The sequence below is a fragment of the Rhamphochromis longiceps genome, linkage group LG4, assembly GCF_057381845.1.
Source record: "Rhamphochromis longiceps isolate RC_006_pf linkage group LG4, R_longiceps_female_GT1.1, whole genome shotgun sequence".
Lineage (NCBI taxonomy): Eukaryota > Metazoa > Chordata > Actinopteri > Cichliformes > Cichlidae > Rhamphochromis > Rhamphochromis longiceps.
Window position 1 is genome coordinate 35,830,125 of NC_140560.1, and position 144,179 is coordinate 35,974,303.

General features: G+C 42.6%; 2 protein-coding genes across 5 annotated transcripts in view; both read left to right on the plus strand.

Moving 5' to 3' along the window:
• LOC146672215 (RNA binding protein fox-1 homolog 3-like) overlaps window positions 1-2,964 on the plus strand; it is a 328,681-nt gene extending 325,717 nt beyond the window's left edge. For all 4 annotated transcript variants that reach the window (XM_085404746.1, XM_085404745.1, XM_085404748.1 and 1 more), the window contains one exon: window positions 1,464-2,964. In XM_085404746.1, coding sequence (XP_085260872.1) covers window positions 1,464-1,508 — 45 coding nt within the window. In that variant the 3' untranslated portion in view covers window positions 1,509-2,964. The remainder of the gene's footprint in view (window positions 1-1,463) is intronic.
• Window positions 2,965-36,761: 33,797 nt separating this feature from the next.
• On the plus strand, window positions 36,762-111,605 carry grin2ca (glutamate receptor, ionotropic, N-methyl D-aspartate 2Ca). The gene is made up of 13 exons (XM_085404749.1): window positions 36,762-37,068; window positions 57,410-57,851; window positions 76,214-76,815; window positions 81,129-81,243; window positions 87,950-88,161; window positions 97,727-97,895; window positions 99,486-99,639; window positions 100,296-100,421; window positions 102,532-102,761; window positions 106,110-106,270; window positions 106,388-106,575; window positions 108,332-108,564; window positions 109,388-111,605. The coding sequence occupies exons 2-13, from the start codon at window positions 57,426-57,428 to the stop codon at window positions 111,008-111,010; spliced, it is 4,239 nt and encodes a 1,412-aa protein (XP_085260875.1). The 5' UTR covers window positions 36,762-37,068; window positions 57,410-57,425; the 3' UTR covers window positions 111,011-111,605.
• Window positions 111,606-144,179: the final 32,574 nt, after the last annotated feature.

Below are 144,179 nucleotides of genomic sequence, written 5' to 3' on the forward strand. Positions count from 1 at the left end.
AACCAAACCTAGAGATTAAGGCCCATCAAACGCATGCAGCAGTGTGCCGTGGGACATAAAAGAGAGAGCGAGACTGAGGGAGGGAGTTGTCTCACCCTCCTCTCCTGCCCACAAGCTTGATCGGTGGCGTGTTCTCAGCTTGAGAAATGACTCAAATTCATCATTACAGCATGCATGCGATTTTTCAACAACTTTAAAAAAGAAGCGTACAGTTCCCCGGTGCAGCTGCTAGCTAAAAGCTTTCATTAATTAAGACATTTCTTTTTCCTCTTCATTTACTTAATTAAAAAAATGTGCTTGAATGTTTTTTATTCTTTCTTCTCTTCCCTCCAAATTTCCTTCCTTTCCTCTGACACTTTAATCGTCCTCTCAGCGAATGTAGAAGTCAGGATCTGGACCCTAAAAAATATCTAATGTGGTGTGTGTTGGGAGCTCAGGGAGCTAACGCAGGCTTGTTTGTGTGTGTGTGTGCTCGTGGGTTCACGGGGCGCTGAACAAATGCCGAGGCTACTGGGATGCAGGCTGTGCTGAGGCCAACATCTAATAAACTCCTAAGCTAAAGAGAAAAGACCAGTTTGGTTCCTAATTCTTTAATCATATTTGATTAATGGTTCTCCAGCAGCGAGGAGTCATTTTTGCATTTAAAAGCTATACAATAATTAGTTCCTCTGAGGTTGAGGTTGGAAATTCTCTTTACTCGTTTCCAGCTTACAGAAGCATCTCGTACGGATGAAAGTTTTGTACAAGCAAGAGGGATCCGCGAAATTAGGCAAAATTAGCCTTTGAAGACATTCGGTAGCCTTTGGAGTTTGCCTGAATTCCTAATTGCAGCAGAGCCACCGAAAGATGAGAAGGACTGCGTGTGTGTGCGTGCATGTGCAGGTGTGCATGCATAGGCCCACTTGCATGCTCTATGTGTGTCTGCCCTAGATATCTTGAGCATGGTGCTAAATCTAAGGGCTAATGTCCTGTGGTGGTTTGGCCCTCCAGAAAGGTGCAGGCACCTCTGCCAGACTTGAAAAGGAGCCGTGATTAAACCTCTCAGAACTTATTCTGCTTTAGTCCGATCTCTGATATTGTTACGGCCGTAAAAGGACAAAAATCTCTGTTTTTCAATTTATTTCTAAGCGTAATGAAATCAAAATGTATTCGCCGTTCAAGAAAGTGCTCTATCTACATGCATATAAACAATTTCCTCCGTATGAATTGCACCAGTTAAGCTCCGAATCCAACAATCCACTTTACCTCCCGTTCCTAACACACACTCGGATTGTATGCAATCGGGGAATTTATTCAACAAAACCCGTTATTGGCTTCAGTGTCTCAAACTCTCAATCTGTGTCGAGATTATACGTATATGAAAACTCAATAAGTTAAAAGGAAGGAAATTTGTGGAGAAAGAGAAACCGACTCTAGCTGTCACCTGAATACTGATTGGTACTTTTTCATCTTTGATGTTGCAGGCTAGCCTATACAGAGGAGGGTACAGTCGCTTCACTCCCTACTAAAAGAAAGAAAAAAGCGAGAAAAGACAGAGACATTACCCACAACAAACAAACGAAAAAAAAATCCTCTCTTTAAAAAAATAAAATACAAACACAAAACGAGCGAACACCCAGTCCTTGGCGGAGAGTTAAATCTAACTAAAAGCTTCCAGGTCCACATGCTGAGCCCCTCCCCTGACACTCGCAAGCAGATATTTCTACAACAACCTTTTTGATGTCATCATTGGTCTGCTCTTGTTTCGTATTCATTTTGTGCTTTTGGTTTTCTTTTGGAAAGTTTTATGCACATGTGCATTATCTTGACTGCTGTATATGGGTGCTGTGTCACCATAACCAATGTGAGCCTACTGCAGCACGCATGGTGCATGCTCAGAGGTGTGTATATGCAGCTGCTGTCATCTGACTAAGAATATACTGGGGCATTTCTATCCTATATGTGTGTGTGTGCACACAACAAAGAGAAATCAGGTTGATGGTGAACACTGATCCATCCCATTTAATTCCTTTCCCAGCTTTTATCATCGAATCTTTGACTCATCCAGCACGCAGAAGTGCAGAACGCTTAATGCTGACGAGCATGCCTTGGTAATTCTTAGTTCAAAGACAGCACTGCTCTGATTGCTTTCTTTTTTTTCCTCAAACATTGGAGTGTCCTACTGTTGTGCACTTGCAGTGGAGCCTTACAAGCTGTATTATGTGGTATGACAGCATGCAGAGTAAAGGGTCATGAAGGTCAGATTTCTGCCTTGAACTCACAATGCTCATATGCCAGCCCGGTCTCTTGCAAAGCACTGTGCATTTATATGCAACTGTTCTGCATTAGCTGCTGTGTTTTGGGGGAAATGTGACACCGGCTGTGTTGATGTGCAGCGATTCATATAAGTACAGCTGAATGTAAATATGGGGGATGAGCATTTGCATTTCCCACCGGCGGCCTGTGTTCGCATCTTATCTCATGCTCACTGGTATTTTTAGAAATTTGATAGGACCATGAAACATGTGCTTTAAGCCGCCTTAAATTACTTTAAGGGATAGTTGTCTTTTATTAGATCCTGTTCCAGTGATTTTTTTTCTCCCAGGCGATTTAAAATTAGTTCTTCTGCTTTACACCGCCTCTCCAGGAGACATTATACAAAAGTTCTGAATTGGCTGAAAAGTTCTTCTGACGACACGTAAACAGAACTTTATCTGCAAAGTTGTTGGAGCTCAGCTCATGAATGTACTTAGTTTTCGTCTTTGTAGCGTCGCATCAACACATTTCTGAGGCGCACAGTTTGTGTCGCTGTAGCCATCGAAGCAGACCAAACCCTGCACTGGTTTTAACACAAGTCATTAAAAAAAACGACAAACCAGCAAAAAGAAGTGAAACTGTGTGATCCTCAGAATTCCAAAGTTTGGGAACACCTGCTCGAAAGGATAAAGGGACCAGGCACTGGAATATGGGAATCTAGAATTTGCATTAAAAGCTGAAAAGCAACACGCTGTGACCAGGTTTGTCCACCAGAGGGCACTCTGCAACACGTTTGTGCGAGCCGCACAGAAAGTTAAACGAATTGAAATATTTGGCCTCAGTCTTAAAGAAAAAATTATAGTGTCAGTAAAGCTCATCTTGGGTAAATTAATTACACTTGAAACATGAGTGCAGGGAATCCATAACGATATCGTACGTGCGCTGGAAACACGATGTAGAGATTCATTTTTAAATATGAACCAAAAACCTGCAGTGGACTTTCTTACATGTCTGATGTGCAGGATTAGTCAAATAATTGATTAGTCTACTGACAGACAAAGTAATGCTCCCAGCTGCTGCGTCTTATTGTAAACTGAGCATCTTTTGTTTTGGCTTTTTTGGTTGAGCAAACTAGACAATTTGAAGCCATCGCTTTCGGCTCTGGGAAGTCACGATAAGCCCCGCGAACAATTTCTTCTTCACACTTCACTGACTAAATGGGTAAATCGGTTAATCAAAAATTTGCATAACATTGTGCAGCGGTTCCTGTGTGTCTGCAGTGTACGTTTCCCCAAAACGCCATTGTTAAACGCAGAATAGTCGCATGTGAAGTGAGTTTGCAGAAGACACGGTTGCATATTCTCACTAATACAACACGGGGGGTGATCTGTACACAAGGTTTACGCTAACCCCACACATCCGTCACACGGGAATGACACAACACTGAGGTGGGTTAACCCTGGCAGAGGGCTGTTCTTCTACAAGTCACCGCTCTCTTTTTTAAGCATTGCACAAAATGTTTTACCTCAGGATGAGCTAACTGAAACTCACAAACTAGGATACAGTGCTACTCACTTCTCAGCCGGCAGGACAGTTTCCTTTCTAACACAACCAGCAGGTTTCGGAAGAGCTAATTTTTCCGTTTTTTCTTTAAGCAGAGACCCCATGATGATAAAATAAAGACTGTACTGTTGTTCTTTACTAAAACTACTGTATTATATATATATTAAGACATATACTGTATACACACACAAGTCCAGGAAGATATTATATATGAAAGCACCCAGGAGTTAGAAGACACAATGTAAATGTGTGTAGAGTGCAGACTTACTCGCCTCTTCGTCGACATGCGGTCATTGCATTGGCTTCTATTACAACTTTGTGCTGCGTGAGGTGGATTTAAAAGAAACTCTGTGTAGCCGCTGTTAGCTGTCGAGATTTAAGCGCAGCTACGGAAATGCAACTGAAAGCTTTTGCCAATAATATTTAATTTCTATGTACTCACACTCAAAGTGTTGTGGTCTTAAAAAAAAATCTGTTTGTTGCACTTTATTTGTTTTCCTTTTTTTCTTTCTGAGATGTAATATATTTATAAAAAAAGTATCATATACAGCTAGATATGTTTAGTCGAGATGTTAAAATGATATAGAGTAATGTTGTATATCAAAAAAGAAAAAAACACCCATTATCTCATAAGTAAAAGAAAAGTCTTTACGTAGGTAAACAAACATTATTCTTCCTTTTGTATGCTAGTACGTACGCTCCGCACCGTTTGGGGTTTTTTATAGAACAAACTTTGAATATTATTTTTACCATTTTAAAAAACGGGTGAACTGATTGTACATTTGTAGGAGTTTCTCACATAAACTCTGCAGCAGAGTACACGTGTGGGCGTTCAGTTAGTGACCACTATTAGACTGGAATGAAATCGATTTGTTTCTTTTTTAGAGCTGAATGTGTGTGCCTATGTGATATATATATATATATATATACATATGCATTAGATTGTGTGAGGGAGGAGAGAGATGGGGGAGTTAAGGCAGTTCGCTAAAACACTGTAGTTTGCAGTAAGCTAACAGCTTTGCATGACTTCACTCTTACGGTCCCTGTAATAACATGACGACACAGACGCTCTGACCTCATAAAAGATTCAGTGGCAATGAAAAAATGACGATCTGATCACGCTCCAGCATTTATTTTACCTCATGAAGGATGTTTGGACGTCCAGTTTCCTGAGCGGAGCGGGTGCACGTGCTAATGCTTTGACAGACAGTGATCGTACATGAAAACTGGTTGAAAGTGAAGCTTGATCACTGTTATCAATGTCAAAAGGTAGAAATTACCTCAAATTTGTCCAAACCATAGATTATTAGCCAATCACAGCTCTACCACAAACTACGCTGTCATAAACAACAGAAGAATTTATCAACTGTGGGGAGGAAGAACTACTTTTATGCTACAAAACTACTATAAATGATCAGAGTTTACAAACAAACGACAGATTCTGTTGTTTTAATGCAGGGGTCTCAACCTGGAATGAGCTGTGGGCCACTGCTGATACTGGATCTCATTGGAGGACCAAGTAGTACAAAAAGAAACAAGAACACACCCAAAACTATTTACAATAATGCAGCGTTTTGTTTGTTTGCTTTTAATTTCAGATACTTTATAACAAGACAAAACTGCAAACATGAACACAGTTTTCCCTCATTCCTAAATAAACACCTTGGTCCTCTCTGGCCACACACGTGGCAGCACTTCTGCTATCACTTCATTTTTAAAAATAAAATAAAAATTCAGATATAAGTGTCCACATTAGTTTGTGACTCTCTGCCAATGTTGCCTTCATATTAAATCTTTTTTTAACATTGCACTCAACAACAAACAAATCCTCCCAACAAAAAAGTAACTTCAAGGATCAAATTACATTATATTTCTTCATGTTAACATACGGCCTTGATAAGTATCGTGGGCTCCAAGTGGCCCTCGGGCCACGAGTTTGAGACCCGTGATTTAAATTAAAACGAATTAATGATCACATTCTATATAAAACTGGATACGGATTCATCTAAAATCAAGATTTACGCTGTAAGTTGAACTTTGTTTCAGTGATTTTCGTCACGTACACATTTGATGATTTGTAAAAATTTAATACATGTAGGGTTTGCCTACATTAGCATGAGCACGTGCAGTCCAAATAAGGGAACATGGAGATTTATTTGGGGATGCACATCCACTTTTCCCCTCCGTCATGTTATTCCGGGGACAACTTTGAGTACTGTCATCTGGAATTGCTCCTATCAGTCTGCACGGGTTTGTCAACAGTTTACAGAAAAAGTTAAAATAAGCATTGTTTAACCGTTTCAGTGTCAGCTTATCAAGGCTTAAATGTTAAGATATAACATTAATAACTGGCAGTCAGTATTGTAGAGGTCTGAGCCGTTTTTATTATGCTTATGTAAGTCAAAGGTAACTTAAATGTGAATTTATTATACAAACACTTTAATATTTTTGGGTTTGTTTGCTTTAGTTGTATTCCACAACCAGCTTAATATGCAACTAGACCTCTAATTGATCCAAATATGTGTTGGTACTTATTAATAGTAGTATATATGTTTACATATCAGCTGAAAATACTCTTCATCCATCGTTTATATTTATAGGTATTCACTAAGCCCTGATAAGCTGGCAGGTGAATTTATTAATCCACCTAAAATATTTGTACAAAAGAAAACCAAGCAAAAAAGTTACTGTACTTGTATATACATACACACACACACCCATACACTATATCACAATTCTCTGAGTAACTGTTTTATATGTATTCCTATATGAAGTGGGGTCATCTGTGTATTTTGAATTCTATGTTCTCTTTATAATGAAAATATATTGTCTGAAAGGTGTAAAGTAATTCTTTTGGGTTCATTTCATAGCTAAAAGTATGCTATTATGAGCCTTTTCTTTATTCATGAATTCTTTTGTTGTCAATATGTGACATATATATAAGTAACCTCTGATTGTTTTCTGAGTGTCAGAATAAAGCAGTTATATGATCATCATGTCTGCCTTCACACATGGATGTTGTTGTTGCTGTTGTCAATCTAAGACTTTCTCACCACAGTCTAAATTTCCTACCAACCAAAGTCAGTTAACAAAAATAGTCAGTACAGATCTTTTCTTCTTCTTCGCTTCATTGAGATTTAAGCGTCGAATAAGCCCAACTTATTGCTACGTGTAGCTCTTTCAGTTTTTTTTTAAGTTGCTCCTTTGTGGCACAAAATCAAACAGCGGGGAGACTATTAATAATTTAAGTTGAGGTAACTGCTCGTCCACTGTCGTGTATTCCTGTCATAAGTTGTGTTGGTTGACAGACTGATCTGATCACGCTTAAATGATCCAAACAGGAAATGGGTAACTTAGAGCACAAGGTTAATAATAAATTGTGGAAAATAAATGAATACATTGAAGCTGTAGTGTCACACTGGAACTATAATAACTAATAAACTCAAAAATTAAAGGCCATGAACACCACAAACTGAAAGGTTGGCGCTAGACTGAATCAGCTGTTGTGATTGGTTGTTTTGGTCAGGTGACTCAGCGGTCCCCAATCCCTGGGGCATGGACCAGTAACGATCCGTGAGTCGTTTGGTACCGGGGTGTGAAGTTTATGGTTTTTAGAGTTTTTAGTGTCAACTCGTCGTTTCCCGTGTTGTAGTTGTGTGTCTTATTTTGAAAGGAATATTTAGGCGTTACCATAACGATCAGATCATTAAGGGGCAGACAGGAGGATGCTACGCTCAATGTTGTTGGTGCATTTTAGGAGGACGCTGCTAATAAAGTTACATAATTACACAGTGAAGTCACGTTTATTATTATATTGTTGTATTTATCCGCCACACCTTAAAGGATGGGGACCGCTGAGGTAACTGATGAAAAAGGTTGCGTGGGAGCCAATCAGGTCGGTTGCGGACTTGTTGCATCAACTTGTTTGCCTATGACGGGCAGCCAAAATTAGCTTCAGAAGCTACACCACACAGCTGGTTTCAGCAGGTCTCCTCTAACCTCAGACGAAAGATTATTTTCAGGAGTCTTTGGTGTTTTTGAGGACCTTCACTACCATAAATGCTGTTAGGGGAAAACGCGACGGATGGACGCTGTCGGTTAGCTACCTGATGACGCTGTGGAGGCGGTTGCGTGCAGCTGAAGGTGTTGAGGACTTGGATAAGAGCCTCACTTCTGTTAGAGATGAGCAGCACAAATAAGCTTCAAACCCCTCTGAGCTGTGATTACACACCTCGGATTTGGAAGGGCGGGTTTCAGAGCTCAAAGATTATTTTCTGTAGTGGTGACAGTGTTTAAGGATCTTCACCTACTCTGCCTTTGTCTTAATGACGATCCAGCGACTGTTTAGCCCGTGTAACGTTCCAGCAACATCCAAACTAGCGTCCGCTCTCCTTCACTGCACGGTGGCAGCACAAACAGATTAAAACTTGAGGAAATAAACCCCAAACTGTCCGCAGGGCTCAAAGCTAACATGCACACTGTTAAGCAGACTTCACAAACTATGAGTGAGAGCAGCACAGGCTCTCACGCCTGAACCATCCCCTCCCCTGAATCCTTCACATCCGTGGGTGATTAATATATTTGTGTCTGCAGTCCTTCCAGTTCCAGGCTGCCTGACAGCGAGGCCTATATGTAGCTGCAGCGCTATTGTGCTCCCTCCCTGCTGAGCCGTAAGACCGCATGTGGATATTTTTGTATGGTGGGTCCCCAGCGAGCGCTCAGTAAATCCGAGGTATAGAATAGATAGAGGAGAGGAAAAGCTTGGGCCAGTTCCTCTCTGGGAAGAGCCAGATTGGGGCGGGGGTGCAGGGTGGAGGCTGATTGAGCACGCCACTTGTTTGACTGTTTGTCTCTGCTGGTTAGGAGGTGGTGGGGGGACTGGGCGGGGTGATGCACTACAAAGCCATTCTGAAATTAAAGCCTCATCTTCTTTCATTTATTTATTTTTTCATCAGAAGCTCAACAGAGCTGCCGAAGATCACTGTGAATTAGGAAGCGTCTGTCACGACGAGGGTCCCGGGACACTCGCCTCGCCCACACCCCTCCACCCCTCTCTCCCCAGCTGCCATCCGGCCCCATTATACGCTGAGACTTTTCACTTTGTGCTGCCAAACTGCCGATCTCCACTCGCACGATTACAGCTCGCTCTGATCTGTATCCTGGGGAGAGCAGTAGCTTTGGTTTTGGCATGCGTGAGACCTCTACTCCCGCTTCTTTTATGCCGCATTACAAGAGCGCGATGAAACGCGAATGACGCCGAGCTCCCAAACTTTTTCGCAGTTGAGTTGTAGACGCTGTGGCTCCTGTTGCCGGTTTCCACGCCGTGTCTTAACCTCAACTTCTGAACTTTTTTAGTGTACATTGCACAGATGGGGCGGAGGGGGCTTTAAAGCGAGCGCGGGTTGTTTACTCCATACGTTGTTCCATATGTTTACCAGTGTTGGTTTCTCTCAGAGAACTATGCTGTCGGCGACACGATCCTCGCCCCCAAAAAACTTACTCAGAGAGGCACAAAGTTGCACCGAGCTGCTGCACACTGACTCTTCACAGCACCTCTCATTATGCATGTCTATCAGAAACATAACTTTCTGCATATTCACCAGTCTTCCCGCTTCTCTCCCCTGTTTCTAGTAAATACAAAATGAAGAGCTGTACTCAGTATTGATGGACATCACAGATGAAAACAACGAAGAGAGGAGAACTAGCTTTAAGAAAATAACAAAAGAAGAAGAAGACAAGGAGGAGTCCCTCTACTGAGGCTGGCGAGGAAAGACGGGAGGCGTACAAAGTGGCGCCGCGGCAGTGGTGTCAAACCAGCCACAAACTTGACAGACGGAGTGAGCCAGTTTCCACCAGGGACCACCTTTTTGCCGGGTAGAAAAAGACAGAGAGAGAATGAAAAGTGTCCCGTTATTATAAAACATTTTATTTTTCTATACTTTTGTGATTTACAATGGTAAAAAAAAAAGTGTGTATAAAGCAGTATATATGTACAAATCTGTTTTTATGTTTTTTGGTAAGGGAGATGAACAGTTGGCCCTTGATGCTGATTCTGTGGTATGCAGGAAGGAGGAGGGAGGAGCCCCGCCCCCCCTCCTCTCTCTGTGGCACACTGCTCTGTCGCCGAGGTCGTGTTTGAAAAAAAAAAAGTTACAAAACAAAACAGAAAAGGTGGCAGGGAGAGCTCGGCATCCAGGCAGAAGCACTTTCTATGCTGTACTTCCTGTGGGTGGAGTCAAAGGTCAACCTCCTGGTCTCACTGCTCCGCCTTCTTCCTTCCAACCTCCCCAAAACTCCTTCCTTCCTTCCTTCCTTCTCGGGCCGGTGATGACGCTCTTTCCTCCTTGTTGCGGTGTCACTGGCCTGCAGCGCCTAGCGTTAGCAGCGTCCCCCGTGGATACTGTTGTGATGTCACTTCCTCCCGGCAGCACCATTGGGCATCCCCGCCCTCCCCAATGGGCAGCATCACTGGTTTACAGCGTTGGGGAGTGGGGGGGGTGAGCCACGGCGGGACGGTGAGACGGTGTAAAGCCGAGCCTCCCCGTCTGCCCCTCTCCACGCCCCAGCAGAGGTCACTGACTGAGGACTAGTTAGAGAACACGGCGCAGAAGTCGCCGACTTTACTCACCTGCCAGACTCCGAGCCCAAGCCTTTGCGTCACTCCGCACCGACGGACAAACTGTCAGACCAACGCGACGATAAGGTGCGTACGACTACCAAGGATGCACGTTTCCACCTGACGAGAATAACTCATCGACGTCCATGTAACAAATTGAATTATAATCGAATAATCCCATCGTACTACATCAGCAGGTGCATAACCAAAACACAAGCCTGAGGCATATAGACTTATGTCGCTAGATAAAACATATAGAAATACAGTAGTGCCCATCCAACGGTAATCGAGGAACTAGGGCTGAAATATGTCAACTTTTCTTTGTCCGTGTATTCTGAGAATATTTATTTGTGTGTTTTTTGTATTTTTTTGCAGCACTGAAAGTTTTAAACAGGAAAAAAAAAGTTTTAATTTGGTGGAAGCGAAACCTTAATTCTTTATATCAGGAAAAATCACTGTAAACGTGTTAAATCAAGAATGTTGGTTCAGTTTTTGAATGTACTTTAATGTCTAGGGTGTCCAATAAGTATGTATTCTTTTTCTGTATATAAATATATATACATATCTATTATATGGGCTGTGGTGATGTCAGGGAATAGAGGGGGTGGGCAGGAAAGCCTCTGGCCCCCAACATAGATATCAGACCCCTCCCACTAAATATGTCCCTGATATTTACTGTAACATGTGATCATGTGTTATATGATTGAAAGTGTGACGGTGATAGTGTGAACTGATCTCCCCCGACATCGCCCCCCGAATCCCACGTTTACCACACAAGCAAATGTATACTGTGCACAAACACACACAGGTTAACAACACAGGCAGGATCACACACACAATCCCCAAACTGCTTTTTTCCCCTCTTTTTTTTGTGCCCCACTCTGAGCAAAAACACCACATCCCACTTTCAGACACTTCACAAAAAGAACCACATCTGTGCGCTAACTCCGGCCCCGCGCCGGAGCTCCAGCACTTGCTAATTAGCGCAAAGTTTAGTGGGATAAAAAGTTTATGAATATTGATTTTTCTTTTCTTACTTGAACCAAAGCATGATTTGAACACACAGTCTCAGTGCTCTTTGATCAGGAGACAGCGGGACTCGGTGATGACGGCGGAGCCCGGATGTGTATTGACGTGACCCAGATTTCATTCGCTCATCGCCGCCGAGGTAGAGCTCGCTCTCCCGCTAACGTAACGAGCCTCGCTGACGAAGCCCGGCTCGCGGCTTCCTGCGGCAGCTGCCTCGGTTTATGAGCCGCTGTTCTGGCGCTGACCCTGGTGGGCGGGCGGTTTTATTGCGTATTGGAAACAACCTGCTGGCCCTGAGGAGAAACTTTATCAGAGGCGAGCGGGTTCGGGTGAAGCACAACTTTGTTTGAGAGTTCAGGGTACACTACTTGGTAGTGGTTTTGTGTGAGTGGTTACAAGAGGGTAAGACTAGGTTAAGCTCCTGACTTCCTGTACAAAACTACAGTGTGTACTGTTATTATCCTGTACAGTAAATCTCACCTCACACTTCTTGATTAACTTCATCTTATTTCAGGTTAAAAAAAGTACTTGTTCTAAATCAGGGCTCCTACCCACGCGACCTCTGTTCATCCGTAGACAGCTTCTCATATATTACAGAGTATCTATATCATGCCAACTAACTGTCGTGAAGTCTAATTGGGGTAAAGTCGGTCATTCGTTCTCCCATGCAGCGATCACACGCAGGCTTAGCGTCTTCATACCTGTAGGTTTGTCACGCGGTTCCTCTGGCCTACTTACGGGTTACAGCCCCGCGGTAGGGCAGAAGCAACGCAGGAGCAGGCTGGAGTTTTACTTCGATGGCAACTTTGTGGAAAGCAGAGCTTCTCTGAAAGGAAAACGGGGGGAAACCTAAATGGTCACTACATGATCAGCAGCGATAAAGAGCCACAGTTTGTCGTTTGTTTTTTAACGAACTTTAGGTTTTGGTCAGATGTTCGGATTTTGTCCACTGAAATATCTATGCATTCTGCAACAAGAACACTTGATGTCATGTGTGATAGGCACATTCTGGGTAGACAGCACTTTTCTCTACTTCTTCTAGTCAACTCCTAGCTGATAAAACCTAAACGGATAACACTGGTATTATTATGCATTTTAATTTTGTCAGCAAATCTCAACACAAGACAAAAAAAAAAAAATTTGTTTCTGATTTTTCTTGTTTTTCTGACTTCCACTTTGACCGTGTCTCTTGGTTTATAGTGAAGACTATTATGTGTGATTCGCATATTTAAAAAAACTTGTATCGATCGTATCCTGGCTCGTTACGCCGCTCCTGGAAAAGCCGTTTTGGCGCCTTTAGTCTTAAAATCCTTCTTTTTCTTCTGATTGGCTCCCAGAGCTTCAGGCGAGGGGAGATTCTCGAGACGACCGTGTAAGGAGATCCAACGCTTCAAGCTTTCAGCTCACAGGGATTACAATAACACACGTTCGCCTAATTAAACGAAGGCTTCAGCAATCTCTCACATATATGATATAAACCTGAAATAAGTCCCCTTTAAAACCGAGGAAGCAGCTGGCCGCTATACTTTTTGTAAGCATTGCTCAAACTGAAGTGCATTACTTAGGGACTGTTTCCAGCAGCTGATTAATCCACATTTGGTGCTCTGGTGAGTATTTGTGGCAGCAGAGGTGTGTGTGTGGGTTCAGGTCAGAGTAAACTATAGTGTGTGTTTCTGTGGTAATCAAGGACAACAGTGTGGCTCCCTGCTGGGATTTTAACGGTTTCTGGCCAACAATGAAGCTCTGCAGATACATCTGACACACACGATACTACACTGCACCTCTGCTCGTTTTATTGCATTTGATGTCAGAGGTCAATATAAAGCATTTCTACGGGGCGACGATGCAGACGCATGTAATATATTAGGCTGCCACGGTTTTAGTTCTTAACTGCTAACTTGAATTTTTACAGTACAGTGGTTCACAGTCAGTATAACCGTTTCTCTAGTTTTTCCTCTGAACAATATTAGTCACAGTAGTCGTCGTAGTTTTAGTAAGAGTAGTTCGGGATTTCGTGCAATTCTCTTTAGAGTCCGCTGGATTTTTGAGGCCGGCGCTCACACCAGTGTTTAGGCAGCAGGACATTCTGATGAGGATTTATATGGGCCAGTATTCTTTTATAGATATGTAAGTACACAGTATTTTAGAGCGATATATCAAATAACTAACGATGTGGTCACCGTTCAGTATTCCAGCAATGTATTTCAGAAACACTTTAGCAACTTAGAATAGAGACACGCCTCGACTCCATGATGCTGCTCTGCTACATGTGCTGCAAACGGCGTCGGCGCCCCTCCGCTGGGAAAACCGAGCAATGACTCCATTTAGAAATTAACCCGACCCGCTTTTTTTTCTACCTTGTACTAAAAAAACAAAACAAAACCAAAAAAAAAGTTTTACAAAGAATGAAAACAGAGTTTTTACGTCACACTGGACAACTTACATGACTATGATGAGCAAATATCACTAAACCATCGCTAAATCTAATGACGTGTTCAGACCAATTTTGATACACACAGTCTATGCAAAAGGTGCAAATTCAAACCGATTTGCACCGGGTGAGGCGAGAATAGAGGCAAATAAACAGCCGCGGGGTTTCAGCGAGAAATTCACTTCAAGCTGTGCTGTTAAAGCCGATCAGCTGCTTCCCCTGACTCAGCATCCGAGAGATACGAGGGGGGAGGAAGAGTTTGGAGAAAGTTTCAGAGGAAATCTGGAACCGGGCGTCCCATCGGTCGCTGGGGTGAATATTTAGGGGTTGCAAAACGATCCAAAACCAGCAACCGCATTCATGAGAGTCACACAAAGTGAAACTCTGTTTCATGTTTGGTCTGAACACCACGTTAGAGCCGCAGCTTCAAGGTGATTTTCACCTGCATTCCTGCCCATTAAAACAACGACACTACACGTGTGCACACAACGTGGGTACATCGCTTCCTCTTTAGTGTTCGAGCGTGTAAACAGCTTTACAGATGACTTTTGGCCAACTTTTGAATTATCTTGAAAAGAAAAAACAGACGGAGTGAGAGAGAAAATGTTGTCCTTTATAACTTTTTGCTGGTACGTGTAAAGAATAGAGCTCATCCTGCTTACGGGTAGAATTCTGTCCTAGTAGCTTTCATTGCATGAAGTTATCTTGTCACATTTTCTGACTGAGAACAGCTCCTGTGAACAAAGCTTCCTTTAAACGTGCTCACCAAGCCTCACGGGAGCTGCGCTCGAACAGTTAAAAAAACAACAAAAAAAGTCTTTTGATCCGTGTCAATATGAAAAGTATCTACTACATTTTAAATGATGTAATCTGAGTAGTTAGATGTTTGTAATGTCTCTTTCTCCAGTGGTCAAGTCTGGATTATAGGATACATGAAAATTTTTAGGGACTTTTTGTTTCATGTTTTTGTTTTTTTGGGGTCGTTTTAACTGTGGCTGTTTGTCTCTGTCCGCCGGTGCAAAGTCTGAACTTCCAAGTTTACATCTGCATCCATTTGTTGTGTCCAAAACTCCAGCCTGCGCCTTAACAGTGGGATGGAGCGGGGGTGGGTGTGTGTGTGGGGGTGGGGTTGAAGTGACCCTCCCTTCTTTCCTTCCTTCCTTCCTTCAGATGCCTTTAGTATAACGAACTGGTCCTGATCTTCCTGAGCACAACTGCTTGAGCTGTGACACTAGCAGGATGTCCCCTCTGAGAGTCTGCCCTGTCCCCGCCTCCAGCACACCCGCCCCAGTACTACCATCCCAATCCCCCCCTGCCCTGCCCCCAGCCTTCTAGTATGTGAGTTGACCGGTCCCCTTTTGTATTCCTGGTGTTCTGTACATAATGACCTTCCCTTCCCTCTCCCGTCCTACCCGCCCCCGGCTGTCCTTTCAGGGGGAAAAAAAAAAAAAAAAAAACATCCTGACTCCCCTGAAATCTTGTATTTTGTTCTAATAATGACGAAATTTATTTATAAGGATTTTTTAAAATCTAACTCTTTCTCCTTTTGTAAATGTTCCAGTTAAATAAAGTTTAAAAAAATGTTAAAAAATTAAATGGATATATTGAAAGGTTAAAAAAAAAAAAATGTCTCTAGAAGTCCCCGCCCCCTCCTCTGGCTCTGTACTCTGAACTTTGTGTTTTTGTTTTTTCTCTTTCTGTATGCTTCTCTTTACGTGCTTCAGATGAAGAGTTCTATTTATTATGACATTAACGTTATTATAATTATGACTAATTATTAATATTATCATCATCCTCATCATCCTCATTATTATCATTAATAAACTTGTCTACTTCAGCCTCCGCGTCTCCGCTGTTTTGTGGTGAGTGATGAGTTGCTGGATGCTCGGGACGCGCCGGGGCTCGCGGTAACGCTACAAGTCCCACGACGCCGCGTGACACGAGCCAGGTGGAATGGGGGCGGGGCCACGCTTCCAGACCCATTTGTCTTGTGCCGGAGCCCCTCTGGGGCCGCATGATGGAGAGCACCTGTCTGTCGCCGAGGCTGCCATTTACCCAACCGGAGAAAGACAAACTCAAAGACCGAAGCCCGCGAGTGGAGAAATATAGAAGCGCCTTCAGGGGGAAGCGGGAGAGACAAAAAACACGAATGTAAATACTTCAGAAGATCAGTGCCTCTCCATCACTGTTGACTTTGTTTAATCCTTTGAGCCTCTACAAACAATGGGAGATGGGATTTTTTCTTTTTTTTGTCACAACAAAATCTAGAAAATGTTATTTGTGTCACTGCTGTGCCACATCAGGATGCGCACACGCTCCCCTTCAGTAGGCGAATACGGTTCGTGTGCTTTTGTTTTAACGTCGCCGTTTTTATTAGCTGTTTAAGACATGCCCCAGTTTCTGTTTTCTGCTTATTAATAATACATAATAACACGAAACTGACATTTAATGGAGGCGACGAAGGCACGTGAGAGCGGGCACGCAGGGGACAAAAAGACACTGAAAAATAAACTATTTTTAGTTCATGTTGACATTTTTCGCTTTAGTATTCAAACAGCTGAGAGAGGACTCGTATCAGTTTTCTATGTATTCTTCCAAACCAAGTGTATAACCTGATATTTAACTAAAGCTGTTTTCACACAAGAACCCTGGAAAATGTCTCCGGATGCTTCTCCATAGCGAGAACATAGAGTTCGCTCTTTGTGACGGTGCAGCCTGGACACGCTGTGCAAGACAAAGACAAAGAGTTCTCTGGTTTGAGTTTGGGTTCAGAGTGAGTTTGCTTTTTTCATTTTTTGCTTTGATTTTTTTTTAATTGTTCAGTTTTTGCTTAGTTTTGGTCTTTTTTTTTTATCATTTTAATATGTGGAAGTATCTCCAAGTAGACTTGTAGTCAAGACCGCCTAATCCGAGACCAAGACCAGAGGGTATCGAGACCAAGACCGAGACAAAAAAAAGTCTTTAAACTGCAGCCAGATGCTATTCTATATACATATGCAGGACACCTTAAACTAGTTTTTTAATTAAGCAGCAAGGCAGAACAAAGTCGGGCCTGTATCAAGACACAGGGACTAAACCCCAATTCAACCAGACCCAGAACTGATCCAGAATTAAAACAGGACTACAACAGTAACCAAGACAGAACCAGAATCAGAACTAGATGATAGTAGCACTAAAAACCATCATAGACCTGCACTACACTTATTTTTTAATTCTACCAAAGTCCACTATTTAGATTGAGAAAAGTTTATATAATTATTTATCCTTGTTGTGCAAACAAGCCTGCAGAACTTAATAAATATAGAATTTGAAAAATAACAAATGGTATCTAAAAAGAAACACTAGGTACGAGATACATGTTCTGATGAGTTTTGGCAAACAACCATTTGACTAACATGTGAGTCTCACCTGCTCTTCTGTCGTCACTCTCTCTCCCTCTTTGTGCTGACAATCAAGCCAAACACCAACATCATCAAATATACAGTGGAAACCAGATGTTTAAATACTCTTCAGATAAAAACACAAACACTTTTTTAATTGTAACATCAAATCAGACTAAATGTTTATTTTTTTTAAGATTTATAAATATAAAAAACGTATTTGTTAACTTTAAGAGTAAAGAGAGAAACTATCTGTATTTCTTAATTGCAAATGGCACCAAATTGTATTCAAAATTGAGCCACACTTATGGAGCTCCACAATTCTTTGGGGCGACCGTGGCTCAGGGGGTTGGGAAGCGCATCTGTAACCGGAAGGTCGCCGGTTCGATCCCTGGGCTCTCTGTCCTGGTCGTTGTGTCCTTGGGCAAGACACTTCACCTACTGGTGTTGGCCAGAGGGGCCGATGGCGCGATATGGCAGCCTCGCTTCTGTCAGTCTGCCCCAGAGCAGCTGTGGCTACACCTGTAGCTGCCTCCACCAGTGTATGAATGTGAGAGTGACTGAATAGTGGCATTGTAAAGCGCTTTGGGTGCCTTGAAACGCGCTATATAAATCCAATCCATTATTATTTTCCTGGTGTTTTGGTTGACATCTCTTGATGTTCCCATGTCACAGAAACAGGCTCTGTGTTTTGCCTTATATGCATCCACAGCTGTGCCACCAATTTACTCACATGGACTCTACGAACCTATCAGAAGCTTCTTCAGCTTTCTTATTAATTAACAATAAACTTAGTGTACATGTACTCCTGAATTTGATGAAAGGGATTAAAATAGACAGCTCCCTCTTTTTATTCTGACATTTAACTAATTCAAAAGATATTTCAACATTTATTTATCTAAAACAAAAGTTTACTCTAAATTGATGTTTAACAGTAAAAAAAAGTTTTTATGTTTTCTCCATAAAGTGTAAATATCTGGTTTCAACTGTGAATATCCTGCTGTGTATTGAAATTCCTCCTGTTTTGCATAGATATACTGAACAACATCCAAAGCATAATATATAAAATAACATCTACCTGAGTTTTTTCTTTGAAAGAAGCTCCTTATGTCCATTGTTGTGTTCATCAGTAAACAACTGAAAATATGAAATGTAAGCTGAGACTCTCTAAAAAATCAGCATTGCTGTTCGGCTTTTTATTTATCCATTTGTTGATTCACTCGAAGAGCAAGTAACGCAACCAAGTGATCAGTTTGATATCAATCTTTTGTGATACACCGTCATATTTACATTATTAGTTCAGTACGAATGATTTGCTTTGGTACCTGGTCAAACTTAAGCTCTCCTCTGTCTGCAGCAAACTCGCAGGCAGCAGCTTCTCCCCCCTCGCTCACATGGGTGCTGTGCTCAGTCGCCTAGTGCCTGAGCTCGGATCATACCAAAATTAGGGGGAATTTACAACGGTGCGATCTGTGCTTCGTGTGTTGTTTTTGTTTTATACAGTTGTCAGTCAGGCCTCTAACTAACAAATTACACTCCAAAAGACCCCATGCTTCTGAAAAAATGACCGGGGCTCAAGCCCAGTAAGCCACCCCCCCGCTCCGCTGATGGTTGACTCCAAATCTCCCGAACACTATGTCGATTTGAGAACGCAAGACCGAAACAGCGAGACCAAGACAAAAGTCCGTCGAGACCGGTCTCGAGACATCCAACTCTATCTCCGAGGCTTGCTAAAGGAAGACACCCCAGTTTTCATTAAGTAAAAGCTAACAACATTAAGATTTTTTCAAAATGTTCACCATGAGAGTCCAACAGAGGAGATTATGGATGCTGTTGTGTCAGTATGGAACAACATCTCTGGCTGCCCCTTGTGGAGCAGGGAAATTATTTTACTGCTATTGTTAAATAATCATCATTATTACCATTGCATTAATAATATAATCTGGAGTTTATATTGCATTCAGGGGTTGAACAGTGTGTCTTTCAGAAAGGCTAAAAGTAACAGGACAGGAAACAGGCTTGGAGAGTTTTGCAGAAGTGGAAGTTATTTTGAGCAGCAGGCTAAGACGAGGCTTTAACAATGTAACAGATAGCTTTAAGAAGGCCTTAAGCAGTTATGACTATTTTATACACAATGCATATCTGTGCTTATTTGAGTTGATGTTCAGGTTCATTAATGGTCTTAAGCTTCATCTAGTGAGAGTGTCTAGATGATCCATGCTGAGGGAAAACTAGAACATAGAAGGAATTGCAGTACATGCTTACAAAACACTTATATATCAGGTCATTTCATATTAAGGTTTTAGTAGAAGTTCTTGGTTAAAACATTTATTTAGTAGAAGACATACACATAGTCTCAGTGAGCTTCTGGTCTAGTGAAAGGTCAGAAGTGCAACAGGTGAATTGAGAAAGAGCATTTGAGGACGAGACACAGACAGTAGGTGAAGAGGTGACACAAAGAGCATGTGAGGTCAACACATACACACACATTAGTTAGATTTATTTAGAGGAGAGATTAGTCATGTCTGGTTGTAACTGCAAAAGTGTCTCAGTAAAAGAGGAACCGTCCTTGTTGTCTCGGCAAGAAAGAGGAACAATTTACTTTAAGACAAGAACGGAAAGTACCAGCCATGAAAATAGAAGATGATCTTCTGGGTTAAAAGCCATTGTGGTGTTGATCTGATCTATGTATAAAATGTATCTGTGACGCATGAAGGGGCGTCAGTAAATCAAACCCTGATGCTATAAAATATCTGTTCATGCTTTGATTAAGTCGAGGACTACTGGCTGTCTGCGTACAGAGTGTCTTCCCACACGTGTGTTCATTAAAATCATTGTTTGACCAAGACCTTCTGGACCATGGGTGGTTTGTACTCTCCCTCCTCAATTTTGAACCTTAACACCCTCATCACCACACAGTAAAGGTTACGTGACAGCAATTCACAGCATCATGTCAAGAAACTGTCAAACATCAGGTAAATAACTACAGTGTTTGAGAGATGATCTCCTATTGGCAGCACTCGGCGACAGTGGGAAGGAGGAACTCACTTTTAACAGAACCGGGATCAAGGAGAGGGCGCTATCATCCGAGACCGAGTAGAAGAGGAAAAATTGAGCACAAAGAGGCTTCAACAACGAACATTACACAGCTGCGTTCATTTACGTTTAACTTTTTAAATGTGTCTCTGAAGTAAAGATTCGGCTACAGGAGCTTGATTCAGAAATACGTGCTGCTGATGTCACCACTCGACTTATCCTGTTAATGGATAAAAATTAAACTGCTTTCTTAATGCAAAGAGGTTAGATTACATTTACTTTGATTACTCCATCATTTTTCAGGGTTGTACATTTAATTACGTGTAAAGTAGCCAACTTTATTTTTTACAGTTATTACAGATGTTTTAAGGCTGTAAAACCCCTCACTACACACTTTATACACTCAGACAGGCGTGAACATTCTCACACTTTTCTCTCTTGTTTACACTCAAAGTTCAAACCTTGGTAGAAAAATAAGTCCAGTATTATAGAAAGAAACCAAAGATCAAACCCTGTTTTCAGGTCCAGAACATGTGAACCGAGCAGCTGCCAGAGAATGCAACATTAATGAATCACTGGTACGGAAGTAGAGGAAGCAAGAAGAAGGAGCTGAGTAAAGTTTGACTTATCTGACTGTTTTGTTTCGCTTAATGCGCCTTATAATCCGGAAAAATACGGTAACTTCTACCTTCCATTAGCATGTCAGGAAGTCCAACTTTTTGTGCGATGGTTAGCATCTTCCTCTGCCTTCTGGGAGCTACCGCAGCTGCTTTTGACGGTGCAAACGTTTCGTCGACAGTGTTGTTTGTTGGGGAGAAAACAAACATACAGTGCAGCACTTCAGAGTCACGCTGTTAGCGATCGAAGATTTATGTAAATTTGACAAGCTGAACACATTCTGTACTGTACAGGAGACACGGCGCGAGATTTTGACAATGGTCTGCAACCAATCAGGACGCAGGAGAAAATGCGCTGTATTAAAAAAAACAAAGCACGCAAAATTGTACACAAAAATAAATCTGTGACACAGCGAGGCTGCGAAAGGTGAACTGCTTTATAGCGAGTGTATATTAATTTACATTCATTCACATTTCTCTCAGTGTTAATTACATTTATATATATTTATTTTACAGGTGCTTGACTTGCAGATGCCTTAAATCATTACTGTTGTTGGACGTTCGGCCTCACCTGGTCACATTATGTCTGTTTCTGACTGCTGTGGTGACATCATGGCAAAAATGTATTTGTGCGCACATGTTGAGAAGAACTCTGACATTGTGTTCGCATTCACGTCCCGAGGCCCTAAGTAGCAGGTGATGGGTAAACTTCAGGCTTAACACTGTGTTTTCTGGGTTGTGAAGGTGGTTCCTCACCACAGTAACATGCTGCAGACCTGACCTGCAGGTTATGTTCAAGGTAAAAGATCAATATGTGCCAAACCACCGCCTACTAACCAATCAATTCTCTAGAAAATAGATCCCTGAAACCTGACGAACATCATTAAAGAAACAAAACAAACTTTATTTCCTGCTTTTTATTCCTGGTGTCTGCAAACAAAGCATTACTGTTATTGTTCTGTGAGCTGTAATACAGTGACATTATGCTAAAAATAGCCCCCGGAGCATTTTACTTGTTGACATTATGTAAAATGTTTCTGACTTGAATTATCTTTCGATATTAGATTGAGATGCAGCTGAAAGAGTAGGGCATAAACAGTCTAAGAAGCAAATCTAAACAATGCATTAATCTAATGGAACAAGCAGCTGTAATTATACCCAAATCTTCCCATTACTCACTACTGACAGTGATGACTCTATCAACCTAAACTGTTTGTTTCGGAGAGTTTTTAATGGTCTTTAAGAGCTTAAAAGCACACAAACTTTTTTTTATACTGGGATGTAAACGTTGCACAGTGCTCGTGCTTTCAGTTTGTGATCTCATGGTTAGACGGGTCGACCATCCAGTTGATAACCGCCTCCGCGTGATCGCACTTGAGCCTTCAGCTGTGCTGCAGCTCATCTATAGAACCTATAACCACTTTATCTTTGTCAGCTAGACTCTGAGAAACTGACCATCTTGTTTCATGCTTTACATTCATATTATTCCTGGATTTTAAATCTCTTAATATTGTTCTCGTTCATTTTCTGCTGTAGTGTTTTCACATGTATTATTATTAGAAAACATGTCCTGGATATGTTGTAGCACAGGCCTCCCCTGCACCTTTAACGATGACTTTTGTCACCTCAGTATGTCTGATTAAAGACGTGGGCTGATTAGAATAGTTTCCAGATGTTTCCCAGGGTAGCTTGAGACGCAGTCGTTTTGTTCTGTTAAGCCTGAAACATGGCAGAAATCACTGAGTTGAGAAAAGAGATTCGAGTTACTCTTAGTAGGCAAAGATCCCTCGAACCTCAGCGTGCTCACTTTCCCCCGATGAGGATCCTTAACAACAAAGCTGATTTTTAACTTTATTCCCTGATTTTTGTTTCCTGATGTCTGCAAACAAATCTGAAGTACTTCTATTGCTCTATAAGTATTCATAGATTTAATGCCAAACTTGGACACTGAGGTGTTTCAGTGCTGCAAGAGTAAATCAGCCTGTTTCTGATTTAAATTTAGCAACATGTAGCTGAAAGAACGAGGAATGAATCGTCTTACAGGCCAAATTTTTACCAAATCAAATACGCAAAATACTTTATATAATAAATAAAGGATCCAGGGGACGGGCTGAGACGGCGGCAGATCATCTCATCCTTTTGTTTGTGTTTCAGAAATCAGCATTGTGGAAGAGTCGAAATGAAATGTGTCGTTTTTGCCTTCAGCTGAGCACTTGTGCTATTTTTTAGTGTTTGGGTTCATTTTAATGCCTTCTGTACAATAATAAATATATATGCTATAACTTTCTACTTCACAGATACTCAAACAATAGCTGCAATGTCAACCCTCTCCCACCTGGTGGCACCCTCTGTCTGCCTTGGTTGTTGCACAGTTCATTCAGCGGCATCACTTTTCAGCCACGCCAGCAGCCGTGTGGGTTAACCCAAGTGTGTCATCGTCCCTCACGGCCTCGTTCTGTCACACCTGCTCCTCTCGCACACCTGATCCCGTGAAATATCACCTCCCCATTTTATTCATACATGTAACGGTTGATTAAGGTCAAATGGAGATCTAAAATATGATAAAAGCATCTGTTGGGCTCCGATAGAATCTGTCACCCCAACCGCAGCAATTGACGATAATCACACAATTATGAAGCGATGAGACACTTTGGCTTTATGGGGAGGGTGCTTTGCTAAAACGGCCGACGTAAAACCCCATCTGTACAAATGGGCCTTGGATTTGAGCCAAAGCGGGGGCTAAAAGACCCAATATATCAAGTCACGGCACATCTAGCAGAGGGGAGCCGAGGGCCGCTGACAAAACGACGAGCCCGCTGGTGTCAAAGAAAAACACGGCTCAAATATTTGTAGCCACTATCAATTTTGTAGATACAGGATTCCCTCGTGTAATTTTGTTAGCAAATACAATTAACAAAGATGATTCATGAGCCAAATGACGGCCGAGTCCAAACCGGCTTGTAATACAGTTCGCTCTTCAGCCGCTCGAGTATTTATATCACAGCGATTAATCTCGGATGACACGAGGCCCGCGCGCTTTCTTTGACTGCTGCTGTTTGAATGAATGCTCTGTTCATCAGTGTCCACACACATACCGCAGACATATAATGTTACAGCTGCACGTATACTGCAGGGGTGAATTTCCAGGTAGAAAAAATGGATGTTCGAGTAGAGTTTATAGCTGTGTTAGTATGAGCTAACAGCCTCGCTGCACCTTGGCATTGATTTTCCAAGTCTCTTGGCCTCTCCTGGAGGGGCGCACGACGTTCCTCCAGCAGGTATTTGGTGTTTTGATAGGAGAGCGCTATGATGGAAAATTTCCCACCGGTGTTAAAACGGGTTGAGACTGTAAAGGTCACAACATCACTTCGCTCTTATGAAGATCATCGTTTTGTTTCACCGCGGGATAAAGGCAACAGATCGGAAATACTTTGTATTGATTCGCTTTGACCCTCCTCTCCGCAGGGACGAGCCGGACCGGGCTGGGCCCAGAGGTCAGGAACACGGAGCGGTAGGTGAAAGGTCACCGTTCAGGGACAGACTCTAGGATCTCCTCTCCTCTTTGAGACATTTCTTGTATGCGGTCCTTTTCAAAAGAAACTTAATGACATAAAAAACTGTTTTTGTGTCCACTTCGTGAACAGCACACAGCAACAGTCCTCATATTTTTATGCTATTCTATCACCGTGTGGACATAAAAACCACCGATTCTGCTAATAAACTGAAAACATCGTGTTACTTCTTCCTTCTTTTGTAATAGATATATTGTCTCTGCATCACGGTTATTATAGTAACTAACACTAAGTAATCTCTGCCATCACAATAAGACCTCAGCAGTGCCACACTGATGCTGTGATTCATGTAATTACAGCATCAGTGCCAACCATCCATTTCTTTTAGTATTTTGTGGCTGATTTTAGGAAATAATTTGAGATAAAGGAGGATTTGAAGTCCTTGGGCATCAACCTGAATCCCCGAGGAGCTTCAGGACAATCAGCCTGGAGACGGGACAGAAACTTGTCTCCAAGTTTGAAGAGACACGAGCAGTTGGAGGGACTGAAGGTCACTGTCACTCCATTATCTGCCTCCTCAGCCAATCGCAACACGGCGATCTCCAGAAACTGATGGAGGCCGAACTAAGATGCTCAATAAAGGAAAGTTTTTTATAATATTCAAATTTTTCGTGATGCAAAAGTGATAGATGTCATGTGTCATTGTATATAAATGACACATGAAGTAAAATACAACCCTCAGATTTCAGCCTTCTCTTCTTTTAACGACCTATAAATCCCCGTGAAGCGATCCTCCGTTGTTTCCCGTCCAGTTTCGCTGCCATCGCAGTCCTCAGCAGACTTTATCCCATCACACAAAATAACAAGAATCAACAGGGGGGAGTATGAACCCACAATATGGCTCTAATAAATCAGCTAACGCAGCATTCATCACCAGTCTGTGTGCGCCGCGTGGACGTTTGAGAGCGACAGAGGCTCGTCCTCCTCAGCCTCTCTGATGGAAGCAGAGCAGCAGGTTTCTTGTTTGGAGTTTTCGACAGTGCATCCATCAGCCCAGCACTGCGCCATCTGCTGCTAACGCTGCATGCTCGGCCCAGCTAAGTGCCATCTGCAGCCAACTTCGCTTACATCGCTCGGAGAACTTTTACTTTGGACTCGCGAGCGCTGAGTGGAGCAGGGGCGGGGCTTCGTTAAATCCGGTGATCTCATTTGTCCGTTTGAGAAGGCGGCAGCAGGTGAAAGGCAGAAACTTGGTAACGCGTAAGTTCTCCTTCTGTGCCATCGATCATGCTGAACACTTGGATTTTTGTTTCATATGATCCCATAAGACTTCATTAATGTCACAACCCTTCATCTACACACATTGTCCAACTCTTAGTCGTCCAACCTGAGCTGTAGTTATGCCGTCTGTCCAGATGAGGGAGACAAACCTTTAAAATGTACACACAGATCAGCCAGGAACAATCATGCACCGGAGACAACCGTCCCGCTGAGCCGGTCCTGCAGCGAGTCACTGTTTTCAGCTTAAAACTCAAATCAAAGCCGGCATCAGACCCTGTGAACAATGTGAGGCTGTTTAGAAATGATCGCACACGCAAGACTGAGAAATGTTTTATCTGAGAGACAAACGACTGGATGTGTTGTCTCATCAGTTTTGCATTGACCACGCTTTCAGAGACTGAGGGATCAGAAGCTGACACGTGCACACTGTGAAGATGGTTGCTTCTTAATAAAGGCAGTAAAAATAATGTAATTAGGTACAGTGGTATATATTTGATAAAACGTGCTTTAATTAAAGGAGTCAGTCTTTCACAAGTAAAAATAAGACTTTTAAGATCTGCTGGAAGATGTTCACGCTCGTCTGCAGGTTGTTCCCACTCCCAGCGTGCAGCACAAAGAAAGGCCGGCCTTGGTGACATCCCCTCCACTCTAATATGATTGTGGTTTAATACCCATTACAGCGGTGGAGAGGTGCTGTCATTAGCAATTCAGCAGGGCTGTAACTCACCTCCCCTTCTTATAATGATTGGGATCCTGAAAAAGAGGCGGCTATAAATGGAAACAAAAGTGCTGGGCTCAACAGAAAAGGAGCACCAGCCACAATTTGTGGGATGAGGCGAGCGCACGCTTGATGACCCATGGCCTTGTGGGTAATGCAAGGTCAGTCCGAGGAATTGGGTGATCTGAGAGCCAGGGGTTGGAAGAACCGCTTTGTTGGCACGAGGCGACAAATCAACAACAGCAGAGAGGGATGGAAAAATCTGAGAAGGAGAAAAGAGGGAAGAAAGCAAAGAGTGGCTGATACAGCGGGTGGTTTAATTGGAAGATGGCGTTACAATTCAAAACTCCAAATCCCAAAAAGATTCAGTTCACATCATCTAAAAGTAGGAAACTAGCAGCGATGTTGGTGACAGGTGAAGTAACCAACAAGAAGTGGGCGGGGTCCTGAATTAAAGGAACTTTGGGGTGAATGGGGAAGAAGAGTCGCTCGCAGTCATGAGGAGGAACATAGATGTACTGTGTCTGCAGTCAAAGACACCATCAGTGATTCTGCCTCCATCACCTTACCACACTACTTCACACAATCCAAGCAGTGTTGCCGTCTCTGGCTCGCAACTCGTGCTATTTTGGACTTGGCCTAGTTTATCTCCGGGGAGATTGTTTGGTTTCTACGCGTCTCTCTGGGTCGGTTGGCGCCATGCTAGCATTAGCCAGCTTCACCCAGCAGATGATGCTCACGGGCTGAGGAAGTGTGGCATCTCTAAGTCATCCGAGTGACGTCCTCTGTCTCAGCTGACTGCAGGTTTCTCAACCTTATAAACATCACATTTACATAATGGGCCAACATGGGCCATGAAGTCAGTTCCATGATCACCAATATGCTAATTGAGCACCGATCAATGGCCATGAGTGCCTATGACAGGACGGACCCTTGACTCCCCGCTCAGACCAGCGTTCCTCCTGGAAGTGTACGCCTCACCAGTGAAAGAGCGGCCACAGACCTGTGGGTGTAAATAGACCGCAGAGTCCCGGCCTGACGAGGTACTGTAGCTCGTCTGTGGTGCGCCATCTGTTTAGTCGAAGGTTGTTTGGTTTAAATGATGTTCTGCAACTTGAAAACCACAGAGATGTGATGTTTTGAGAAAACGTGTCTCTCTTCTCTCCTGGATCTTCCAGAGGATCCTTTAGGTTAAGCTTGCCATCAAACCACATGTACTCGGGGCCTCCCTGATATGATGTTCTCCCCTAATGCACACACAGACGTGTCACTGGCCCATCAGACACCCGTTTGTCTCATCATACGACCAACAAACTCCAGAAGATCTTCAGAAAGCCTCATCACAGAGAAAGCACGCAGCATTACAGAAGTTAGGATAAGGCAGAGGTCTATCTCTCTAACTAGCGGGCATAATTATCTTCTTCTTCATTAGAAAACTAAAAAGAGAAGTGTGTTCCCTTTAATTTGCCCCCTGCTGTGATCTTTTTTATTTTATCCTTTTCCACAATTAACCCAATCTGTTACGGCCAAAAGAATTAGAAACTCCGAGGATGAGCAGCACTTCTGGACTGCAAATTTTACAAGAAGAGCTTAGAAGTGAAGTCTGTCAGAGAGAAAGACGTGTTACTATCAGAAGAGGGGTGGAGGGAGATTTAATATTATTTCTGATTATAAGACTATGTGGAAACCATTAAAAGATCTCGTTCTGGTCGTTCTGCATCTTGTAAACTCCAACCCGTCTGTTTATATCTGATAAGTTATGGCTGTAGGAGTTTGCATGTTCTCTGTGTGTTTGCGTGGGTTCTGTTCTGTACTCCGCTTCCTCCCACAGTCCAAAGACATGCAGTTAGTGGGGAAAGGTTCATTAGTGACTCTAAATGACCCATATGTGTGAATGTGAGTGCAGATGGTTGTCTGTCTCTGTGTGTTAGCAATGCAACAGACTGGCGACCTGTCCAGGGTGCACCCTGCCTCTCGCCCTAAGACAGCTGGGATAGGCTCCACCCCCCAGCGACCCTAACAAGGAAAAGCGGAAGAGAATGGATGCTTGGAAGTTATGACTGTATCTAATATCCAATATCTGAGGTCTTAATTACCCCAAACTTCAATTGTAATATGTCAGAATGTGTCCCGGCAGGGTGGATACAACACACTAATCATTCATCAAAAAATAATTCCCATTATTTTTCATACTTTTCTCTAAAAGACAGTGTTCGGGTGACTAATGAGGACTTAAATTTAACACGATGACGATGAATTTACCAAAATAATAGTTTACGGGTGAAAAAACAGCGTCGAGCTTCAAACGAGCACAAACCCAAAGCGAAAAACATATTTCGAAACATTTTCTTTCCGTAAATGCATGAAGTAGAAGCATAAAGAGAACAACTGCAAAGGAAATAAAACAAGTTTGGGACCTTTTCTGGAACGAAGCTGGAAAGAAAACTGAAGAAATAACATTTAAACCTTTGTGGGAGACAAAAGCTTTTCGTTTCTGCCTCTTGGTAAGACAATTAGAGCCCATCTGTGACACTGTAACTGTGCTTATTCATATTATTTATAACGCCGCTGGTTCCTAATTGGAGTCAAAGCACTGACATCAGTTGAAAATCTGTCTGCTTGATTATCTAACGCAACGAAAACAAAGCTCCGCGAGCAAAGAGCCTGGATGATCGCTCCTTCGGACCATTTTTTCACTGGAAACAAAATCGAACCGATGATGAATCACTGTCTTCTCTCTCTCTGCGTTTGCCTGGTGCCAAGGCGCTCAGGATTTAGAACCACTACTGGTGTCCATCTGCACACCGGATTTAAAATGTGGCTACGCTGTGACCCGTCTGTTGTCCGAGGCCTCTGGAGACGGAGGGAGAAGAGGACACGGTGCCAGGAAACGCTCGCTCACTCTGACAGGCGAACGTGTACGCTCGTGCGGCTTTTCTCGAGACCAAAGCTCTTTATCGGGAGGTGCGAATCATTCACGCAGCTCGTGAAGAAGAGCGTTCTCCCCGTGTGCTGACGGGAATAAAAACTAATTCTGATCAATGAAATGAAGCGTTTAACGCCATCTTAGCTGAACTGAGGGTGTTTGTCTTTGTGTTATGATCTCATTTCAGATTACATTTTGGGGGATCAAAAAGTGTATTTGCAGACGTGCAGATTAGTGTTATCAGCAGGAACAGTGTGACCTGTGAAAAATGAGGATGTACATGAGAGAATCTGTGTTGTGCACAATTCTGCCTGTTGGTTTAAGGCAGCTTACCGGGCGTCTGTTGCAGCCAAATCCATTTTTATTCACCCTGTGGATTATACGATTGCTTGGCAAGGCCGCCCTCGTGCAACTAAAGCCAGCGGGGACTCGTGCAGGTGGACGTCCTGAATATAGAGCACGGAAAGTAGAGGGGAACTGGCGACGCCTTGCAAATAAAAGCAATTTGTCACCAATGCTTTGCTTTGTTTTTGTCGAAAGGGCAAAGCTTTGGGTGCAAAATCCAGACAGACGGGATTTGAGTGGTGTGAGCTGCCTGTGGAGGGCGCTGGCACACCGGCGATGAGAGCAGCTGACTGGAGAGGTGCTGAGGACACACTTCTCAGTCTCTGCATGTGTGTGTGAAGTCTCGGGGTGGTGCTAACAATTGACGCTCGCCTGCAGAGAAAGTCCTCAAACAGACCCGAGAGCCTGTCACAGCACACGGAGAATAAAGGACGTCGGTAGTCTGTGCACAGCCTGAACGTGAAACATTAAAGGCTTCTTAGATTTCATGTGCTTTTGTGACATTACACTGCAGAGTAATGCACCTTACAGATCTCCAAAGCTCTCACCGCTTTAAATAAAAGTCAAAGAATAAATGCAAGTCTAGCTTTTATATGCGTTACATACGTCACTACTGAAGGTTCACAAAATATTATTTCATTCAGGATCGTTTTCAACGAGGTGGGCCAACCGGCGCCCTCTTCTATATGTTTTTAATGGATTAACTAAAGGGGGAGGGGGCGGGGCCTAAAATTACTAGTGTCAGGGAGGTGAAGAAGTGAGCACAGCAAAGGCAGGTTTCACATAAATACACTTTGTTTAACAGGCGATTCATGCAAAGCTTCTCTAGCTGAGTCAAGAGCTGCAAAGGAGCAGATGGGTCCACTTTAGAGGTAAGATAGCAAAACCAGGCTAGCTGAGGTCGGCTAACCAAACAGAACACTGGAGGTTAAACATGTTCAGGGGAGGTATGGACATCCATTTGAAAAGATGTGAAGTTAATGTACCCACCTGTCTGCCCAGAAATGCAAACACCTGCGTTACACTGCTGTGTGTCTGCTATCAGGACACACGGTGAGCTTAGAAGAGAAAAGCTTTGCTCACACTTTAAGCTGCTTCAGCTCTGTACAGTCAGTGCCAAGCCAAGTTCAGCTGCAGGTAACAGATATGTGAGCGCGTGAACTCGTTTATCAGACACGCTCCATAAACGTGCAGCAGGAAGTCATTTTCTGCATCCATGTTTGTTTCCTGTTCTTTGGTGGCGAGTGGCCTGAGCAGTGATGTTGACCTGTTTACAGTCACTGCATCATCCATCAGGTGACCGGTCTCAGCTTGGCACGAGCTTCTGGGGAGAACAGACGCTTAACGGCTTGACAGGTTGCGTCCGGGCTCTCTGGGCCCGAGTGAAGCGCCGCTGGCTGCTGGACGGAAACGCCAAACAGCCTCGAGACACCCAGCGGACTTTGGGAGCAGCTCGTCATGCCGGCTGAGGCTGCAGGAGTCAGGCCACTGGCTGGTGTAAAGAGCACAGGCTCAAAAGTAAATGAGTCTGGGACATCACTGTTAACAGCGCCGTTACAGAAACGTTTTCATTCAGGAGTCTCATAAACAAGTCGAGCTGGTGTCGGTCACAGGTGGGATAAATGTGCGCCCCCTCGTGAGATCCACAGCAGCCGAGTGTGGCCTTTTACCTTCTACCTTACTCTTTGTCCTCACCTCAGACTCATCTGAAAATATCTCCGAGCGCTGCCAGGAAGAAAAGCGGAGGCTCTTTCTAAATGCCACGGTGACGCCCGAGATGACGTTTGGTTTGCCGTTTGTGAGGAAATATTATTTTGGGTCAGCTGTGATTCGCTGCCATATTGTCCGGTGAAGCAGGAAGGCCAGGCCACAGAGAAAGAGCATATGTCTGCCTTTCCCTCTGCTGCTGCCCCGACATGTGTTACTTCCTCCTCGCTCAGCCCACCTGCTCGGCCAAAGCCTTACAGTTTACACGAATGCCAGCCTACAGCAACAGAGTGTGTCAGCCTGAACAGATCAGGCTCATCAAAGAGTTCGCTGAAGTCATTTGAACTGATGCTCTGAAATCAGATCCATTTCTTATGCTTCCAAATCAGAAAATCCGTTGGTTGGTATAAAAGACTGACATAGCATCTGTGCCTGAAGAGCGAAGCCAAAGTGGAAGCACCTTAACCTGCAGGCTTCTGAATAGCCAGCAGATGCACGGCGCTCAGCTCTCCTCGTCTGTGACCTCGGTAAACACTTTCGATTCGGTAAATCATCGTCATTATTAGAGTCAGAAATCACTGTTTGGCCAATGGCAATTCAGAAAATAGCTCAGTTAGAGGTTTAAAAAGGAGACTTCACCAGCCAGTGGGTGGAATATCTGGAAGTTTTATGTATACAAAGCACCAAATCACAGCAACAAGGTGCTTTATACTATAAGGTACAACCTTACGCTAATACAGAGACACCCCAACAGTCAGGTGAGCCTCTATGAACAAGCACGGAAAAGGAAAGAACCGACGGTTCAGGAAGATGACAAGTGGAAGTGTGAGGCAAAAAAACCTGGAGCGTGGATGATGAGCCACACGCACAGTCAGAGTGTACAAACCTTTAACACGTGCTTTAACAGCGCGTCATCGTCCTACATAAAAAACAATGTAGTCATGTAGTTTAAAATAAATAAATAAATCAGGAGCAGTCAAACAAGAAACTTAACACGTGTTTCCTATTCCTGAAAATACTGGAGGCCACCAGGGCTTCCCTCTTAGCAGATGCATGAACAGCATAAATATAAAAATCACAAAACTTGACCTCAAACTAAAAGTCAAGGTCAAACTTGAGATCACCTGTGGTATGAAGGTCAAAATCATCCTGAGCAATTATTTGCTCAAAACAACAAACAGAAAAGTTCTGACTGTAGATTAAAGAAAGTCTCAGGTTTGTTTTCTGCTTCTTTTGATGGAGAAAAGAGAAACTAAAAATAAACAATAAAAGGTGTACCCGCGTCGGCCAGGTAACACTTCCTGCTCAGCAACAACCCAACACCTCGTTGTAGCTTTACAGTCCCATCTGTTCGCCTTATTGATCAAATATCAATGGAGGAAAGCCTGTGAGCTCTTGATTACAAACTGGGGATTCGTGGATATTTATTATCGTCCGGTGATCGATCGGGGTCGCGGGCTCAGCCTCCAGCATCGTACGCAGAGAAACAAACACGGCCTCGCCGGCACATCTCTCAGTGCCGCCCTGACAGGCTCATAAAATCCGACTGATGTCCTTCTGCCCGAGAAAAAGGATTCATTTTTCCAAGGTTTCATCCACAAGGGAAGAAATTAAGATTAATGGCTTGTGCGTGCCACAGCAGTTTGCAATTGCCTTTGTGATGGAGATTGTTTGCAGCTCGGCAATGTAATATATGCAAATGTGACCTGGAAGTGCGTAAACGTGTGTCATCAAAATGATTCTGAGCTCATTCACAGTCAGCTCGGGGCTGAGAAAGTGGAGTGCAGGTTGAGACACTGAAATATTTAAACACAGGGCAAAGTGCAGCGCAGTTCACAGGTAAGAGTGTTTCTGAGCAGCAATTTCACGTGCAAATCAGCAGGTGCATTTCCCCTCTCTGAACTCTAGGGGGGGCTGGTGTCCTGATCAAATCAGTAACGTGGAGCTAAAACAGCTTCAGGCGGCGTGTTTGTGGTGCGTTCGAGACGAGTATGAGTCACCTGCAGACAGCCTGCGCCGGTCTGTTAAAGTCAAGTTTGTCTCGGTGCCGTTTCATGTCCAGAACACCAGCGTGACCTTTCAAAGATTTCTACTTTGCAGTTCCTGCAGACTCGACACAACAACGCTGAGCCTCTGAGGTCAGAGGAGTGAAACATGTTTGCTGGGAGATGGCCAAGGTCAACCAAGGTCAAAGCTGCAGCTGTATTTTCACATCAGCTGTGGAATCAGGTCAAACGTGCAAAAATCATTTCATAACAGGAATGATCAATTTCAACATGCTGGCAGACTGCCCACGGGGAGCACCGGGACCTTTCCCAGTGTGGGGGGTCATTTTAGCGTTTTAGTGTGACCATTACAGCAAGCATCAGGAGGGGAACGCAACTCTCCGAACACGTGCATCAAGCGCTCCTCCCTCCCTCGCCAACAGACTACGCTCTCGCCACAGCGTCCACAGCCTGCAGATGCTCCCCTCGAAGAGACACAGATTCTCACATGCAGCCATCCCCTCAGTTTGCGTCTCTCTCAGCACAGTATCGACCTGCTGCTCTGCAAGCAGGGAGTGAAAACAGATGATAAATCTCAGCGTGTGCGCGGGTTCTCTCCGGACAGCCCCGTCTGAACACATGCATGTGAGGTTAGCTGGTGATTCTTAGCTGCCTGTGATAGGTTGACCCTGCATTTCACCTTGTGACAGCTGAGACAGGCTCCAACCTCACTGCGACCCTGTGAAAGAGGACGGATGGATGGAAAATATATCTAACTTTACAAGAGACAAGATTTGTTTGTTGTATATGTGTCTTTCTGGCTGCTGTTGCAACCAAATTTCACCTTGTGGGACAATTAAAGGATTATTCTATTCTATTCTAAGAGACAAGATATAAAAATATAAATTATTTCCAAACAACAGCATTGTGAAAAATGCATCGTTCAAAGAAAGATAGGAGGCACGACTTCCAGCTCAAAGACGGACAAAAGTAACCTCAAAGTCATATAAATTTGCAAAACGTGTTAATTTAAATAATAAATAAATTACAAACATATTTCCAAAGGATATTTTTTTATCTTGTTGTTAAACGGACATGAAAAAAATGAGGCATATTTAAAGTATACTGAGCGAAACATCACTGTATACCCGGAGAAGCTACTTGTTTCCCACGCATCAAACAGGTACGTTAACAGCAAGTATGTTTGGGATTTATTTTAGCACTCTATTTATTTATTTAATTTTCTTAAAGTTTGTTTTCTGCTTCTCCCGTCTCAGCCCAACAGCTGGCTTGGCCCAGATCTCGTCCTGCGGTTATTCTGCTCCAGTTATGAACCTGAAGGTTACGCTGAAGCATGAAGTGTGCGAAGAACCGGTTCGCTGAGCTGAACAAGGTCCCACTCAGACCAATAACTTGTAAGTGGATTCTCATACACACCCAGTGGTTCGGACATGCCCCACTTCAGGAGGCAGAAAAGAATTTGACTTAAAGATTCACGTCAGCATCAAAGTTACAGGTTAACATCAGGTTCATGCACCAGTGGGACTCACCCCACAGTTTGAGAACCACTGCTACAAAGCATGCTTTACATCCAGAAATGTAGCTAACCTGACATTATTCTGGGATTCGGAGGGTCCAGTTTAACGGTGTGAAAAGTGTGTCTCCATAAAGGAAAAGTTTTCTGTGAGGAAAACCCACACAAAGCCCTGGCAGCAGCAGATTACTGCCTCTGTAATGCCGGGGTGTCCACACACTTTGGCTTTGTTATACATACTGAGCAGGACAAATGTGTTAGTGCTCCCTGGTGGATAAAGCGCATTACAACAACACTGCGTATAAATTACCTCGAACAAATGGAAATTTCTGTACAGTACTACACTACTGTGTGTGTGTGTGTGTGTGTGTGTGTGTGTGTGTGTGTGTGTGTGTGTGTGTGTGTGTGTGTGTGTTCATAGCCCATCTTAGATGGAGTAAAATGAGCCAGGCTCTGATGTGTACTTGAACATTGTACAACATTTATGTTAGAGTATATAAAGACTGTAAATGTGCACACACTGCCATCAATGCGTTCTCTGCGTGCACTGATTAAAAGCTTATAGTTTAAGGGACGAGCACATTCCTGATGGGAAGGAAACGGTGGGCACTGACTCCGCCTGTCCCAGAGAATATTTCAAGGGCAAACCTGTTGATGCGATCTGCGGCAGGAGGCAAGACGGGGAGCGAGCGAGCGGGTGGGAAGGCAAAAAATAAAAATGAATGAGTTGACAAACGAATGGGTCCCAGGGAAGCGTGAGGAGAGATGATGCATTAATCTGTGGTGGTTGAAAAAGGGGGGATGTTGTAGAGTTGTAGGGCAGCCAGTACTCAAAGAGCAGAGGGAGGGAAATAAACGGGAGGGGTGGAGGGAAGGGAAGAGAGAGACGGGAGGGAGAGCGAGAGGATAAATCCTTACTACATAATGATTAGAGCTCACAAGCCCTTCCTGTGACATGGAGTGTAGGAGTCAGGATTACAGCCGGCCAGAGAAGCCAGAGTGAAAGCTCTGCTGATGGGCGAAGGAGGGGCACAGGTAGGAACAGCCCAAAAAACAACAAGGCATACAGGACAACAAGTGCAGCCAACTGAAGGCTAGAGCAAGCAAGGTGCGCTTGGAGAAAGGTCACGAGGAAGATCCAAGAATTTCCAAACTCCGGCAGTTTGCATCTGCACCTCTGTTCCGGCCATCTGTCGCCGGCCGCCGACGGCCTCGTCCCGGGCAGCTGGATCATTTCTCAGAGCCTTATTTTGATGGAGTGGCAGTAAAAGTACCGCTCGCACCAGAGGAGGACGAAGGAGGGAGTCTGGGAAATGAAGAGAAGGGTCACCCTGCAGGACCTGCGATAGATGGGGACACACGATGCGGACAGGTGTCAGAGACGGAGTAGATCTGCGTCTTCACGAACCGGGCAGTGACGATCAAGGACGCGGGTGACGAGCTGAAGGTTGAGGATTTCTTTTGGCGCAAGTTTCTGGCAGCTTTGTTAGTTTTTTCTTTTTCCCAGAGACTCACTTTCCAGCCAAGAGAGGAATTATCTTTCCCCCAGAGTTGCGCGGCTGGTGAAGACTTTAAAAAGGCTACTGCTTCACACAGGTATGCACACTCGAGGGTTTCTCCTAAATTCCTCCTCAGTTTCTCCTCCTGGGACACATTACCTGAAAACAGTCTTCAGAGGTGTCCCTGTCAACAAGTTGGAAAACTAAACCAAAAGCGCATCCGTGGACGGCTGAGATTATATCAACTTGCTTTGCTTCTCCTTTTCCTCCTCTGGCACCTGTTCACCTTGATCTCCCTCCGTCACTCCATCTATCCTCCTCCTGCTCCTCTTCTCCCCCCCCCCCCCCCCCCTCCCTTTTACCAGCGAGTGATAATGTGACCTTCTGCCAAAGTGCTGGAAACCATGCCACCGTCGCAGCGGGCTCCTCTGTTGCTGCTACTGAAATAGACTCAAACAAGTGCAGGGAGAGGAAGAGCGAAAGGGGGAGGGAGATACGAAGGAGGGAGGAGGAGGAGAAGACGAGGGCCAAAGGGGAGAGAAAGGAGAGGAGGAGAAGGAGGGAAAAAAAAGAAAACGGGGAACCGGACGGCTGAAGCTGCACACACGGCATGAGTGGTGACGAGCCAGGGCTGGATGTGGATTGCCAACACAGGTAAGATCACCTTCGTCGATCGCATTATTTAAGCACCGGCGTGCTCCGATCAGCTTGCAGTTACTCCTGGTTAAGTATGGAAATGCTTTCTGCTTCTTTGGAGTAGTTTTGTTTGTAGTTTTGTTGAGCAGAGTTTCCTCCTGCTGCTTTCTGCTTTGGGTCAATAGCAGAATTATCAGAACGCAGAGGGGATCAGATCAGAGGGGGTACTCGACAGCATCCTTGTCAGAGGGATCAGACGACACGCTGCGCGGGGCTTTTTCCGCCTCTTGTAGGTGGCAGTAACTGTTGCTTTAACTCACCGAGCTGCTGGGAGGGGGGGGATTAAGCAGAGTGGATCGATGCGTCATTGTAAACAGTTAGAGCAGCTGAGAGGGCCTTTTGATACATGCCCGCCGGACTTGAGATACCACTGCTGCAGGGGAAATTGAACTGCCACTGAAGAGTGACTTCACAGGATGTGAGAAAATGTGTGCTTGCTCCAATTACCGAAGGATTCGTTCTAGCGTTTTGGCTCCAGGAGGACGCGGCGCCTTCGAATCAAATCTTGTGGCTCGAAATTAGAGATTTATTCAGAAGTTAGCCAAGAAAATTTGTCCCACTCAGACCAATAAATACAAGGAAAACAATGCTGCTGATAAAACAAACATGGAACAAACTATATTTTATCTGACATGTGCCCCAGGATCACTAACACCATCCGCTCCACAATTTAATAGTGTCAAGACGCATGTCTGCAGCAGGAACTCAACACACAGGCAGGAATCCATCCGGAACAAACGGCCACATTATCCATCCCTGAGTGAATAACTGACGGACGTCTCTTTATCTCAGAGTAACAGATTCTTCTGTCACAGGCCTTAAACACGACTCAAGTCGTTTTATTTTCATGCGTGGACAGAAAGTGAATATGAAAAAGGGGCTTTAACGATGAAGAGGTCAGAGGAAGGGAGGCAGTTTAAATGAGAGGCGACGGTGAGGGGGGGAATCCGCGGGGACGTTCTGCCGAGCTGGACACGACTTCTTTGAGAGCCGAGGCTGCTGCTGTCCGGACACCACAGCCACGAAGGATGGACACAGACTGACTTTAACCTGTTTTTAAGGCTCACACAGGTTATTAAACGCCTACAGAAACCTGTGGAACAGTGTTTCCTGTACAGCGGCCAGACTCAGACTACAGCATGTTTGTCTGTGTCAGAAAATGTGTTTGTGTGACCGAGACACTTTCACTGCATGCGTGATGTGATCGGCAATTACAAAAGGAACACTACGCTGAATTAGATAAGAAAACAGAGGACGAGGTCACACAAACTCATCGGCAAAGGTTTTAATGAGCTTATAGATCACGGGAACAAAAGCCTGTTTTTTCCATAGACTTCTACACAATCCAAGCCTGAGGAGACGCCCTCTGCTGGCTGCCACAAGGAATGCACATTTAAGCCACTTCCCCACTGGCTTCACTTTTCAAACCTGGAAATGATGCCTGTCGTTTAAATGCACACACAGCCACACACGTCCAGACCAGAAAATATACTCATTTAAGAATTCTGGCTTCTAAAATTAACCAGTTTAATAGGGATTAGATAAGAAGTGGGCATAATTTCCACTTTGGCACGCAGTTACTTTGGTTTGAGATCCATTAGGAAGAAAATGAGTCTGCTTTATGTCCCTTTTCATAGTTTGCAGATGTCCTCTTATTTATCAGGCTCTAAATTTGGGTCTTATGTGTCCTCGTGGGCTTTTATGCAATTAAAGAGTTTTCATTTACACCGCCTATAGAAGTAAACGCTCCAAGAATTCATTTATTTTGAATCAAACCTAAGATTCATGCGATGTTGAAGTGAGGATGAAACTTCTTCGGTTAATCGTGGTTATTTGTTGTAAAATCGCAGGTCCACAGGTGGAGGTAAAAGTCTGTTTTTCCTGCAGTGAGAGCAGAGTGGGAGCGGGGGGTGGTGAGAGTGTGTGACAGTGCAGCAGCAGTTAGGCAGGTGAAAAATGGCTGTTCATTATGTTATACCAACCATATCCCAGTTTCAGTAATTGGGTGCGTGTATGTGAGTTCAGTACAGACAGCCTGTACGTACATGCGCACCAGAAACCAGCCGGAGGATCCTCAGCCCATCGCACAACATGATGCAATCTCACTACATCACACACACACACCTGCCCTTCAACACACGTGAGGACCTTGCCTAACTCAATAAATGGTTACGAGTGTTTTTACTATGATCGTCCCTCTCCCGGCTGCACCAAAAACACGCTCAGCAGCAAATATGTCTGACTTATTAAACACTATCAGTTACAGGTTGTCAGGGAGGATCAGCCTTCATGTTAGCAGACACTGAACGAACCTTACAGCAGCACCGAGCAGCTGTAACGACTTCAAACATTACAGGGAAGGTTCTTATATGGATCTGTGGTCATGTAAGGCACACAGTCAGACAAGAGGGTGACAGCTGGTAATATCATTTTTCATTGTGAATCATGCAAAGCTTTTCTAAAGAGTCTAAGACTGAAATGCAAAGTTCATTTCTACTGTTGTGAAGTGTTTGCAGACAAATTGGCGTCTTCCAAGCAAGCTACTGACCCCCACAGCAACATAGCAGCAACCAAAGAAAGATGCTGGAGTCAGAAACCAGTTGTGGAATCCACATGTTTTCCAGGGGTTATCATGGTGATGACCCCTGCAGAAAGCAGCTGTTGACCCCATGAGGCCTGTGTGAATGAGGCTTTAGCAGCCGAGTAAGGAGAGGCCTGGCCAGCTGCACTTAAGTATGTGAAGCAGTTGATTATCAGCTGATAAAACATCAACCAGTGAGTGAAGAAATCTCTTCCCCTGTGCTGATGCTGTGCCTGGACCAGCCTGAGTATGGTAATTAAAATGGATGCAGCATTGTTGCTCTTTTTATAATTGAAACAAAAGCAACGAACGCCGTCATCCTTCGCAGCGCTGGATCTCAGTGAGCGCAGAGACTGACAGCGAGAAAAGCAACAGCAGCTACACAAACACCAGTTTAACAACCATTCCTGTAGCCTTGAGTTACTGAGCTCTTCAACTGCAGAGCTAAATTATATCGTCACGCAAGCCTCGCATGCTTGCAGCCTGCAGCCTGCGGGCAGACTGACAAACAACCTCCGGGTTGGTATCACACAGACACGGGCTGATTTGTCAGCTGTCCGGATCTCCCATCTCACGCTCGGAGCCGATCTGCTTAATCAAATGTTAAAGACACAAAACCTCACCCATCTTTACGTCTCTGCAAAGCGAGAGGCGAGGGAGGGGAGGAAGACGGGAAGAGGAGAATGATGATTGAGAGAGCAGACCCCAAAAAAAAAGAAAAAGAAGAAGACATAAAACAGAAACGCCAGTCGGCTCGCCCGCACGGGGAACGGGTTGAAATGGAAACTGCTCTGATTGACGGCCGGTTACAAGCATCCCAGACAGTAAAACATTTACTGCAGAGGAGGGAAGGAGGTTACAGGATATCAGATCAATCTATCCAAGGTCATCAGAGACGAGGGTAGATTTAACTCGGGCATCATCCCTAAACCCTTCTCTCGACAATCTCTAAAACCCGTACGGGTCACCGTTAAACGTTCAAACGCAGATCTGTGCTGCGACGCCGGGCGAGAAGAAGTTCTCAGGGCGCTCTCATACTGCACAGCCTGCGTGATGAAACCTCAAACTCCGGGCAGAATGAGGCTTGCAGGCTATGCTGCTCTCCTCTCGAGTTTATGGCTGCACTCACGGGCACAACAGAGACTCGGGGCCCATTTATATTCATGGCGCAGCGCCGCTTGCACCTCGTCTAACGTCCTGTCCCTGTTGAGAAGGAAAACTGACACGCCGTGGGGTTGGGAGGGCGGTGGAGGGGGGCTTTCTTTGCCTCTCCTTTCCTTGTCATTCTTCTGCCTCTTGTGGATCCTGACACCAACCTGAGTGTTTGTGCATGTGTGACGCGTGTGGGTGCATGTGCGCTGTGTAGTACGGGAAATTGATTAAGCTAATCGCTTTCTATTCACAGCTGCGTGTGTCCCGCTTAATTTTTCACAATTATCCCTGAGCGGGTGACGCGGTGGGAGGGCGTCTCGATGAGGGATGATGACAGCGATAACCTTAGAAGGAGGGCCTGGAAAGTGAGGGAGGCCGGTGAGACGACATCCAAACAGAAAGCTGCGTTTAAAGAAATCGGGCTGAAGCGTTTCCACTGCCGTCTAACAAAAAGTGACACGCAGCGTCCTGGTGGTTCGGCAGCTTGTGATGACGACGTGGTTGGGGCTTTGCCACGTGTCTCCTCCTCCTCTGTCCTTCTTGTCACTCTCAGCGTCACCTAACAAAGTCAAACTGCTCGACAGAGCAAAAAAGGCACAACTCGTGACTTCCTGAGAGATAAAGAATTGTTTTTTACTTTTCTGGAGGCTGTTTATTGTTGCAAAAATCAATACGCCATCTCCGGAGAAAACCATAAAAGCCAGAGTTGTTTATGACATGCTCCGATTGCTTTCCATGGAGTGGTTTTACATGTTTGAGCTGCGATTAGAGGCACTGAGGCTGTACCTCTCACTACCTTTTCACAGATTCTGACAAATCGAAAGCTCGTGCAGTCATCCAGACAGCAAAAGAAAACCATCTCTTTGTCGGCTTCCTTTGACATTAAATTTCTCCCACGTATCCTTTCAATAACCAATTAATAACACTTAGTGTCCTGCAGAGTGTTTTTGCAAAGCTCCAGCTCATTCTGTTTTTTTGTGGATACTTGGTAAACATGACAGATGTTTTTCTTTGGAGTCCGAACCCGAGCAGAAAGTCAACACTGATGTGCTGAACGCAGCTCAGACTGGGTGATGATGCAGATGTGCGTCTGCTGGATGTGTTGAACTTTCACAGCATGCAACACGTGGAGACATCGAGGGCCAAACAAGTGTTTTTGTTATGTCCTGGTAGCTGATCCGAACCAGCAGGTCGAGTACATCCTCTGCTGGGCAGGGTTCGGTTTATGTCTGTGAGCTGTTACAACTGCCCAAAAAAATGCAAATGTTCTATTATTATTCTAATATTTCTACTATCTATGCAGTGTTTTTGCTCTAGTGACCTTCAAGTCATCTCAAACCAAAACAAACACGGTGAAGACAGATGACACTTTCCTAATTTAACGTGACCCTGTGATGCAGCTGGATTCTTACAAGCATGCTATCCAGTCGTTAAGTGATGACGTGACGAATCCTACTTCCGGGCCTAAAGTAGTCTGCGTTTAATATGGCTTTTGTGTTGTTAACATGTTTAATGTTTTGTATTTTCTTCTATTTGATCTCAAAAAGCTCCTAAAACAGTCAGTGATCACTGTTGACCTCCCTCGGCTTTTATTACCGCTAATCATTTATTTAAGCTCAGTTTTTAAAACCTTAGGATGTAACTACAGCCCAGCCCATGCAGCAGTATATGAATGACTAACCTCGTATTGTGGATGGATTATCTCAGTTGTTCTCCTGGCTGAAGTTTGGTCCTTTTACAGCATCCTGCAGGAACCTGACCACCGAGAACACTCACGTTAACTTTTATCGAGTGGAAAAAAAGTTAGCTTGTTTATATTATGCTAACATAGCTGTGTCGCTAGCGGTCACGTAGCACATCATTATATACCAGCTAGCCCAACTTCAGTAACCCTACAAACGTCACTGCTGTTTAGTTTTCTGTCTTCATTTATGCTGGAAGTGATAGCAGAGCTGTACGTTTGAATTTGTTTCCAAAACCCCGCAGTCAGGACATGCTATATTGTATTTAGATAGAAGCTAGCGAGCTAACTTCCTGCTAACTTCTAACTCCGTTAAATGTCATAAATTCCGTTTTCATGGATGCCTGGATGTTAAACTCAATTGTTACACCTGGTAGAGCAGAACACTGATCATTTTATTAAAGATGAAAGACTTTAGACAGTTTTTCAACTCTCAGTAATGCCACAGTGATCGTTTGATATATGGACCTGCAGCGGAGTTTAGGTCCAGACACGGCTAGTGACGTCAGACTGAACAACCGGATAAGTAATGCTATTCCTGCACCAGCAGCACAGACATGGTGCAAAGGCTGACTCTTACCAAATGGCGAACAAGCCTCGTCTGCATCCTCATTTATGGTTTACATGTAAATACAACAATGACATGAAGTCCTTGAACCATGTTTAAGTTGTATTAGCTCACCCAAATGACTGAAAATCTGTTTTCTTGAAGTAAAACCCACGTATGCATTTAATGACTGAGCTCTGAATCCAGGGAGAAAAACCTAAACCAGTTTGCTGTCCAAGAATCAGCATCTGTGTGAAAGCCTTTGACAGATCCTGAAGATTATCCCCGAAACCAGCACAATGTTTCTATACGGCGATGTTGCTGAAGAGTTTTTCAAATATAATATTTCAATTCTATCTTTAGTACAAAGTAAATTGGTTTAAAATTGGTATTTCAAAGCCTCCGCACACAAAAATCAATACGGTCTTGCCAGCTTTATGCCTCTGTGGGTGTGTGATTTGGAAGAACTGACTGATGTTGCGTTTATCTTGCACATTCCTGCTTTACACACAAAATAGGAAAGGAGAAAAAGACTGCACAGGCCACACACACACACAGATTAAAAACAAAGTGATATGCTCATATGTGGATTAGAGCGTGTGTGTGTGTGTGTCAGAGGTCAGCTGTATTTGTGTGCAGCCACTATATCAACTGGGAGAGTAGGTTGGTGACAGCTGGACCGGTGGCAGGGGTGGAGGGGGGGTGGTCTGGTTCTGCATGGGCAACCCCAGTTTCAGCTTAACCAGGGTCTTACACTGATCCCTGCTTTACATACGGCTGCACATGAGGTCGAGTGCGGGGTCCGCCAAAGCCTGACAGAGGACGCTTCCGCCACCCTCCGTGTTACCTGCCGCCGCGGGTTTACAGCCAGGTCAGCCCGCAGGGTCAGAGTAGGAGTATGGATATCAGCGTGTGATGTCGCGCCCTGTAAGCCTTCGCCAAACATCCGCCCATGTGTTAAAGGCAAAATGGATTACATTTGCATTGCCATTGTAATCTTCAGCCTCGCAGAGATTATTACCCTCAAAACGCGTCACAATCTGTTCGATTTCACTACGCGCTGTGCTGACGAAGACAACGCCGGGTGATGAAGTGTCCCCTGACGATAAATGTGCCAAAGCAAAGAGGAGAGATATATATCAAACATCTGTCCAGTGACGAGCAAACACGTGGCCTCTGTCCTTGGGGATTTTTCCCCCACTTTGGAGTAAATGATGATCTTTTCTCGACTATGTTGATCCATTTATTGCACGACCAAACTACGGAGTCTTTTCTTTTTATAGGTTTAATGCAAAAGGCTCAAGCTGGGCGATGACCTGATCAAGGTTATACGACACTTGCTGCAGAGGGAGCGCTGCTTTATCGCTACGTGAGGTTTCAAAGATGGAACTGTAATAAAAGCCGGCTACATAGCTTTCCATCTGCTGTGGCATTTAAAACCTGCTGATCGTGGCCCCTCTGATGCTACAGAGTCAGAAAATCCAACTGTTCAGTTCTGCTCCATCTCCCTCCTGAATATTTAAATCCTTTAATGCAAAGAGATACCAGCAGCCGCCTGACTACTCCCCTCTCCCACCCCAGAACCTTTGTTCAGAGACGACAGTAAAAATCTCACCAGATTTATGAGGACTTTACCTAGACAGGTTTTCACCCTGTGGCAGATCAATCACTCGTAGTGCAGAGTTCCAGTAGAGGCGTGCGCGTCTTAAATATGTCTGCAGTGCCGGCGGCAGAGGCGAAGTCAAAGGGTCCGCGACAGAAACTAATATCACCGAGTGAGTCTGTTTGATGCGTCTCTGTCTCCGGAGGTCACGTGAAACAGATTCATTGTTATTGGTTTGGACTTCAAAGCCTCCACTGGGGTTTCACTTTGGGTGCATTTCAGCAGGAAACCCTGGTGGACGTCGACTTGGTCTTTTTCACGCGGCCGGCTGCCGTTTATCACACGGCCACGATACACGACCCCATCCCATAAAGACCAGAGCCGTAAATCAACAGGCAGATTTAGGGGGGACCCTGCCCCTCTGCTGACGAGTCTGTCGCTGCAGAAAATGAAAATCCTGGCCTTCATGGAAACGGAGCCATATTTTGTACAAATGAGCACAAAAACATGATATGGATTATGCATTTTGTTAACTTTATAAGTTTATATAACATAAGAGCCACATAGTTTTTTTGTTTTGTTTTATTTATTGCAGTGCTACAAGTCCTTACGCAAGCAATTTGGCAACACCTCTGGGCAGTTACTTGGAGGGGAAAACACCTGTAACATGGATTTTAAACCCCAGAAGCAAATAGATGAATGATAACTGAGATGCTCTCTTAATTTTGGTGCGTCTGTGTTGTATTTTCATCACCTATTTGCTCATGAATGCAGAGATGCAGCCTCTAACAGCTGATATCCTATTTTGTAAATACGCTATGATGAATGTTAAACACTGTATATGTTTCACAAATGATTGCATGCTCTGCTAAACAGGGTCATTTGTGGGTTAATTGGTGCATTAAATTAATTTTTGAATCATATGATTACGAGCATCGAGTAAGCAGGTGGTGCAGTTTCTGCCCAGCATGCACCACAAAGCTCCTCCCACCAACAACAGCAATAATAAAAAACAAACTTTAAAGAAAAAAAAGAGTTAAAATGTTGATTTTAAGCCCTTTCGTTTTTGGAGTTGCACATCACTGCAGGTTCTGAGTCCTCCACGAGAACACTGAACAAATTCTGTTCTGATTCTTGTTATCAATATACTGATCAAAACAAAATACAGATAAGATCCTCATCTATGTATTTACTAAAATAATAAATACAGAAATATTCACAGCCTTATGACTGTGATCCACAAACGTCACAGCATCATCACTGGCTAACTGCAGATTGGCTTGTTGGGGGTCAATCGGCAGCACAGCAGCTATCTGCGTTATTACACTCGACATAAACAAGTCCAGCATGATCCAACAGAAAAACTCCACTTTATCAAATTATGTTTGCATAAAGCAGTCACAGCAGGTGAAGATGGCTGTTTTCAGGCCATTTTGTCAGATGTCTAACACTTCGTCACTGCTGATGTGGCATTTGCAGTCAGAGTCCCTGCAGTGACGAGCACCTGCCTCAGGAGATATGGTAATTCAAACATCCACAGTTCCTTTGTTAACCGGTTTTGTCTTTCATTTATTCTCAGTCGCCTCCATTGCTTTATCTACACATTTCTTTTCACTGTTCCATAAAGGTGGCCAGTTACGCACATGCTTCAGTGAAGCTTCAGTGAAACTGAGAGGCCGTGAATCTTAATCTTTGTGGCACAAGTCAAAGTTCTGATTAATATCAAACAATCCACTGATTTTAGCATTAATCTGTCGTTTCCCATCGTTTAATCTTAAACAACATCAGAGGCACAGGTGTCGAACTTAATGAGAGCTTCACGATTGATCTTCTAAACAAACGAGCCTAAAGAGAACCAAATTAAATAAGCACGATTAGAAAGGATGAAAAAAGACAAGAGATTTAACAAACACACTCGAGGAGACTGAAAAACCAAACAAGGGCCAAAAAGATGTTTCCTGCACGCTAGGATGAACACAAATTGTGCAGCTTGAGGGCAGCGAGCAGTTACAGCCCGTTTTTGCACAATAATTAATTTGATATTTCCAAGGTTAGTTGCATAAATGTACTTGTTGTTTATGCTATTTAAATTCAGCTTCGGCTTTAGTGTCATAACGTGTGCAATTTTACATCATGTTTATTTGAAGATAAAGGTTCACAGAAAGGTCTCACTGAATAAACATATATTATTATTATTAGTCCTAGACCTTTAGGTCACAACAAGCCTAAAGATCGGTCGCTCAGCAACAGGGAGGTGCAAGTTCAGGTGGTCGCCCATGGACACAGCACCACAGACGGAGTCGTGAGCTCCGGCTCAGGCCTGTGGTGGAGGTGAGGCCAGTCTGACCAGCACGCCGACCTCAGGCTTGCTGGTCAGACCGACCGACAGTCTGGGAGGATTCCCACTCCTGCTCGTGCACCGCCGACCACGCCCCACCACAGAGTCCAATAAGATCAGACTTGGTAACCTTGTTAAAGTGGCTGGTAAGACTTCAGGGAGGTCTCAGGTCCAGCTTGCGGACTTTTATAACAGGCAGGTGCTGAGGAAGGCGACCTCTGTCATCCTCTCTTAAACGACTTTCAGCTGCTTCCTTCAGGTTGTCGGTATAAAGTGCAGTTTATACCTGCTGCTATCATCGTGCTTGATAACACTAAACCATGTTCTCTTTCTTTTGGTGTTGTTTGATGTGTGGACATACTGCAACTTAATTTCCCACTGGGGACAATAAAGTGACCACTGACTGCATTCACATATAAGGCACAACAGTGCTGCTATATGATCAGTCACAAACATGGTTCAGTCTACTGGCAGCAAATATGTGGTTTGCAGTTTAAGCTGCTTCGAGTGGCCTGCAAAACTCAAACATGCTGTTAAACAATTGGTGACCTACTCGATTTTATAATAAATAAACTTTATAAAGTTTATTTATTATAAAATCTCACCCATTATTAGAACGGACTATAAATATAATTGTGGACACTGTGAACAAGCGAACCACTGCCAAGCTCTACTTCGAGGTCAATTTTGAAAAAGGACCACGTACAATAAACATTCAACGCATTGTACCAGAGTTATTGTACCTCGGCAGGTCAGATGCAGAAGATCATCAATTACATTTATCTGAATCTCATCATTATTTGAATACATGAGTAAAAAAGTGTAGAACAGCTGAATACAGCATAGTCTAATATTTGTTATCTGGTAAACTGCAGCTGAGGAACTGGTGTTGCTTTGTTAATTAACTCAAGCGCCAGACGATGTGGAGCCGTGCCAGACTCGGTCCCACGGAAACAAAGAGCAGTTATTGTCTTAATGTATTTGAATACAACTCTAACAGAGCTAACAGTGTATTTGCTGCCATGCTGTGGTTTTTCAGTGGCCTATAATTAATGATATAAGCTGTTTAACTGGAGCAGCTTAGAGCAGCCAACAGTCAGAGAGAAACTACAAACTGAGGACAGGATTTGGCACAGACTCTGTCTGTCTTAGCTTTTCTGTATTCTGTGTAAAAGTACACAGATCAGAAAGGGATAGGAAACCTTAATAGTCTGATTCAAAGGTTCGGTCAGGACCTGCACAGCGGTCTTAGTGGTAGGCTGTCCTGGGTCACAGATATATCCAGAGATCTGGCTCCAGATATTTAGTTTATTTGAGATCAGTCAGAAGATATCGAGGATTGATCACATTTAGCAAAGCTCGCGCTGTAGAACGTCTGACTGCAGTACAGCCTGTATAGGAAATGTTTACAAAAACACTTTTCATTTGGGCTCCAACCAAAAAACGCGGACACGCGCCAACTATGTCATACCGTGGATATTTTTAGATGCCGATGTTTTTCCTTTTTTTGCCTCTCACCTCACCCCGCACTTATGAGGATGATGATTCTACAGATTAGTTAAATGGGTGCAGATTTAAAGAGATTAGCGTGGCTGTATTTTTTAATCAGAGATTAGTTCAACATATTCATACAGGTGTAATCATCTGGTGGTAAATGAATCCTGACTCTTTGTAACAGAGAAGGTCAAACTGTGGCTTGTGTTTGCTGGGTGGTTGCATTTATTAAATTCTATTAAAGAAACCTCTTTCAAGCCTGGAAAGCACTGATCCTGTCTGCAGGATACCCACAGCGAGCAGTGACGTAGACCAAACTGAGAAAAACAGAAAGCTCAAAAGCTGCGACACACTTCCAACATTTCTGAAGTTTTTTGAAGATTTTGTTTTCGTAGTTCTGGAGAGAAAAATGTTCCTACAGTCCCCAACAAGATTAGCAAGCTAAGGTACATCCAATAAACTGGGAACGCTCTATTCCTGTACAGTAATACTTAAATTTAAACAGTTAAAGCCAAAGATGAAATAAAGATGTGAATTTCCTGACCGGTTAGCGAGCAGTTGCTGGGTGATGGTGCTGCACTAAAAACCTCCCTGTGAGTTGTCGTAGTTTCCATGAAAGATTCCAATTTGTCTGCAAACGCTCGCCAACTAACGGGGTAGTCAAACTTTCCAAAGGTTAAAAAATGAGAAAAAAAAACCTTCAAAGTAAAAGTTATTTATTTACCTCTAAAATTATTATATATATATATATATATATATATATATATATATATATGAATGAATAGATGCTATCTGGTTACCTATAAAAAGTCTTGATTTGGAGTACCTACATCTCTTAGTTTCACTAAAAAGTCCCATTAATTAGCTCATTATTTTTGATTTGGTGGATTGGCGTTCACTGATCACACCCAGGATATACCACTGATTTGATTTCATCTATAAAGTGATACTGTGATAAAGTGATTCAGTAAGAAGTTCTGCCTCTGCCGTGTCAAACTGAGCTCAGAGATTTATTTTATTTATTTTACTAAAAAGCTAATTATGTTCCTACAAACCTAGTGGACGTCTTTCTTTCTTTGCTAAAGATGGTGTATTTCACTATTTTGGGAAGAACTGGTCACAAGAGGAACAATAGAGCTAATTTAAGTAGTGTTTGCCTACCCGGTGCAACGATAGGGAAGCCCTAACGTTCATACGAGTCCCATAAAAGTCATAGATCTGCTTGATCATGGAGTTCTGACAGCGCTGGATCAAGAGGAAGCTGCTGGACTGTTATCAGCAGGTGAAACACAGACGCAGCAGGCTGCGGATCCATGGATGAGTGTATTGATTAAGTAGCAGGAGACGGGACAGGTGCACATTGTTAAACAGCTGCAGCAGGGGTGTCGTGCCCAGAATATAAAGGGAGTCATTAAACACTGCACCACACTTCTCACCCAGATGTATTTACTGCTGCAGCTTCACGTTAATGAGCTGGATCAGGAATCACTTGGAGGACCTTTGCAGCATCTCATCGATAAATGGCAGGTTGTTTTCTTTCATGTGGTTTCATCACTCATATGGTCTATATCAGAGAAAACAGAGAGTGGACAACTTTGGAAGAATGGATGAGATTTCAATGCGCACTGTGGGGCAGGACGGCTGTTGCAAAAGTAATTAAAGGGCACTGATTGCGCTAATCCTCATTTTCTGTCATGTGTACTGATACAGTGGTGGATGCTCATATTAAACAAGGCCAAATTTCCAAATAATGAGGTCAGTGTATGCATAAATAATCCCAAAGGGTCAGGCTTCAGGCTGCTCTAAACACTCGGTTTCAGACAGCTTCTTTTTTACTTGTGTCTTTGCATGTTGCCACAGATGGGGGATCTCCTCATGTGGTCATTCTTTGGCTGTGAGATGCCCCACCCACCAGCTGTTCAAGCTCTTTGTTTGCAAGGAGCAGCCAATCAGAAGAAAGCTGGGTCAAAAGGAGAGGAAGGGAGATGCCAGAGGTGCTTGTTGAAGCTTCCACCCCCCTCATAAGAAAATTAAGGATTACTTAGAGTCCAACAATAAAAATCTGGACCTGGAAATGAACAAAACAGGTTCCCTCCAATATGACAAAATGATATTTTTTAAAAATGTGAAAATAAACTGCTGCTTTTGGTTGAGACAGTGCTGAAAAAGGTGAAGGAAACATACACTGCATTAGAAGGGGAAATAAACCGCACTGTACAAGACTTCAATATGCATGAACCAGATGTACTCACATTCTCATCACTGAGTCTGTGTATGTGTCGCCGTGTGCAGAAAATCCAATTTGCCTTATCAGCAATATTCAATTTCTGGGAGCAGATAACATGTGTATGAGCTGAACATGCAGATGTGGATGTTTGCATTATTTACCTGTTCAACTTAACAAAATGTCCAAGTGTCAGCAGTGTGGAAGCACAACAGACTAAAAATAAATAACGTCGTTGTACGATAGAGCCCCAGCAGCTATTTTTAATCAGTCTGCATTTCTCAGCTCGTTCAGTAAAGACACTGCTTCCTCCGTATGTCACCCACTAGAGGGGGATAAGCACATCTTAAATGTTTGTTAGTCAAACTCTAACTAACTGAGGACAGAGAATACGAACACTGTCGATTGGTGGGACGATACTGCCGATCGGCACCGTTTAACTTTGAAAGTTCGGTCTCTCGTCCGCTTTTTAAAATCTAATCTCTCATCAGATGTTAGATAATTCTCAGCGGTGGCCTGTTTACACAGTTCAGCCGTCAAAAGAAGAGGAAACAGGAAAGTGGCTGGTATGTGCTGCTCTGAAGCAACTTATTTAAGTCACGTTGCTTTTCCATAATCCCTTTGACAAGAACGGACTTTGGCGACAGCTTTCCAAGAGAGGCAGTAAGAAATAAATAGGACAGAGGAGTGTGTGTGCTTGCATTAATCCTGTAATGGGGACTAACCTCCCAAACCATCATCTCTACGTGTAACCTTAAATATCTGACTTCTTGCATTCTTGCTGAAGAAAGTTTGCAATTAACAGGGAAAAGTTCGGGTTCTTCATGTGGGTATGGAATAACCGTTAATGTGCCGTCTGTACCATATGTACAGCATGCAGCGCTCCATGTTGTTATACTCTATATAGGTTAAACATACTGTGGTCTACTTTATTTATTTAATCTCACAGTACAAAGACAACATGTAAAACACTGAAAAGGAAAAGGTTTCCCTTTTTTTAACGCAAATTTAAAGTTGGGACAAGTTATCTCACATATTTATGCAACTTGCAAGCAACGCATTAGAAACTGAGGAGCCCATCACTGTAGTTTAGAAAGCAACATGTTTCCCATTACAGCTGCAGGATTTCAGCTCTTCTTTTTTCTGAATCATAACACTGCAGATGTCTTTAGTGGGCCAATCATCATCTACCACCCAAATTTATTTACTACAGAGCTATCCACAAAGTACGAGGCCACCTCCACATGTTCAGGCATGGAAACCTGATGCCATGAAGCTCCCAGCACACAGTTTGTATGCTGATGTTAATGCCTGAAGGCGTTTTAGAACTCTTTGCCAGCCGAGCGTTGGCCATTTAAATGCACTAACACACCTCAGCACTCTGTGTCACTGACCTGACTTGTTGCAGTAGTGCTATCATATCACAGTACCATGCTGAAACTCAGTGAGTTCTTCTCAATGACCTGTTCATTCAGACATTTTTTAATTATGAAAGATCTTTCAAATCAATATTACATAAGCTAATAATAAATGAACTCCATGCTGACAAAAGAACCAGCTCGTTTTCTGCTGAAATATTTAAATGTTATTAGATAACAATGGAGTACTTTCATAAGAAGCTTACATGCAGACGTAATCAAGTATAACTGGGCAGTGACTGGTTGCACTCTGTGGGGCACCAAGTACAGTATGACTCATTCTGAATCCAGTTTGCAGCAGCATCATGACGCAAAAGGCAACCTGTCTCCGGCTCATGGCTCAAACTACAGTATGTACCTTGTGACTGCTTCGGAGCCGAAATTGTCTCTGTTTTGTAATAAATCTAAAACCTCTACGACCAATGGATGTCCACGGTGACTTTTGATCCTCAACATCTGAGTGGAGCCTGTATACACAGGAGCGGTTTGAGAGGATTTAGCCAAAGGACAGATGAAAATCCTCTTTCCTTTATGTACCAGTGCAGTTTAAGGATTCGGCTGGCTTTAGAGGTTCGGGGGTCGGCACCCAGCAAACGTACGGTCACAAGCTGTAATGTATCTGCATCATGAATCTTTGAAGGCTGTTTCCTCCAGATCTGAACGGTAAATAGAAACTGAGATACGATAGCCTCCATGGATCTCAAAATACAATAAAAAATATATTCCAACTTTGTTTTACTGATTTCAACGATAACGTTAGCAACAAAGTTAGCAACAGCAAAGTCAATCTTGATTTCAGAACAGTTGTATGTCCATTGTACCCCCCATCCTGAATTCTCCCCCTACCAGGTCCACACTAGACAAGACAGCACAGAGAGCCAGTCTCTGCCCACACACACAAAAAAAACATCTCAAGACTTATACACATAACAAGCATAACCCAAACAAACAACAACAAAAAAGGGACCAAACAAAACAAAAGGATAAACAAATAAATAAAGTAAAAATGAGATTAAAAAAAAAATCCAAACTTTATAATGTAGCTTCACTCAGTTCACTTCAGACTCAGGAAGTAAAGTGATGGTGTCCACTAGTAAGAGAAATGATTTCCAGATTTTGTTAAATTTCCTATTTCTTTATTCTTTTAGAGAGAATCGAAGTTTTTCCAACTTTAAGTTAAAGAGTACATCTCTCACCCAATAATCATGAGTTGGGGGGTGGGGAAGCTTCCACTTCAACAGAATAAGCCTCCGAGCTAGTAAAGTGGTAAAGGCTAGGGCCTGTTTGAGGGGGCCAGATCAAGTCGGGAGGAATGCCAAAAATTGCGGAGAGCGGGTTAGGAGGGACAGTCTGGCCATGTGCTTGGCTAAGTGTGTTGAATATATTCCTCCAAAATGCACTCAGTTTCGAACAAGACCAAAACATGTGGAAATGGTTGGCAGGTGATAGTCTGCATCTGCTACAGGCATCACTAATGGTTGGATAGATTTTAGATAATTTTGCGTTTGTATAATGTACTTTATAGACCACCTTGCACTGAATCAAAGCATGACGGGCACAAATTGAGGACGAGTGAATCAGTTTCAAAGCAGAATCCCACTGCTGTTCTGGCAGGGTTGTCTGTAGCTCTTCCATCTCAGCTTAGTATGAGAAATGGATTTGGGGACCGACGTATCTAGTATTTTATACAAGGCTGATATCAGTCTGTTTTGATGAGGGTTCGTCTGCAGGATGATATCCAGATTTGTTTCTGGAGGCCGATTGGGAAAGTGAGGGAACTACGTTTTTACAAAATCTCTAGTCTGAAGATAACGAAAAAAATTGATATTAGGCAGGTCATATTTAGACGATAGGTCAGCAAAAGATAGAAAGGTGTCCTGACTGTACAAGTCCTTAACAGTCCTAAGACCTTTATCTTTCCAACTGCCAAAGGCCGCATCAATGTTTGAAGGTGCAAAATTACAATCTTTTTAATAAAGGTGTTAGCAAAGGTCCAAGTAGCCCGAAGTATTTTCTGAACTGTCGCCAATTATTCGATTATCCCCAACAAGGGTTGGAGAGAAAGGGAGTGGTGAGCTGAGTATTGATGATAATACTAGATGCAGTTTCCATTTGTACCCAGGCTGGTACAGGGGGGTCGTTGCGAACCCAATGCAAAAGTTTGTGTATGTTAGCTGCCCAATAGTAGTGTCTAAAATTGGGCAGACCAAGACCACCGTCAGCTTTAGAGGACTGAAGAATAGACTTGCGAATTCTAGCTTGTTTCCCTCCCCATATGAAATGTGACAGAGTCTTTTCTAACTTGTCGAAGAATGCTTTAGTAAGAAGAACTGGGACATGTTGAAAAAGATACAAGAATTTGGGGAGGACATTCATCTTTATCAGGTTAACTCTCCCTGCCACTGACAATGGTAGTGAAGTCCAACGGTCACAACCTTTCCCAACATTGTCTAGTAGGGACAGAAAATTCTCCCTCATCATTTTAGGTATAGAAGAGGAAATAAAACCCCCCAGATATCTAAATCCAGTTTCTGTCCACTTAAAGGGCACTATTGAGTGGGGAAGAGCTCTGGCCAGGGAGTTGAGGGGTTGCAACTCGGTTTTTTGATAATTGAGCTTATATCCTGACAGTGTACCATATTGGTCCAGTATGTTAAAAAGCACCGGAAATGAGTTTAGAGGGTCAGAAATGTACAGGAGCAAGTCGTCTGCATAAAGGGAGAGTTTGTGGGTTACACCGAACCTCGTAATGCCTTTAAATCTATCCTCTGAACGCAGCCATATTGCAAGAGACTCGATAGCAATGGCGAATAGGAAGGGTGAGAGAGAGCACCCTTGCCTAGTGCCCCTCTCAAGTGGAAAAGGCGAAGACAAGTTGTTGTTAGTACGAATACAGGTGGATGGCGAAGAATATAGTAGCTTAACCCAGAGAATAAAGTCAACCCTAAGTCAAACCTATCCATCACCTCATGGAGGAAGCGCCACTCGACGCGGTCGAAGGCTTTCTCCGTGTCAAGAGATACCACAACCTCTGGAATTGAGTTGCATGATGTGTGGATAATATTCAAGAGGCGTCTTGAATTGTCATATGAGTGCCTGCCGGCCATGAACCCATCTGATCAGTGGCGATAATTTGTGGCACAACACGTTGTAGCCTAAGTGCGAGAATTTTAGATAGTATTTTAAAATCAATATTTAAAAGAGAAATTGGTCCGTAACTACTGCACAACAGAGGATCCTTGTCTTTTTTCAAGAGTAAACAAATAGTAGCTTCGGACAAAGTCTTGGGTAATTGACATTTTGAAAAGGCTTCATTATACATATCTTTCAACAACGTGCCATAAGATCAGAATTGGCTTTATAGTATTCTGCAGAGTTACCTGTGTTTAAGGATTTAATGGCTTCTTGTACCTCTACTACAGTAATCGGTCCCCCTAACCCCTTCGTCAGATCTATTCTTGGAAAATGTATATTTGGAGAGTTTCTTCTGATAGAGGTGGAGAGCTTGACGTGTACAGATTGGAATAGAAACGAACAAATACTTCATCAATTCCCTCTGGGTCCGATATTATGTCACCAGCGGCAGACTTGACCTTTGGAATTCGTTTGGAGGTTGCTTCGGCACGGGCTTGATAGGCCAGAAGTTTCCCTGCCTTATCACCGGATTCAAAAAAGCGTTGCTTTGTCTTAATTAATTGAACCATAGCTGTTGCGGTGGTGGTTATACAATATAAAATATAAATAAATATATTAAAATCATGTCACAAAGTTACTGATGACTCCATTTTTGCTTTAATGACATTTTTACCACCTGAGCGTTCAGCCTTCATTCATGCGCCTCAGCTGTTTTACGGTTTCATTAAATATACAGGAGGTCTTCACGTATTTCTTCCATGAATGTTAATCTCACGACATTAAGCCTAAACGTCTCTACTGCTGTCAGCTGAAACACGGCTGATGTCACTGAACAGGATGTAGAGTCGAGTTGCACATGCAGGACACGTCACGAACAGCTTCCCACGCATGCATGCGTGATGTGTTTTCTCGGAGTCTGTGCATGCAACATGACAAAAAAACCCAATTCCTTCATAAGTATTCTAGAGATGAACCGGCCCGGCCGTCATGCACTGCATGCTTGTTCTGCAGTGTTTTCCAGAGGAGCTCACAGCTCGGTCCGACACAGGATGTAGAACGGAGAGAAAAACGCAGCACAGAGCTGCACCGTGCTCCGTGCACTAGCCAAATCTCTTGATAAGTTTATACACTACAATCAAGCCGCAGGCCATGACGCCTGGTTGGGATTACCAAGGGATTACAATATATTCACCCCACTGGGATTCCATCACATGGTGGATCAGATCTCTGTGACAGGGGCCCAGTGTGCAGCACTCCCCGAGGGCCACAAACACTGCTGTGAAAGATTTGACAACGAGCCTAACTCTGTCTGACAGCTCAACACAAACCGCTGTCTGCTTACAATGTGAATGTTAAACTAACATTACAGGGTTTGACATCGCAGAGTCCCAACTATGGCATTTCTCCTGCATTACCTTCCAGAGGGCAGAAAGCACAACAATTGGAAGTAATTAAGATAGTACGGCTGAGAGTTAGTGCTTGCATTGCAGTCCATTAGAGAGGCAGTGTTGCACAAGGAGCAAGGATTTTATCACCAGAGGATTAAAGGCATTTGTGAATAAAGTTTTTTTCCTTTTGATATGTTGAAACGTATGCTAATGAACATTATTCTGACACTGTGGATGCCACATGATCGTCAAAACTATGCATGCAGATCTGCAGCAGATTAAGCCTGAATGCCTTGGGCTGCTAAAAAAGAAATTAAGTAATAGCATCAAAAGTAATGTCACGAGAGAAAAATTATAAATCCTCTTGTTCTCCATTTGTTGCATTAAACGCTGGACACCATCTGCTGGGTTGTACCGCAGAATCCAACAGCAGCAGGGTGGCAGCTGCCATCCTAAGACGCAACAGCCTGGCCACAGCCTCGTGCTGCACGCTGACAAACACTAAAAATACTGCTCTGGGCTCCGTTAATGGGCTCTTACACGTCTGATTACAGCGAGCGGGCCGGCACGCTGAGCCGAGATGAAGCCAGAAGGTCATTTATATTTATCAAAACGTAAAAACAAACACAAAAAGATCTTCCTGTCTAACATGTCGATCTCTTCTATCCCCCCCACCAGGCAGTAGGTGACTGAGATGGGCGTTCGTCTAGGCTGCTGGAGCGACTCCCCGTGGTGGCCGCCGCTGCTGCTGCTGCTATTCTGCGCCATCCCTGGCTGTTCCGGCCGGCCGTTCGGGATCCCCACGCCCTCTGTGAATGTGGCGGTGGTGTTCAGCGGCACGGCCTACCAGACGGAGATCAAGGGGCGTTTGAGTCGGGAAAACTTCATGGATCTTCCCTTGGAGGTGAACCCTATCACTGTACTGGTCAACAACACTAACCCTCGGGCGCTGCTAACCCGCATCTGCGACACTCTCTCAACCAACCGTGTCCATGGCGTGGTGTTCGAGGACAACGTGGGCTCAGAGGCCGTGGCGCAGATCTTGGACTTCATTTCCACTCAGACGGCCGTGCCAATCGTGGGCATCAGTGGAGGCTCTGCTGTCGTCCTGCCACACAAGGTCAGCTCGTCATCAATTACTACACCTCACACACACAAAAGCCTTTGTTTTTATTCCACCGCCGCTGATCTTTCAGTTTTTCTTTTTATCCAGAATACACCAACACCACAGTACCAACCAGTGTTGGTCAAGTTACTTGAAAAAAGTAATCAGTAACTAATTACTGATTACTTCCCCAAAAAAGTAATCCCGTTACTTTACTGATTACTTATTTTCAAAAGTAAATAATTACTTAGTTACTTTTTAAAAACACGATTTACAACCTGAAGAGGTGATAAAGTGATAGATCTTTCAGCCCAATTCTACTTTTTCTACATAATCCATCATACAAAATGTAATCAAATGGAAAAGTCTCTTTTTAAAACTTGTTTTATTAGTTTTAATCTTTTAACTTTATGCATCAAGCAAAAATTTAATTATATGCAACATTCTCTGACTGGAAGAAATTAGTTTAACATTTAAACCTATTTTCTGCACATTCCAGCACATAAAATAAAATATTTTTTGTGTTTACACTCACTCTTTCAAATAGATGCAAGTAAAACACAGCAGAAAATAAATAAAGGCAAAGACTCAGCGGTCCTGTTGCTCTATTTTCACCTGTAAAGCAGGAGTGGGGTTTACAGTGGTGCAGGTGTGCCGCGGTCAGTGGAAGAATCCGCGAGTTTCTCTGTGAGTTTCCCATCACGTCGTAGCTACTCGGTGCTTGTTGGAAGTTTAGGGGTTTTTTTCGCTGTAAAAAGAAGTTTTCTTCCCACGCACAGCGGACACTAATGTTTTTGTCACTTTTTATGGAATCAAACTCAAAGTAAGGTCAGTACTTCCACACTTTAGACGCTGCACGCTCATACTCTCTCTGCACTCGATATGTGATCCATTGTTGATCTGCACACAGCTGTTGCCACGAACCTCGCACTCGCTTCCGTCACTGTCGTGAGACATTCTCGCAAAAAATCACGGTTTTAGTAACGCAGTAACGCAGCGTTCCTACGGGAAAGTAAAGGTAATCTAATTACCATTTTTGCAACAGTAATCCTTTCTTTACTCGTTACTTGAAAAAAGTAATCAGATTACACCATCTCTGGTACCAACTATAATAATATTTCATTAAACAAAGGAGATAGGTGCTCTATGAAATCAATTGTTGGGGTCAATCTCATTCCTGGACAAAGTTTCTGTTTTTCCTTTTGGTCTGTCAGGTATTAAGAACTCCTTACTCTTATTGAAGTTAGATAACAGCTTCATTCAGTATTTAGACATTTACTTAATCACTTGAGTCTGCAGCGTGACTCGTGGTAATTATAGTCCTCGTAGCAAAAAGAGAAATCATTTCAATCACAATTCAGCTTAAGGTGCTGATTCATTTTCTTGAGAGCAGTTAAATAATGACAAAGAAGCCATTAGGAAAAAAACAGGAATCCGAGTGCTAATTACATCAGCTTAATGAACACTGAAGGACGTATAATACGTCACTTTAAAGCGAGCAAAAAAGAAGAAGAGAAAAAGAAAATCGATGGATATTAGTAATGACCAAATTGCACATTTGCATTATTGTTTCACACAATTCATGAGAAGAAAATGTTACTATTTCAAAGTCAGATACAAAGAATATACCTTTTATTCAAATCCTCAGTTTTTAATACACATATAGGACCTTTACTGCCTGATCTACGGCCTTCAAAGCATTCTACTGTTGCTCCAGCTGGAAGCAACTTTGGGTTCAGTGTCTTGTTCAAGTTTCAAAGCATCAACCATGTATCATAATTCCACTCCACTATCTGAGCCACAGTCTAACGGATATGCTTCACACATAATTTTTGCATAACAAAACCCATCATGTCAAATGATGAAGTTGTGCTATTTGAAAACGAGTGAATAACAACACCAAAAATATCCAGACTTTCATTTGCCCCACAGATTTGCCAGCTGATTTATTGTTGGAGCACTCATGCTGCATAAATAATCAGTACAAATGACTGACATCTGCTCTGACTGGCAAAACAATGCAATACATCTGCCCATTTCCCAGTAAGATGCCCATGATAACGCTGGTATCACCACCACGCTGTCTCAGATGCTCATTACATTGCACGAATCTGTGCAAGTGAAGGAGAAAAGGGTTGGCGCATTTCTTCACTGTACTGTGGTGTCAGTGTGTTTTTATCTTGTAGTTAATATTAGCTCCCTGATTAACTTTCCAGATGTGAGCCATCCTTCCTCAATGCAAGACGCTGAATTTTGGTACCCAAGTGTATCATGAGGTACTGGCTCCAAGTCAAATGGGTGAAGGAAACAGTTTATATAAGACTAACAACATCTGGCACCAGCATGCTGATAATCTATTGCAAGAGGAAGTGATATGATTTATTGTTATGTCAACATTTAGTGCAGCTTCTAATTTTATTAATAAGAAAAACTAGAGTTCCAACTCTTTTGAACATTTTCATGCAGATGTTGTATGTCGAGGTTGTGTTACACGATGTTAGTGCCACATGCTGCTACACTGAGGTGAGGTAATCTACAGGAGACAAGTTTTTGTGGCTCAAACGAGCATTTAAACCACATCTGAGTTGAAGCTGGTTTAGCTGCAACGATCGATCTAAACAAGCACAAATACCAGCAACAGAGACTATAATCTTTTCTCTGGTGACATTTCTACAAGAAACACTTTGGCGGAGCTGGGATAGCATCACACGTCAACAGCCGCAGTCTGAAGCCCTGAAAAACGATTCTTTCACTTGATGACTCGACTTGGTGGTGGTGCACATTATGCTTGGTTTCTTGAATGATGCATGCTGCACAGCTATTTATGTTTCACACACGTAAAAACTTGTGGCCGTCCTCAACGCCATTTAGCTGCTTCCCAGATGTTCTCTCAACCCACAGTCAGATGGACTTTTAATACACTTTTTTATAATATATTAAACAAATGTTATATATTTGTGCCCGTACCACATAAAATACAATCAAAGTCTATGAGAAAAGGATTTAAAATGTCATTAAAGATTTATTTTAAACCTCTATTTAAGTTCTAATTAAATATTACCACACCAACGAGTTTGGTCAGCAGCTTTCGGGGAGTCGAAATTAGATCAGAGGCATTTATTATTTTTCAAAGCTAAAAAGATGTTTTGTTTGTTATTACTAGGATTAATGCAAGCATACAAATGCTCTGCACCCCTATCAGCCTGCCTCACATTCACCTTTAGACTTTTCAAGACCTGTTTACTCCTTCAGATGAAATCTAAAACCAAACACACTGATGTGAGTGTAAAATCTAAGTTAAGGTACAATCAAAGTCTTTTAAAAGTGTTAAAATGTGTTTAATAATGTGAAAAGTATCATTGCTGCCCTAAAGCTATTTTAAGTATTAGCAATTTCTCAGTAAACTCAAATCTTCCCATTTCATTAGTCTGAAGAGTAAGCAGCTTTTAGGCCTTTTTCTTCATCATCATCTTCAAGGTTTCCATCAGCAAACTGCAGGCCTCCCACGCCTAAACTGACCCCCTACCAGGTCTCAGCACAGGGGATTTTGAGATGTGTTTTTAGCCATGAGCTACAATAATAAGCTAAAGCTACTTTTACAGTTAAAAAGAATTGGTCTCTTTATTTACAAATGATGGTGATCCTTTGCAACGATCAGATCAGTGGAAAAATGCTAATACGAAAGATGCACAAGAGGTTTTAACCATCACAGCATCTAACAGCACGAGCCTGAGGCAGTAATCTCACGGCACTGAATTCATCTTTTCACCTACAGCATCAGTGAACTCTTTCAGTGCTTTGGATAAGAATATGGTTCTTCATTCAAAGCCCCAGATTGGCCTTTTCCATTTGACTCTTGAGGCTTTCCATAAGCAAGGAGACACTAACAAGACTCCAGTAATTTGCATCATTCACACCGGCCTGTAGACAGCTCCCCTGTCAACAACATCCATTTCAGAAAACATGCGGCGTGATCTCGCCCTCCGCATGGCGTCGAGGGTAATAAAAGAGATGTCATGCAGCAGTTAATGCCTCCTGCTGCTCATTTACACTTTAACCATTCAAACCTGAGGACAGAAACAGCGAATCAATCACAGTAAATTACAGAATAAACACATGTAATAAGAAATAAGCTCTTTGACAAAGGCTAGTGTGAAAATGAATGATTGCTTTTCATCAGCAATTAGTTGGGACCATTAATTTATGACATTTAGTGAAGCCATTATACTTGCCTTTCAGAGCAGTGAGTGCATGCATTATTAATATGGATGGTCCCAGCTGGAAACCAACCGTAATCTACCCACTGAGGCACCGGGTCTCTGAGTGACATGCACACATGCCTGCCCTGCATGATTTGCTATTTGCATGCAAATAGTTTCCCGCAGCCTTGGGTCCACTTGTACTTAATCCATACCACAAATACCAAAGATTTTGGTTATTACTAAACATTTCAAAAGCATAAAAAACATGGAGCATGCTTAGACCTTCTCAAACTTCACCTGCTTCCAAGTAGAAGAACACGCGACCTTCAAACTGACCCCAATAACGGTTATGAAACAAAAAATGTTGCTGCTTCAACGCATTCAAATTTCAGGTCGGCCAGTTTGTTTGTGTGAACATTTTAAGAAGCTAATAACTTGTAGAAAATTAAACCAAACCCACAAATGAAAAATGTGCTTATTGTAGAAACGAGTAATCACAAAATCCTTCTTTACTCTATATACACGTCTGTCCACTCGTATCCATCTTTGCACTGCTTCCAGGCAGATATCTGGGCAGCGTGTTGAATCTCTATCAAATAAAATCCGTAACTTTTGCAGTCGTCACTGAGACAAAAGAAAAACTACATCCATGTAATCAGTTAATTTGATTTTATAAAATTGATACATTTTTTCCCAAAATAAGGTTAAAATTAATTTCAGTCAAAAGTTGTAATTCTACTCTGCATACACACATTACAGCTGACCGCTATCTCAGCTCATCCCAGCAGAGAACTGAGCAAGTTCACGTTATAGATTCACCGAAGAAAAATCTTTATAACCATATAATGACAGAATAATGAATAGATACGCCCATAAAGCAAACAGGTGAAAAGGGGGGACTGGACCTACTGGGTAGAGGTTCCAGGGAAGACCCACAACACGCTGGAGAGGTTATATCTCTCAGCTGGGCTGGGAATGCCTCGGTGTTCCCACAGATGAGCTGGAGGAGGTGCCTGGGGAGAGGGAGGTCTGGGTTTTTCAGCCTGAACCTGTGACCTGGGCTGTGATAAGTGGCAAACAGATTGATACTCAATTGTGCATCAATTTATAAATGACTGGCTCATGTGTTGATAATCTCTCTGGTGGCAAGGACAAGGAAAACGTAACAGACAACAGGTGAATGTGGCATTTTATCCCGCTCTAAAGTGAACCTCTCAGTCCGCACTGCCACGTCTCTTTAAATTAAAACTAATGCATGCCTCAGAGGTTAGAGATGTGGGGTAGCTATAGCTCAGTTGATAGGAAACATTAAATCTGTCCCTGCTGACCATTTCTCAAAATATCCTCAGGCAAGGCAGTGCACCCTAAATCGTCTAAATATTCTCAAGGGATAAAAGTTAACGGCTCTGAACATTAAAATCCTCCAAAAGAAGTCGAAGTAAATGATTAATAAAATAATAACATGCAAAAATGTGGAGAACTTTATAATCTAGGGGAAAAGAGTCAGACAACATTATAAATAAAGGTTTTACAGATAAAAGCAAAGCTGGAAGTTCAAAAAAACAACAAAAACTTTTAGAGCGACTGATATAAAATATGTCATAAAGATTATAAATTACCTGAAGGAAGAAGAAGATGATCTGTAATTGTCTGTCAGACTGTTATAGACCAAATAAAACACCAAAAAGCACTGTTTTTAGACAGCAAAAGTGCCATAATTTATGCTTTATTCAGTAGCATTTTAATATTTGATCGCTGAAAAGGTAAAAATGTGCAAACAGTAATGAACGAGCTGCACAGAGATGATTTTGGTCTAACCTTCTTTGAGTTTCCCCTTAATCAGGAATGCCATTCACCAATTGATTTATGGGGTGCTGTCAAGGGTAGTCAACAAGGCAATGGAGCTCATTCATTTTTCATACATATCACTGAAAGCACAGAGTTTGAGCCCTATGAAAGCGACAGCATGAAATTAGGTGATAAACCGATTGCTATCCTCAGGACATTTCTGTTTGTCGATTGGCAACATCAGAGCTGACGTGCCATTATACGCCTCATTTTCTATTCCTATCACAAACAGCCATTAAAAAACTAATGCTGGGCCGAAGACTCAATTAAGAATATTGCTTTTTCGTGTAATTATAGTATTGGAACTCATTCAGCTAGCAGTCACGTCAGGATCAGATGACCAAGGGAAGCTTTAGATCAATCAGTTCCCAGGAGCCTCCTCAGTGTCTAAACACTGGATAAAATCAATATCAATAATCACGGCTGACACAAATCACCGACAGGTTTGGGAAGCCCGAAGAACGCGCACCTGGTAAAGCTGGTCAAACAAGGAACAAATGCATCAACTTTCAAGAGGTACAAGAACCATCAGACTCCAAAGAAAGAAAACAGAGGACAAGATTAGCAGGTCTACTTGCTTTTATTTAATTTGATACACTAGAGACTTGAAATAAACTATTCCAACATCAAAGTGCCACAATTACACAAACTCACAACCGCTTGAGTCAGCTGTAGACAAACACCTGTTGTGTTTCGGAAGAGTTACTGTGTTTGGCAGTGGAGGCGGCGGAGTTTCCAAACTCGAGGGGTAGACTTGAACTGATACGGATTCTTTCTGTGTTTGTGGCGTTACTCTCTGTGCTGGTTGAGGTGCATGCTTCATGCCTGCTGCCGTCTGCTGCAGCTACAACGCTGAATGTGGATCACAACCTTTTATTCGTTCAACCAGTGACAACAAAAGTCGCTTATCATTGTTAGAAAAGATCCTTAAACTGCCACAGACACAGAGTCATCATATCCAGAAAAACAACATAGTCTAGCCAAATGACTCTAGTTGGAAATGAATAATAGTTCTTGGTGCAGTTTTTATTTTAGTGACGTTGTCATAAAACGGTAAGAGAAGTATTTTGGGGGGTTTAATCTGTAAGTGAGGGCAGGAAGGATTGATCCACCATCTTCAGTAACGTGGATTCTGTATAGTCTGCTGTGATGAAGAGAGCTGAACGTAAAGCTGAACGTGAAGCTGAATGTGAAGCTGGTCGTTCTACATTTGTGGATAGTGACTAGGGATGACTAGGGATGGGTATCGTTTAGGTTTTATCCGAGGCCGGTGCTTAAACGGTGCTCAAACCGGTGCTTAAAGAATGGAGAACACAAAATCGGTCCAAAAACCTCTCATGTTCAGCTGTTTTTTGTAAAAAGATAACAATGTTAGCCTTTTCTGCAGCTATGGGGCATATATGTTATCACTCTTGGCTGGAAGCAGTGCTTAAACAATGGAAAAAACACAAACTTTGTCCAAAAACCTCTCATGTTCAGCTGTTTCCCTCTTTTTCTTTGGTCATTTTAGCCTTTTTGGCCAGGGTGAAGGGAGTATCTGCCATCAAACAAGAAGACAGCCGCATGTAGCTATGATGATGTTTGCTAGTTCACCTTACATGCATTAATGTAATAACGTGGTTAGCCTACTCAACGTAAATTACACACGAACAACATTAAGCTACTCACGCAGAGAAGAACGGCTGCTGCTGCATCATCATCCTCATCATTTCTGCTACACTGGCAGGGCTAGGGGCCAGGACTCTCCTCTTCGGGTTTTTGGGGGATGTTGCTAACTCCGGGTCCGATAACAGGCACCACACCCGCAGTAGATGTGCTCGGTGTGAGGTCTCGCAGCAAGCTATCAAATACAGCGCATTTCTCGGCTTTAAAAAAAAAAAAAACGCTATGCGTCTCCAGGTGTTTCATCGGATTCTTGGTGTTACCTCCTTTGACAGCATCACAGTATCAGCTTAAAGCACTTGTTGCAGGCTGCTGAGTTTGCATCTTTTGCTGTGAAGTACAGCCAGACTTTGACCGCTTCGCCTTGGACATTTTTAATCTGTAGCTCTGCTCTAAAAGAACGTACGTACCTGGCCCCGCCTACTATCCTCGGAAACGTAAAATGATTGGCTAGAATCTAAAGTGTATCACAGCTCAGGAAAAAAAAGCACCGAAATAAAGCACCGAAATGTGCGCTGCTTTTCGGTCTGGTTACTACCGTTTAAGTCAGAACTGGTGCCATCATGGCACCGGATACCAGTACCCATCCCTAATAGTGACTAAAAAACAAGATGGCAGATACAAGTGTTAGAAGTCAGGTTCTTAATTTCGTCATCTACTCGAAGAGAGAGGCTGAGGAGCTGGGTAATTTGAGAGAGGCTGAGGGTGGAGCCACTACATCACCATCAAAAGAGCATCTGAAAGCATTCGGGCATCTGACCAAGATGCCCCCCGGACACCTCCTATGTGAGGAGACTTGATGTTTTTGATGGATGAACAGATGATGGATGTATGGATGGATTTAATTCAGTTTTATTTTTAATAATAATAGAGAGAAAACCCAAACATTCAAACGTCCCCCTTTGAACAAGCACTTGGCAACAGTGTGGCTACACATTCTCAACGTGTCTGATGTAATTTCGCTGAACAGGGGAGCATAAATTCAACTTTTCTCTCATTATCCATTTAGTTCAATATCCTGACCTAAAATCCAAAGTACTCTTTGAAGCATCCATTCTGTAGTGTGACAGATCACATCCTCCGAGCAAGACCGTCTGCACAAAGTGTACAAAATGTATGACAGAAAGGACCAAAAAACCCTGATTGTCTTTGCAAGAACAAGAGCCTGAGGCTTTTCTCAAAACTAGAGCACTTCTTTTTTTTCCAGACTCTGCCGTGTCTACTTTTGGAACTCACTTGTGCCCACTTTTCAAGTCCTGCATGTCAAAACTCACAGAAATAAGAGGATAACCTGTCTAGACTGAAGCAGACAGACTCCTGAACGGTCACAGAAAGCAGCCAGCGGTAAAAAGGACAAGTGTTAGCAGAGTCAGTACATGTGTATATGCAGCGTCACGTTCAGCTATCGGCTCCAGTGAGATTCATTAGGTCGGGTCCAGAGAGGCCCGTGTGTATTTTTTTTTTAAAAGTATTTATCAGCTCAAATCCCTGATATTTATTAGTTTATTGATGATTTTCCAATTTTCTGTTCACGTGCAACTATGGCTCATCTCAACCAGCTCATGACAACTAAGATTAAATTGATGACACTGCAAACCTACCTAATTATAATTTATAACATCAATCTGTCACATTAATCACTTTGGAAGTCTTTTTATCTAAAATATATAAACGCTCTGAACATGTGAACATGAGGACGTATGCTGCTAGGGCTGCTCAATTAATCGAATTTTAATTACGATTACGATCTGGGCTTTCAACGATCATTAAAAATGACTGAGACGATTATTAGCCCCTCCCTCGTGCTTTACTCTCGCGCTGCTCCGTGTGGCAAATCGAGCGCACCTCTCTGCATTTTGAACACGTGTCACAACAATTAAGAGCAACAGTCTCCAACCTTTTTTGCGCCACGGACCGGTTTATGCCCGACATTATTTTCACGGACCGGCCTTTAAGGTGTCGCGGATAAATACAACAAACTAAAACTAGTACCGGTACCGAAAAAAAGAAAATTTATTCATAACACACGTGAAAAGACCCAGGAAAACAGATTAAACGATAAAAACGATAACAGAATAACCCTGAAAACCATACATTTCACGAAGCCGGTTTAGTGCAAACTCTGAGTAAGTATACCCTGAGTTAACGAAAACTCTGGGTTTTCGGTTTCACAAAGCGAGTTTAGATTAATTCTGAGTGAGTTACTATGACGACACACTCCGTGAAGCTAACCTGCCCCCTAGCAGGTTTACTTCAACTAACCCTGACCTTCTCCGCCTCTTTGTCGGAAACCTGACTGTAGGAAGTGTCAGACATGGCGTGCTCCTTCCTTGAAGAGCCAGTAGATGTTGAAGCCCAAATTCTCCGCAGAGCTCTCCGCCGGGAGAGAGTGATTAGAGCGCGTTTGGACATTTTATCATTTCCTGATGATTTCCTGTGTGAACGTTACCGTTTTTCAGCACAATCTATAATTTATTTGAATAACATCCTCAGGCCTAATATTGCTCATGTGACACATCGCCGACATCCTCTCAGTTCTGTACATATTATTTGTATCGCACTTCGGTTTTTTGCAAACGGGAGCTTTCTGTATAATATTGGTGACGCTGAGCACGTTTTCAAGGCTACCGTCTGTCGGGCAGTCAGGACTGTTACAGTTGCACTGAAACGTCTCCTGTACTCGTTTGTGGTGTTCCCCGGTCATAGACCCACAAGATTTATCAAAGAGGGATTCCACAAAATTGCAGGTATCAGGATGAACGAAACTTAATTCATGATGTGGTGATACTTGAACTACTACTTAAATTTTACATTTATTCTCACGGTTCCCAGGCGTGATTGGCTGTATAGATGGCACTCACATTCCAATCATTGCTCCTTCAGTAAATGAAGGAGACTATGTGAACAGGAAGTCTTTCCACAGCATTAATGTACAGGTACATAGTTCCCTGTAGCATGTCAAACTAACAAATTATTTCATTATCGTAATGGATGCTAATTTGTGTTCTCTGCACTGTGAAGATCATATGTGATGCTACCAACATTATCACAAATGTGGAAGCCAACTGCTCAGCCTCTGTGAGTGGTGGTGGTGGAGGACCCCCACCTGTTTTTCAGGCCTCCGCTTTTTTTCTGTTGGCTATAACGGGTCACATTTGAGCATACAGAGTAAGCAAATATGTACTTGTAATGCTCAGATAATTTCAATAAGTGCTTACAGAGGGGAAATTAATGTAGCCTCTAACTGCAATTGATTTACATGGGACAAACAGACCAAGCACTATGGCTCATAATACAATTCCACCTTACCTGTTTGGACTATATTTTTATATTTCATTTTTACTTGCTGCCAGGAACGTTTGGGGCCTGTTGGGTTGCACCTGCGCTCACATCACATCACAAAATAAAATGTATAAATTAAAAAATAAAATAAAATATAATAAAATAACGTGTTAAATGGGTGGAAATCCCTAGATCAATGTTTAAATTAACACTCACGCATTGACTCTGTCGGCTATGTTTTGCCATGCATGCTCCCTTTCTTTTGCACCTGTGGCTGTGTTACCTTTTTTCCGTGGAATTTGCATGTTATCGGCATATGCTGCCATCAGAATTTCGGCCTCAAGCGCTGTAAAATACATTGACCGCGCCTTCTTTCCCTCCGTCTCCATGGTGACTCGCTTAATCTGTGCTCCACTAATCAGGGCTTTATGTATCCTCGTGCGCGCGCTTAACTTGGGGTTAAAGCAACTCCGCGTTGATTGAACTACTTGTTATCAGCCTTTCTGAAACGGAATATTCCGAGTTGGACAGTTCGGGGTTACTCAACCCTGAGTATCGTTTTTCACTCTGAGTTTTCTAAACCGGCTTCCTGAAATAGGGCCCTGAGCCTCAACTCTCGCGGCCCGGTACCAAACGACTCACGGACCGGTACCGGTCCGAGGCCCGAGGGTTGGGGACCGCTGATTAAGAGGACCCGAGGGAAGCTCAGAAAGCTGAGCAGAAGTTATTTGGAGAGGAGAGTGACTGCTGTTGGTTGAAAAGAGAGGTAAAAAAAACTTCAGTGGTGTGGAAACATTATGGGTTCAGTCAGACGTGGATCAAGTGGACACAGTGTGTAAACTTTGCAACAGTGTCGTAGCTGCACCACAGAGCAACACTGCAAAGTTCACTAAACATAGATGTTTACATTTTTCATTGATTTCTTATATTGCAAACATTTGCACTGTTATCAGTATTTGCACACTATTTTATATTATTTTTTGACAATCTTTAAAGTCATTATTCAACACATTGTTATTGTTAAATAAATATCGTCAAATAATGGAAATCTCAATTTCAGTGAAAATAATCGTGATTATCATTTTTGCCATAATCGAGCAGCCCTATATGCTGCATCACTAAATCATGAAACGGTAAAACTGTGTGACAGCTCGACTTCTCTCTAACTCTAACCCTCATTTACCATTCGCACCGACCGATCCTCTCCACGTCAAGAATAACTGATATTTAATGAAGTCCTGTGTCTGGTTTGTTTATGCGACTGACTCGCTTACTGATGGAGGGATTTAATAAAAGTTAAACAGACCGAAGCAACAAACAACTTCATCCCCGGTTAACATTTTGTCAAACCAAGATTAGGCAACATTTACCGATGAGTCTCTTTAACAACCGCTCACAGCGAGCTCTGTGCACCACGAGAACTGAGCGTGTAAACTGTAAGTCTGCCTCTGTCGATATTTATAGACCCGTGTTGGTGCTGAAACGTGGAAGTAGTGGGACGTTTCACAAAGGACGGGCTTTGAGGCGTCTTCATTCTTGGTAACACAGAATTAATGGTTTCGGTGACTTAGTGCAGAATTAGCTTCTGTGCTCGGATGTGCGTTATTTCAGTGTCGCTGCACGCCACCTATACAGTCCTGTTTTGTGATAAATGCCACAGGGAGCCGTGTGTCTGTCCCTGGTCAACGTGCAGGATCTACGTGACGTCAGCAGCACAGGAAGACGGTGCCAGGGCGCTTCCTGCTGCGCGGCGGAGGCAGACATATGTCGCAGCAAAGCGCCGAGGCCAGAAGTCACTCTTCATAGAGGGACAGAGGGAGAGGAAGGGGAGATGGCTGCAGTTGAGTCATGTGATCAGGGGAGCCATACACCGCTTTGTGTTCCGTATCTTTAGTGCCAAATTTCACTCACTGCCACAACACATTTACCTCAGTACATCCTTTCATCGTGGTCCTATCCCAGCATGCTCCTCTGTCACACCAACCCTCTGTACCTCCTTCTTCACTACATCGACGGATCTTCTTTGAGGTCTTCCTCTGGCAGCTCCATGTCCAAACCCTCTCAGCCTCTCTGACTCACATCTGTCCCTCTGATGGACTCATTTCTGGTCTCCTGTCTTGTTCTCAGCGCCACCGTCTCTGAACCGTCCATCACAGCACGTCTCTCTCCATCATCTTGCAAACATTCTCTTGCTGCTATCTTTCTATCACAAATCACCCGTCAGTGTGTCCTTGATCCCTGACTCAAATATCTTATTTTCTTTAGATTGTTGGATACAGTCCAAGCCTATCAATAGATATCACCCACCTGAGTCATTCAAATAACCTTCAGCTATGAGCTAGGATATTTCTGAGCCCGTAAAGGTCAGTTATTGTGTATTTTTAACTATTAAATTTAATATATATCCTTCAATACATATTTTAATAAATAAAATAAATTAAACAGCCATTTAAAAAGACAGCTAAAGGTCTGTTACAATGTTGGACGTCATCCAACCCATCATCCTCGGAGGTTTTGCTCTTGTGATGGATTTGAGTTTGCCCTTTCTGTGCTGTGTAGCAACATGAAACACATAAAACACAATGGTGTCCGGACTTTGATTAATCATCGTCATTGCAATCTCAATAATTCTGAAGTGGAGAAAAGGTTGAAACATAATTGTCCTGAAAACAAAACCTGTGCAAACAACAAGCAAAAAGTTAAAATAACCAAGATTTTTGGACCTGATTTGCAACAGGAGCGCCTCATTTCGCCAAACATAGAAACTAGGGCTGCACAATTGATAAAATTTGAGTCTCAATCTTAAATTTCTGGCTTCCCACAGTTAACTAAATATAATTAAGCAACAATAAAACTGCTCTGCCAAATAGAAATCAAAGCAAACCCCAATCAAACGCTTGCTAAATGACCACACGGCTCTGTGTGCCAATAACAGCTGTTCCTGCACCGCACAGCCTGAAGTCTCCAGAATGAAGAAAGAACAAACTGTGAGACAACAGATCTACAACAAAATTAAACGGTCTGGTCCGTTGTTAGAGATAATCTTGATATGGGGAAAGTTAACTAACACAAATCATACACAAAGATGTGGGTCTGAACTGCAAAGCAACACAACCTGAAAACCACACCACAGACTGCAGTTTATCGCCCAACATTAACAACATCGTCAATAAAAACAAGCGTGTACAAAACATCAGTGTATCCATCGATACACAAAGATGCACTGAAATTATCAAGGAGACACACAGGCACAACTTTTAGTGTTGGAGATAATCACAATAGATCATCTAAACTCTGTAAGGTTTTCAAACCTTTACAAAGAAAATGTCAGGCTGCAAAGAACGTCTCCACGTGGACATTTAAGAGCATCATCAGGACTTGTTCTGAAAACTCTTAGAGGGTTTTTGTCTGTCTGCACTTATGCACGATTTCTAAAACTATGTTTGTAAACAGATATCAGTTTAGCATATTTTAAACTTCTGAATGTAATCTCAGCCTTCAGATGCTAAGCTTTTCACTCAATGGCTGTAATCTTCTTTGGGACTGTGGACCATTACTGTGACACTGTGGAAGTACAGCTTACTGCGCAAACAGAGTCACGGACAGCAGTTTGTATGTATAGTATTCAAGCTACTCATTAGAGACAACTGCAAGTCAGAAAAAGCAATTTAGAGACTGCTTGTGATCTATTTCAAAGAACAAAACAAAGCAGACACAATATTACTGTCCTTTTGGGCTCGTGCAAACCTTTCTGCCTTTACGCCAAATTTAATTTGACCCATTTCAAGATTTAAATCTGCATTTTATGCCTAAAAAGGTGGAGAATTCATTTAACATTATATGGAAATGACTGGTGACGACTGGTTCCCTTCCATACCACATGCACTGGACAGTACTCTGCATGCTGTGCACACTGACAAGGCGGTCGTGACTTCAGGCTTTAAACTGCAGCTGAGCCTGTGGTAACGCCCCAGGCTCACTCTGGCTGCACTACCAGTCTGCTCTCTGCTAATTGAGGCGTTGAGACTGTAGTTTGCAGGCAGCTTTAATCTGACACACCCGTGGGCTAGCAACCATCTACAAAGCATACAGAAACACAAGCCCGTACACACAGACGCACACCTGCACAGACACTCGATGGCTCCTCGGCACCTGTCAGGGTCACACTTGTAGGGGTGAGGCAATAACGCTGACAGATTTGCTGTGCAGTGAGGGGAGGTAAATTAGTAGATTTATATGATTCAAGGAGAGATTCTTCAGCTCCCCCGTGACCAACCTGCATAAAGACCCTGCACCCAGTATAGATGTGTATAGACAACCAGCATCCAGAACAGTCTAATCCATCTTAGTCCACAGCAGGATGTTACACACCGAGTTTCCCAAAAGGTCCAGAGACCCAATGTAACTTATGCAAATATTAATCTGTAACACATTTAAACAAAACCATATTAGCATTCATTGCAGCTGCATGTTTGTCCACCCATGCATGAACGACTTTTATCACGCTTCTTCCCTGTTCAGGGACGAGTGTGAGGAAACAAGGGCAGTGGCAAGCGAAGCAAGTCAACAGAAAAGGAAAATATTTTCATAGCTGCGGGCAGAGTAGAGTCACAGGCACAAAGTCAGTGGATTTAACCATGACGTCTGAAACCGTAAGACCCTCATACATCACAAAACCGCTACACTTCTCTCAAGGACGACGAGGAAACAGAATGAATAAGCTCAGAGGCCCGTCTGAGGATACACGACGCCTCCTTTTTTTGAGCTCTGAGGGCGCGCTGCTCAGGATGAAGTGGTTTTTCCCCAGAGTGATAGAGGGTCAAGTGGGGGCCACCTACCTATCAGCCTGAGGGTGGCAAAAAAGGCTTTTATTAGAGCAAGAACACAACCGAGTCCAAAGTTACGCTTTTCACAATTTTGGAACGATGCATTAAAGACAAACAACTAAGATTAATCGTGTTGATAAAAATTATCCATCATCATTAAACCTCCAGAAGAAAACAAAATGTATTCACAACAAAACTTTGTGCACTCAGTCACGCTAATGTCACGCCGCTCCAAATGATTCACGGTCTGATGGCGGCGTTTGTTTTGCTGAGCAGTGCGGTACAGTACAAATGATACAGAATGATTGGGATCTGCTGACGAATCGATCAATAATCCTTCATCTCAATCGCTCTCACATTAACTGTGATACCCTGCTATCATTTCTGAGAAGTGATGCTATCATCATTTACAACAGCCTCATAGTTTGCTACTGTCTCATAAGACAAGTCTTGTGAAATAAGTCAGTCTTAAAATATCACTTAGTGATTAATTATGTCTATGTTTTAATAAGTTGTCTATTTTAAGTAACAGTGTCCACCTGACCTATAGAGGATGCTTCATTCAATGCAATAAACCAATCATTAAACACAAATGTTACTTTTGTTTCAGTAGAAAGTGTCTCTACTGCCACTTTAAGAAAGTATTCCTTTGTGCCAGAAAGACTTTAACACATCTTACTAGGGCTGCTCGATTATGGCAAAAATGATAATCACGATTATTTTCACTGAAATTGAGATCACGATTATTTGACGATATTTATTTAACCCTTTAAGACCTACTATAGAACCAAGTCCACCAGAGCTTATATTATTTTTTTTACATGCTGTAGTGCCATTTGTAGGAGCATTTCAAGTTGCTATACATCAATACAACTGTTATAGCCCATATTTTAATAATATGTATGCATTAAGTCCATAGTAATTACATAAATTGCAAAAAAGTGCAATAAACTACAAAAAAAATTGAAAATCGCTTTTGTTTTGTTTACATATATTTCTACTTGGAGAAATTTAAGAGGCTTATCCCTCAAAACTTTAAATACAATAAAGTTGCAAAAAATAGTTTACAACAACAGGAAATTTATTTTGAGTGTCTTCATAGTTTTATTTTGGAGATACAGCAATTTTTATATACTGCAGGAAAAACAAAAAACAATCCTATGATGCAAATTTGCAAAGAAAACAGCATGTGCATCATTTCACTGTGGGAAGTGTTACGAACAGCTGATAGGAACGGCAAAGCGTGTTTCTGGAATATTATGTTTTTGTTCCTGCAAGCGCTTTTTATGCAATTTTTGCAAAGCTTTATGTGGAACGAAACCGTAACCGAGGACAAGCTGATGGCATCAGATGTAAGTACAACTCCTCCGGTTTCATATGCAAAACAAATTATTGCGCTAGCTTACACGGTTCAGGTTCTACAGGGATTTAAAAATAGTTACGCAAAACGGAGCGTGCTGCTCTGACCGGCTTTAAAGGGTTAACAATGACTTTAAAAAATAATATAAAATAGTGTGCAACACCACTGAAGTTTTTTTTTTTAAACTCTCTTTTCAACCAACGGCAGTCACTCTCCAAATAACTTCTGCTTAGCTTTCCGAGCTTCCCTCGGGTCCTCTTAATCAGCGGTCTCCAACCTTTTTTGCGCCACGGACCGGTTTATGCCCGACAATATTTTCACGGACCGGCCTTTAAGGTGTCGCGGATAAATGAGGGAGGAGCTAATAATCGGCTCAGTCATTTTTAATGATCGTTGAAAGCCCAGATCGTAATCGTGATTAAAATTCGATTAATTGAGCAGCCCTACATCTTACCAAGGATAATTTACAGCCACTTTGTCTTTAATTCTGTGCTGATTCATTGCCGTTAAATGTTTCAGACAGCGGGTTTAAATGGTAGCTCATCACTAAATCAACTAAATCACAGTAAAGAAAAAGAAAAACGGCTTTTCGGTTGAATCTCAGTCAAAACCCAATCACAGCTGCCGCAGCTAACAAAGCTTCGCTTCACCAGAAAAGTTGCATTAAAATAAAGAGGTGGGGCTGTGTCTCATACCACGAGATCATACAAACTATTTTCTCACCACTCCACCGCTTTTTCCTGATAATACACTTAACAGAAAACCCATCCTTATTCCTCCCCTCAAGGTCAGTGCATTTTCAGAGGAGACAGGTGAAACGGCGCAGGTTCTGGCCATCCCTCTGCGTTTGCAAGTATGGATGGCATCCACTGTTTGTACGGCAAAAATAAGACACGTGGGTTTAAGTGATGAATGAGTCTGCAGCTCCTGGTGGAGCAAAATAAAACAGAACCACTTAGCTCTTGTCAAAGCTGCACTGCAGACTGGTTGGGCGACTCTCTTCCAGGTGTCCGAGGATGAATTATGTGTGTGTGCAGGCTTAGTGGTATGAGGGGGGTCCTCAAGATGTTGCAGCACATTTTCCAAACTGAATTGAGATAATCATTTGCTTTTTAATCAGCAACAAATTGTGTAGTGTGTGCCAACAAAGCATGAAGGTGTTTCCCAACGTCACACCATATTGTCCTCTCCCTCCAGGGTGAGGGCTCCAACTTCCTCCAGCTGGGCTCCTCCATCGAGCAGCAGATCAACGGTATGTTCAAGGTGATGGAGGAATACAACTGGGACAGCTTTGTGGTCATAACCAGCCTCTACCCGGGTTACGAAGCCTACGTGGATTACATCAAGTCCTTTACTGACACCAGCTACTTCATATGGGATCTGCAGGATGTTCTGACCTTCGACATGTCCACTGACATCACGAACGACATACGAGCACGGAGGCTGCTGCAGCAGATAGACGCCCAGGTGCTGCTGGTCTACTGCTCCCACGAAGAGGCCCAGTACCTGTTTGCCATGGCAGGAGAGGTCGGATTAGTGGGACCAGACTACATCTGGATTATCCCGAGCCTGGCTGTGGGAAACCCAGACATCCCTCCACCCGACAGCTTCCCGGTGGGGCTCATCAGCATCATTACGGACCGGTGGAGGATGAGCCTGAGGAAAAGGGTGCGCGACGGGGTGGCTATCGTCGTGAAAGGTGTCCAGAGTTTTCGAAAACAAAGAGGCTTCGTTCCCGAGGGCCACAGCGACTGTCACAACCCTGTCAAGGCGGTAGCTACCAATGACACCCTGTTCAGGTAAGCTACGATGTTGTGGGCAGCGCCTTTACTTTACTACCAACTGTTTCTGTCTGGTCTGCTGTTACATATCCTTAATGTAAAAGAATTAAATTCTTTATAATATGATAAGTAAACTGCTAATGAAGCAGTGCCACCGGCCTCAAACTGTGTGACACAGTTTAAGCTTATAAGAAAAAAATTAATTAATTAAAAGAGGTCACATGGACACTGTCAGGTAAAGTTGCCATAACAAAAGTTCACACCTCTAATTTATCTGTAGATAAATTCAAATTCATATACTTACCTTCAGGAGAAGAATTTATTTTATTTTATTAAGCTCCATCTACAGGTACAGGTATAAAAAGATTACTCCTCAGACTGCTTAAAATCACTTCAACGACATTTAAGACTAAACTTGCACTCGAAGTGAACATAAACTCCCCACAGAAAGGAAACAGGAAGTAAAATCAATTTATTTAGCTTAAATTTACACATTTTAATATATTTTTAAGACTTTTGAAACACTAATAAATTAGCCATTATATCTCATCTGTTATAAAATATACAGGTTTATTCAAACTGTGAAAAAGTTCAATTCATTCATCACTTGCGTGATAACAAGGTTAAATGTGATTTGGTGCTGACATGCAGGTATACTCTGTCACAGCTGTGGAAATTCTCACAATAATGTGACTAAAAACTTTTAACAACTAAACTCAGTTTAATAAGCCTCCTAATGAGGAGCATCACAGGAAAGCCTGGGAAAAAGAGCAGGAAGTATTAGATTTTACTGGCTAGCAGTTTGCAGGTGTGTGTTACCACAACTACACAATCCTCCTAGGACCTCGAAGTAATTTCACCCCAAAGTCAGACTGTGCAACGCTCAGAGAAACAAAAAAAACAAGAGCTAGATTTCAGTTAGCATGTTAAATGTGACATCATGACAGCACGACTAGAAAAAGAGAGAAAAAAACATGGCAGCTTACTTGCTCAGGTCTGCATCTGAACAAAACACCGCACCTTTAGAGCAAAGTCCAAAGTGCCAATGTTTGGTCATAAAACATAGACCAAGTCTGGAGAAAACCAAACAGCACAAACACATCATATAGTACCAACTGTCAGCATGGTGGTGGAGACCTGATGTTTTGGGCTCATTTTGGAGCTACAGGACGTGGGCGCCTGTGCAGTCATCAAGCCATAAAGTCCTCTGGATACTAAAATATTCTAGAATCAATCGTGAGACCATCTGTCTCCAACAGAATGGCTGAAAAAGGAAAGATTGAAGAAAGTCCCAGTCAGAGTCCCCACCTGCATCTGACTGAAGTGCTGAGACAGCTGTGAATAAATGAATGGCTGCAAAGGCCTCAATGAACTGAAACTATGTTGCAGATTAAAGTGGACGTTACAACGTCACAACGTTACAATGTTACAACGTCCAGTTATTGCTGCTCAATAGAATAGAATAGAATTCAAAAGTACATTAAAAACCACTAAATAGCAGATTCTAGAGAGACGCAGAGCCTCGCATTGTTCACGTGGTGGTTCTACAAGCTACTGAACGCAGGGGTGGACTGCAGAGAGACCTATGAAACGTCTCTTTTATGACTGTATCTCACATTTAGAAACTAAAAGGTGCACACAGAGGTGCCAGAGTCGAGCTTGCCCGTGCTTCCCCTCTCTACCAAGTTTCATAAAACTCAGAGTGGTTATTGTTTAAACTTGCTGGCAGATAAACGCTGAACACGAGTTTCTCCACTGGGAAAAACTGGTTACCGGGCCAGTCCTCGTAAATGCTGCGAGTGCCGCAGTTTGACGTTAATGGAGCTGATTGTGAGCATGAGATATGAACTCTGTACTTTATAATGTCTAGCTTGTCGTGTTTAATTGGACACTAGACTCTAAGGACAGCGCTTTAAATTTAAATTGAACCCCAGAGTTTTGGAAACGCACTCAAAAATGTACCAGCTGTTACAGCAGCTGCACAAGAGGAGCTCAAACAACTGCGAGACGTCTTCAGGACAAACAAATTAACACTTTAACACACCGACATTTATCGTCTTTTATACCATTTTATCATTTTTATGTTGCAGATAGAAAAAAACCTGCTTGCTCACTCTTCCTATGTCTATATTTTTTACTTATTTCTGTATTTATTTTGGGTGGAGTTGAGCTCTGCCACTGATTCGAAGCAGTGACGATATTTCACAGAGAAGTCAATATTTGGAGTTATTATAATAAATTAGGTTAAATTGCTCCCTGGTGGTCAGAGATCACACAGTGAGTATCAAAGATAAGAACGGTAATGGCTCCGTCTTACATCTGTGGGACATGGCAAGATTGAGGTCAACAACCACTTATTTATTCATGACTGCCCATCTGTTTGATGCTGTGGAGCACATTTTATGGCGACTGTCACTCTCCCAAACTGTGTCCTCTGCCCCGCTGCCATCTATCTCCTCGTCTCTCCAGCACTGAGCGCTCTGCTGTATCTCCTGGAGGCCGCAGGGTAATTTAGTTGGCGGGCAGGGTGTTGGTAACGACGGGTAAGGGGCGTGGTTTCGCATCACCAAAAGAGTAATCTGACACCATCTGTGCCGTTGAGCACACAGGAAATTCTATTTTATTGGGAAAATGTTTTAATCAGCAAAAGGGTAGCGCTAGGAAAAAAACTGCCCCAGCAACAGCTTTTGGCTCATGTAAGCCAAGGTCATTCAGGGAGAGACTGAGGGCGTTTTGCGTGTAAATGTTTATATGTGCAGGTTTAGATGGTCACCATGGGGCACCGAACGGGACACAAGCGTCACCAGACACTCGCCTTGCATTATGAAACATCACTCTCTCCCTCTCATGTCAGAAGTCGTTTATCTTACAGAGTCTTCAGAGCCTTGGGGGGGGGACAAATTTTCCTTTTGTAAACCCAAACCGTCCATAAAAGAGCGGAAAATTGAGAACAGGCTTTGATAATGTACAAACCCGTCCGTTTAAACTCGCTAAACCCAGCAGGCATGATTTGAATAGCGGCAGTAACGTGAAGGTCGGCGAGAGAGAACAAAGCACTTCTGTCACCTCGTGTTTCCAGCCAGATCAAACACGAACGACGGCCTCTCCTCCCAGATTCCTCCACACATCGCTGGAGTTGGAAACAGGCTTTTGATAATGAGTCGGCTCACCTGTTAATGAGATTATTGCACGATACCAGATTAAAGAGGCTTTTCGCATAGACCTGTTCTCCTCTCAGCGGGCCTTCGTCACCTCTGCTGGAGTGTGAGAAAGCAGCACCACAGGTCTAATGTGACAGAGGATGTGGAAGCCGAAGGAGCAGGGAACCATTGTCGCTGGCGTTCTCAGATTACCCATTCAAAGGGTTTAATAATCCCAAAAAGTACATGTAAGCTCCTCCTACACCTGAGAGTTAGGACTAAAATAACTGGTTTATTAATCACTGAGTCAATCAACAGTAAAATTATTGGCAATTATCTTGGCAAGCAACAGATGTCAAACATTACTTTATCCCTGCCTCTCAGGTCAGATGATTTGTTAAATCAAAGAATTCAAACTCTTTCATTCTTGTAGCATGTTTACGTTTAACCACCCTTCTACACCTGACGGGGTAAAAAAAAAAAAAAAAGTATCAGGGTGAAAATTAACACCACCCAGTTGACTTTTTTGCCAAGTATTATAGTTTTCAGCAACTGTCACATGTACCTCCTGAACAATGTCAGCCCATTCCTCTTTAACAAATCTCTCAGGATCCTGCAAATTCTCATTTGAGTTTTATCCATTAGCATGTACCTTGGTCTTCAGCCAGTTAATAACATTCACTTTGGTCTTGCAGAGTAAGTTCTTCACCAAGAGCGACACTTAGTCTGGGTCGCTGTAGCGTTGGAAGACATCTCAAAAACTGTGGATCCACTGGGAACTGTTCGACTGCTGCACAGTTGTGGTTATAAGGTGGCAGTTAGTTGGCACCACATGTGAATTCATTTTTTTAGCATCTTTATTTATAACGCACTTTACATCCAACAACGTTGGCCAAAGTGCTACAAATATAAAACAAAGAGAAAATTGCATATAGAATATCTTAAAAATAAAAATAATGTAATTAATAAGCAACATTAAAAGTCATCAACAAGTCCTGCTGTGCTGAAAGCCAAGGTAAATATGTTTTAAGATGTGATTTAAAAACACGGCTTCTGTAGCAATTTTATTTGTATGTCTTGTTATATTGTTACACACATACATGTTTAAATGCTGTAAAAAAATGTTACAACTGCACAAACATATTACAAGTTCAACTCACTGATCATCTTGTTCTGGGATTTCTGTTTCAGGCACATGTTGAATGTAACATGGGAACACAATGACTTCTCCTTCAACACTCATGGTTACCTGGTGAATCCAGCCATGATAATCATCACTCTGGACAGAGAGCGACAGTGGGACAAGGTAAGATGACGGCAGCTGCTCGACTTCACACCAAATGGCTTTTTAAATGTGTGTCTGATTATTTCTGAGTGGATAAACTAACAGTTGAGCTCACACAATGAGGAGTGTTTACAGGACACTGATGTCTTTCTCTGCATGCTAACAGCAGAGTGATTTCATACATCGCCGGTCTCTTTGTATAGACTAGTTAGCGGAATCAAAGCTCCACTGATACCAATGAAATAATGAAGGATCGCCTCCTAATCACACGCAGCACATTCACACCCCTCCCCCACTGATCCCACCCTACACTTCTTCGAAGGATATTAAAGTAAAACCCACACACTCGGGAAACTTTGCTTCAGCAAGCTGCCTCATTGAGATCGAAACATTCATTGAACCAGAGGGTGAATCTGATGTAACACTAGACTGGAGGGAGTTCACTTCCTCATCAGGTTCAACAGAAAGTGCTTAATTTCACATTATGCACAAAATGAAGAGACACCAGCAGTTCAAAGCTAATTATGTGATTTTAATGTTTTAAGATGTTACTTCCTGTAACTTCCAATATGTTATTGGGACTGTGAGAAAATGGGAAGCTGTAATGGCAACGTAAACAAACAATTTGTGGATATGGAAGGAGACTGAAGCAGTTTTGTGCATCATTCAACACTACACCAAACACTATTGACTTTTGACTGTTGTCTAAATGACTTTTGTGTACATGAGACAATCAAATGTTAACAGTCAATCAATTCCAATTAATCAACTGTAAAAAAAAACAATCAGAAAATAATTTAAAATCATTACGGTTGAATAAAATTCTGTGATGACTCTAGTAGAAGTAAAGCTTCTAGAGTGTAGAGACCTAAAACTGTTTTAGTCTGGATCAGTATAGTCGAAAGAAAAATTTAATAATTGGTGGGATAGCTTCATATTTCCATCAAACAAACCCAGCACAGAACAGCGCACACGACACTGATTAAGTGAGGCAACACATGGAAGGAGCTGCCGGGTTGTAAGTGGGTTACAAAGTGGCTTGCAAGCACAAACCAACTGTAGGAAAGTTAGAGCAGCCTAAACAGGACAGCCTGTGAGATCAGCCGACTGGACGCTGATCTGGTCTGCTATTGAGATCAGCTGATGTACCTCCAGCGCAACTAACTGTGGATTGTGCACATTCAAAATATATATGAATATTTAAGAAAAAGCAGCAATTTGCACATTTAAAAACTAGATCTGGAGATTATCTGGTATATTATCTTTAATCACCATTTATCTTTGGAAACAGTTTTTTTTTTAAATAAACGATCACTAAAAGATTGTTATTTTTGTGTCTCTATCCATCTTATTTTCTTTATATGCCATTTCTTTCTGAACAGACAAGTCTTTCCTTGGTATCTTGTCCTGGTGCATTATTCATTATGGCTCAGTCACACTAGAAAATAGGACAGCGACCGCCTTGAAACTAGGGGGGGGAGGGGAGGGTTGCTCCGTGTTTTCACTGAATTTGTTTGCAATCGAAAAACAATTTCAAGAAGCTGCAGTTTCTGTGAAATCGGTCATGCACAGGTTGAACGCACAAGCATGCAACACCCTCAATCTCTAGGAAACAACTTCTGACTGTAGGCAGTTGCACAGGTTTCCGCCAACTAGGCAACTTGTCTCCAAACAATTGCGATCCAACTCCTGACTCCAATTTTTAAGGTGAAGGTTTGCAAATAATGCTGTCAAATTTATACACTCATTCAAATTGCCAACACAATGCAATCAGTCGGGCTCAGTCTATGCTGATGAACACAACTCATCTGTGACATGCCTCTTTGCCAAAGACGACTCAACTGGTTGCCAACTGGTTGTATTCTGATTATACTCCTGTATAAAACCAAGGTTGCTGACACTTATATAAGGTTGCAGTTAAATTGCCGTCCTGCAGCAACAGGATCACGATTTGTGGAGGAATTTCTGTTTTGGCGAGTTTGTGGCGATACTCTGAATGCAAGCAGCTAATAAATTTATGTTTAATGTCCATTTCTGTCTGTGTAGAAGGCAACGGAGTTGTGATGTTTTTAGATTTTATCACAGTTGATCTCCATCTCACAAACAGATTGCAAGTAACTGTCGACGTGACCCAATTCAATCACAAACTGACAGCAGACTCATAGCAAACCGACTCCATTTTATTGCCTATTTATTCCCGTCTTGATGGACCAAAGTCACTTTGAAGTTAGCAGCTAGACCTGGTGCCCCTTCTGCATAGCAACGAGAAAATGAGATCACAAGTTCACAGCACACAGCTGCAATAATTTTAGTCACATCGCGGTGTCCGACTACTTTTTCCAAATCGTTCCATGCTCTTTTCTCTTTTTTTTTAAAGTAACGACCAACAGAAAACTTCCTGGAAGTGTAACTCTGTCTCCTCTAATATGTAAACACAATGCTAACAATAGAAGACTGAATCTAAATTGAATTCACTGATGTTAACAGGAACTGGATAGGTCATGTGACAAGCAGCTCAGCTGAGTTTAGCATAAGACGTTAGTCGTATTGACTCAGAAACACTTTCACATAAAATATGAAATGTGGGCGACAGACTTACATGTGTCCTCCCAATCACCCCCCGACTCCAGCACTGCTCATTCCTAGCGTGCTGACCTTTACATAAACCTTTCTGGGGAGGAAAAATACATTTCTCCCGTTCCCTGGAAGAACAACACTGCACTCATTTCACAAAAATTTGTCTAAGAAGTGTGAGGCAATCCATTTCGTGTGCTCCACTTTCTGTTGCCTCTATTCTCTGAAAGCTGAAAATCAATTCCACCTTTTGATTTCCTTTTTTCCAGCCTTTGTATTGTACACATGCAGAGGCAGCCGGCCTGTTACATTCATACATCATCTCTGTACAAGCAGCCTCACAGTTTTTAGGCTGCTGCCTGGCATTACACGCCTCATATTTTTTTAACTTATTAAAAAAACCCTACATCACTACAACGCTCTTATCGGCCAGGCCTAATATGGAACTTGCCAAGAGTCATTGTTCAGCTGTTTCCACAGATGTACAACTCAAAGTCATTTGGAAAGAGCAAGAGAGAGAGTGAGAGAGAGAGCATGACAAAAGAAAGTGGAGATGGAAAGAAAAGGGCCCTGAGAATGACGAGAAGTGTTCCTGTCATTGCCGTTATCTGCAATTTTTTAGCTGCATGCAACACTTACAAACCCTGAAAGTAGAACCTCACCACTGAAAAGGATTTAACTGGAAAGATGGATCCAGTTGCACTTTCCCGACAGATTTTCTGTGATATAAACAACCAGTTCTCTTTCCAGACAATTAATAATAGAATTAAAACTCTCATGACAGTGTTTGCTATAAATTAAGTTTCCCATTCCTTATTCTTGCTTAGGTGCTGCGTGAAACACAAACGTCTTTTTACCGATGTCTCAGATGAATGAACAATGAAGATTTCACAGTCTAAGCAGCCACAGGCAAAAGAGTTTCTTTTTTTGTTTCACTCATCTCAGTACGTTCTCTTGTAAATTGAAATTCTGAGTGACTAAATGCCCAAGAGTGGGATGATACTATAACAGTGGACTGATCGATATGACTGGCAGGAAAGAAGAATAACCGTGAGGTCCAGGGAGACCTGAGATATTTGCACTTTTCTGTCGACGTTCAGTTTTTTTCCATTTCACTGTGACAGGCTTTACTGACTGGCATGATGAGATAGGATTGCCCCCCTTCCTGCATAAACAGCAGAGATTATGTGGGAGGAAAAACATTGTGTTCAGACTGGCGCTTTTTTTTTAGCTCTCCAGGAAGTTGATGACATTTACAGAAGCACAGTCAAGTGAACTAGAAAGAATTTTGTTTAAATATCAATAAGCTCACATTTGTCCCAAATACCTCACTGCCAGAAGTAAAACTCAAGTGGAATCGTTTCATCTACACGAAACAAAAAGGCGCCGACTATTTTAAAAATGTGTCTAGGTGATTGATGTAGATGGAGACAACTGAGATACATTGCTACTTTGACCTACACTCAAGTATTAGGTTTACTGTTTTAAACTGGCAGAAATACAAAATAATTGCAACCACGTGCAATAATTTTACAGTCTCGCTGCCTTTGAAACGGGTGCTTTAAAGACGGTGATCGGGTCTGCGACTGTTCGCAGTCAGCTGCCGTCTTCGAAGCAATAACACGGAGTCAATCTGCGGTTAGTTGGATTATTAAATGATATTAAGTTGGCAGTTACATAAAGTGGCAAAGAGTCCAGAAATTCAATAACTCCTCCACAAATAGTGACATAACTCCTGAAGGACTGCGATTTAACTGAGAAATGCTTTTATGTAAGAACCACAAAAAGTTGAGTCGAGTTTCATGTCGCAAGGAGACGCAACGCAGATGGATTGTGTTCATGGTGCAGACTGGATCAGACTGACTGTGAAGTATCTGCAAATTGAGCAACAATTTGCAAACATGTGCCAACGTCTCTGAATGTGACTGCAGGTTCGAGTCAGATCGCTATCAGAGGCCAAATGTGATTTGTCCTGTTTTGTGCCATTGGTCTAGGGCAGGGGGTGTCCAACTCCTGGCCCCGAGGGCCGGCGTCCTGCAGGTTTTAGACGTTTCCTTGATCCATCACAGCTGACTTAAATGGCTAAATTATCTCCTCAACATCTCTTGAAGTTCTCCAGAGCCAGGTAATGAACTAATCATGTGATTCAGGTGTGTTGACCCAGGGTGAGATCTAAAACCTGCAGGACACTGGCCCTTGAGGCCTGGAGTTGGACACCCCTGGTCTAGAGTAACTGAGTCATAAGGGGGCAGGAAAATCATTCATCGCGACAAAGAAACATCCCTCAAAGCCGCTGCTTTGTTTAAACAGATCAAAACTTGTCTTGTTGGTCATTTTCTTTCACTTGGTCCTTTGTATTTGAGTTGTGATCATCCAGACCAGGGTCTGTGAGGGCTGGATGATGACTCTGGTCTGTCTGGTTAGCCGACCACATCCACACAAGTCAGTGTTTTGCAACAGGAGATGGATTTGCACGCCTAGCACTGGGCGTTGCTGAGTTTCACTAACCTTAGCTCACTTGCCTGCTAACAACGTCATTAGCCATTAACCTGAAGCCACATCAGTTTTCATTTTGACCTCCTTGTAGCATTTGTGCTGGAGTCTGTGTTGTGCTGGGAGGCAGTCATTCGTTTAATTAGTGAGTAATGGACTCCATTTCTACCTCCCGGTAATTTATTGTTGCTCACTTTGGATTTTCACCGAAGCAAGAATGTTGGGAAAGGTCTCACTTTCCAAGTCAATCTGCTCAAACACTGGGAAAAGTTGCATGTAGCACTTTCAGAACAAATCTTAATGACCATGTTCAGTTTTGTGTATGACTTTGTCTCTGCTTCTGAACATCATTTGTTGCCAAATCTACCAGGACCTGCATGTGTTTGCAATGCTGGAGTTTGCCAGATGACTCCGCACTGGTGCCGAGTTTGTTACCAGATTTGTCTGCGCTGCCATCTTCTCTGTGAATCTGCAGCAATCCCTGTTCAAATGAGCGAGAGGGCAGATTAATGTCGTTGTTGTTTTCTGTTTGACGCTAGGATAGAATATTCTTCAAAGGTTTTAGCCAAAACTGTTGCAGACGTAGAACGTGCTCTGGATTGAAAGCTGGTGTTTCTGGACTTGACTAATTCTTCATGTTTTCATATTGCCAGAGTGAAACGGAAATATTTCACCGCTGCTGATCCTCTACACTGGCCACGGTGTGTACTCTGGTCCAATGACAGCTGGGAGGGAGAGAGGGAAAAATGGATGGATGGATGTTTAAAATGTTTTAAAGTAGCACCTGTTTACATTTGGGTTTCTGGTCCAACTCTCAGAAAGGTCATGCTTCTCTGGGAGTAAACTAACTGCAGCTGCTTGTACCTGTGAAACTGTGAAAGTCTGTTTGCCATTCATTTACTACACTGTGGCACGAAAAACAGCATTTAAAAATCAATCTGACGTGTCAGTGTTTGTGGTACACTGGGACCAACCGGTCCAACGCAACATTCACTCCTTATTTGTGAGGCTGATTAAAGGAGGGTGAGTCAGAAGGGCCAATCAGTGGAGCTGAACAGGTCACGGCTTCTTTAAATAAGTGAGACTGAAATGTTTAATTTCTGATCTTTATTATGTATTCAGCTTGCTCGTGAATGCTCATTTCCCCACAACATCCAATTAAAATTAGCTCCCTGGTAATAAAGCGGGGGTGGAATTGCTTTCATTGCATTAGATGTATAATTGTGCTCTCTACATCCCCAGTGACAAAAAAATCAATTTCCTCTAAACTGTCCAGGAACTAAAACTCTGCTCTCTGCGCCGGGACCAGACGCTCAAATCGCAACATGTCAAAACAGCACATACAGTTAGAGGATTGAGGACAAGTGTATTAAGAGTGGAGACTGAGATAGACGGGGTTACGCACTTCTGTCCTCACAGATGAATGAGGGGCTTATTTTCTCAATATTATACAATTATTTTTATGTAGTTTTGTGGCTCGGCTAAACAGATTTCCAGGATCCTCTGGAGTTTATTTATGTGGCTGTTCCCCCAAATCCATGTTTATTTCTGTGCCTCGCTGCTGTAACAAATCAGAACCACAGAAGCCATCTGGAGTTTGGTGCAGGGATTTTTCACTGCTTCGCATTAATCCACTCCCCTCCTCTCTCTGTACCTTCAGGTGGGCACCTATGAAATGGGGATCCTGCAGATGAGATACCCCGTCTGGCCGCGGTTTGGCAGCTACTTAGAGCCCGTGTCAGATTACAGGCACCTCACAGTGGCCACACTGGAGGAGCGGCCCTTTGTCATTGTGGAGGCAGTGGACCCCGTGACTGGTACCTGTGTTAGCAACACCGTGCCCTGCCGACGACAGTCCAATAAGACCGAGACGTAAGTGAAGTGGCTCCAAAGATTCCTATTAAATCTTTCATTTTTCCTGCTGACGAGACAGATGTTGCATTTTCAGTGCTATCCTAATTAACGCTCACAGGGTGGAGTTAAAAGCTGAAAATCAGATGAATAGCATCACATATCATAAGTTGATTAATTACACATTTCACATTCAGTTGTTTTGCAAGCCAATTACTCCAAACACTACAGGGTGTAACCACTGGGACAGGAGGCTAATGTAGCAGATGGGGAATGGAGTTTGTAATAAGAATATCGCTGACCAACAGAGTACGAGTTCGGACAACAGCTTGCAGAGCGCATTAAGCTAACAGCCAAGTTTAACCTTGGCCTTATGGCAAAGTTACATGTGAAATACATTTTAATTAGCTGAAGTCAATTTGTACTTTAGTCGTCACCCCGTCGACTGGGGTCTGTGCAGAGAACAATATCATACTTTACAGATTTTTTTATTTATCTTCCCGATTTTATTTTTTATACAATCTGCGTCCTTCTAATGATGCCACAGACAGCACTGTGCAAAAGATTTATGCAGGTGAGGAAAAAATGCTGTAAACAAAGTGTTAATCATTTATTTTCATCAATCAACAAAATGCAGCGAATGAACAAAAGAGAAATGTTTGCTGTGACCACCCTTTGCCTTCTTCTAGGTACACTTGCACACAGTTTTTGAAGGAACTCGGCTGGTAGCTTGTTCCAGACATCTTGGAGAACTAACCACAGATCTTCTGTGGATGTCATGTAATCCTGACACACTCGATGATGTTGAGATCAGGGCTCTGTGGGGGCCGTACCATCACTTTCAGTACTACTTGTTCTTCTTTATGCTGTAGATAGTTCTTAATGACTTTGGCTGTACGGTCGGGGTCGTTGTCCTGCTGCAGAAAACATTTGGGGCCAATAAACGATCATTTACACTTCTGAAAACTTTCTTTGTCTACAGCATTTTTTCACACCAGCCTAAAAACTTTGCACAGTGCTGTATATTAAATGTTTTCTGTTTCTTTATGGGCAATTCCACCTACAATTTTGGGCAACTTTGATTCTTACAGTAAATTATTCTACTCCATGTATGTTAAATATGTTGGCAGGATGAAGGTGAAAACGTCTAAAATAAAGTCCAAGACAAGGTTTATATTTTCATTCCCTTGTACAGATTTGAGCTCGTTAACTTTGATCTTGTGTAGAAGTCATCGGTGACTCCACATGTTTATTACTAGAAAGAGATAAATGGACCGGTTCTTACATGAGGGTTTCAACTCAAAGCGCTAACATGCTTTTTAAACATGCTGTTGGTTTGTTATCAATTTGCTAGGCAGCTGCTGTTGTGTCTTTATCTTCAGGTGCCATTTGGTCTCCCTGAATATACGGCAAGAGCTGGTCAGGTCATTTCAACATGTGTTGATCATCTCAGCCACACACACGTCTTATGTGAACCCACTTTACCGCACAGTCCCACATGCACACTCACATGTTAACGTGCCCATTTTAATTGATTCTGTGACTAACTTGAGAGTGCCATTAGGTGTGAGATTAAGAGACTCTTCCTCTGCCATTAGCGCATGCATGACTTCTTATCACTCAATGGTGAGATGCTCATTAGGCTGCTTGGCCAGAGTGCAATATCCCGGAGATCACTCTGTGACCCAATCAGGGAAATGTACGCGCTGCATGGAGGGGTATCAATTAGATGGGACGATTAGGCCATGTCATCAATCCCGAACACCTAGAGACTGATATTGGTGTTCATTAGTGGGGGGGGAGAAGCACAGGCTATTATCCATTACTGACAATGGCGTTAACGACATGAAGGGGATGGAAGATGAAGATCACGTCCCTTCAGTGTTATGAAGCGCTGGATGCTTAATCGCTCATGCTGACCAAATCATCCTGCCAGTACAGAAAGAGCGTAATTCCTCTTGTCAAACAATGAAACGTTTTCACAGAGCCGAACAAAAATCCAAGGAAAAAGAAGACGGAGGCAAAGAGGGGTCCAACGAAGCATCCGGCACCAATGAAGGGTGACTAGATGGACTGTGATGGATCCTTGAGTACAGACACACTGAGGACTTCATCTATAGGTTTTATTTATCATTCATTTAGTCTGAATTGTCAGAGACTGGTGAGAGTGGCCACCTGAGTGATGTCTTCAGATTGCCTGTTCTGCCAATTCAAAAGTAATCCCTTTGCAACACTAACAAAAGATAGAGCAAAGCAGCATGCGCTTATATTCATGGAGTATTTGGAAAGGGAATGGCAACAATGTAGCCATCATTGTGACGTGTGATGTGTCTTTGATCCATCACAGCTGATTTAAATGGCTAAATGACCTCTTCAACGTGTCTTGAAGTTCTCCAGAGGCCTGGTAATGAACTAATCATTTGATTTAGGTGAGATCTAAAACCTGCAGGACACTGGCCCTTGAGGCCTGGAGTTCATCATCCCTGACCTAAACTATCAGATGTCCACTTCAGCTACAAAACTATGCAGGAATATATTTATACGTGGAAAGGATTTATTTGGAATAAATAAGTCTAGAGTTAGACTGATCTGAGATTTTACTGCCTAGCCTAGAAGAATAAATCCATAATGCAATTAAACATCGAGGCTGCAGAGCAGAGCGAGGACTACAGTCAGCACCTGCAGTCTGAGATTGTGGAGGATTGTGGAGGAGAGCTGCTTCTCCACAGATATCCTCAGCTGATTGCATTGTTCGGTCCTCTCTGACACACATGTATTTACGTGTGTATAATCTCTAACCCCTCAAACAGAAAATCTACATCTGTGTAAAATACTGACCAACTGGAGTTAACTTATTTTCATACACTTCTCTGTATGAGAAAACACTTTTAGAACTTGCAGGTTACACACATTTTAATATGCATTCCCGATAGTGGTCGGCCAATTTCCCCCTCAGCCTCTTGAAAGCACCATCTTTCTTTATCTGAATCTCGACAACAGTTCCAAATTCCCCTTCAGCACTAAACATGATTACAACTCAGACCCATGTCAGTGCTTTCTAAATGAGAAGCCACTGGTCATGCAGATTCTCCGTTTCAATCCCTCAACCCCTGGGCCATGCACGCAGCTTGCCAAGCAGACCATCTGTGTGATTCACTCACGCGTCCTCAGAGAGGCCTGACAAACAGACACCGGCGTTTGTCAGGACTTGGCAAAAGCAGCTCGCAGCAGTTACCACGAGCTCTTCCTTTTGAGTCGCGCACGTTCTCCTGTCGGATCAGAAAAATCTCGCTTCCTCGCTGTCTTTGAACAGCAGGGAGCTGGTTCTACCTCAAAGCACTCTGGCAAAGACTAATTCAGAGTTAATGCCCTGGTGAAGGGTAGTATTGACCTGAGAAGATAATGTCATCACACATTAGCTGCATTCGATGGGAGTTAGATGATAAGATGATTTCATTAAAGCTGAGACTGAGTGCAGCAGCAGATGCGCTCCCGGAGCCTGAGAGCCAAACGATCTATACGCAGTACTAGAAAGTTGCACTAAGTAAATTTACACATTGATGGTCTCAGAGGATAGTGTAGTCTCAGCACTCCCTCATATATACAGTGTGTTTACCAGCTCACTGCTCAGTCACAGTAGGAGTCCTTGTCATGAACAGAGCTGCCCCATGAGGTTGTTAAGATAAGATAAGATAAGATAACCTTTATTATTATTTATTAGAGATGTCTTACTGAAAGGTAAAAACCCCCAAAGACCACCAGGAAACCTGACCTGCTTCCTTAATCCTCCACCTTCATTAAAAAAGCTCCAAAAACTCCAAATTTAGGATATTAAATGACAATCACGTTTGTTTTTCTACAACTTAATGAACTCTAAAAAGCGGAAGGCTCGTTTCATCGCTGCATCTCAATACGTGATTTTCTGTTTGTTTCCTTTTGTGGCCCACGAGTCCATAAAGCACCTTTATCTATTCAGTGATATAAAACAGATTAGAGCTCGCTCACTCCACAGGGAACCCCAACCATAATCGAATTTTTGGGGAGGGTAATGCAGGTGTATTCATAAAGTGAAAGGCTATTTCAAAGTACTGTCCAATAAGCCTAAAAGACATTTCAGTAAAGGCAAAATAACTTGAGGTACAGACGTAAAGGAATTAAAAATAAGAGTGAAGAAGAAACTTGTCAGATGAGAGGTAAAAGGTCCAGTCGCTTTCTTTCCAAGCTCCTTAAAAGTACAAGCGTTTTTTCAAAGTTTGCTTTGCTGCTTCTGCACCTTCAGCAGGTGATAAACTGTATCAAACTATACTCTGTTATTTATTTATGTGTCGACTGCTGTGATGCAATTTCCCAACTTCTGGGATATATCAATTATGTCTTATTGTTGTCTTCAGATTACTATCATCATTATTATGGCGATCGTGGCTCAAGAGTTGGGAGTTCGCCTTGTAATCGGAAGGTTGCTGGTTCGAGCCCCGGCTCGGACAGTCTCCGTCGTTGTGGCCTTGGGCAAGACACTTCACCCGTTGCCTACTGGTGGTGGTCAGAGGGCCCGGTGGCACCAGTGTTCGGCAGCCTCGCCTCTGTCAGTGCGCCCCAGGGTGGCTGTGGCTACAATGTAGCTGCCATCACCTGTGTGTGAATGTGTGGATGACTGGATATGTAAAGCGCTTTGGGGTCCTTAGGGACTAGTAAAGCGCTATATAAATACAGGCCATTTACCATTTATTCTCTTTATTAAAGGTTCATAAGGTGGCTATTAACCAATCAGTGCTTCAAAAACAGATTTTTTGGGCGGGACACGGGAAAATAAAGATGTTAGAAGAGGATCGATGTGCACTTAGTGAGGCTTCCTGACTCAGCTGCAGCTGTCCGACTTCCATGTTGGAAGTGTTACAGTTCCAGCGGAATGGTCAGCAAATCCATGTGTACAAATGACAGGCAGCCTGGTTCATGAATGGGTGTATCAGGCTGTTTAAAGATCACCTACACCTAAAACCGCTGTGTTTCATCATCCCCCAAAATCAACTTCAGCTGGAAAACTGCTGCCGTGTTTCTCCTCTCTCTATCTTTACTATTAGTTTCCACCAATCCCCACTGATCCCCCTACAGAAAAAAAGACATTTACATTTTAATGTAAAAAATTACATTAAAAATGCAGAAAACAACAATAATCTGCACTTAAAATCTTCCACTATTAATCTGGAAATTTAAACAACAACTATACAATAATTGTGCACCGGTGTTTTCCATAGATGCGGATTCTGTTAATTCTGCTGCCAGGTGGAGTCAAAGACAGTGACACTGTCACAGGATGTGCTCACCAGAATGCCAATGAGACAGGAAGTGCCGGGCTAACTGGTTAAACTTTTAAAAATATAAGTGAGGGGACAGTCCATTAGTAAACCGATTAAACCTCCACATATACTGTATGTAAAAGTCTGTGTGTGGGGAAAAACCGAGCATGGACATGTTTCTGTCTGTTCTTTCCTCTCCATTATCTCACTTTACAAATCCTCAGATATTTTGTCCTGTTTCCTCAAAAAAGCAGATTCAGCATCACCAAAAGCTCTGCAAACTAATCTAATTTAGCCCAATATTTAAGAAAAAAATCACCTGGGGCAAATTTACAGCTCCTTTAAGAGGTGAAGACTTGAAGAGGTTCTCAATGAGAGTGATGAGTTTAATTTTCCCAAGAAGGGGATACGGATGGAAATGAACGTGCACACGGGGAAAAAAATGGCACATACTGTCACCATCCATAGAGCACCATCAAAACAATATTCCAAGAATGTCCACAAGGAATAAACTACCTCTGTCTCTCTCTCTCACACAGACACACACACACACACGCAATGATTCCCAAAGACCCATTTTAATGCGACTGGCAGCTGATTTAAGGCCCAGCCCTGAACCCTGGCAGCTGGTGAGACGAGGGATGTTGGGAGCGCTGTGTTTACTCGGGGTGTACTGTGGCAGCCTCGTTTCCCTCTAAAGTGTTTGTTTGTTTCTGTTTGTCGTGGCTCTGCTCCTCCTCGCAGCCTCGCCTTTTCGTCTCATTGACTCCCCGTCCTGATGTGTGGGTGCAGAGTCCATTAGACTGAAGGTCTGGGGGAGGTTAGGGGTGATGTGTCATTAGTGCTCTCTGCATTGCACCCATGGCTCACTACTTTGCAGCCACATTATCTCACACTGCCCACCTCATGCACCATACGGGATTGCTCACTGAAGGAAATAATCATTTGATGGTAGAACGCCACATTCTCCAACACCAAATAACACAAAATGGATCAAGTTTGTCGGAAATTATCTCCCATACGGCCAGTTTCACTCAGAACAATTAGAAACAGATCCTACCCACACAACTGTGACTCAATTGTTGGCAACTTTTTCACAAATGCCTCTTTTTCAGAAGCACTATCAAACACGCACAATAATAAAGGATCCAGGAAAATCCTGTTAGCGAGCACAGCGGCATCAGCAAACCCTTCAACATTCATTCGTCTTAGTTTGACTTCATCTTTTTCTTCTAATATCCTCGCACCACTAGTTTAGCAAGCACTTGGTTTTTGAGTTTTTACATCAATAAGGGCACAACAAAGGCAGGCAGAGTTACACCCACAAAACAGAAAAATGTGGACGAAACAGGTCGTCAGGAGAGATCCGGATTGGGAATTTAGACGACTGGATTACAAAACTGTTGAGTGGAAAACGACTTCACCAGTTGGGGTCATTTTATGTAGCTTATTTAGCAGCAGTTAGTCTAGGTAAATAATAAAATTAGCAACACAAGTTACGTGTTATTTTCTTCTGAATAAGTGGGAGAAAATGGATGGATGGATGCAAACAGTGCTGGCATGATCAGGCCTCCAAGCGTCCAGTGAAACTGAAGATAACAGGTCATGTGGATGGGTAATAACCAGTTTGCAGTTTTGTCACTAACAGAGATGGGTGTAAACTGATGACTTACTTCAAGAAATAAGTAATGTAAGGAATTACTATTGCAAAAACAGCGATTAGATTATTGTTACTTCCCCGTAAGCACGCTGCGTTACGGCGCTATAAACAGTCGTGGTTTTGTTTGTGAGAGTGTCTCATGACAATGACGTAAGCGCTGCACACGTCTGTGGCAGCGGCAGACGTGTGCAGATCAACATGGATAACATGGAGTGCAGGGGAGAGTACGACCAGGCAGCGTTTAAAGCGTGGACGTATTTATATTTATTTAAAATATATTTAAAAGTGACGAAAACATTAGCGTGCGCTGTTCACTCTGCGTTGGAAGAAACTTCTTTCTACAGCAAAAAATTAAACTTCAAATCTGAGCACCGAGCGCGCTGCCACGGGAATGTGACATTCACAAGGACACCCCCGGATCCTCCCACTGACATGACCGCTGTGGGCAAACCTCCACCCGCCCCACTCCTGCTGAACAGGTGACAGGACTCAGAGCTGCTGAATCTTTGATTTTATTTATTTTTTGCTGTGTTTTACTTGCATCTATTTGAAAGAGTGTAAACACAAAACATTATTTTATTTTATATACTGGAATATGTAGGAAATAGGTTTAAATGTTAAACACATTTCTTCCAGTCACAGACTGTTGCATTTAATTTAATTTTTGCTTGATGCAATGTGCATAAAGATAAAAGATTAAAACCAATAATTTAAAAAGAGGCTTTCCATTTGATTCAGTTTTATGTGATGGATTATGCATAAAATAGCATTGGGCTGAAAGGTTTATTGCTTTATTACGTTTTCAGGTTGTGCATCATGTTTTTGAAAAGTAACTAAGTAACTAATTACTTTTGGAAATAAGTAATCAGTAAACAGGTATACTTTTTTGGAGAAGTAATCAGTAACTAATTATTTTTTTCAAGTAACTTGACCAACACTGGTCACCGACACCACCACTGCACTGTATCCTGATCCTTTACGTGTCATTTCACCATTTTCAGTGTAGATTCAGAACGTTTGATTTGATTTGTGTCTTAAACAGGAACATAATCTGCTTTAAAGTCGAGATTCTTGATAATTAATCTTCAAACGCAGCTTAAACTTCTGAATACAAATCACTAAAAATGTACAAATTTAAATAAGCGCCACACATTATGTTTTAACTGTCAGGATCAGACTGCACAATGTTTCTGTGTCTGAGTAACTTTCTCTGAGGCTGGACTTGGACAGGACAAAACCTACCTGTGAGTGATAGACAGTGACCGCTACGGAGAAAATCAAAAGTCATTAAATTAATAGCTTTATGTAAATAAAATCGCTCAGAAATAAGCCTTCATATTTACATTCTGATCCAAGTTCGCAGCACAGGGAGGGAGAGAGGAATGCAGACTCCCTGACACATTTTTCTCCAAATCACAGCAAAGTGTTTTACAAGACGGGACTTTGTGTTCCCGTCCTTCTCCCTGGCTCACATCGCTGCTGTCATCTTCTTAGTGTGAAACTGAAGGGCATTTTCATCGCCACGTTCCTCATAATCCTGCTGATAAGCAGAAGGAGAATTGATTTCAAACCTTACGTCAGCCCATTTTACTTAGTATGCAAAGCCTGAAACTGTCCACTGGGCTTCTGCTGCCTGCTCTGTCTGAAGATCAGCAGAATATTTAAGAAGGCATGCTGTGTCTGTTTTGTGGCCCAGACAGCTGGGTTTGTGCTCGCTACTACACCGGTATATTTCATTAAAACTGTAGCAGAGACAATCAGCCCGGGTCAGAGGACAAACTGTTGTATGCATGAGTCTGAAGAAGATATGGCTGCAAGGAACAATATAGCATTTTTAATGCAGCATTAAAAGCTTTGCAGCGGTAGTTGAATAATAAAAGATGAAACGATTGGCGAGAAACGTGGCCGCCTGCCAGCCTTAATGCTACGTTTTATATGCTGTTCTAACACAGAAAGAGGCAGTCGTTACGCTGTTAGAGCAGCACTGTGTGACAAACGCATTAAAGTTTATCTTCATTACCGAAGTGACTGAGCCTAAGAGTGGCAGGGATTTTCACAAGGCATTTAAACAGAAACTAATACACAGTTCATTCCAACCAGTTTGTTTTACTGGTGAACTTGAAAGACTGACTGATGGAACCACAGGCAACGGCCCTCCTCACCATAAACCTTACCAACGTATCGCCATATCCTTAGCATCCCATCCCACAAAAACGCCATCATTCAGCCCAGATAATCCTCCAATGAGTGTCTGCTATTGTTTGTGTGTCATTAACTATGTCTGTATGTATTGTTTTGTTCCACCCAGCTGTTCATCCATCTGTTGGGACCAAGACATCATGTGCACGCCTGTAGAGTGGCTCACAATTTCCCTCCAACATCCACCGCAGCTTTGACGATGAAGCGATGGCTGTTCATTACCTCTTCATCCCACTCCAGTCAATCATTCCTCATTTCTCAAATCATTTGTAAAAAATGACCTGACTATGTGTTGGGTCTACAAAACAGGAAGAAGAAGAAAACTTCCAGTTTTAGATAGTTTGTTTCTGCAGTTTCTCAAAGAAAACATGTTAAAAAAAAAATTCTGTATCCCAGCGTTCTGATCTCTTTTTCCTTTCTCGTTCCCTTTCAGTATCGTAGGCCACACTGAGCCATACACAAAGCTGTGCTGTAAAGGTTTCTGCATAGACATCCTGAAGAAACTGTCCCGCACCATAAAGTTCTCCTACGACCTCTACCTGGTCACCAACGGCAAGCACGGCAAGCTGGTTCGAGGAATCTGGAACGGGATGATCGGAGAGGTATGAGCAAAAGCAGCTAGTTTAGTTTTGTTTCAAGATACAAAATCTTTTTTTCCCCCTCTTTTATAAAAAATCAAGAAACAAAATCTACATCATAAAAATCCAGGTCTGAATGTTTCAGAAACTGAAACTTGATCTACTGGGATTTTTAAACAAAACCATCTTTAGGGTTTACAGAGAGTAAACTATCCCACAGGACTGGAGTTATACGAGATGAGGCCTGACTGCTTGATAGGAAGGTAACAGGAACTCAAATAACTACTCATTACAACCACGGTGTGTAGAAAAGCCTTCCTAAAGGCCATGCTGCCCACCTGCCGGGCAGGGTGACAACAATATCCATAAAAAACACTGAAATTATCCAACCAGGTTGTTCCGCACAACCAATTCAGGGTCACAGTAAGCCAAGGTGAGAGGCAGGGTACACCCTGGACAGGCCACCAGTCTATCGCAAGGACATGCACAGAGACAGACAACCACTCAAATTTGCATTCGCATCTACGTCTAGCAATTAACCAACATGCATGTCCTCAGACTGTGGATGTCAGAGTACTCGGAGTGAACCAACGCAGGCATAAAGAGAGCTTGATAAAAGTCACCCAGAAAACACGTCTGAAACTGAAAGCACAGTGAAACTAGAAGTCGGATTGTTCGTTTTGATGCTGAGTGTCAGGCAACAATAAATAAGAATAAAAACCCTCAAGAAGACAAAAGTCTGGTCTCTGATTGAAAATGTGTATGACAAGGTCGACTGGGTCAACACAAAAAGGAGGCGCAAGTGTCCTTGTGAATGATGTACTTTCAGATTCCTCTGACCGGCCCTTCTCCTGAGTTGTTGCAGGATACAACATTAGTAGGACCCCCCCCCCCCCCCACACACACACACCCTTTTTTATCAAAAACAGGAAGGCTATTGTGCTCAATGAGGCATCGACCTCCGCAGGAGAGCTAATGGCTTGCATGAGTGTCTGGACTGTAAATCTACCGGCTCTCCATCAGCATGATAAACAGTGGTGTTATATAGAAACAAAAAAAGGAGGGTTGCAGAGTCACAGTGGAATTTGAACTGCACTGCTGTGGTTCAAACATCAGAAAAAAATAGCATCAGCGTTTTTCAGCCAGACCATCCAGAGCCTGCAGTCTTCAGTCACTTGTTCCATTTCCAGCTTCTAACATTTGGTAAGTGTGACTTTATGTAATAGGTATTATACTATATGCTCCAATACATTACGATGGATTAGAGACGGATTAGATGGCAAATCATGTGTTACAATGCACTGGAGGAAAAAAAAGGCAGGATAACACTGGCAGTTGCTTTTGAGCTGCGTCCATCTGGCTGCTAGCTGAGCTCTGGAAGAAGCAGGAAGTATATCACCCTCAGGGGCAGAGGCCCAGTGTGTCGACTTCACTGATAAATGAGATTTATCTCAAACATCAGCAGAGGATGTCCTGTATTATGTAGCTACAAAGACTTTGATTTATGATCACATCATACAAACATCTGCTATCTGTTTGTACCTACATCCAACCCCAACCACCCAAAAAAAATCCAATAAAAAACATAAAATCGAGACTCTTCTTCTGCCACAGGTGTTCTACAAACGGGCCGACATGGCCATCGGTTCGCTGACCATAAATGAAGAGCGCTCAGAGATTATTGACTTCTCGGTGCCGTTTGTGGAGACAGGGATCAGCGTGATGGTGGCTCGGAGTAATGGGACGGTCTCTCCTTCTGCTTTTTTAGGTGAGGAATGTTTCCTAGAAGCATTTTAACTAACATCAAAGCATCACTGTGCAAAAGGCCGGAAAACACGCGAAAATAAAGAAACTCATATCTCGACCTTTTTAGGCTGACATGCAATATGTGAGGCATCACAACCGCTTTCATTTAAAGTCACTTTATCGTTATATAAAAATGCAAAAATAAAACATTACAAGGTTTTGGTTTCTCAGTCAGGAGCTGCTGCAGTTTCACAGGAAACCTTTTGAAACTTTTCTACCTATTTTATTGATGTTTGCAATAATTACCTTTGTACTGGGTAAAATGATTTCACTCGGCTGGGGATATTTCAAGTCTCTTTGAAGTGGGGCCGTGCGAGGTTTGGATCCACGGTCAGTGGACCTGTGGCAGATGGCAGCACCACCAACCGACACACTGTAGTAATGTTATTAGTCACAGCTTCACTGAAGAAAAGCGTAAAGTAACAGAACTTCAAATGATATCAATAAAGTATACCATCTATGTGTTTTGCAAATATTGACACATTACGAATTATCAGTTTATTGTAGTGTGACCTCGTGGTCTACAGACGTAAAGTACCTGAACATCTATAAAACACTCATATTTGCATATATCTGCAAACATGTGCACTCGATTGGCTGTGCTCTCTGTCCCCGCAGAACCCTACAGTCCAGCCGTGTGGGTGATGATGTTCGTCATGTGTCTCACAGTTGTGGCCATCACAGTCTTTGTCTTTGAATACTGCAGTCCAGTTGGGTATAACCGCAGCCTGGTCAGTGCCAAAGGTGAGTCTCCTAACCCGGTCCAGTCCATCAGCGCCTCAGCCCTCGAACAATTAACCAAACAGAAACTTCATGCAAGTATTACAAGGACACAGATACCTGCTAATTGGGGCTAAAGATCTATTGAAACAGTGCAATTTTCCTCCAATTTCCTCCAAGACTTTGACCCGACACTCGTTGCGAGGCAGCTTGTTTTACGCTGCGTGTTGTGTACCTCAAGTCGAGTGTTTTGACCGATGCACAAAACATTATATTGATAGAGATACGTTGTAATGGCCGCTATGATCTTCGTGGGTCTTCGTTAGATGGTGCCTTGCAGGGAAAAGCCTGTTCTAACGTTTGAGTCTAAGGTTTATTTTGAGCACCTGACGGTTCTTTTTACTTCTCATCAATGAACTCTCTCCACACTCTTTTACGTGATTATTGTGTACGTAGCAGAGGAGGTTTGATGTGTCTGAGGTGGATTGGTTTGCTGCATAATTTGCATACTTTTCATAACCGAACCACGTCCCTGCCACAGTGGTAGCCCCTCGTTCAGGAATGAGCTACTCAATCTGTTTTGGCCGGTCCTTCTGTGGTGGCTACTGCAAACCGTCATCTAAAGCAATGAAAAGATATTGCAGTAATTGATGTGTTTTGCCATTAAATATAATTAAAAGGTTTTGTAAACTCATGAGATGAATAATGATTTAATCCGGCTAAAAGCCTCAGACTCTTAGTTGTCAAGGACTCATTCCTTCTTTAAGGTGAATGTTTGCCAGAGGATAGAAAAAAAATCATCTTTTGTTTAAATTCAATGATATATTGGTAGCAACATTTACCAAATACTGTGTTGGGTACCGTAATGAGCTTTTCTCTAATGGAAAATTAACCTGCATTTAGGGCTCAGTGAGGGTCATTTTGGACTTTGGTTATTTGTATCCATGAAAATCTTCTTAAAATCTTTGCACCCACAAAACCATTTTACATTTTTATTTTTTCTGAATTCGCAAACATTCTCGGAAAGTTTAAAGTGGAATTTAATCCATGCAGAAAATATTGATCAAGATATACATTTTCCATTTTAAACTAGCAAACAAACTTTTTTCCAGTATGCAGCAGCAAAATACCATTTTAATGTAATTTTAAAAACTGATTTAAAACATGGCAGACCTGACTTGTTAAAGGTTTCATATCCAATCCTGTTTACAGTGGCCACGTTGGATCGATGCCTGGTAGATTGAGACGCTGCAGTTTAATTTCAGAGCCATGTGGGTCTATGAAGTATTCTATAATGGATGAAGGACATATGGGTTAAACCCATTTAATCTTTATTACAGCAGTCTTTATTTTTATATATTCTATAAAGTACGACATATATGACGTCACAAAGGTAACAATATAAACAATAAAACAATAAATAATAAAACACCAATCATGTTCTTTTTGACATGTAACTTGAGATTTACCCAACTGGTGTCTTTGTGACCATCAGCACATTCAGTTACATATTATTGCTGCATAAGTCAGTTTGATTTAGACTGAAATACTACACCAATAACTCAAGACCAGTCAGTAATATTTGGGTAATAAAGAGTTAAATGAAAGCTGACATAGGCAAACTTGGACAACGTTCTTTTGTATATACTTATCTAATCAAATACCAGTTGCAGCCGGTGTGTTCTCAAATTGCAAAGAGTCACATCACAGATGGCGCAAACTGACTGACATAATCCACACACACATCTTCACCAGTCCATCTCAGAGTGACTGCAGTCGATCTAAATTGTACAGTAACTGTTTGGAGACTGGTTGCCTCCCACCAGCCAACCTGTGCAATCACCAAACTACTAGGCAACTACCAATTTTCAAGGATGTTGCCTTCCTATTTCTAGTTTACTGTGATTGAGCCATTAGGGGAAAAACTCAATTATCATCAGAAGTGAAAGTCTGAACAATAAGTATAACTATGTTTGTTCATCCCTAAAGTTTTCTCTATCACTAATATGTTACCAAAAAACACGTCAAGATATTAATTAACAAATAAATATTTTAAACGTGTTAGATTTCACAGATACTTGGGTCATCGTCTTGGCCGGTACTAAATGCCCCCTCTTTACTTCATCCTTTCTAGATCCCGGAGGTCCCACCTTTACCATCGGGAAGTCTGTGTGGCTGCTGTGGGGAATTGTCTTCAATAACTCTGTCCCTGTTGAGAATCCAAAGGGCACCACTAGCAAGATCATGGTCCTGGTCTGGGCTTTCTTTGCCGTCATCTTCCTGGCTTCCTACACAGCCAACCTGGCAGCCTTCATGATCCAGGAGCAGTACATCGACACAGTGTCCGGACTGAGTGACAAAAAGGTACAGACCTCTGTCATTGACCGTCCTGAGCGTGTTGCTGTGTTTAATGTACAGCTTAGGAAAGTGCTCTATTTTAGGAGTGCAAACAACATGTGGCAGAGCTATGAAGTGTAAACATCCAGAAATGCCAATGTCATAGCTGTGACTTTCCACTTTCCCTGCAAAACACTAAAGGGTTCACACAGTAAGTGGGGAAATTGAATTACACAGCCAGACTCTTTGGAAGGTGATGTCAACGGAAAGCCTGTGAAACATAATACACAAGTGGATTTTCTGGGTAGACGGCGATTATATTTTTCTGGTATTATCTTATGCATATTTGTCTGGCCCGGGGATGTGTTTTATAGGAATATTGACGAGGAAATCCATGTTAAACCATCAGCACAAAAAATGATTTGCAGACTTTTTGCTTGCAGGCAACTGAAGGGATTAAAGAGGCATTTGAGGAAAAGACCAAGCAGTCCGCCGCTCATTACGAGTCTAGCAAAGTCGTTTACAATTCCAGTTTCATCATACATTAACTCTGCCATGCAGCGAAGGAAACAGAATCAGTCTGACAGTGAGCCCATAGATTATTAAAGGGAATTCTGCATGGCACCATGGTGGGAAGTGAGCGCTCAACTGCTGTTGGTCCAGCTGTGCCGAACCCCTTAGGTTAAGTAAATGTAAATGAGGTACAAGAAGACACCACAGAACGTGACCTTGTATCAGAGGAGAGTGATAGAGACAAGCTCAGCTACTTTCAAGGCACTGCAGTGTTAAGGGAGATGATTACCTCGTTTGTCCAGAAAAGGCACTTCACTTACACAACAACTTTTTGCAAGTCGGAAGTTGGTAACACGTCGCTACCCCGAACTTCTTTTGGCACTAACCTTTAAAGTAGGGGTGTAATAATTCTCCATAACCACAGTTCATGCCATGCTTTTTCTTCAGAGTTGATGGTGAAAAATATTCATTATTCTGATGGCTTTCTGCAAAATCTTCATCCAGGTGGATTCAGGGAGGTTGGTCAGATACTCCTGATAAACATCAGGAATACTGTGTCGTTTATTTGTTCACTTTTGACTTTTGGATAATGTGCCAGATGTTCAGAAGTTCATGTCTGATGGCTTGAATTGTAAAGATCAACAGGTATCAGATCAGCACCTACTGACCAATCAGTTCTTGAGACAATAGCGTCACCCTGGAAGATCCCTGGGACCTCTGTGTGGACACCAGGAGGGTCTAAAGATTCTTATTTGCAGCTTTAGTCCTTTACATTTCTTCTGTTGGCTGCAAATAATTTCACAACAATTTTATTGTTTATGCTCCTTAATATAAAACCCTAAAGCAGGACGTCCATTTGTACCTGCGGACCTTATCAAATTTCCACGCTGTCTAAGCCAGGCATGTCCAACACATTTTACACCGTGAACTACATACGGCCCACTCCCCTGAAGCTCCCGTCTGTCAGTGTAAAGGAGTTCAACTACACTTGCAATTTCAACAGAACGTCTCAGTTTTTCTCCAAGGTAAATAAATGTTGCTTCAGTAAATGAAAGAAATCTATCAGCGTGACTCTTTGGGCTTAAACTGTAAGAAATAAATGTGTAAAATTACAGAAAAACATCGGTTAGCTCACAGCCTAGCACTGTTTTTTTTGTTTTTTTTTTACTGTAGATCCAAACGTTTTTATAGCAGATGGGAAATTTTCAGTCATTTAAATGTTTTTCTATTACTTAATTACTTCAGTGTACCAAGAATGACCATGTGGGAAGTCTTTATTAGTGAAAAAAACCTCTAGTGGGCCAAAATGCTTTTCTGTTGCTGGGCAGATTCTGGCCCCTGGGTCGTATGTTTGACATCCTTGGGTGGATTTTGTTGATCATTCTGCAGATGAAAAAAATGAAAACTAAAAATCTTCCGCACATCTAAAATTTAATAAAATAAAATAATTAATTGGTGCCTTAATGACAGAGCGTTAATACTAGCATTAATAGTTCAGCCCTTTTCATCTTGGCTTCAGATAGGCGATACTACACTACTGCACACTGACTTTCAGTCACTCATACAGGCGGTTTTTCTGTAGCAGCTGTGTTGGTTTCAGTCTGTATAGTCAGTGTAGCCTCTTATTTTTAAGATAATATAGTTTCATGTTGCTTTGGGAAGTCTTATTTGTGGTCAGATGATGCCAATGACATCTATTTCATGAGAACATGATTGAAAGCCCTGGGTTGATTTATTGAGTTGATAACCACCTTTGTGTGACTGCTTACCCTGATTGCCAGTGTTGGAGTAAGTGAGGTGAAATGATATCCTGGGTATGTTGTACTTGCTTCGTACTACAGGGCCCCGACTGACCATTAATAACGCTGATCCTGGGCTGATGTCAGCAGCCTGTGCTGCAGCTGATGTGATTTCCTCCAGAAGTGTTAGCTTCTGCCATGCAGACTGCAGCAAATGTCATTTCTCTGTTTTCTCATATTATCTGTCACATTATCAGATTTTCACTGTAATATAATTAGACAGTCATAGTAGAATTTGAAAAAACAAATCACAATGATTATATTATTATGAATCCTAGAGAAAATTAAAAAACAGATAACGGGACTGGTTAAATTAATAACTTTGTTTTTTGAGCAACGAGGTGACGAAATGCATAACTGTACAAACAAATATAATTTGTTTACATATCAATCTCTGTGCATTTTATCACAATATTGATATTTCATTTCTAAATATGAAGACGGGATACGTTACGGACGGAGACTGCACTGGTGTTCCTCATAATGCCAACACTGTAACCTGTACTCTGCCACTTCGGTTGCTCTGACGACTTGTGTTTAATGTCAGTCTGTTCACGAGCACTCTGTCTTTCTGACATGCAGAAATTTTATACAAAGTAACCGCATGTTCAGCTTGTAATCAGACACAATCAGCTCCAACAGAACAGCCTACAAGAGCCACATCTAGAAGCTAAACACCACAATACGGGAGCCACCAACCAGCATTGTGGGGCTTAGTTGTATTGTTTAGTTGTATTCAATTTAGAAAGACTTCCTTCAATGAAAAAACAAAACAAAACAAACAAACAAAAAAACCTTCGGCATGCTGTGAATTATTTTGTCTGAAAACAGACAATATTGGATCCAAAGATCAAGTTTTTTTTAATGGAAATTGTAATCATCACATTTCAGTTTTTCCTTGAGCCTTCTTGTTCTTATTTCTCTTTCACATGAGGAGAAGTGCTTCCTCATAAAACATCAGAGTGATTGAATAATCTATGTCTATATGCCATCGTCTCTCCTGAGACACTTATTCGATCAACGGCATTATTTTTGTCATTAAAAATTGTTATTCTACTTCCAGTTTCAAAAGCCGCAGGAGCAGTATCCTCCATTCCGCTTTGGTACCGTCCCAAATGGCAGCACAGAGCGCAACATAAGGAGTAACTATCCCGAGATGCATGCCCACATGGTCAAATACAACCAGAAGGGAGTGGAGGATGCCCTTAACAGCCTCAAAACAGGGTAAGTGTCTGCCAGGAATCGTAAAAAGTCTCCTCACAGCAGACGTGTGACTGAAAGAAGAGCCAGACAATTACACGATGTCCATTTGAGTAAAAATCCTTTTCTTTACCCTGCTAGGAAACTGGATGCTTTTATCTATGACGCTGCTGTGTTGAATTACATGGCTGGCAAAGATGAAGGCTGTAAGCTGGTGACAATTGGCAGTGGCAAAGTGTTTGCTACCACTGGTTATGGCATTGCACTCCAGAAGGATTCACGCTGGAAACGACCCATCGACCTGGCCCTGCTCCAGTTCCTGGCTGATGGTAAATTCTTCATTTAATAGATTGCTTTAATATTTGTATTTGCAGTATTCCCATAAAGCTGAATAAGAAAAAATTCTAATGATTGAAAGCAAAACCTATACTGTTGTAATAAAAGGGCCACACAATATTATTACAGTAAAATGTATCTGAATGAGAGAATGAAAGATCATAAAAGCAATAAAGAAACTTTCATGAGATAAGATCAAATGTGATTCATTAGGTCCTTAGGCAAATTATTGCAAAGCCTCGGGCAAAATCCCCATAACCTTTGGCAGAATATGCAGTAGGTAAACATTTGGATAATAAAGCACACTGTCAGACTTATCACTGCTCAGATCAGCAGCAAAGGCACACGATTTAGGCAGGAAGATTTTTATTCTAGAGGGAAGAAGAGGAAGACAACAGCTGTCGTAAACATAAAGATCTCACAGTTTTTGTGGAGGCAGTTTAGGAAGCAAACAAATGACTGAGCCAACACTGTTGGTGTTGCCAAAAAATGTTTTCAGATGATCCGGATGGTGGTTTATGTTTCTTTTGATTTGTAGCTTTATTTTTACTGATATCGCTGCTAACATGTTTGCTAGAGCCAGCGATGTGAAAGCTTTCTTTGCAATAATAGCCATAAGGCTGGGCGATGGTCTCCATCAGTGGATCATCGTATCGTCCCCCTGAGAAATCACAAATAACCAATGGCATCGGTGCAGGACATACAGGGGCTGGGGGTTAAAGTTCACTTGTTAAGGTAGCACTTTCCACCCTCTGTAATGCATACTGTACTGATCGAACAAAACAAGCAGAGCACTACAGCTCCCGGTGACAGAGAAATACACACACCAGAGAGCACTTCCCCTATCCAACATTACGAGAGACGCTGCAGCTGCAGCAGTTGGAGAGAGTCATTTATACAGCACAAAAAAAAAGCATGATTTAGACACTGTAATTAGTGAGAATAAGTTGAAAGTTATCATTTGATCAGTTGCCTGGATCTTTTTTGTAATTAATTAATTACTTAATTATTTAAGGTCGTTCTGAGTCCTCCAGTGTTTGGGAAAAATCTCACCTGGTTCTCCTCTAGTGTCCGCCATGACCTCTGCATACATACGTAGTATGTAGTAGAGGCTGTTAAGCTCTAATTTAAAAATGAAACCATCCTTGCGTTTTCTCTCATTTTGAGATGCACCAGTGCAGCCATTCCACACATGCACATTTATTCCAAAGGAAGCAGAAATACGTGCAAGGACTTGTGTGTGCATGCATGCGTGCACCAAGACAAGTCCAAGTCGCAGTTGTCAGTAACATGTGGAGAAATCGCATAACATAGCAAGACGGATATGTTGTCTGCATCTGCACAAACCTAAATGACTATAATAAAGGTGATCCTGAAACTGAAAAGAAATGCTACCTTGGTCTTGTTTTCTGCTTAGTTCAATATGAACTTTGCATGAATTAAATTCACAGAGGTGCATTTCCTTCTTGCAGCCAGGTAAATGTTACCCATGCTCCCACCTGGTCTGTGGGGCTGCAGTTTGAGACCCCTTGTTTTAGACAAACAACCGCTGTCTGCCCAGGATTTTTCAATTTGCAAAAACAACAACTTTACTCCGTTTTATCTGGGGTACTGATTATCTGAAAGAATTTCATTATCCCATGTGAATGATGTTCAAAGGAGATTGGAGGGTGTTCTATTACTCCTAAAAATACTGCTAGTGTTATGCAAATAGAGCTTAAGCCTGTATTCTGTGCTCCTCGCTCACAGGTGACACACAAAAGCTGCAGACCGTCTGGCTCACTGGCATCTGCCGTAATGAAAAGAAAGAAGTCATGAGCAGTAAGCTGGACATTGACAATATGGCGGGGGTCTTCTACATGCTGCTTGTTGCCATGGGCCTGAGCCTGCTGGTCTTTGCTTGGGAACATCTCCTCTACTGGAAACTACGACATTCAGTCCACAAATCAGAGCGCTTGGACTTCCTCCTAGCTATCAGCAGAGTAAGTACCCAAGTGGTTTATGTTACTTTCATCAGCCACGTAGCTTTAAGTGCATTCATGTGCTGTCAGTAAAATCTAAAAAACTATCTATAATAATAATAATAATAATAATAATAATAATAATAATAATAAGTTCCCAACAAGGAAAATTCACCCAAACAGATTTAGTGCTCATGTTTACGCAAACTAACGGCACAAAAATTCACAATTGTAAAAAAATGCTGTATCCTTTGTGAGGTCTCCTTCAAAGTAGAGCATTAAAAGACATCGGAAATCCAGTAGGTGAGTAACACAACCACAATAGTTCAAGGGTAGCAAAAGAAAGACTGTAAAATACAGTGAGCTTAAAGCAACGAAGGGACTTCAGGGATACTGGAATAAAGTGGCAGTCGTGCTGCTGGTGAAACTGAATCTAAATTGCCCCATTTAAAAAAAATAAACTTCATCTGTGTGTCTAGTGTAGTCAAAAATGAGATTAAGTATTCCAAAGAGATATGCAATGTGGATGTAAAATATAGCTGATGGGATAAAAGTGGAAAAACTAATATGGTAAGTGCACGATCAGCAAATCGCTCATTTATATTCCTGAGATGAATCTGTCCAAACAACACTTCAATCACAGCAACACGCACATAAACCATCAAAACAATAACGACTCTCCTTCTGCAGTTACAGCTTTCTGTCATTTTTTTCCACTTTACTAGGTCAGCATGTCAATAAAATCTCTCTTTTTTTTTATCCCACTCAGTTGATGAAATTGCCGGTCATTCTGGTATCTAATGAAGTTTACACATATTAATATTAACTTTCCACCTCTCCGCAGGGCATCTACAGCTGCTTCAATGGGGTAGAGTCCGCTGACCACAACGGGAGCATACAGAGTCCAGACGTCACTTCTAACTATACACAAGCCAATATGCTAAAGATGCTTAAAACAGCCAAGGACATGGTGTCCTCTGCAAGAGTGGAGAACTCTTTGGATAATGCCACCAAAACAATAGAGAACTGGAGCAGGCGGGGGGCCGACAATGTGCGAGCTGCCCTGCCACCCAGAGTTACCACCACAGACATGACTCACGGACGCCTGCCCTACATCTCAAGCATCACAGACAACCATTCTCCGTACCCTCAGAGGGCCATTACACCCACCTTTCCCATTCATTATGGGGATTCTTCATCCCAAACCCTCCTGGATAAGCCCCGGGTGGTAACTCGACCAACCCCACTCCGGTACACGCTGCCCGCCCGCAGCAGTCAGCACATCTTAGAGAGGACTCTGCCCATCTCCAGTCTCAGCAGCCCTCACATCGCCATAAGGGATCCTTCTCCTGCCGGACCGTCAAACCCCCATCCCAGCAGCAGGCTGTATGTGGAGAACCAAGCCCGTCACCCCATCTCTCCTTTTGCCACTTACAGGGACTTCCAGATGCCAGATATCTACATGGAACACAGAGCACCCCTGAGGAGGAAGTTCAGCTACCCCCCTGACTGTGTGAGTCGCAGGAGGAGGTCCCATAGCTATGTGTTTGATGCTGCAGACCCGAGAGTAAGAGGTGATTACGATGGACCTCAAACCTGCCTCGCCGAGCTGAGAGCAAATCACCTCCTAAGTAACCACGCCTCCAATGCAGCTGCCATGCCTTGCACCGCAGGACACTACCCTAGTGGCAGCACCAGCTGCAACTCCTGCATGAAGTCCTACCTGGAACCCGACATGGACGACATACCACTCCTCGGAAAGGACAAGCTGAACCGCCGCGCCTCATTCCTCAAAGCCACATGGGGCAATGACAGGATCCATCAGGTAGATGAAACAAAGCCTTCGACATCCACATCTCCCCCGACCAGAGGAGACATGCCTGACCTGTTTCCACGGGTGGTAGTGGCTAACCCCAAACCCCACAAGCTATATGGCAGTCTGGGGCACAACCTGTCCTGCTACCCTTTGGCTGCTGAGCCAGCCTACTTGGACCCAGCCCACATGGGCTCCTACCCCTACAAGCAAAAGCTCAAGTACTCCGAGTCCACCCGGCTGCCCTCTTACAGGGAAGCCATTCTGCAGAACGCAGCCGCCCTGCGCCGTTCTTCCTCCACAGTGGTGCACAGACACTATTCCACCTACCTGAACTCGTACACAGACTTACCCGTGTACGTGGGGCCACTGGCTCAGGGACCGTCCCAGTTCTACAACAGTTCCAAGGACATGTGCCACTTGTTTCCCTGTACAAGCCACTGCCCAGACAATGCAGCAATGCTGCCTCGTATGAGTGACAGGCAGATGGTTTACCACAACAATATGTTTGGGGCCTACGATGGCACAGGAAACAGGGAAGACCCAGGCTCTGGGCCTAGAGACCGGAGGCAGGTGTTGGTTGCGCGAAGAGTCAACAGTCCCTATGTGCCAAAGCCCTGGGGTAGGGTTTCAAGCCTGGAGTCTGAGGTCTGAACCACCATCCTTAACAGTCCTCCATTAGGCTCTGTGACTGAGCCCCAAGGAATGCCTGGAGGTTCTCCCCTCAGCCTCTGGTTAAAGCAAAAATAAAACTCTACACCAACAGTGTATTTGAGAGCATTGACTCTCAATTATCAGTGCAATAATATCTTGGGCAGTGATATGTAAAAGGAGAAGACACTCAAAAACAAGTTACTGCTGGGACTTTATAAGCCAAACTGAAATACAAATTTTAAAAAAGGCAATGTTGAAAAGTATTTAATACATAAGAATTTAACCCGTTGATTGTTATTTAAACGATTTTTAAATGCTGTGTTGCTATGTGAACGAATACTGGGAGACAATATACTGTAGCCTCTCGATCTGATTACAACTTGTGATTTTCTGCTCTCATTTCCTACAAATTCACTTCAGTTTCCCACCATTTCGATTGAGTGATAAATTATCGATATAATTTTGTGATCAAACCACTGACATGTCTTCCGTAAATTTCTTAGTCCATGACCTTGGGCGCACCGTTGTTCTGAGACTTTCTGCTCCACTGGTCGTTAATGTAATTTGACTGAGATTTTAAAAAGGGAAAACCATATAAAGTATCATGTATTTCCATTGTCACACTACCCTTTAATAAAGAACAAGGCCATCAAGGGTCTTTTGGGATCATCCTCTGTCCTCTTCATCTGTGTCCTCTCATATTCAAAGGACATATAAAGAAAGTGGTTCTCTCATTTAAACTTGAGTTGCATTATGCACACAGTCCATCAAATCATACAGAAAGAATAAATACAGTATAGTGGAACCATTTTTCAGTGAAGTAGCCTAGGGTCTGCTATTCCACAGATCACTTATAATCTACAGACATTTAAACAAGACTTGGTCAAATCAAACAAGCGGTTTTTCCTAAATGACCCTGAAGATCAGTACATATGGTAACTAATACAGAAAGACAAGCAAATTATTTCACCTGGGAAAAGAAAAGAGAGGGATGTTTATCCATTTACAACAACAAAATCTGTATTTTTATGTTGTCACTGAAAAGTCTGAATTCCCAAAGGAGCAACAGAGGGTTCAAAGAGTTGCAGAGCTTAAGAAATATCTTTCTGTAAGCCGAATCTCATATTTTCTAATGTTCAGTCAATGTTTTAGTAGATAAAACAACTGATTCACATTCACATATCAGTCAACATTGTTGTTATTATTGTTCAAATGATAAAATCCCTACAAAAAATATTGCTGTACAAGAGGTACAGCCCTGACAACTGCCCAAAGCAGAGTTAACTTCACTTCCATACCTGTCCTGACTTGATCTTAGATGTGTTTAAATATTAACTGCAGGCTCAAAAACCATGGCATTTTGGTTTCAGCTACAGTAACATGTAAAAAGATGTAAAATGAGAAAGTTGCAAACAACAGAATATCCCTTCACACAGCTCACAGCATCCGTCTGGGTAACAAACCATAAGATCAACACTCATTCACACAACAGTCGTGTGCAAACAGCTCAGTCAGGGTGCTGCTGTTGTATCTGGCTGCCAATCTCTAAACACAGAGAGCTGCCCCTGCAGCCGCAGAGAAAGGCCGCACTCGAAATAAAATGAAAAGCAAAGGCAGTATAAAAATCAGAAGCACTGTAAGTAAGAGGGAAATGAGGCGTTTGAGCTGAGATGGTAAATATTACCACATTTTTAAAAAACGAGAGTAGGAATTTGTCTGCGGAGATGTCAATCCAAATAATCCATTGGTTGATTAGGACAGATCTATGTCTATGCTAACATTTAATGGGTTAATTCACCAATATTTAATCATAAGCTGCACATCTCCACAAACTGTCATGAAATTTGGCCTGGTAGCTTTTCCTGCGAACTGACACAACAAAAAATAACCCGACTGATGGCTCAAATAACCTGTGTTCACACTCCATGTTGTTCACAAAGCACCAACTGCATGTGCCAAGCAAAAAACAAAGGGAAATGACTGCAGCTCAGCCAGCAGAATAAAGTTTACAAAGAGTTAAAACAAACACCGCACACAGCAGTATGAACGCTCAAAGCTTCAGCCAACAGATACCAGAACAATCAGCCAGGAGCAGATCTGCAGAGAGCAACGAAAACAGCCAGCAGCGTCAACAGGCGCACTTCAGAACAGCAATTAAACAGAGTCCCGGCAGAAACTCACCTGTTAGCAGAGGCAGTAAACATTTATCGTGCCGAAGGTTCCCATACTCAAAGCAGCAATGAATATTTCTGATATTTACATGCCTAAAGCCAAATTACAGCATGTAACCATCACCGGCTTATCCAGAAGCAAAATAACACAGAAGACAGGCAAACTGTGTCCCATGTTCAATGCTACACATTCTCCATGTGATTCTGCTAAAGAAGTCAGAATGTGTCTTTATTTAACCTCCTAGGACCTGGCGTCCACATATGTGGACATCACATTTTGGGTTATTTAGACCAAAATACTCAATTTTGCTCTACAAGGGCCTGATATCCACTTACGAGGACATTATGCTGCTACTGTTCTATCGAAATTTTAATCAAAGATCCTCATAAGTGGTTCTCATTTTTCTCAGAAACAAAAATTAGGCAAAATTTTTTTTAGTAATTCTTTGTTTTTACATTCATCAGGTCCCAATCAGCCCAAATATCAAAGAGAAATTAAAAATACAAGTCATGGAAGAGTTCGGGTCTTAGGAGGTTAAGATTTGATCTGTGTGTTTGTGTCTATGAGGCATTTGTTTTCATTAAATAACAACTCTGAGAAGTATGGAACTAAGACACAAATGGACATTTACAGTAAACATGATAGCCAGCCTGACCTGGCTGATGTTCATCTGGGTGTCAGCTGTCAGTCTTCTCTTCCACCCTGCACAGACAGGAAGTAAAAGAATTGCAAATAAAGAAAATAAAAATGATGAGAAAAGAAATTAAAAAAATGCCGGGTTGAAAATAAATACATGAGATCTGGTCCATAACACTTCTCCGTCCTCAAGCTCAGAACTTACTATGCATTAGCAGCAGGCATCATGTATAAGAAACAGTAATCCAATAAAAATACTGTAAACAGGTAAAACGGCAGTATTAGAACAAAAGCAAAAAGGTAAAATGAAACAAACAAACAAAACAAAAACAGGAAGCTGGCATCTTGTTTATGTTAACATGTTCTGAACTTCATTAATATTATTTGACTTCATATGTGACTTGAAAGCGGAGAAATTAGAAGCTCTTTAAACTAAGAACAGGCAGTAAAGACTCTCACACTGAGCTGAAATTAAAGTAGTGCAAATACATTATTACTGTATGTATTTATGGACCAGTCTTTCCTTATTTCAGTGACAGATACAACCCCAGCAAATTTCTATTGGATGAACTTCTTTCTTTATTATTTATAGGGTGAGCATATTTTGACTTCCAAAAAAGAGGACACTTGGCCCAATCATGAAGAACTTTAATAATACTGTTTGTTTATAAAAACATTTTTAACATATTTAAACGATGCCTTCTCCGTGTGGTTAATGAATGGCGAAATTCAAATGTCATATAGGCTTTTACAAGTCAACAAGCACAAAACGTTGGCCACCCTATTATTTATTTATTTATTGGAAGAAATCATTTAGCCTGACTGTTAGCTAGCAAGCTCGGCTCTTAGAGCTAATCAATTACGCTAGCCGAGATCACCTGTGCCCGACAGAGTTACACTGACCGCTGGAGGACTACTGTCACGTGAAAATTACAAACAACACAACGTTTAACAGCAGAAATAATCTCATATTTAAAGGATTTATAAGAGTTTAACACAGACGAACGTACCGAAGCAAACAGGAGGAGAAACCGCGGTCCAAGTCTGGAGACACCAGCAGAGGGCGCTGCTCCTACTGATAGAAAACAGTGAAAACTACGTTAAAAATCCAAAATTATTTAATATATTATTAGTAAAAAATAAATAAATAAAATATATATATTTTTTTCTTTTTTTTTTTTTAAATGACATCAGAAACAGCAGTATGCGACATTACGTGATGGCAGAGCTTCAGTTCATCCTTTGTCATTTTTTTTTTTTTTTTTTTTTTAATAAATAGGACAGGGGGAATGAATGAGAGAAAGAGGGGGAGAGAAAGAAAGAAAACCAAAGGGGAGAAGAGACGGTGAGAAGGGGGGGGAAGAGAGAGAGAGAAAAAAAAAAAGAACTCCTGGGTCACCTGTATGGAGAAAAAAAAACAAACAAACAAAAAAAACAAACAGAGGAGACAGCAAACAACAAAGAGTAACATAATAATAGAGAAAACAAAGCACCATCACAATAAACTAGCTAGTCATAGATATCAATATTTACTAAATAATAAACGATATTGTGCAGCACGCAAGATAGACAGCGCACAGTGTGCTTTGAGGCAGCAGCCAAGAAAGCTTTAGTCCGCGTCTGTGAATACCCATGTGTGCATACCTGTGTGGATCAGCATGCTTGCATTCCAAAGGTTTCTCCATGTAATGATCTGCTAGGGAGTGTGGGGGGGCCACAGCCCCGTCCTCCAGGGTGTGAAGCGGGTATGGAGGAGATCAAAACTCCAGACATCCAGAGGCCTCCAGAACACAAGAGACCATGGAAGACCAACAGAGGGGCAGCCGCGCCACTGTTCCAGTAAGAGCTGAGGAGAGTCCCAGATGAGGGCTCGCCCAGCAGCCGCGGAGCAGAAGTCAGGGGGAGTTGCAGTGACGCGCCCGTGAGCTCCGCCGGCCCCCAGCTGCGCCTGAGTGACCGAGCCCCAGGCCGAGAGGCCGGGGGCACCCCACCTCCAAAGGGGGCCCGAGCGAGCCCCAGGCCCCAGGCCCCGACAAGCGGCCGCCAAGGAGTGAGCCGGTGTGTACCCGGACGCCCACCCCCAGACACAAAGAACCACCAACACACCGACACCTGAGGGAGTCCGCCACCGGCAGGGGAAGTGGTGGTGGGTGGAGATAGGCCTCCAAACCTTGGAGGGCCTGAGGTGTCCCCAGAGATAAATATATTAAATAAAATATTTAATAGTTAATAGAATCGGGCTTGAATATATGGCAGTGAATAAACCCATTTAGGGGTCATCTACCTCCATCTCACCCTATCCTATACTCTGTCACGCCCATCATGTCCACTCTCCCTCCTCTGCGCATGTCCAAACCACACCTGTGTATCCCGAGCTGCCTCTCTGCTCCACTTATTTCTCACTCAACACCTCCAGCTCAGCCTCCTGGCTTTTTTCAGTTTAAACCATGCACCATCACAGGTCTCACTACCATCTAATAAACCTTCCCTTTCACTCTCGCTGCTTTGCTTCTGTCACAAATCACCCTGACTCTCATCTCCACCCACTCCACCCCGTCTGCATGCTCTTCTTCACCTCCCTTGTGCGCTGGCGTGTTTGTGGATGGTTGACCACAGGTATTTAAACTCATCCACCTTCACCACTTGCCCTCCTTGCATGTTCACCTTTCCACCTGTCTTCCTCTCATTCACACACGTATTCTGTCTCATTTCGACTGACTTTCATTCCTCTTCTCTCCAGTGCATACCTCCACCTATCCAGGCTCCCCTCCACCTGCTCCCTACTCTTGCTACAGAACACAGTGTTGTCTGTGAACAGCATAGTCAATTTAGACTCCTGCCTGAGTAAAAAGTATTAATTTATAAGTGGAATCAAGTAGCTAAATTAACCTTTGCTCTATAAGTCTGAACAATAAAGTATTTTATAATTTTCTTCTTGTTTTGCTTTTATTCATTTTGTAGTAACAAGCATACAAGAGATACAGAGAACACAAAAAATTGTTTTACTGCTTTCTCCTATGTCTTGTAACAATTTTATTTGACTATAAGGTTTAAGCATATTCTTGATATTTTTTCTTCTTTCTCCTTTTATGTCACAACTTGTTGAAAACAGATCTATAAAAGCAGAGCACCCAATAAAATGAGATTGTTACTGAGGTATATTATACAGCTGGTATAATATAAAAGCATAAAATTATTTTAATGAATAATGAGTCCAGTCATCTGTTCATAGAAAGCCAGTTAGACACAAATATATTCATCCATGGGAATATTACCAATGGAGTGAAGTGAACACAAAGGGAAAGGGGGGGTCGGACCTCTTATATTGAAAAAAGAAATTGTTCTAAATGTAGTTTCTGATTTGTCAGACACACATATGTGAATTATTGGTTTAAAAAGTGTTAGTCAAAATCAAACACTGAGTAATGCAAATCTGAGTTTTACTACATGTGACACAGAGCAAAATGCACAAATAAATGTTTCTGGAATGTCTCTATTTCCTTTTGATGGAGGAACTGGACATCAGCTGTGTATTAAATTTCATTTTTCTGCTTATGCTTCGCTTTGAAAAAGCATTAGTTTGAAAAATCACCTTATTTCGCACCAGCTGACAGCATCACATATATCCTGTATCAGCTTATTTCAGCTTTAATTGAAGCGATGTTTACACTGAGTGTTCACAGCCAAGAGTCCTATGTTTTTCAGGATGTATCATCCATCAAATGGACATATCAGAGATATACTGTGCATCAGTTACTGCAAATCTTTCCAACTTTTCACAAGAATTTGAAATAAAGTTGGATGGGCCAGGGCACTGTCTGTCTGCGGGGAGAGCTGCCGCACTGTGTGGGGCATTAAAACAAAATTTTCCAAATCTGCAGGAAAATACTCCAAAAAAGAAGTTTGATTTGCTGGCAAACACACTTTAAAAGCCTTCAGACAAACTTTATTTTCACCCTGACATTATTTCAGTGTTTACACCAATTGCTGTGCGGGGCTGAAAGCCACACTCAGTTCTTAATCCTATCCAAACACAAGCTTTATCACAAAGCCAAACATAAAAGCCTAACACTACACTATGTCCCACTGAGTGTCTTTCTGATACTGTTTGAAATATTACAGCTCACAGTGCTTGATTTAACATATGTGCCACGTCAGCACATTGTAAAGGAGTCCGCTGGCCCTAATCGCTCTGATTTACTCAAACGTAGAAAGAAAGAGTCAAAGCCATGAGTGCAGTCTGTGGCCCATATTGATGCAAAATTCATATCTCTGCGTCTCATGCCTCGGGCTCTCGTGTGTTTTCACCTTGGCTCCAAGACAAACAGCGATATAATGGTGCAGCGATGAGGCGTTTATGTATTCTGCACCGCTCTCTGAGACCTGCGGAATTGATGTGAGGGCTGGCTGATTGCAGTGCAGTTGATAAATGATTCTACACATGCACGTAAAATATGACCAGCAATTCGCTTTGTCCAGAATATCCACTCACGTGCGCTGTAGCAGTCCTGACCCGCGAGCCACTGAAGATGGTGAAAACTATTTTAAAACAGCAACGCTGTTTTCAGAGTTACCACACTGGAAGATAACACTATCATCATCACTGATTACTCACATTAGCAGTCAAGTGTGAAACATTTACACAAGTGACAAGAATACATTATATTAATAAATACAATCATATAGTTAACATGACAAAAACAGTTTCACTGCAAGCTTGTCAAATGAAAAAGACTTGAAATGAGTTATGCTAAAAAAAACAAACACTAAACAACAAAAACCTGTGTTTGAACTAAATATCTGTGCTGAAACAAAGACTCAGGTGTTCAGGCCACAAAATAATCATCCACATACATTATTCATGGACTTTGACATAATTCAGCACAGTGTGTGCCGTGTTCCACTTCAACTGTCCAATGTGTGACCCTTATCAGTATGGCCCTCTGCTGCCCATACTCCACAGTCCAGAGAATGTATGTTAGATTCATTTATGTTGGATTAACGAGTAATTCTAAATTGACAGTAGGGGTGGGGGAAAAAAATCGATACTGTGTAGTATCTGATATTTTGTTTGCTAATAATGTATCGATACAGGGACAGCAGAAATCGATATTTTGTTACAAAAAAGGACTTCAGAGCATGTTGATCCTTTTTCTGAGCAAGAATCCTGACATTCCTTCACTGTCCAAATGTGTTTAACTTTTTTTATGGCAGCAATAAACATGACAGTTTACTTATTTTAATTTAAGACATGTTTTATTTTAATTAAGTTTAAAACTTTTTTATTTAATGTAAAATTATATTTTGTTTTAATTTACTTTCAAATTCTTCAGTTGCTGAAGGGGCTGCATAGTTTTCATAAATTGCATAGTTCAGAATAGCTGTAATTGTACCAGATGGTTGCATTCAGTTAAGTTGGACTAGACTGTAATAAAAACCGTTCAGTTTGTCAACAATAAAACTGAAATGAGAGAAAGACTGAGTGTGAGACTTTGATATTAGATAAAATGAATATTGATAAAGTTTACCTTTATGTACAAAATCTGAATATCGCAAAATATTTTTAAATTTTGCAATAATATCGTATCATGAGTTAAATATTGTGATAATATCGTATCGTGGGATGTATGGTGATTCCCACCTCTAATTGACAGTAGGTCTAAATTTGCAGTAGCCCTGCAAAAGACTGGCATCACACCTGTGGTCTACCCTGCCATTCATTCTGCGACAGCGGCAATGGGCTCGAGTCCTTCGTTTACAAAGGTGGTACACATCACACATGGATTTCAGGACCAAAGGTGTCATGATCTGAGTGTCTGGTGTTTTTCGGTATGGGTCCTGTGGTTTCCTGTGTTCGCCCAGCAGAGGGGCTTTTAAGGCCAGCTCAGTCCTCCAGTCTTTGACAGTCTATCAGCTACCTCACAGTGGTAACTACGCCTCTCGTGTCTCTTGCCTCGTACTTACCCTTGTCTCTTTGTGTCCCCAGTTCTCTCGCCTCTGATTAGGCTCACCTGCAGTGCAATCTCCTGGCCACTATTGATAAAATTCACCAAGCCTGCTTACAAACTCATTTCTGGAGAAGGCAACCACTCACCTGCCGGCCCTCCTTCCCAACATCACTCCTGGATTTCCTTTCAAACACCCCGCCATTCAGGCAGACGCTCACTCCGCCACCCTCCCTGAAGCCTCTCGCACATTTTCCAGAGGATGAATCCCTGTCCCAAAGGTGAGATCAGACCTCTCATCGAGTGAAACCGCTAAATGTCAACTGCTTCTCCACAGAATCCAATAAAGTCGCCGTTCTCTGATAATCTTCCAGCAGCTTCTAAATCAGGTGCATTTCAGCTCAAAGACAGCAAGCCGATTAAGCGCACTGATTAATTCACAGCCTTTAATTGTGCATAATTAGAGAAGAATTAAAGAGAATTAATTTGTGTGCTCTGGGCCTGTTTATCCTCTGAAAATCTTTGAGCAGAAAATTCTGTTTATTCGTGGTTCCTAGAGTTCCCTGCAGAGTGCACCAGGCTTTCTGAATTTTCAGTGAGTAATCAGTCTGCAGAGCCACAGAAATCATTCACAGTAATGAAAACTAGTGTTCACAGTACAGAAATAAAAGAAATGGGATTTTAAGGAGGTAACAGTTAGATCAATTACACGTAGAAACGACAATCTTTGAGAGCAATCGATCTGTGGCTCTGGAGCAGAAGAGAACTGTGTCAGAACTTCACCTGACAGACAGGCAGCCTCGTGTTGTGTGATTAGGACGTGCAGTATAGTAATAAGCTGCAGGATCCCCTGATTTCTATTCCTCATTTTCAGCAGATATCCCCATAATGTTTCCTGCGTATCCAAAGAAAAGCTTTGATTATATTTTAAAGTGGTTTCTGGGTTAAACGCTCTGCATAGCTGCGTCTCAGCATGCCGTGCTCACTAATGGGAGCTGTTCGCTGATATCACTGACTGATGAGTGCTTTTCACTGTGGCTCGGTATCATATAGAAACATGACTTCTGATTGGACAAAGACAGATTAATGCCATAAGCACTTAATAAGTGTGAGAATCGAGTCTCGGCTGAATAAAGTCATTCGGTGGAACTTTAATGTAAATCTCTACAGGCACGTATTTGAACTGGCCAGCATTCATTCAGCTGAGCCGGTAATTACTGAGTAATTCTGTGATCTGTGCTTTAATTGGTGACAAATTCATTGCCTCTCACTCCCATTTAAAATGTATGAACTCATAGAAGGTGGGTGTACAAGGATGAGCCATGCAAGACCATTTATTTCCCAATTTTTATCACATAAATACTGGACAAGATTACATCTAGTGTCAGGGGATTGTTTATGAATACGATTTCACTCTTGATTCCCTCTGCATATTGGAAATATTGAAATTAGACAGTCACAGGTACATCTGAGCTGCTGATGTGCATCCACAGTGAGAGAAAAGTTGACTAAAGGCCTCAGGCACTGTGCTGATGTCCTATCACAGAGCAATTAATTTCACACTGTGACTCCATTTGGTTATTTGCATGAAGGATGAACCAAATAAAGGTGCAAAATTATAATTTTTTTCATTTAAACCATTGAACAAATAACAAAATGCATGTAATGCAGACTCCGACGGCATGACAGGCAAAGACATCTATGTATTGAAATAATAAATGTATCTTAGGTTTGCATGCTAACCAGCTAGCTCTGTCCTCTTTTATAGATATAATGAGTCACTGAAGCGTCCCGTCTGCCTGCAATCCAACAGAGGGAAAGGATCGCTCTGAGAATAGTCTACACTCTTGATCAAAGTCTTTCCAGAAGCAAGTCCACTTGGCTGCTATATCAGCAACACCTCAAAGCAGTTAAGGCCAAACCTCATTAACCCAAACAGTCTAGCCTAGCAGATAGGCTTCGCTGTAATTTTAATGGTCGCCAGACAGAAAAATTAGAGGATTAAAAACAACAACAATAAAGTTTTAGAGCTTTTAGAAAAATGACCTATTATAAGGTTTAAAACGAAGAAAAATATGTTTCCTTTGTGGCCCAGAGGCCAATCACAATCTCTGCTCATCCCACCACAGCACTGAATAAGTGCCAGGCCAGCCGACCTCGTGGACACTTTAAACCAGAAACAAGCGGATATGTTGAAGCTGTGCTGGACCTCGGCTTCACCCATGTTAGTGAAACATCGCACTCATTGGGAAGCTGTTGGTGGCAGAGCCGGGACGATCTAGCATTCTGTTTTAGGCTCTTTGAGTTCTACGTCCCGTCATGTCTCTTATGATGACAGAAAGAATGAAAAGCAGAAGCTAACGATCACTCGAGAACAGGATTAACACGAGTCTCTAGCGTGGACTTTCTGTTGCTCCGTTTCCTTGTAGGTCAGTTACGTTCGCCCTTCATCTCGTGAAGCACGGTGTCTTTTGGCAGTGGAGCGTGTGACTGAGCTGAAGCTCTCAATGAGACGGGTTTCAACCCAAACCACAATAGTTTCTGAATTCTAACCAAAAATCAAAATAGTTTAGTTGGTTAAATGTAAAAGTATGAAAAAGCAGTGAAAATCAAATAAAGCAGCAACTGAAAAAAAATGCAGATTCAATCACAACAGACAAAGGGCCAAACAAGGTCTTGGCTGATAATCCTGAGACTAATGCTGCCAGTACCGATCCGGTCAGGCACAGCGGCGGTCAGGAGGCACGACGGAGGAGCAGACAGCAGGAGGAGCAACCTGAGGTGCTATCCCTCAGCTTGAATTAGCACAAAGAACAAACAAGGATTTGTCACAATGAAAGAGAGGAGGAAGTAACGAAGGCCATAATGGTTGAAACTTATTGAGAGATCAGATCAGATCTGATGGTGTGCAATGACCAAATGAGTTCTGCTGGGACACAAACGGCACTTTAACAAGCTCACGAGACACCAGAGCCGAGAAGACGGCAAAGAAAAAGTCACTTTTTAGTTTCTAGTTTTGCATCCGTAAAGGAAAAGAGTCCACAACAAGGTAGAGAATGTCGGTCACACTGTTTCGGTTCTGCTTTGCTTGTTTCTACTGCATCCACTTTACCCTTCACGGTTTTCCTCCCAGACCCTTCTGATCAACCCACAGACAATGTGTTAGTGATGTGTTTAATCAAACCACCTGGATGTGTAAGAGCTGGAAGATGGCCAGGCTTCTCACACACACACACACACACACACACACACACACACACACACACACACACACACACACACACACACACACACACACACACACACACACAACCCATCCAGGCCCTTCTCATTAGCTTAGCCGTGATGTGTGGACCCGAGCTGACCAGCTGAGCCAGTTTCTGCAGAGACCTCAGGCCTGCTGTTTGTTTGATGAATCCTTGAACTCCCCTTCCACTGCAGGCATGACAGCTCTGTGGATGGAAACACAAAGCCACAAAGCATGGGGGGGTGGACAAAATAACAGAAACGGTACATAAAAAAAAGATATCTGAGCTTTTATCTAACCACATCACACCTCCCAAGGTATCAATGCGGGGAAGTCAGATGTGTCACCTTTAAAAGATGCCTGGTAATCATCACCTTTTAATATGAAAGTATTCAAAGAGAAATGATGCAACTGAGCTCCAAGGTGCAAACAGTCGGTGCTGCACTGCAGGTGTATCAGTCAAACACAGGATGACTTAACTGTGGAAACAAACTCCCTCGTGCATGGGTCATGAAAGACTAATACTAATAAAGCTTAGGTAAGAAATATGAATTTGTAAAAATCCAAAAATGTTAATAAAGATTAGAATGAGAGCAAACGCTGCAAAAAGTCTGCAAAGCTCAGGAAAGTGAAGTCCCTGCGGGAGTGTCTGAAACCTGCTTTCTCTGTAACAGGATCTCATAGATAACGGCCCCCAGCTGCCCAGCTGTCAGTAAACACCTTACTGATTAGTTCATGAGTTCAAATTTAATTTAATAGAACATGATGATTGTGTTTTAAATTGAGGTCTTTATTACAATAAAAAGGATAAGATGATGGGTGTTTTAAGGTGAGCATGCTCCACACTGTTCCTACACTCCGTCATCACAAGATCGTGACAGTGAAAACATTCACAGCTTCACAACAGTCTTAGGATATGTTCTGATCTCAATAAATATGTTTATACTGCACGCTGAAATCACGCAAACCATATTAACCCTCTGAGGTCTAATTCACCATCGAAATGACCCAAACCCTGACCCTAACATTAACTCTGACAATCTGTGATTTTGACAAACAGAGAACAAAGGAAATAATAATTCCAGCATGAGAAAATTTCCTTTTTTGGTTTTTAAAGGCAGTTTTGGTCACGTCTCCAAGATACAGGCTCGGGGTCGGGTTCGGTTTTTCCCCTATGATGACTTGGTGGTTAATTTCACATTACCATATTTATTACTTTTCTTAATTACCTTACTGATGGATTACGTGACACGTGACTGACAGACTTTGACAGCCATCAGGAAGGAGCTGTGATAATGGAGTGGAGTCACTTCATCAGGATACACTCCATAAACATTATTAACTGTGTGCTTCCCAGGGGACGAAGCCAGGGTGAGCTGCTGACATGAGGTCAGAGTGTGCAGTAAATCAGGCTAATGGACGCACAAAATATGCAACGGTGCAGAAAGGTATGGATCAAAGGAATGGCGTTCGCTCACTGATCAGTATTTCAGAGCTTTTTATTCAACATTAGGATCATCACAGGGCAAAAATACAACTGTTTTTGTCTCTTATAGTACACAAAGTGCTCTCTATGTTCATATGCATTCTTATTATTAAACCTGCAGGCGTCAGAAATCTAAATAAAAAGTGCCAGAATCTGTAAATAGAGCCGTCGTCTGCAGCTCTCCCCTCAGAGAAAACATGAGCATATGCACCAACACAGCTCTTTTATTGGTTTCACATGGGATTCAAACCCCACCCTGCAGGTGAAAAAGCCCTCAAACGGCCAAAGTCTCCTGTCATCAGGTTCATTTTCGTAAGTCTTAAAGAACAGAGCCCAAAGGAGGCGTGGGAGACTAGTTAGCTCTGTCTGTAACGGTTCACAGAAATCAAATGCATGGCAGCAAACTTCATAGTCCAAAATCTTAACCTTAACTGGCACGTTTGGAGTCATGTACAGGTTTCCACTCATCTCAGCGAACAGCATTAACAAGCTCCAGGCAAAGGGCAAAGTTTAAAGAACAATCAAAAAGGTCAAACGGGAGGAGAGTCGATAGAGACATGTGGAGAGTAAGAAAACAGCTGAACTGGAATCAAAAGAAATCAGGAGGCATACAGTGTAGGAACTGCAAGGGAAAAAAACAAAGCAATCCAGCAAAAGCACAAAGAGAAGCGGGGGAGTGTAAATGCTGGGGTGAGGGGTTGTCTTATTGCTAGTGGTGTTGCAGAAAACCAGAGGGAACAAACAGGGGAAGTAAAGGAATGAATGAGAAGCTGGGATTGCAAAATGAAACAGGAGGTGGAAGAACAGAAACCCAAAATACATACAAGTATATTTACAATTGACTGAAATGTCACTATGAATGTGTTTTTGTTGTTCTATCTGACTGAAAGTAGTCGTATGATGCTCCACCTGCAATCTGTAAACGAACATTAACAATGGAGTGCACTTTTACCTTAACATGAGTGAAACATGACGAATTATTCAAGCATTTGTCAAAACAAAACAGTTTTGAATGATGTCCTCATGTCCTCATGTCATTTACTAATGTGGTCATGCCACAATCAACTAACTCTGTTTCTGTCTGCAGAGGATGGATCCGTAAGCCCGTCAGGGACGCGCTATTACCAGCCTCTGGTTGTTTGGCCTGCGGGCGTCAGTCTGCCTGGGTCTTTTATTTGTGGCAGATGCCTTGGCATCTGTACCCAGGCCAGGAGCACTGGAGCAGATTGGTGGCCGTGATGGTGCCTGTTTTTCATCATTCGTTAGCCAAGGCCTGCAGATAAGCCATCGTCCCACAGGGGCCTTCCTCTGAAGCGTACTCTCAGGAAAAGATGGTGGGCCACATGTGAGGGTCTGTGGTGCCAAGACAGCAGGCGAATGAGATGATGGACACAGAAACATTGTCACTCTCAGACAGTGCTGGTATGCATGCTGAGATTAGATTATGTAATCTGTTCGATGGGGCTCTTATCTCGTGTGGAATAGTTTTTCTTCATCAACATCCAGTTATAAATGAAGCGTATGACCGTGTTCCATAAGGAAGCTGCGCCCCTGTTTTATCTCTGCTCAGTTCTCTTTGTCACTCTGGTTTTCTGGTGCCGTCAGAATCACCTCAATAATAGTTTCCTCATCACTGTTTTTGTCCAACGATCTATCTGCCTGCTTTCTGCGAGCCAAGCACTCCCTGACTTTGTCTTTTATTTCATTGTAATTCTGACGCTTTGCCTTTCAGGCCTGCACTCTTTCAGGCTGTGCGAGGATCTCATCTGAAGCCTGCATCCGTCTCCTTCACCACCATCACCACACCACGGCGACTCTGAGATGACTGTCACTGTCGCCTACCTCCACCTGCTGCTCTGCTCTGTGATTTCATGCTCAGGCATAAAAATCTACTCCAACGTTCTCCTTATTACTACTCAGTGGTTTTGGAGGCACTGAATTGTGCGATACTCAGAACAGCAGATCAAAAGAGTCCTTGTGTGTTTGCATGTATGCTCAATCAAAATGTTATGTATGTAATGTAACAAAAAAATTATTTCCCCCAGGGATCAATAAAGCATTCTGATGCTGATTTTATTTTATGAATATAGTAGTGAATATATAACAAGCTTGAGCTGAGCTGTGTTTAACTGCCGACTAAGCTAATGAGACTTCCTGATAGCGTAGCACAACATCCTCTTGATAGAATAGATCTTTATTGTAACTGTTACAAGAACAATGAAACACAGTTTCTCTCTGTTAGCAGCGTGTAGACTTTTACATTAAAATTCCTTCAGAATAAGAGGGAAAAAAGAGAAACCAAAAAAATAGACTTAAAGTTAAAGAGGTGCCTACACTGAGAGTGTATGTAATAACATAAGTATCTACACATATGTGCAAGTTACAGTTATATGTGCTGTATAAAGGAGCAGGTGCAATATGAGGAGCTAGTGAGCGGTGGTAGCGCACAATGAATAGGAGGTAGGGCTACAGGTAGGCTGGTTGCTATTATGATAAATACGGTTTATAAATACAGTGAAAATGTCCATAAATGTTAACAGCACAGTGAAGGGTGGAGGTGGGGGTGGAGGCATGTTTGACAGCCTGTGGGTAGAAACTTTTATTGAGGCTGTTTGTCTTTGACCTGATCGACCTGCAGCGTTTACCAGAGAGAAAAGTGAGTGTCCAGGGTGCGAGGGTGATGATGATACTTCTGCCAGTATATGTCTCTGAGGGGGGTCTGCCGCCCTCACCACCCGCTGCACTTTTCTCTTGTCCTCCACAGTACAGCAGTCAAACCACATATGATCCATTTTGGCTCCAAAGAAACAAGATGGCAGCGACCAAACTGTCAAAATTCAGGTTTCAGAGGGAGACGGAGGTAATAATGCTGCTCTCTGGAGCTGTAGCACCAGAATGTAAATTTCAAGGGGTAAACATTTTTCTTTTGGCAATACTACTAATGTTTGTTGGGAGTGTCATGAAGACACTCAAAAATAAATTTCCTCTGGTTGGAAACTATTTTGTGCAATTTTCTTGCATTTAGTTCAACATTTACAGTTTTGAGAGACAGTGTTGGTCAAGTTACTTGAAAAAAGTAATCAGTAACTAATTACTGATTACTTCCCCAAAAAGTAATCCCGTTACTTTACTGATTACTTATTTTCAAAAGTAATTAATTACTTAGTTACTTAGTTACTTTTTAAAAACACGATTTACAACCTGAATAGGTGATAAAGTGATAGATCTTTCAGCCCAATTCTACTTTTTCTGCATAATCCATCATACAAAATGTAATCAAATGGAAAAGTCTCTTTTTTTTAACTTGTTTTATTAGTTTTAATCTTTTAACTTTATGCATCAAGCAAACATTTAATTATATGCAATATTCTCTGACTGGAAGAAATTAGTTTAACATTTAAACCTATTTTCTGCACATTCCAGCACATAAAATAAAATATTTTGCGTGTTTACACTCAGTCTTTCAAATAGATGTAACGCGTTACTGCTAACACGTTACTTGTAACACGTTACTGCCCATCTCTGTTGAGAGATATCTCTGAAATCCCTGTGACTAGAAAAATGTGTAAAAACCCCCCCCCAAAACAAAACAAAAATGATGTTCAGTTTCTTTGCAGTTTGTTGCACTTTATGTAGTTACTATGAACCGAATGCATTCATATTATTAAAATTTGGGATATAATGGTTGTATTAATGTATAGCAACTAGAAATGCTCTAAAAATGTCACTACAGCAGGTAAAAATGTAAAGATAAGATCTTTTTTTTTTTCTTTTTTTTTCTTTTTTTTTTAAATGACATCAGAAACAGCAGTATGCGACATTACGTGATGGCAGAGCTTCAGTTCATCCTTTGTCTTTTTTTTTTTTTTTTTTTTTTAATAAATAGGACAGGGGGAATGAATGAGAGAAAGAGGGGGAGAGAAAGAAAGAAAACCAAAGGGGAGAAGAGACGGTGAGAAGGGGGGGGAAGAGAGAGAAAAAAAAGAACTCCTGGGTCACCTGTATGGAGAAAAAAAACAAACAAACAAAAAAAACAAACAGAGGAGACAGCAAACAACAAAGAGTAACATAATAATAGAGAAAACAAAGCACCATCACAATAAACTAGCTAGTCATAGATATCAATATTTACTAAATAATAAACGATATTGTGCAGCACGCAAGATAGACAGCGCACAGTGTGCTTTGAGGCAGCAGCCAAGAAAGCTTTAGTCCGCGTCTGTGAATACCCATGTGTGCATACCTGTGTGGATCAGCATGCTTGCATTCCAAAGGTTTCTCCATGTAATGATCTGCTAGGGAGTGTGGGGGGGCCACAGCCCCGTCCTCCAGGGTGTGAAGCGGGTATGGAGGAGATCAAAACTCCAGACATCCAGAGGCCCCCAGAACACAAGAGACCATGGAAGACCAACAGAGGGGCAGCCGCGCCACTGTTCCAGTAAGAGCTGAGGAGAGTCCCAGATGAGGGCTCGCCCAGCAGCCGCGGAGCAGAAGTCAGGGGGAGTTGCAGTGACGCGCCCGTGAGCTCCGCCGGCCCCCAGCTGTGCCTGAGTGACCGAGCCCCAGGCCGAGAGGCCGGGGGCACCCCACCTCCAAAGGGGCCCGAGTGAGCCCCAGGCCCCAGGCCCCGACAAGCGGCCGCCAAGGAGTGAGCCGGTGTGTACCCGGACGCCCACCCCCAGACACAAAGAACCACCAACACACCGACACCTGAGGGAGTCCGCCACCGGCAGGGGAAGTGGTGGTGGGTGGAGATAGGCCTCCAAACCTTGGAGGGCCTGAGGTGTCCCCAGAGAGGTGGCGTCTGATACCCAACCTGACATATAGACACAGACATACAGGCACACACAGACACAAACATCCATTCCCACCCTCATGCTCTCATATGCACTCACTCCACACTCAACCAACGTGGAGACAGACATAAAGAGACGCTGTACACACGATCACGCTCCCCAAGCGTACTCTACAAACCGGGTCTAGGTACCCTTGCCCCTGGAGGGGGGAATTGCACCCAGACCCAGGTGGTGTTACCCTTTTCCCTGCGGTGGGGAGAGGCAGACCACCCCGACTCTGCAGCAGCAGGGAGGCCCCACACCCCAGACCGCAGTCGGACGGCCAACTCCTCCTACTAGCCCTCTCGCTCCAGCAGGCCGCAGAGAACGGGGGTGGGAGAAGACTCCAAACCTCCCTCCACCCGCTCATTGTAGTGTTGATGCATATGTGTTCTAAGGTGCAATTAAAACCCAGGAGGGCATGGAGCTACCTGCCAAGGAGCAGCAGGTAAGCGCATGGTCCCTCCTGCTAGCCCTCAATGACTAAGTGTATTTAAAATTGAGAGGTGGGCAACGACGCCAGGGGTGAGGTATACACCCTGATGGTAATTTGGACTCCGTGATTGTGCCCACCCCCAAGATCCTATATGTATGTGTAATGAGAGTGTGAATAATGTGAATGTCTAAGTTGTGGGATAAAATTGAGGCAGAGGCAGCCAGAAGGGGACAGGGGGGGGGGGTAGCCTCCTCTGCACCCTGGTGACATACCCCTACTCCAAGGCCCTGCATGTGTGGGTGGTTGTGGAGGAGCGGGAAGAGGGAGGCAGCTGGAGATGGGGAGGGAAGGAAGGGAGGGGCAGGTAACCCCTCCCTGGGGCCAGCTCCCCCGCTGACCCCAGTAGGCACTCCCACCCTCCGCGACCCGCCAGGGAGGGGGGGCCCAGGCCCATCAGACCGGGGCCCAGTGCAGTAGCGCCCCCCGGCTCCACAGAGCCCTGGACAGTCCACCCAACCCCACCACAGAGAAAACTGCACCCACCCCACCATCCACACATCTTCCAGACTACATAAGACGGTAAACGCCCAGGCTGAGATCTTCCTCCACCTCTCCTGTATCTCCCCCTCCTGCAGAGAGTTCCTGAAGAGAAGAAAGCTCCTGCAAGATGTGACCATCCCCCCCACCAGTTGAAGAGCCCCCCAGGCGGCTCGACGCACCGGCGGCACCCTGCTCCAGGGCCGGGCCCCCATGCACCCACCCGCCCACAACCCCGGCAACACACCAACCAGGACCCAAGCCCCCGAGGCCCGGCCCGGGCCCCAGCCCAGAGACGGAGCGCCCCCAGAACCTCACGCCCATCCCGGACCCACCCAGGGGCAGCCAGGTTGCCAGGTCAGTAACCCACGTCCGTCAGCACAGACCCTCCCCTAGCCCCGCTGCACGCAGCCGCGAGGAAACAGTCACCTGAGAGCCAACAGAGCCCCCAACCGGACGTGACCGCTACCCCGGGTTGAGCTCCCCAAGGAAGATGCCTCCGGGGAACCCCCCGACGCCCTAAGCCTGTCCCTACCCCCTCACCAATCACAACAGTGAAGGCGGGACCAAACTATGACCCCCCACCCCCACTAGGTGATGGAGCTGATAAAAGGGGCCCAGAGCAATTGATCTAATGTGGTGGCAGAGGCTGTGTCAAGACTAATGTAATCTAATAGATAATTTCTATATTGGTTAGAATTAAGATTATTTTTATTTTTCCAGTTCATGAGGACTGTTTTCTTGGCTATGCATAGGGCAGTGAAGATCATATGGGCGATATTCTTTTCTGAAGTGACATTATCTAAGCTGCCCAGTAGACACACTAAGGGGGAAGTTGGGATGTTACATTTCAGACACTTTGATAAGTCTTCACATATCTCACGCCAAAACTTTTGCACTGGTGGACAGAACCAAAGAGCGTGGATGTAATTGTCTGGTGTATTGCCTTGACAGTGTGAGCAGTTGTTGGAAGATGTAAAGCCCATCTTGAACATCCGATGACCTGTATAGTGCACTCTATGAAGTATTTTGTATTGTATTAATTGCAGACTGGGATTTTTACTATGAACTGAATGCATTCATATTATTAAAATTTGGGATATAATGGTTGTATTAATGTATAGCAACTAGAAATGCTCTAAAAATGTCACTACAGCAGGTAAAAATGTAAAGATAAGATCTAGAGGACTTGGTTCTACAAATGGGAAAAAAAGGAAGTGAAATGGCTCTCCTCTGGATTCAACCATCTTTTATATACAGTCTATAGCAGCCAACCATACTGAAAGCTTTGCTGACCTTACACTTCGTTTTCTTACTGTGTGACCGCTACTGTTAAAACCTGAAAATCTCCCAAAGCCATAAGTCAACACAAGTTATTAGGACACGTTATTTGGACGGTCGACGTATTAAGGTATAAAATATTCATGCATTTCATTTCCTCACCGCTTACTGGATGTGGAGACCCTCCACTGCACCTCCAGGTCGGAAGAAGCCGCCCCATCATCCTGTGCAGCTGCTGCCGCGCAGCCATGAAAACAGGTAGGAAGAAAAATGAAACTGATTTATTTTTAGAAAAGCTTTAATATTCAGTTTACTGATGTTCCGCATTACTGTGAATCACATCTCACATTCTTTTTACCCAAGCTTTTAATGCTTGTGCTTGTTTGTTATGCATTTTTATCTTTAATGTGTCGTCTCTGCTCTTTGAATAATAGCTTGCACCTCGAGGACAAACTGGTACTAGCTGACCTTTAAGCCCTGGTACGTGACACGTGTACCCTTGAAAATGTGATCGCACTCAGCCCCGCGTGCCTTTCCTCTGTGGTCTACCATTGATCATTCACTTTCTCCAGCCACATTTTGCCATCTGGCTCAGGCTTTCAGACCAGTCACCTGCTGTTTACAAGTGCATCTTTGCACTGTGAAGGTGGCGATGATGCCATCAGCTCGATGATTCAAACAGAATCTGCTAAAGATGCTGTTTAATAATCAATTTCTTTGTGATCTGTTTAAAAAATACCACATGTATCTGCCAATGAGGCAGCTTTGCTACCTTGTGACACTGATGAGCTTTTATTCTCCTTTAAAGTGGCATGCCATTAATTATGCCACAGTCTGATCAATTAACAGTGAAGATGCAGCGAATTGAGACCGGTTACAAACATGATTGATTTTAATGTCCTTGGCTAGTTTTCCTCCCTCCTCCTTTTTAGTCATATTCACTAACATCATGGCATCTATTTGCTCTGCAGCATCAAGTTTATACAGTCAGTAGTCGGTTTGAGAGGGACTCCACAGCGAAAGGAGCCAGTGGAGATGGTTTGAGCGACAGACCAAGACGTATGTCAGGCACGTCGAACTGGGATGAGGCTTCAGCACAGACTCAGGCCACGTCCACACTTATACGTTTTCGTTTGAAACGCATCTTTTTCTCTCCGCTTTGGCTCAAGGAAAACGCAGCTTTTTGAAAATGCTCTCCAAAGCGGATATATTTGAAAACGCCATTTTCAGTGTGGACAGCGAACCCGGAGCCTTTTCGAAAATGATGACACATTTTAGTCATGTGACCAGACTAGCTTTTCTTCAAATTCTTTAATTCTCACTCGCTTTTGTAACTTTGTACTTTTGTGTTACTCGCAGCAACAACTCCACCTCATTGTTAGTCCATTTAAAAAACTCGGTGCTTTTCCTCGACATTTGCCGCGACGTTTCAAAGAGCCGGAAAGGAAATAAACGGCAGAAAGAAATGAGGCAGGTCGAATCGTCTTGCGTTTCACGCATGCGCTGGACTGGCACGTAAGCGTTTTCGGCCGTTTCAATGTCAACGCACAACTCTGTGAAAACGACTGAAAACGATAGTGTGGACGCGGAGCGTTTTCAGTCGAAAACGCCGTTTTCAAATTTATCCGGGCTAGTGTGGACGTAGTCTGAGGGCTCGAAGCTAGAAGAGGTGGCCGGGATGACCCTAGGCTTGTCTTTTCTGCTCAGACTGCTGCCTGTGATACGTATGGATGGATGCATGGAGTCAGTGGTGTATGAAAACTATATTTTTCTTTTTGTTGCATCTGAACAGCCTCCAGACACGTGAAGGTGTATAACTGTGTACACACACGTCATCTTACTGCCCTCCTGAGTCTTGTGCTCGTCCATAAAGTGACTCCATAAATGGATTCTCAGGCCTTCCACTCTTTGAATAAATCGCCTCACACTTCATAAACTTTCCCAGAGTGAGGCCAGGGTAGGTGTTGGAGAGCTGAGGATGGACAGAAATGAGGAGACCGAGTTCAACAGATGAGAAAGAAGAGTGTCCGAACAGACATTTATGTGGTGGTTAATATTGTAGTTATACTACAACATAAAAGAGACATTTAAAAATCATTTGGAAATGATTACAGGGTTTTGATTGAATTAGAAGGTCCTGCCAACTGGTCCAGAAACCAGCAGCTCATCTTCTTACTGGTTTTAGCAGATGGCATCACAGCACCTCGGTTCTGGCTTCCCTCTGCTGCTTTCCTGTAGGTTTTAAAATTGATTTTTCAGAGTCACTTTTAAAGCACGCTTGGGTCTTGTGCCAAGGAGCACGTCATATTAATTTGGAGACCATTCAAAGTATTTCATAGACGAAAGTCTAAAGGTGCTGCTGGAACAACTTCCTTTGAGCCACTTCCTAAAACATGTTTTTACAGACTGTCCTCTTTTATATTTATATTCTGATCATCATCTTTGTCATCACTTGCTGTTATTTGTTTATCAGTACTTATTGTTTATTGTTTTGTATTTCACACAGTTTTCAAATTTTAGGTCTGTCTGAACTTTGTTTGTGTCTAAACCACAACCAGTGCATCCAACACATCGATGTGGTAACCATAAAGTTCCTTCCACCATGAAGTTTTTCCACAGCGTGTCTTTTATCCTGTCTTCTTCTCTCGCCCATGGCAGATGGCTCCGCCCCTCCCTGAGCCTGGTTCTGCTGGAGGTTTCTTCCTGTTAAAAGGGAGTTTTTCCTTCCCACGGTCACTCATAGGGGGTCATATGATTGTTGGGTTTTTTTCTGTATGTATTATTGAAGGGTCTACCTCACAATATAAAGCTCCTTGAGGCGACTGTTGTTGTGATTTGGCGCTGTATAAATAAAATTGAATTGAATTGAATAAGTATCTGTTTTTCGTGGGGTACACTTTTGACACCTCGCCCATATAGGCTTTCTTTTTTAGCTAAAAGTGACTTTAAATGAAAACAGCTCACTTTGGAGCCTCAAGGAATCGCAGCTTTTGGAATTTTCCTTCATTCCTTTTCTGCTTGTGTGTTTTCTCTGAGCCAATAATGAGACTTTGACTTCATTAAATTTCTTCCTTTCAGCCTCAGTTCACTGTGCACATGTGACGCATTCACATGAAAATTGTTTTCCTGACTTCGGTTGGACGCTTGTTGGTTTTTGAATTTATTTGTGTCGCTAAAGTTGAATAATAGATTGCTCAATCACGAATTAAACTAAGCACAGAAGTCATGGAATTATACCCTCCGCTAAACTGCCAACGCTAATTGGATGAAAAGTCAGTGGGCTGTGAAAAGGACTTTGTTTGTACTGAGGTTTCCGTATGTGAGCCGAGTGTTAATATGGTCTGCAGAGAATAAATTATTAGTTAAATATAGTCGCTAAAATGACTGATAACTTGATGGCACTGGATTCTTTGGAATCTCAGTTGGATTTTCGTAGTACTGTGTGAGGTTAACGAAGGATCTTCAAACAAACAGCAGCAAGAAAAGCCTGACTGTCGAGTGCCGGACACAATGCCGAATACACCGCCCGCCTGCATAAGCTCTAAATCGTGGGCGGGGTTGGTGATCAGTAGAGAGGATATTGGCTTTTTTTGAACATATCAGCTGATCAATATCACCTGTCACATGCTTCCTCTCATCATGTGCTGATGTCTTTGGTAATGACTAGTTCAAGGGCAATGGGAGTGCTTTAATGGGGTCCTCCCTACCTCCTCCATTTGATTTCCCGTGTCTATGAGAGAGACATGAAAGAAGGACAGGGCGGATCATTAAAGAGAGCTATTTCCTTTTTGGTAATAAGACAGAGCCAAGGTCAAGTTAAAAAAAAAAGAAAATCCTGTTTCCATTTCACTCGTTTGCCTTTTCTTCATTTTCAGGAACATTGTTGAGACTGTTTGTATGCACACTGAGAAGTCTGTAAGTAATCAAGGTAAAATCAATACAAGCTTAATGTCCCTCGAAGAAAGTCTAATATCAACATGCTCGTCCGCTTCCTCACAGCCTCCGCCTCAGTTTTTAAAGGATCGCTCTGCAGAAAGTGAATCTACCAATCGCTGAACATGCATGAATGATATGACACGTTTCTTCTATCTGCAAAAGACTGACAAGGGCAGTGATGACATGAAAGGTGAGGCTAAACAAACAGTCCTGGTTTGGTGCTCATATCAGACAGGATGGTGAAAGATAACCGCTTTGCCTCTTTGTCAAAGACAGATCTGCTCTTCAAACTTTAAACTTTCTGCAGTGATGCTGGTCCCAGACAACTGTGGCTCCCTCTTTCACCAGTCATCCTAAATCCCCTTCTTGTCACACATTAGTTTCCTTTCTGTCCATTCCTCTCAGCTTGGCTTTGTCCCTTTAATCAATCCAAGTTTCCCAAAGTTACCCAAATGCCCAAGTGTCCTTACAGGCAGCCTAAATTACCTTGTCAGTCCAGTGCCCCTTGTGGAAAGCTTAGGTTTCCTTTCTATCATTCTAAAAAGTCCTGCTCCAAATCCCCCGACCTCCCAAAGATCTGTTCTAATCCCACTGATCAACCTAAATCGCCCCCAAAGCCCCATAATCAGTGCTAATCATTGTTGGTCTGAATGCTCAAGCTCATTTCAAATCAGTCTAAGTAACCGTGTGACCAGCCTGGCTGCCACTAAAATCAATGCAGATGCACATGAGGTAAGCACTGTTAATGGATCCAGATGTGTTTGCAGTTTAGCCAGCTGCCGCTTTGATCAATAGAAAAAAAAACCCTTGTGATGAGCCCAGCCACCACTCTTCATGCATTCATCGTGTTAGTCCTAAAAGTTCGAAGTCTAAGATTTAAGTGGGTAAATAATCTAAAAGAATCATTTTCTACTTAGTCCACACACTCATGTGGTCAAACAAAGTGCTCATGTGCTTAAACCTGCAATCTGTAATCAGTCCAGTTTGTTTAAATGCAGACTCCAGGGGGCCTATCCCAGGACAAGAGGACAGGTCGGCGGTTTGTAGCAGGGCCAATGCAGAGAGACAGGCAAGCCATCACACTCTGTGGGCAATATAGAATCACCAATGGTTAACCAAAACAAATAAGTGCATGTCCATTTAAATCCCCTCCTGATAAAGTCAAGACCGTATTTCCCTCTCGCTCTTACAGAATCACCACTCACACACTACAGTCAAACTGACAGATCCCAGATGTGTCTGCATGTATCTGTGTGACTTTGTGGCAGTGTGACTGTTTGTGTTTGCTGAAAAAGCTCATTCAAGCTCAGCAAATCTTCCCTTGATAAACAAAGCGGAACATGAACCAACAACAGTCATTTCAGCAGATATCCATCAGCCGCTTTGTGTCAACATCATAAAGTACCCGCAACATCTCAAAACCATCTCCAAGGCCAGAAAATGTAGTTAAAGTACTTATGTCATAAAGCATATTCTCAGCTTCCTCTGCCTCCAGACAAAGTCATCCATCAGCAGGGCTTGATCCATGAATTGTTTTCTACTTCCGAGTTAATGAGGCCGCAGTCTGGCAACAAGGAATCGACTCATCCTGATGCTCGCCGATGGATTTCACCATCACACACATTACAGATGGTTGACTCCTGATCATTTTTGTTATTGATTTTTTTCTTTTTTACAAGGCCAAATGCGGTGCAGCCAAGACACAGGAAAAATGACCGCATAAATCCGTTGTGATTCATGCAGGACGAAGTATTTGGTCTGCTTCAAACAGCCAGCGAGGTTCCTTCAGACAGTTTCAGGCAAAGCTGCTTCAAAAAGTAGATTCAGACTAAAAACGACACGGCAGGTTTATAATTGATATTTCTGATTACTTTACTTTACTACTACATTACTACATTACTTTAATATTTCCCTTCACCACAAAAGCAACATCATTTCCTAATTTTCCCTGGAAATCAGCAAAATTTGCAACCATAGGCTAAAAGACATAGGTACAGTCATGTCACCCAATCGTTTGTGGCCATCTTGGATTTTTAAAGCTCGACATGAAAAGTGAGGGGGGAGTATCCAATACAGCCACACCTTAAATCAGGGGTCCCCAATCCCAGTCCACGAGGGCCGGTGTCCCTGCAGGTTTTAGATCTCACCCTGGGTCAACACACCTGCATCACATGATTAGCTCATTTCCAGGCCTCTGGAGAACTTCAAGACATGTTGAGAAGGTCATTTATCCATTTAAATCAGCTGTGATGGATCAAGGACACGTCTAAAACCTGCAGGGACACCGGCCCTCGTGGACTGGGATTGGGGACCCCTGCCTTAAATCATACCCTTCTTTATCATTTATTTCATTCTAAATGGGACCAAAATGTTTTCTTCCTGTTAAAAGGGAGTTTTTCCTTTCCACTGTCGCCAAAGCACTTGCTCATATGGGCTCATCCAACATGTTCTTACCCCCAAAGTGTAACATATGTGCTATGTGACAAATTGTCAGTATGTTACGCTTTTGGCCACCCAACACTTTCCTATTTTATGCGTTCGGAAACAGGAGGAAACATGAGAACCGTTTGGACTGAATCTACACACGTACATTTATTTTACGTTCTCATTATGAATCGCTTTGGAAAGCACAAATCTAACACAATTAAGGTTGTGGTTAAGGTTAGGATTAAGGTTAGGGCTCGAATACACGGCTGGAATGCGTGTTACCGCCGGGAGCGTCATTCTATTGGATTCCATCCACAATCGGGCGTATCATAGGGACGTGGAAGGTTACCTTTTGCATTTCCATGGGACACCTCGGGACGTGACAAATCGTTGGTGTGTTACGTGTCGGGAATGAGAATGCTCTGGGTCATCTGATTGTTGTGGTTTTATTTATAATATTGCATTTGTTGCATAAAATAAAACAGTATAAAAGAACAAGCACGGCTTTTTTGTGTCGTTTATCTCTGGACTATTGTGTGATCTTGTTTCTAAGAAGAAAACAGTTTCCCCTGCTTACATTTGCATAAAACATTTAAATGGTTTCTCCTTTATGCTTGCTGTAAAATTCACCCCAAACGGCCAACCTTCTTCTCCAAGGGCAAACATTAATCTTCTTCCTCACACAGAAAAGAAAAGCATACATTTATGCTGTACATCACATGCTTCACATTACTGTGTGCAACAAAAGAAACAATAAAATACAAAAAAGCAACAACAGCAAAAAGAAAAAACACATAAAAAGACGCCCACACATCAAACCAGAGATGAATAGTTTGCACGAGAGAGGTAAGGAGTTGTAGGTTTATGGCCACTCTTCTCTGAAGTGGAAATTTCCCCAGAGGAAATCAGCGAGAAAGTAGAAACCATTTATGTGTTCAGTCCTCCCTATTGCAAAGAAATTATCCCGTACAAACCCCCACATCTCTGAGAGCTCAGGTACCCTGACCTTCACCACACACTACCTGTAAAGCCTTTCAATTTGCAGCCCATTTTGTGCTGGATATAAAAGTGGAGCGAGCTCAAGCATCGGAGAATGATATGAGCCACGATGTTCTGGGGAAAAACAAACTGTCACAGGCAAAAGAGAGCCCACACCCTCAAAACCCAATCCCACCCTGCACTTCACTGGTAAGAGGGCATCCATGAGTGTAAAGCATAAAACAGTAAATAAATCTAGCTCCTTTTATTTAAAGTGAAACACAGAGCAAATTGTTTCCTCATTTACTTGTAGAAAGTTTGCACACAGCCAGGCTCTTACTGCGACTCCACAGATTACCTGCTGATCTGTTATGCTTTACAATAATAATCTGAGAAAACAACACATTATTTCCAAACATAGAGATTTTTTCACTTTGTGTTGTTTGGCTGTGGAGCCCCCGAGGCGTAAATTGTTCTCTGGATGTTGTTTAATTAGAGCGTCGCATTTAATCGGCGTCGAAACTGGAAACAAATTAAAACATTTTAAATAAATTTGTGTTTGTAAACAGAGTTTGTAGATATGTCCGTGCAGGAGCTTGCAAAGTTTGTTTTAGTGGTACAAAGTAGCTATTTGGAGGAAAACTTTTACATTATTTATATTAAAATGTTATATTACATCGCTGGTTTGCCTCTTGCAGTACAGTGCAATTGCCTCCCCATGCCACCACACCATCATAGGCTGTATATAAAAGATGGCAGTAAGAACTCTGAAATGTTCTGTTAGTGGGATTTTTATTTTAATTTTTTAAGCCAGACGTGGAGGATGTCCCCCTAAATTATCAGCTAATGCTAGTTAGCCCGTCAGAGAATGATATTAGAAGTTACAGACAAAAACGAGAAGACAGACTTGTTTCATTCGTCCAGATCACCAAACAGCTAACCAGATTTTTTTGACAGATAATTGTGAGAAACTTCTCCAAATATCACCAACAGCTGACAGCCAGCTGCACCCACCTGCCCGTCAAATCCACCTTTTAAAATGTGTTGGTTTCAGCAGGAAAACAGAGCTTTTATTTTGTAAGCAAACAGTTTCCATTTCTGGTTTGAGTTCCTCTGCTCATTGGTTATTTGGTGATGGTGTTTACAGGCAAGCTGACATCTTCCATACAAACCAATCAGCTGCTGTCATGATAATGAAAGGAAGGTTTTTGGTGCAGCATCCAGTTAAACTGATTTCACTCACCAACCAGCTGGTGGCCTTACTGGCTGATATCTTTAACTGCAAGTGGTTCACAAGCCAACCTTTAAAGCCGGTTGGAGCGGGCACGCTCTGTTTTGCAACTATTTTTAAATCCTGGTAGGTCTGCAACCACATAAACTAGCGCAATAATTTTTTTTGCATATGAAACCGGAGGAGTTGTACTTACATCTTATGCCATCAGCTTGTCCTCGGTCACAGTTTCCTTCCATGTACAGCTTTGCAAAAACTGCATAAAAAGCACTTGCAGCAACAAAAACATAATATTCCAGAAACACGCTTTGCCGATCCCATCAGCTGTTTGTAACACTTCCTACTTTGGAATAGACGTCAGCGCGAACTTTTGCATGTCCGCCATTACCTGCCCGAAACCGGAAGTGACGTCATTTTAGCGGAAATGTAGTTTTTTTTTTACCATCAGGGCCTCATGAGCCTATACTGGTGTTTTTAAAAGTTATCTTTGACTCTATGCATTTCTGAATAGTTTCTGGGATGCTTAGGACTCATATTGCACTGCTGGAAATAGTTTATTTTGATGCATATGCTGTTGGGTTTTTTTTGCAAATTTGCATTATAATATTTATTTTCATTTTTCCTGCAGTATATAAAAATTGGTGTATTTCAAAAATAAAACTATGAAGACACTCAAAATAAATTTCCTGTGGTGGGAAACTATTTTGTGCAACTTTTTTGTATTTACAGTTTTGAGGGATAAGCCTCTTAACTCATTCACTGCCAGCCATTGGCAGTGAATGAGTTAAACCCATTGACTCATTCACTGCAATTGACGGGTATAGACGTCAATGGCAGTGAATGAGTTAAATTTCTCTAGCTAGAAATATATGTTAAAAAAACAAAAACGACTTTTTTGTAATTTATTGCACTTTTTTGCAATTTATGTAATTACTATGCACTTAATGCATACATATTATTATAATTTAGGCTGTAATGGTTGTATTGATGTATAGCAACTTGGCACTACAGCATGTAAAAATACAATATAAGCTCTGGCGGACTTGGTTCTATGGTAGGTCTTAAAGGGTTAAGGTACCCATTAAATGCAGCCATGTAGCATCTGTTCTTCCTGGGGTCAGTGATCTTTACACTTTCACATATACACATAGGAACTATACACACATGCACATAACACAACAGCTCCTTACAACACAAATTCTGCCCTAGATCAGGGTAAACAAAAATCGTTATTATCCTGACGTGCACGTGTTCTGTTAAATATACTTCCCCATCAGTCGGATGGAACTTCTGCACAAGTACCGCAGCACTTAGTGTTGTGTCGACAACTTAAAGTTCAGTAATGGGTTCGGTTAACACTGAGTCCCAGCGATGATCCGATAGAGGAAGACACTGCAGCCAGTGTTTCTGTTTACCTCTCAGAGTGGTCAGCAGACAGATAAGGGAAGCAGACAGCTCAATGAGCAAAGCAATAAGCACTCAAACAGCAATTTCCCTCAGCAGAATGAGGAGGGAGAGACTGAAAGAGCGAGGGTCTTTTTATCAGCAAACAGAGGAGCTGGGTGTTTAATCTCCATCTTGTGGGGCTGACACTTAAATAGATCTCTGGTGTCGGTGTGTGCATTTGTTTGTTTGTGTGTGTGTGCGTCCTCTGACAAAAGCAGCCGAGTGTGTCCTGACACTTTGCCCTCTGCTGCACCTTCGGTCCCACAGGTCTTTCTTTCTACACAAATTCCTTCCCTCCTCGCTCACCCTCTTGACTCTTTCCCCACTAACTCGGATTTTATTCATTATTTATTTTTTGCAGAGGAAGTAGAAACATTTGAAAGTCACTGCAGACGAGGTCAGAGGTTTTCTTTATATCGCGTCACAGCTCCGCAGAGCACAAAACTCTGAGGATTTTTACTTTTTAGAGAACGCAAAGATAATTCTCCTGAGTCCTGCTCGCTCCCTGCAACCCAGGAGTTATCTGCAGTTACCAAGCAGGCTAACAAGGAGGGGTCACATTAAAATAGCAATAGAATGACTAATTTTAACAGTTTCTGCATGGGTACTCTGAGGAAAGGCATATACTCAGCTTTCTAACAGTATATTAGAGGATCTGAGTTAAGAGCAAATGTACCGTGCAGCTTTGATCTACTCAAGAGATGATTTGCAAACTCAAACATCCATATCTGAATGTTCTTGGTATAAATTAGTTGTTTTCTTACTCAGTGCAGATAGTTTTCCTTCATTTATTTTTCAGGGACAATGAACATTAATCAACAGTAAACTGCAAATGTTCTAATTCCCCCCCGCTTGGCCAGATGTTGAAACATTAAAACAACAATAAAGCTGCGGCGTTTTTATTAGTACACAAGAAAGCAAACCAAAACAGGAGTGCAAGCATGAACGAGTACAACGTGTGCAACTGATGCAGGACATTATCAAGCAGACAATTAGCGCCGCAGACAACAACGAACGCCGTTACATCACCAACAATCCAGAAGGCACAGACACCAACAAACAGAGGCAACAAACAATAGCAGGAAGGTGAGCAAGCAGAGCGAAGGTTTGACGGTGTGAACGCTTCCTTTTAAATGCAAACGAACACCAATCTGCCACAACAGTCAAATAACCGGATTAAGATCATGTAGGCCGTCCTCATGTTCAAAAACACATCATATGAACACACAGTCACACGGTGTTGTTGCCACGGTTACAGCCTCTGTGCTGTGTTGCGTTAATGAAGAGGCGAGCCCACCGTTGCTCACTTTGCCAGCTGATCAGAGTTTATTCTCACAAGAACTGTTTTAAACTTCACATTATTTTAGTGCAGCATCTTGTAATTGTGTTGAATCTTTGAACGCGTTAAAATAGAATAAAAACAACAACAGAGAAAAAAGAGACAAACAAACAAAGCGAAAGGAAAACAAAGCAATAATAATTATAAATTACTTACATGTTCAAACAGGAGACTGAGCTTATTTAATCCCTTTTATTTAGTAACTAATAGTCTACACCAGGGGTGGGCAATCTCAGTCCACGAGGGCCGGTGTCCCTGCAGGGTTTAGATGTGTCCTTGAACCAACACAGCTGATTTAAATGGCTAAATTAGCTCCTCAACATGTCTTGAAGTTCTCCAGAGGCCTGTAATGAACTAATCATGTGATTCAGGTGTGTTGACCCAGGGTGAGATCTAAAACCTGCAGGACACCGGCCCTCGTGGACTGAGATTGCCCACCCCTGGTCTACACCCTTGTCTTCTTGTTTATGGCCTGCCCATCAGAAATTCTTCAGTACATTTACATGTTACATGTATTATTTTTATTTATTTATTTTCAGGTTTCAAATAATGAGGTCACTGTCTGTACAGGTAATCTCTGCATCACTCTCATACAGTTTTTTCTACTATTGGCTCTTCAGTACGTTGCAGAGAGGGGATATCCCTAATATGGTCATCCTAAGTACTCAGCTCTGGCTGTGAAGCCCCACCCACCTCCCGTTCAAGCCTTCTGTGAGCGGCAGCCAATCTGATGCAAGTATGTTTAATGGGAGGCCTTAAATGGCTCGTTTCACACACAGTGAGATAAATAAAGATCATTTAGAGCTATGAATCACGAAGGCGACCCAGCCGGGGGTGATCAGGCCCCGACTTGTGCACCAGTAGCTACCCACGGATCAGCCCTCTTGATCCACAGCCACCGTGTGGCTTTCTCTGCCGCTTCACTCACAGCCTGGATGGCCCTCTTCTTGGCTGCCCAGCCGGCCGAGGACTTTGCAGAGTGATCATCCTGCAAAGCCCCTACAGCCCACTTCTATGGGCTCATAGAAAGTCTTTCAGCCCCTTCCCCTGCACTCCTGTTTCTATTCTAAGAATAGAAACAGAATAAAGTAAAAGGGTTTGCCATTAACATTAAACAACAGCTATTTATCAAGATATTCAAATAACAGGTAGATTAATCCTTTTCTTAAATAATACAAAGTACAACAAAATTCATGAGGTCATCCTGAGATTTAATGCCTTATTTAAATTCCAACAC

What these genes read in the sequence shown, in the direction of transcription:
- grin2ca (XM_085404749.1), top strand. Translation starts at nt 57,426, where the DNA reads ATGGGCGTTCGTCTAGGCTGCTGGAGCGACTCCCCGTGGTGGCCGCCG. An exon ending in GAGAGCGACAGTGGGACAAG is followed by an intron (nt 81,244 to 87,949) that starts GTAAGATGACGG and finishes CTGTACCTTCAG; the next exon opens with GTGGGCACCTATGAAATGGG. An exon ending in TCCTCCTAGCTATCAGCAGA is followed by an intron (nt 108,565 to 109,387) that starts GTAAGTACCCAA and finishes ACCTCTCCGCAG; the next exon opens with GGCATCTACAGCTGCTTCAA.